The sequence below is a fragment of the Scyliorhinus torazame genome, chromosome 1 (genome assembly GCF_047496885.1).
Source record: "Scyliorhinus torazame isolate Kashiwa2021f chromosome 1, sScyTor2.1, whole genome shotgun sequence".
In the NCBI taxonomy this organism is placed as follows: Eukaryota; Metazoa; Chordata; class Chondrichthyes; order Carcharhiniformes; family Scyliorhinidae; genus Scyliorhinus; species Scyliorhinus torazame.
In genome coordinates this window covers 46,884,735-47,028,913 of record NC_092707.1, presented here as the reverse complement: position 1 = coordinate 47,028,913, position 144,179 = coordinate 46,884,735, and the positions used below count along the sequence as shown (strand labels likewise).

The window sequence follows — 144,179 nt, the reverse complement described above, 5'->3', positions numbered from 1 at the left end:
TATAACTGCTATCTATGACGCTTTCCATCACTTGTATGCTCCTAAGTGCATCCAATTGCTGCTTCAACCGAACCATGCGGTCTGTGAGGAGCTCTACGTGGGTGCACTTTCTGCAGATGAAGCCATCCGGGACGCTGGAAGCCTCCCGGACCTGCCGCATCTCACAGTCAGAGCACTGCACCCCTCTAATTGACATTGCATCAATTAATTAGTAAATTAAAGTTAAAAGTTTTAAAAAAGTTTTATAATTTACTGTTAACTATCTATTTCCTAGCACTAGATTTCTACTATAAATGTGAAAGTTAAATATAGTACTCTCCGATCTCTGGCTTATATACCCCTCTAAATTCTAATTCAGTAATTATGTTTAATTAGTTACCAATGCTTAATTTTTTTAATTTAGTGATGATTCCCAACCAGCCACTCAGGTCACGGCTTTTCTGTGATGTCACTTCAGTCCCCCCCCCCCCAACACACACACACACACACACAATTTTAAAAGGTAATAAAAGTAAAAATGAGTAAAAATCACTTCCTTACCGTCTGAGGGTCTCAGATGTTCTCAGGTTCTCTACCTGCTGATTAAAAGTTACAGGCCAGAAGAAAGAAAGAGAAGAAAACAGTAGGGTAAAAGCACCTTCTCCCACTCTTCACCGAATTACCTCACTGCAGCAAATTACCAAGTTTCAAATTCTCACTCTGTCTGTGTCTCACTCACTCAGGCTGTGTCTCTTTGACCAGCGCAACGCTTACTAAGTACACTTTCTGTCTGTCTTTTATACAGACTTTAGGATGACTCACACTACTTCAACTTCAGAGAGAAGAATACAATGTGTACCTTTGTGCCCCTAAACAGGCCTCAGGTGACTGCCAGATAACTGCCTCTCAGCAATTAGGGTGGGGGCAGCTTCAGCCAATCAGACACTAATCTACACTGCACTTTTAACTGGAAAAACAACAGAATTAGATTTATCACTTACCTTTCCTGGTTACCTCACGGCACCAAATTACCAAGTTTCAAATTCTCACTCTGTCTGTGTCTCACTCACTCAGACTGTGTCTCCTTGACCAGCGCAACATAGATTGAGAAGCGCCAGAGCTCAGCTCACAGTGGATTATCATCACTGCCTTGTATATTGACCAGTTGACAGTGCCATCTCACCCTGGAGTGATGTAACACAGACCCTGGGGGGGAGGGGGTGAACAGGGCGTGGGGAGGGGGGACGAGATGGATATGGGGGGGGGGAGGGAGTGAGATGACAGATGAAGATGCCCCTTCCTCCTCTGTCGAGGCCAGGTGTTCCTCCTCCTCCCCCTTCTGCACGACGCCCCGTTGCTTTGCCAGGTTGTTCAATTCACAGCAGACCACCATAAAGCGGGTGACCCTCCGGACGGTGTACTGCAGTGCATCATTAGAGTGGTCGAGCCATCCGAACTGCATTTGCAGCAGCCCGATGCACCACTGAATGAGATCCCATATAGGCCTTGTTATAGCGTGTCTCCCCGCATCGGTCTCCTGCCTTGTGATGAACGGTTACTGCCTTGTCATCATGTAAGGTGATGTCCCCTTTAAGACCGGGCTTGGAACCCTGGGGACTCCACCTCTGGCTCCGCCCAAATGTGAGCCATATATAAGGGGCTGCCTTGTGGGCTGTGCAGCAGTTAGCACATGTCTCAGCTCTAGCATAGTTCTTAGTCTATTAAAGCCTTCTTTACTGTTTACACTCCAAGCGTCATTATTGAGGGGACCTCAATTTAATATACTAAACTAGATCAGGATGGACGCAGGCCTAAAACCAGAGAAGCTCAATCTGGAAACACGGACACCGGAGGCAAAGGAAATTTTTTAATACTGGCTGCGGTGCTTCGAGGCCTACCTGGACTCCGCAGAGATTCCCATCCTGGGGCCACGCAAGCTGAGCCTACTCCACGCCCGGGTGAGTCACAGAATCTCCGCCACGCTCGAAAAGGCGATGACTTATGAAGAGGCGGTCGAGTTACTCCGCAAGTGGTTTGTCAAACCCATCAACGAGGTACACGCCAGGCATCTGCTCTCTACCTGCCGGCAGCGCTCGGGGCAATCGCAAGACGAATTTGTCGAGAAACTCACCGCACTTGCCAGGGACTGTGACCATCAGGATGTGACAGGGGAAGTCCATATGAACCTGCACATCAGAGACACTTTCGTGTCCGGCAACCGCTCGACCGACATCCGGCAGCGGCTGCTCGAAAACGGGGCAAAAGACCTCCAGGACACGTTAACGCTCGCCACCTCGCTGGAGGTGGCCCGACATAACTTGGGTACATACCCCGGAGACTCTGCGAGCCCCCCCCCGGCCTTCCTCAGACTCAGCCGTATTACAGGCCTGCGCCACGCGGTGACCCGCTCACCATGGGGGCACACCGTGCGACTTCTGCGGACAGGGCCAGCATCCACGCCCACGCTGCCCAGCCCTCTCCGCAATCTGCAGCGACTGCGGGAAGAAGGGGCATTTTGCGAGGGTCTGCCTGGCCAGACCCAGGGGCCAGAAAAACAAAGAACAGCCGGCCCAAAAATCAGGCTCTCAGGCCCGCAGGCCTCGCAATGCGGCTGCGCACCAACCCAACACGCCCCCTTCTGACACGTCATCAGCCTCGTGCGAATCAGGGAGCGGCCATCTTCTCAACCCGACACGTGCGACCGACGCCGCCGGCCATTTTATGAGTCCGACTCGGGTGAGGACTCCGACTACCCGCGAGTGGGAGCGATCACCCTCGACCAAACTCAGCCAAAACACCTGCAGAACTCTATGATGCAGGTCCAGGTCAACGGGCGCGACACTGCATGCCTCTTCGACTCCGGGAGCACGGAGAGGTTTATCCATCCTGAAACGGTAAGGCGCTGCTCCCTACGCACCCATCTCGCATCCCAAACCATAGCCCTCGCATCTGGGTCGCACTCGGTACAAATCAAGGGGTACTGTATCACGGATCTCTCGATCCAGGACGCCAAATACACCCGTTTCAAATTTTATATCCTCCCTCACCTCTGTGCCCCCCTGCTGCTCGGACTGGATTTCCAGTGCAGCCACTGAAGCCTGACACTGAAGTTCGGCGAACCCTTGCCCCCCCTCACGGTATGCTGCCTTGCGACACTGAAAATCACACCCCCCTCGCTATTCGCGAACCTCACTCCCGACTGTAAGCCAGTCGCCACCAGGAGCCGGCGCTACAGTGCCCAAGATATGACTTTTATCAAGTCAGAGGTCCAGCGTTTACTGGGCGAGGGGGTCATCGAGGCTAGCAACAGCCCTTGGAGAGCACAAGTGGTGGTAGTCCGGTCTGGGAAGAAGAAACGGATGGTCGTGGATTATAGCCAGACCATAAACCGATTCACGCAGCTTGATGCGTACCCCCTTCCTCGCATCGCGGAAATGGTAAATCGGATTGCCCAATACCGAGCCTTTTCCACGGTCGACCTCAAATTCGCCTACCACCAGCTCCCCATCCGACCAAAAGACCGCCCTATACTACCTTCGAAGCAGCCGGCCAGCTCTTCCACTTCCTCAGGGTCCCCTTCGGTGTCACAAATGGGATCTCCGTCTTTCAAAGGGCGATGAACCAAATGGTGGACCAGTACGGTTTGCGGGCTACATACCCGTACTTGGACAATGTCACCATCTGTGGCCATGACCAGCAGGACAATGACGCTAACCTCGAAAAGTTCCTCCAGACCGCCCGAGCCCTTAACCTGACCTATAACGAGGAAAAATGTGTTTTCCACACCACCCGGCTAGCCATCCTTGGCTATGTCGTGGAAGACGGGGTCCTAGGTCCCGACCCCGACCGCCTGCGCCCCCTTAAGGAACTCCCTCTCCCCCGCAGCCTCAAGGCCCTCAAATGGTGCTTGGGGCTTTTCTTTTATTACGCCCAGAGCGTCCCCAAGTATGCGGACAAAGGCCGCCCACTCATAAAGACCCCCATTGTTCCCCTCTCGGCTGAGGCTCGATTGGCCTTCAACCGCATCAAGGCCGACATCATCAAGGCCGCTATGCACGCGGTGGATGAAACCATTCTTTTCCAGGTAGAGAGCGATGCATCAGACATCACCCTGGCTGCTACCCTCAATCAGGCAGGCATACCAGTAGCGTTCTTCTCCCGAACCCTCACCGCCTCCGAGGTTCGACACTCTGCAGTTGAAAAGGAGGCACAAGCCATTGTGGAGGCTGTGCGGTGCTGGAGACACTACCTCGCCGGTAGGAGGTTTACCCTCGTCACCGACCAACGGTCAGTCGCCTATATGTTTGATAAGACGCAACGGGGCAAAATAAAAAATGATAACATTTTGAGGTGGAGGATCGAACTCTCCACCTCCACGTACAAGATCAAGTATCGTCCAGGGGAGTTCAACGGGCCCCCAGATGCCCTGTCCAGATGCACATGTGCCAACGGCAGGGCGACCGCCTGCATGCCATCCAGAATGACCTCTGCCACCCGGGGGTTACCCGGCTCGTCCATTTTATCAAGTCCCGCAAACTACCTTACTCAACCAAGGAGGCCATGGTCAGGGCCTGCCAGATCTGTGCGGAGTGCAAACCGCACTTCTACCGGCCAGACAAGGTTCGGCTCGTGAAGGCCTCGGGTCCCTTTGAGCGACTGAGCGTGGACTTCAAGGGCCCCTTCCGTCCACCAATCGTTATGCCTATTTCCTCACCGTTATCGATGAGTTCTCCCGTTTCCCATTCGCCATTCCCTGCCCCGACATGACCTCAGCCACCGTGATTAAGGCACTGCACAGCATCTTCACTCTGTTCGGTTTCCCCGCTTATATCCACAGCGACTGGGGTACATCGTTCATGAGCGACGAACTGCGTCAGTATCTGCTCAGTAAAGGCATCGCCTCGAGCAGAACGACCAATTATAACCCTCGGGGAAACGGGCAAGTGGAGAGGGAGAACGCGACAGTGTGGAAGGCTGTCCCTCTGGCCCTGCGGTCGAGAAGTCTCCCAACTACCCGCTGGCAGGAGGTCCTACCCGATGCCCTACACTCCATTAGGTCACCCCTCTGCACGACCACAAATGAGACCCCTCACAACCGATTGTTTGTCTTCCCCAGGAAGTCTACCTCCGGGGTCTCGCTTCCACCTTGGCTGATGGCTCCGGGACCTGTTCTTCTCCGGAGGCACACGAGGAGCCATAAAACGGACCCCCTGGTTGAAAAGGTCCGACTGCTCCACGCCAACCCCAGTTATGCCTACGTTGAGTACCTCGACGGCAGGCAAGATACGGTTTCCCTCCGGGATCTGGCACCCGCTGGATCCGCCACTACAGACGCCCTTTCCCGCGCCGCTCCCCTGCAGGACCCGGCGCCCCCTACAACACCCCCCCTTCCGGCCCTACCCCCCATTGGTGAGCACCTACCACACCCCCCCCTTACACTTGCACTTGGTTGAGTGCTCCCCTTTACACACCCCGCCGGCGCCGGCACTGCTACGCCCGGCCCTGCCTAGTCCCCTTGCCCCGACCCAGACCGAAGCTCCAACCGCTGTGCTCCCTGATGTACCCTCAACCGGGACATCCGTGCCCGCCGCACCACTGCCCGAACTGAGGAGGTTGATGAGGACGATCCGGCCATCGAGAAAGATGGACCTATGATGGCACTTCACCCCGCCGGACTCTTTTTTAAACAGGGGGTGAATGTGATGAACAGTTACTGCCTTGTCATCATGTAAGGTGACGTCCCCTTTAAGACCGGGCTTGGAACCCTGGGGACTCCGCCTCTGGCTCCGCCCACCTGTGAGCCATATATAAAGGGCTGCCTTGTGGGCTGTGCAGCAGTTAGCACATGCCTCAGCTCTAGCATAGTTCTTAGTCTATTAAAGCCTTCTTTACCATTTACATTCTAAGTTTCATTATTGAGGGTACCTCATGCCTCTACACTGGCATCATTAGCCAGGACCATAGAATGTGCTCTCTATTCCCCAAGAGCCAACCCATCATCCTGGGGTGCCCCTCAAAGACGCGGGCGATATCTGACTACTCTAAGTTGTAGTTGTCGCGCACCGTCCTGGGGAAGCCTGCACACTCGGGCATAATCTTGAGGTGGTAATCACACACAAGCTGAACATTCAGGGTGTGGAACCTCTTCCTGTTAATGAAGAGTGCTCCCAGATCATCTGCTGCAAGGAAGTGGATATGCGTGGCATCTATTACCCCCTAGACCAGGGGCATCCCGGCGATGGCGGAGAATCCTGTTGCCCGGTCATCTTGATGAGCCTGGTCCAGGTCAAAGTTCATACCGTCAGCTGCCTGGGAAACAGGGCATCCGTGACTTCACAGATGCCCTTGTGGGCTATAAGTTGGGATATGCCACACAAATCCCTGCTCGAGTCCTGGAATGAACACGAGGCGTAAAAGTTCAGGACTGCGGTGACATAAGAATAATAATCTTTATTGTCATAAGTAGGCTTACATTAACACTGCAATGAAGTTACTGTGAAAAGCCCCTAGTCACCTAGAAAACCCATCTTTTTTGTCTTCAAGTGTGCTGCAGACCTTGCTTCAGCCTGGCATGAAAGTAGCATTTAATTTTGGGCCCCCAGTAAAATCTGCACCAAGTGTTCCAGATGTATTGGACTCCTGCCTCTGCAATAATAATAATAATCTTTATTGTCACAAGTCGGCTTACATTAACACTGCAATGAAGTTACTGTGAAAAGCCCGTAGTCACCACACTCCGACACCTGTTCGGGTACATGAGGGGAGAATTCGGAATGTCCAAATTACCTAACAGCATGTCTTTCGGGACATTAATGGCCACCGGGAGCAGGTATCCTCTTCCTCTACTTGGTGCCAAGTCTGCAAGGACATGGCACAGGTGTTGCACTGTCCCCTTGTTGAGGCGGAGCACCCTGCAGCACATGCTGTCTGACATCTCTATAAACGATCAGTGACACCTGTACACCTTGGGCCATTGCCGGCCTCCCCCTCTGGGTCCCTCCCTGGTCTGATGGGCGGCCTGGTCCTCAGGGTGTGGGGCAGGCTCCTGCACATGGGCTGCCACCTCGAACCTCTGTCTACACTGCTGCCGTCTCCTTCTCTGGCGTCTGTCCGTCTGGGTTGCCACCACCACCGTGAGGGCAGCTACTGCGGAGTCCACAATATCATCCATACTGTGCTATCTGTAAGGAATTAGAGAGGATCAGAGACTGACAAGCGGCTGTGTCTTCCACCCCGGGACCCTCAATTCCCCAAAGTCTCCCTCACACTGACGCTTCCCTCCAACTCTCAAGGTTCCATCCAACGAGTCAGTTGTGCTGGGGGAGGGGGGAACACCGGACCCAAGACCCTGGATCCAGAACCCCGTCTAGAACATTACTTGGACCGGGCGCACGTTCCCTCCTCGATCCACACACCTACCCTCTGCTGGAGGATGTCCCCAGTGCTGAGGCCCAGCTCTTGGGTGTTTGATTGCTGGCTGCTGCTTCTGTGGTGTTGGCGCCTCCAGAGTTTAGGCAAAGTGTCAGGTCTGACAATCTGATTGGGATGCTAGGTAACAACACTCAACTGAGACATGGCACGTCTATCCATGGGAACCCACTTGGGACCTGTGGAATGCTCACATTAGTAACATTGCCAATTCCCTATTTGCGATAGTCTTCAGCTGTGCAGCCAGAGCGCAGCCAGAGCACAGCCACGGTCGGTGGGAGTTAAAGTGACGTTCACCATATTACCACGGAGAGGGCTCCATCCTGGAGGTGTTCGGTGGGATGGACAGCCAGCAGTTGAGGTTGCCCCTGGTATGGGTACACACTATCTGGAGGGTGACATGTTGAATCCGGGGTTGCTGAGATTCCGCCACCGATGGCGGTTGAGCTCCCTGGCCAGGCCCGTCACCCCCTGGGGGCTCCCCCAGCCACCCCGAGCACTGAGGCAGCAGCCCTGGTTCCCCCGGACTGGCTGCCCGATTTCTAAGATGGCTACTGACCTCCTCCGATCCCCACAGCAGCCATTGTGCTAGCTTCATATTTTTAAGTAGGTGTGCTAAAGGGCATCCGCACGACCGCTCGCTGGGGAGCCGGTTCATAGAATCATAGAATTTACAGTGCAGGAGGCCATTCGGCCCATCCGGTTTGCACCAGCTCTTGGAAAAAGCACCCTACCCAAACCCACACCTCCACCCTACCCCCATAACGCAGTAACCCCACCCAACACTAAGGGCAATTTTTGATACTAAGAGCAATTTAGCATGACCAATCCTCCTAACCTGCACATCTTTGGACTGTGGGAGGAAAGCCACGCACACACGGGGAGAACGTGCAGACTCCGCACAGCCAGTGACCCAAGCCAAGAATCAAGCCTGGGATCCTAGAGCTGTGAAGCAACTGTGCTAACCACTATGCTACCGCGCCTGTTAGATCACAGGAGGCCATTATATAGGAGGTCCTTCTTGTTAATAGGAGGATATTGGCCATACTTGATGATTATTGATTTCTCGCCATGTCCCCGCGGGATCCGGATCATGTCAACGGGAGTGGGCGGGTTAAATCGGAAACCGTTCGCCAACCGGCACATTTCACGATTTCGGCTTCTCCATGATCTAAAAGGCTTGCAATGATGCTTGCCTGTCGCGATGCGGCTGTTAGATCGCATCGATTGTCTAATCTTTTGAAAATATGCTGCTCAAGTCTATGCTCTTTTTAGCCATAACCATTTATTTACAGCAATATTTAGACAACTGAACCTCCACACGAGGTGAGTGCTTCTGTTCTCTTCATAGAACATAGAACATAGAACATTACAGCGTAGTATAGGCCCTTCGGCCCTCGATGTTGCGCCGACCTGTGAAACCACTCTAAAGCCCATCTACACTATTCCCTTATTGTCCATATGTCTATCCAATGACCATTTGAATACCCTTAGTGTTGGCGAGTCCACTACTGTTGCAGGCAGGGCATTCGACACCCTTACTACTCTCTGAGTAAAGAACCTACCTCTGACATCTGTCTTGTATCTATCACCCCTCAATTTAAAGCTATGTCCCCTCGTGCTAGACATCACCATCCGAGGAAAAAGGTTCTCACTGTCCACCCTATCCAATCCTCTGATCATCTTGTATGCCTCAATTAAGTCACCTCTTAACCTTCTTCTCTCTAACAAAAACAGCCTCAAGTCCCTCAGCCTTTCCTCATAAGATCATCCCTCCATACCAGGCAACATTCTGGTAAATCTCCTCTGCACCCTTTCCAATGCTTCCACATCCTTCCTATAATGCGGCGACCAGAATTGCACGCAATACTCCAAATGCGGCCGCACCAGAGTTTTGTACAGCTGCAACATGACCTCATGGCTCCGAAGCTCAATCCCTCTACCAATAAAAGCTAACACACCATACGCCTTCTTAACAACCCTCTCAACCTGAGTGGCAACTTTCAGGGATCTATGTACATGGACACCGAGATCTCTCTGCTCATCCACACTGCCAAGAATCTTACCATTAGCCCAGTACTCTGTCTTCCTGTTATTCCTTCCAAAATTAAACTCCATTTGCCACCTCTCAGCCCAGCACTGCAGCTTATCTATGTCCCTCTGTAACTTGTAACATCCTTCCGCACTGTCCACAACTCCACCGACTTTAGTGTCATCTGCAAATTTACTCACCCATCCTTCTACACCCTCCTCCAAGTCATTTATAAAAATGACAAACAGCAGTGGCCCCAAAACAGATCATTGTGGTACACCACTAGTAACTGGACTCCAGTCTGAACACGTCCCATCAACCACCACCCTTTGTCTTCTTCCAGCTAGCCAATTTCTGATCCAAACTGCTAAATCTCCCTGAATCCCATGCTTCCATATTTTCTGCAGTAGCCTACCGTGGGGAACCTTATCAAACGCTTTATTGAAGACCTTACTATTCAGTCATGTGATCTGACATCATATTGCGTTATGTTGTTAATCCTTTACTCTACCCCCAGGTCTTTATCCCTGTCATATTTACATCCTCCTGTATCTCTCCCCCAAAGCCTCAGACTGCGGATGGTTAATCTCTGAGGTGCCTTTTCCAATCCCCCTGATCTTGTTCCGCTTTTGAGGTTGAAGGTTTTCAGTCCTCTCCCTTCTGTTGGCATGTGCTATCTTCTACTGGATAGCTGTCGAGCTTGGAGTCGGTAACTCCTCTCCTTCAGAATCTGAGCAATAAGCCGACATGTTTCAATTGGCTTTTAAGGAAATTAAGGTACTGAGTTTCCTCCTTCTGATATCCTGGCATGTTTCAAACATGTACAACCTTGGTTGTGGACATTTTTCAATGATTGTACATTTCCTCTGTTGATCTCGGACTGATACTCTCTCCCCAGACTTCAGCACTGGAAAGTCACGTGCTCTATGTCTGTGATTAAAGTTTTGAGCCTGTTCGTTCCTGTGTTCCTCCTCATGTTGTTTTACTTTCTTGTGGTCATTCGAGGTGATGTTGGGTTTCAGTTTTTGTATCAGTGCAAGAAGCTCTGTTCTCAATCCCTTACCCCTCAGTAACTCTTATGGTGAGAAACCATTCTTTACTGATGAGGATCAGTAACTCAGAAGAGCTGGATTATGGTCTTCATTTTTTTTGAATAATTCCTTAATACGGACAGCATGGTGGCGCAATGGGTTAGCCCTGCAGCCTCACGGCGCCGAGGTCCCAGGTTCGATCCTTGCTCTGGGGCACTGTCCGTGTGGAGTTTGTACATTCTCCCTGTGTTTGCGTGGGTTTCACCCGCACAACCCAAAGATGTGCAGGGTAGGTGGATTGGCCATGCTAAATCGCCCCTTAATTGGAAAAAATTAATTGGGTACTCTAAATTTTAAAAAAAATAATAAATCCTTAATAGTTTGTACCCATCTCTCAGTGTTTCTATTTGCTTGAGGATAGTGAGGTGAACTGGTTACATGAACAATGATATATTTGTACAATTTGGAATGACTCATTTGCATGCTCCGACACCTTGTCAGGTACTACAATGTTGGGAACACCAACGCATTAAATCCATTCTCGAGGTCTTGACTGATTTCCTTTTTGCCACGATACTATGCCAAAAGTTTACTTATCTCCATGAGTAATAATCAATAATGATAGGATTTTTTTCTGCTTAAAGGCCAATAAATCCATTGCCAGATTGTCCTTTAAGGCCTGCATGGAAAAGAAGGTAATAATGATTTTTGTTTTGTTTTGGGCTGTTTATGGCACATGTAATACAATTAGAAATAATTTCGAACAAGTAATGACTGACCACCAGATTGATTGTTGCGCCTTAGCACAATGCTTATAATTCTTGAATCCTCTTTGTACCTTTGAAGGATATCAAACTGAAGGTCTCTGATCTCCCATTGAAGACTTGTAAATTATCAATGACAGAGAGTTGCTTACGCTGTTCAAAATATGGTACAGTTTCAGTTACTGGGGATATAGTCAGGCTATTCTTCCAGACAACATTGTCACATTTTAAGACATTCTTCATCCCTTTCTGGACTTGCTTTATTTCTTGTAACCTACTTGCAGTAGCTGGTAAGTGCTGAGTGATTAAGGGCATATATTTTTAACCTCCTCAATCAAGTCTAAATCCCCTTGTTCAGTTCCCCCTGATAGTATTCGTGGCAGTGTATCTTCTGGTGTTTAACATTTTTCTTCAACATACTCTGTGTCTGAGTCATATCTCATCAATTGTCCTTTGATCCAAAGCTTCTTATTCTGTTGTGGTGTATCATTGTTCTTCTTCAGTCCATGACCTGGAGGTGTAGCAGACTGGTCTATGCTTGATGTCTTTTCACACTGGGAATTGTATTATCTCCAGACCTGTAGATGATGCAATTGTCAGTAATATGGCCGATAAATTTGGTTCAGAATCTGCCAAGGGTTCAGAAGGGATAAAAGTTGTTTAATTCTTTCAAAAGCATTTTGCTAGCCCATGTTGCAGCACCATGTTAACCCTGACTTAAAAACTGTCTTAATTCATCTGTGCTAAATCCAATAGGAACTTAATCCACTTGGTTCATCCTCCCAAGGAATCCTTGAAGCTCGGTTATAACATTGGCAAAAACTAATCAGCTGTGATTCCAGTGGCTTACTCCCTGTCACATAGAAACGTAATCATGGGTCCAGGCATTAGAGGGTGGGGTCCGGACATCGGAGGAGTGTCGATGGGTCCGGGAGGGTCAGGTCTGGGGTGGTGTCAGTTGGAGATCAGGGTATCAGGTCATAAGAATGAAGAAAAGAATAAAACGGAGAAATAAGAATACTGGTCCGAACTGGGTTTTCTCATTCTGGGCTCCCAAATGTGACACTGGGGAGCCAGGGAGTTGTGGCCTGAAGTGCTCTTGAGTACCGCTGCTCTGCCCTCATCCGCTGGGGCCGTCTGGTGGATCTCACATACCAGAAAAACATGGCCACCTCACCTTCTTTTGTATACATTATTGCCTTACATTTTCCCACTGTTAGGACTCTGATTCAAGTCACCCGTGCAATGAAGTAGCCCTGTTTCCTGCTCTAGTGGGCTTCTGTGCAATGTCAGACATACAGTCCACCCCTCTAGCTGTTAACAGGCAAACAAAATAAGAGAAATATGTCATACAAGATGTTTTCTGTTTTTCATTTCTTAACACTGTTCTACACTAGGAACAGCACCTGATCCTGACATGCAGCATTGCTATAACATGGGCTGAAGGATTAAATTTTTATGTCCCCAAGGGACAGAACTCAATACACTGCATTTGATTGAATTCGTTCGCCACTCACAATTCTTAAACGTATAGAAAAGAAATGAGAGACTCCACATCAGCTGCAGCAGAGGCAGTCAGGGCAGTAGCTTCGCATCAGGGGTCTGAAGCTTGCTAGAGTAAATTTCCTCCTCCCCTCCCATGACCCAAGCCCACCATCCTCTTTCATGTTAGGGGAGACTGGGAACCCACCTGAAACATTTGAATAACTGTCCTCAGAGGCGAACCATTAGGACAAGTAGGAGTTCCACCTCACCCAACTTTCAAGGGGCTACCCCCATTTATCTAAGATGGTTAGGAAGTCCTGGTGATGGAGGTTTGGCAAAGTAATATGTCCCACTCAATAATAATAATCTTTCTTGTCACAAGCAGGCTTACATTAACACTGCAATGAAGTTATCGTGAAACACCCCTTGTCGCCACATTCCGGCGCCTGTTCGGGTACACAGAGGGGAAATTCAGAATGTCCAAATTACCTAACAGCACGTCTTTCAGGACTTGTGGGAGGAAACCGGAGCGCCCGGAGAAAACGCACGCAGACACAGGAAGAACATGCAGATTCCGCACAGACAGTGAACCAAGCCGGGAATCGAACCTGGGACCCTGGCACTGTGAAGCAACAGTGCTAACCATTGTGCTACCTGGCCGCCGGAAGGCCACGCTCTTGTGAAAGGTACGATGTAAGAAGCTTTGCAGAATCATGAGGCAACTTTCCAAAAGCAAGGGCAGTGGCCGCACCTTGCAGCACGTAGTTTTACTGCCTGACAATATTTTGCAAGCCACACACAAGCATTGTGAGATGCAAATTTAGGAGAGAAAGAATGGAATATATGGAAGGAACTTTCTATTTCCGTTTTCTGTGCACTCATTCTTTTTACACAGATGTTGCAGGACATATAAATAATCAATATCTGAATGCAGAAAAGTGTGCGGAGAACCAACACAGTGATGCACGATCAATCACTACTGAAGCGAGATTGTAGTCCAATTGAAGGCTTTAATGAACAAGTAGTTACCCCAGCAGCTCCGGTACAGAATGACTGCTGTGGGTGAAACACAGACTCTTATGCTCCGCCTGCTGGGCGGAACCAGCAGGCAGGTTCCAGCACTCATACGACAGTATAAGGTACATCCCACCTAGGTACCGCGATACCCCTAATATAGCCTACCAAATTCACCCCCTGTTTAAAAAAGAGTCCGGCGGGGGTGGTGGCCTTGCTTTTACAGTGGTAGAGGTTATAGCAGTACCCTTCGGTGCCTTTACCTGTAATACACATATTTACGGACAATTATTTACAAGTTCATTTTACAATGAAACTATCAGCCTGGTCGTCCTCACCGGCGGTGATGCTGGCGTCGGCTCGGGCATCCGTGGCTCTGGGAGCGTGTCATCTTCAGCTTCATCGCATCCAGATGGGGCCAGTGGGAGGACGGATCCTCCTGGGAAGGGGGCTGCGGTGGTGTGCGCTGGTGAGAAAATGGTTCGGGTTGGTGGTGGGGGGGGGGTCAGATCCCGGAGGGAGACTGCGCCTTGTCGGCCGTCGGGGTGCGCCACATAGGCGTACTGGAGGTTAGCATGGAGGAGATGTGCCCTCTCGACCAGTGGGTCTGACTTGTGGGCCCGTACGTGTTTGTGGACTAGGACGGGTCCGGGGGCTGCCAGCCATGTTGGGAGCGAGGTCCCGGAGGAGGACTTCCTTGGAAAGGCAAGGAGACGTTCATAAGGTGTTTCATTGGTAGTAGTGCACAGTAGTGATCGGATGGAGTGAAGTGCATCGGGGAGGACCTCCTGCCATCGGGACACTGGGAGATTCTTGGACCGTAGGGCCAGTAGGACGGCCTTCCAGACCGGCCCGTTCTCCCTTTCTACCTGCCCGTTTCCCCGGGGGTTGTAACCCTTGCTGAGCAGGAATTGACGCAGCTCGTCACTCATGAAGGAGGACCCCCTATCGCTATGGATGTGTGCGGGGAAACCGAACAGGGTAAAGATGCTGTGGAGGGCTTTAATGACAGTGGCAGCTGTCATGTCAGGACAAGGGATGGCGAAAGGGAACCGGGAGTACTCATCAATCACGTTTAAGAAATACGTGTTGCGGTCGGTGGAGGGAAGGGGCCCTTTGAAATCCACGCTGAGGCGTTCAAAGGGGCGGGAAGCCTTCACCAGGTGCGCTTTCTCTGGCCTGTAGAAGTGCGGCTTGCACTCCGCGAAGATTTGGCAGTTTCTGGTTACAGCCCTGACCTCCTTGATGGAGTAGGGCAGATTGCAGGTTTTAACAAATTGAAAGAACCGAGTGACCCCCGGGTGGCAGAGGTTGCTGTGGAGGGTCCGGAGTCGGTCTACTTGTTCACTGGCACAAGTGCCACGGGACAGGGTATCAGGAGGCTCGTTGAGCTTCCCAGGACGATACAAGATCTTGTAATTATAGGTGGAGAGCTCGATCTTCCACCGTAAGATCTTATCATTCTTAATTTTGCCCCGCTGTGCATTGTCAAACATGAAGGCTACCGACAGTTGGTCAGTGAAGAGAGTGAATCTCCTGCCGGCCAGATAATGCCTCCAATGCCGCACAGCTTCGACGATGGCTTGGGCCTCCTTCTCGATGGAGGAATGGCGGATTTCTGAGGCGTTGAGGGTGTGTGAAAAGAAGGCCACGGGTCTGCCCGCCTGATTGAGGGTGGCAGCCAGAGCTACGTCTGATGTATCGCTCTCGACCTGGAAGGGGAGGGACTCATCGATTGCGTGCATCATTGCCCTGGCGATGTCTGCTTTGATGTGACAGAAAGCCTGGTGGGCCTCTGCCGATAGGGGAAAAACCGTGGACTGGATTAGTGGGTGGGCCTTGTCCGCATAATTGGGGACCCACTGGGCGTAATAAGAAAAGAAGCCCAGGCAGCATTTCAGGGCATTGGGGCAGTGGTGGAGGGGAAACTCCATGAGGGGGTGCATGCATTCGTGATCTGGGCCTATGACTCCATCATGCACTACGTAGCCGAGGATGGCTAGGCGATCGGTGCTACACACGCATTTGTCCTTCTTATAGGTTAAGTTAAGGATTTTTGCAGTATGGAGGAATTTGCGGAGGTTGGTGTCGTGGTCCTGCTGGTCGTGGAAGCAGATGGTGACATTGCTGAGGTATGGAACGTGGCTCGCAGACCATACCAGTCAACCATTCGGTCCATCTCCCGTTGGAAGACCGAGACACCATTTGTGACACCAAAGATCTGCAATCTGCAAGGGCTGCGGGAAGAAGAGGCACCTCGTGGCAGTATGCCAGGCCTGGTCGGCCGCCGCTGTCTCCACAGGCGAACCGGGCCTGCTGCCATTCCTCTCCTCACAGGCCACGCGCGATTCATGGGGGCAGCCATCTTGGATGATGTCTCAGGACCCCGATTCGGCTGGTCATGTATCGCCTGATGAGATCTCCCAGCCGGCCATGTGCGATTCATGGGGGCAGCCATCATGGATGACGTCTCAGGACCCCGAGTCGGGTGGCCGAGTATCGCCCTGTGGTAGTCTGTGTTAGGAGTATTACGGTACCTAGTAATGCCGGAATATCATTGGTGGAGAATGTACTTGTTCCCATTGGATAAGCTTGTATGTTAGCTCCGCCCTGCAAGACGGGGTATAAGAGCCCATGCCGCGCCAGCAGCTTTCTTCTGTACCTGCGCTGCTGGGGGAAACATCTAGCGTATTAAAGCCTTCAATTGTCTCCAATCTCGTTTCTGAGGTTATTGATCGTGCATCAATTTAATACGCTAGATTTAAAAGAATGGAGCTCCGAATCAAGCCGGAGTGGCTGCAACTCAGCCCCCAATCGGCAAACTCAGCGGCAACCTTCAACCACTGGCTGGCGTGTTTCAACGGATATCTCGGAACGGCCGAAAACACACCCACGGGAGAACAGAAACTTCAGGTCCTGCACTCGAAGGTGAGCCCAGAAATTTACACCCTCATCGAGGACACGGACATTCGATGCAGCAATGGAGCTGCTGAAAGGACATTATACTCGCCCTCTAAACCAGGTCCACGCCCTACATCTGCTAGCGACAAATCCCTGGGGAATCGCTGGAAGACCTCTCCCGTGCGCTCCTGGTGTTGGGGAGAAACTGTAGCGGCCCGCAATTTTCGGCGAGCGACCACACAGAACTTTTGATCCGGGAATGCTTTCGTTGCAGGTATGCTGTCCTCCCAAATTCATCAGCGATTGCTGGAGAAAGAGACAGGCATGGGCCCTTGCTGGCTCCCTGGATGTGGCCTCCCGAAATGCCCGCGCTTACAAAGAACAAAGAACAAAGAAATGTACAGCACAGGAACAGGCCCTTCGGCCCTCCAAGCCCGTGCCGACCATGCTGCCCGACTAAACTACAATCTTCTACACTTCCTGGGTCCGTATCCCTCTATTCCCATCCTATTCATGTATTTGTCAAGATGCCCCTTAAATGTCACTATCGTCCCTGCTTCCACCACCTCCTCCGGTAGCGAGTTCCAGGCACGCACTACTCTCTGCGTAAAAAACTTGCCTCGTACATCTACTTTAAACCTTGCCCCTCTCACCTTAAACCTATGCCCCCTCGTAATTGACCCCTCTACCCCAGGGAAAGGCCTCTGACTATCCACTCTGTCTATGCCCCTCATACTTTTGTAGACCTCTATCAGGTCGCCCCTCAACCTCCTTCGTTCCAGTGAGAACAAACCGAGTTTATTCAACCGCTCCTCGTAGCTAATGCCCTCCATACCAGGCAACATTCTGGTAAATCTCTTCTGCACCCTCTCTAAAGCCTCCACATCCTTCTGGTAGTGTGGCGACCAGAATTGAACACTATACTCCAAGTGTGGCCTAACTAAGGTTCTATACAGCTGCAACATGACTTGCCAATTCTTATACTCAATGCCCCGGCCAATGAAGGCAAGCATGCCGTATGCCTTCTTGACTACCTTCTCCACCTGTGTTGCCCCTTTCAGTGACCTGTGGACCTGTACTCCTAGATCTCTTTGACTTTCAATACTCTTGAGGGTTCTACCATTCACTGTATATTCCCTACCTGCGTTAGACCTTCCAAAATGCATTACCTCACATTTGTCTGGATTAAACTCCATCTGCCATCTCTCCGCACAAGTCTCCAAACAATCTAAATCCTGCTGTATCCTCTGACAGTCCTCATCGCTATCCACAATTCCACCAACCTTTGTGTCGTCTGCAAACTTACTAATCAGACCAGTTACATTTTCCTCCAAATCATTTATATGTACTACAAAGAGCAAAGGCCCCAGCACTGATCCCTGCGGAATACCACTGGTCACAGCCCTCCAATTAGAAAAGCATCCTTCCATTGCTACTCTCTGCCTTCCATGACCTAGCCAGTTCTGTATCCACCTTGCCAGCTCACCCCTGATCCCATGTGACTTCACCTTTTGTACTAGTCTACCATGAGGGACCGTGTCAAAGGCCTTAATGAAGTCCATATAGACAACATCCACTGCCCTACCTGCATCAATCATCTTAGTGACCTCCTCGAAAAACTCTATCAAGTTAGTGAGACACGACCTCCCCTTCACAAAACCATGCTGCCTCTCACTAATACGTCCACTTGCTTCCAAATGGGAGTAGATCTTGTCTCGAAGAATTCTCTCCAGTAATTTCCCTACCACTGAAGTAAGGCTCACCGGCCTGTAGTTCCCTGGATTATCCTTGCTACCCTTCTTAAACAGAGGAACAACATTGGCTATTCTCCAGTCCTCTGGGACATCCCCTGAAGACAGTGAGGATCCAAAGAGTTCTGTCAAGGCCTCAGCAATTTCCTCTCCAGCCTCCTTCAGTATTCTGGGGTAGATCCCATCAGGCCCTGGGGACTTATCTACCTTAATATTTTTTAAGACACCCAACACCTCGTCTTTTTGGATCTCAATGTGACCCAGGCTATCTACACACCCTTCTCCCGACTCAACATCTACCAATTTCTTCTCTTTGGTGAATACTGATGCAAAGTATTCATTTAGTACCTCGCCCATTTCCTCTGGCTCCACACATAGATTCCCTTGCCTATCCTTAAGAGCACCCTACGTGCTCTCATCCCACGTACTCCCCGCATTGGAGACCTCTACTGCCTCCCGAAAATACATAAGGCCAACACACCAGGCCGCCCTATCGTTTCAGGCAATGGGACCCTGTGTGAGAACCTCTCTGGCTACATCGAGGGCATCTTGAAACCCATCGTACAAGGTACACCCAGCTTCTGTCGCGACACGACGGACTTCCTACAGAAACTCAGCACCCATGGACCAGTTGAACCAGGAACATTCCTCGTCACAATGGACGTCTCGGCACTCTACACCAGCATCCCCCATGACGACGGCATTGCTGCAACAGCCTCAGTACTCAACACCGACAACTGCCAATCTCCAGACGCAATTCTGCAACTCATCCACTTCATTCTGGATCACAACGTCTTCACCTTCGACAACAAGTTCTTCATCCAGACGCACGGCGCAGCCATGGGGACCACATTCGCACCCCAATACGCCAACATCTTCATGCACAAGTTTGAACAGGACCTACTCACCACACAGGACCTTCAACCGATGTTATACACCAGATACATCGATGACATTTTTTTCCTTTGGACCCACGGCGAAGAATCACTGAAACGACTACACGGTGACATTAATAAGTTCCATCCAACCATCAGACTCACCATGGACTACTCTCCAAAATCAGTTGCATTCTTGAACACACTCGTCTCCATCAAGGACGGTCACCTCAGCACTTTGCTTTACCGCAAACCTACGGATAACCTCATGATGCTCCACTTCTCCAGTTTCCACCCTAAACACATTAAAGAAGCCATCCCCTATGGACAAGCGCTCCGTATACACAGGATCTGCTCAGACGAGGAGGAGCGTAACAGACATCTACAGACGTTGAAAGATGCCCTCGTATGAACGGGATATGGCACTCGACTCATCGATCGACAGTTCCAACGCGCCACAGCGAAAAACCGGACCGACCTCCTCAGAAGACAAACATGGGACACAACCGACAGAATACCCTTCGTCGTCCAGTACTTCCCCGGAGCGGAGAAACTACGTCATCTTCTTCACAGCCTTCAACACGTCATTGATGACGATGAACATCTTGCCAAGGTCATCCCCACACCCCCACTACTTGCCTTCAAACAACCGCGCAACCTCAAACGAACCATTGTTTGCAGCAAACTACCCAGTCTTCAGAACAGTGACCACGACACCACACAACCCTGTCATGGCAATCTCTGCAAGACGTGCCAGATCATCGACATGGATACCACTATTACACGTCAGAACACCACCCACCAGGTACGCGGTACATACTCGTGCGACTCGGCCAGCGTTGTCTACCTCATACGCTGCAGGAAAGGATGTCCCGAAGCGTGGTACATTGGCGAGACCATGCAGACTCTGCGACAACGAATGAACGGACATCGCGCAACAATCACCAGGCAGGAATGTTCCCTTCCAGTCGGGGAACACTTCAGCAGTCAAGGGCATTCAGCCTCTGATCTCCGGGTAAGCGTTCTCCAAGGCGGCCTTCAGGACCCGCGACAACGCAGAATCGCCGAGCAGAAAATTATAGCCAAGTTCCGCACACATGAGTGCGGCCTCAACCGGGACCTGGGATTCATGTCGCATTACATTCATCCCCCACCATCTGGCCTGCGAAATCCTACCAACTGTCCTGGCTTGGTACAATTCACACCTCTTTAACCTGGAGTTACCCCATCTCTGGATCTGTAAAGATTTAATCACCTGCTAATGCTCGCATTCCAAGCATTGTTTGGCATCTTTGAATTTGTCTATATATGTGTTTCTGGAACAGACCTCTTCATTCACCTGAGGAAGGAGCAGCGCTCCGAAAGCTAGTGACATCGAAACAAACCTGTTGGACTTTAACCTGGTGTTGTAAGACTTCGTACTATCCTTAAGTGGGCCAACCCTTTCCCTGGCTACCCTCTTGCTTTTTATGTACGTGTAAAAAGCCTTGGGATTTTCCTTAACCCTATTTGCCAATGACTTTTCGTGACCCCTTCTAGCCCTCCTGACTCCTTGCTTAAGTTCCATCTCCCGTTGGAAGACTGAGACCCCATTTGTGACACCAAAGGGAACCCTTAGAAAGTGGTAGAGCTGCCCATCTGCTTCGAATGCAGTGTACTTGCAGTCGTCCAGTGAATGGGGAGCTGGTGATAGGCTGATTTAAGGTCTACTGTGGAGAAAACCTTGTATTGCGCTATCTGGCTGACCATTTCAGATATGCGGGGGAGAGGGTACGTGTCGAGCTGCGTATACCTGTTGATGGTCTGACTGTAGTCTATGACCATCCTATGTTTCTCCCCGGTCTTTACAACCACCACTTGAGCTCTCCAGGGTCTGTTGCTGGCCTCGATAATGCCTTCCTTTAGTAACTGTTGGACGTCCGACCTAATGAAGGTCCGGTCCTGGGCACTGCACTGCCTGCTCCTGTTGGCGACGGGTTTGCAATCGGGGGTAAGGTTTGCAAACAGGGAAGGCGGGTCGATCTTGAGCCTCGCGAGGCCGCAGACAGTGCGGGGGGGGTATGGGGCCGCCCAATTTGAACGTTAAACTTTGCAGGTTACACTGGAAGTCCAGTCCCAGGAGTGTGGCAGCGCAGAGATGGGGGAGGACGTAGAGTTGGAAGTTATTGAACTCCACGCCCTGGACCTTGAGGTTGGCTATGCAGTACCCCCTGATCTCCACAGAGTGGGACCCAGAGGCCAGGGAGATCTTTTGTTTAATTGGATGTACAGCGAGGGAGCAGTGTCTTACCGTATTGGGATGGTTGAAGCTCTCCGTGCTCCCAGAGTCGATCAAGCAGGATGTTTTGTGCCCATTGATGAGTACCAACGTCGTAGTGGTTGAAAGCGTTCGGGGCTGAGACTGGTTCAGTGCCACTGAGGCAAGTTGTGGCAGAAGCTGAGAGATCTCGCCGGGCGTGATGCATGATCAATAACCTCAGAAACGAGATTGGAGACAATTGAAAGGCTTTAACACGCTAGATGGTTCCCCCAGCAGCGCAGGTACAGAAGAAAGCTGCTGGGGCGGCACGGGCTCTTATACCCCGCCTTGCAGGGTGGAGCTAACATACAAGCTTATCCAATGGGAACAAGTGCATTCTCCACCAATGGTATTCTGGCATTACTAGGTACCGTAATCCTCCTAACACAGACCTCCACATTAACCCCCTGTTAAAAAAGAGTCCAGCGGGGGTGGTGGCTTCGTATTACAACCTGATAAAAGTGGTAGAAGTTACAGTTATGAAGGTACCGTAATGCCTCCAGACAGCGTTTTGCCTCATTACAACTCTTAACTAATTAGAACAGTAATGTACATTTCAAAAGGCAGCAATTAGTCGATCTTCCAGACAGTTCCATTCTCCCTCTCTACCTGGTCGTCCTCTGCGATCGTCGTAGCTTTGGTGGTGATGTCATTGGAGGTTCGGGCTTCTGTGACTCTGAGAGCTTGGTTTTGGCTTCTATGGCAGCTTCATCACCCCTAGACGTGGCTTGTGGAAGGGTCGACTGATCTGCGAAGGGGGCGGCTGTGGGGTGCGCCGGTGGGCAGGGCCTAGACGGGGCCGGTGGAAGAACCGATCCATCTGGGAAGGGGGCGGCTGTGGGGTGCGCCGGTGGGAGGGAGGGTGGGACTGTGTGTGTGTGGGGATCCAGCGGGCGGCAGGTCCCATAGGGAGACCGTATCCTGTCGGCCGTCGGGGTACGCCACATAGGCGTACTGAGGGTTAGCGTGGAGGAGATGGACCCTCTCGACCAATGGGTCCAATTTGTGTGCCCGCACGTGTTTTCGGAGCAGGACGGGTCCGGGAGCTGCCTGCCAGGTCAGGAGCGAGGTCCCAGAGGAGGACTTCCTGGGAAAGACAAGGAGACGTTCGTGAGGTGGTTGGTTGGTCGTGGTACACAGCAGTGACCGGATGGAGTGGAGGGCATCCAGGAGGAATTCCTGCCAGCGGGAGACTGGGAGATTCCTGGACCGCAGGGCCAGTAGGACGGTCTTCCAGACCGTTCCGTTCTCCCTCTCTCCCTGTCCGTTTCCCCGGGGGTTGTAACTGGTCATCTTGCTCGAGGCAATGCCCTTGCTGAGCAGGAATTAACGCAGTTCGTCGCTCATAAAGGAGGACCACCTATCACTGTGTATGTAGGCGGGGAAACCGAACAGCGTAAAGATACTATGGAGGGCTTTTATGACGGTGGTTGCAGTCATGTCGGGGCAGGGGATGACGAATGGGAACCGGGAATACTCATCAATCACGTTCGCGAAGTACGTGTTGCGGTCGGTGGAGGGGAGTCGGCCTTTGAAATCCATACTGAGGCGTTCAAAGGGACGGGAAGCCTTTATCAGGTGTGCTTTCTCTGGCCTGTAGAAGTGTGACTTGCACTCCGTGCAGATTTGGCAATTCCTGGTGACTGTCCTGACCTCCTCGATGGAGTAGGGCAGGTTGCGGATCTTGATGAAGTGGAAAAACTGAGTGACCCCCGGGTGGCAGAGGTCCTCATGGAGGGCTTGGAGACGGTCCACTTGTGCGTTGGCACATGTGCCGCGGGATTGGCCATCAGGAGGCTCATTTAGCTTCCCGGGACGATACAAGATCTCATAGTTGTAGGTGGAGAGTTTGATCCTCCACCGTAAGATCTTGTCGTTTTTTTATCTTGCCCTGCTGTGCATTATCGAACATGAAAGCAACCGACCGTTGGTCAGTGAGGAGAGTGAATCTCCTGCCGGCCAGGTAATGCCTCCAATGTCGCACAGCTTCTACTATGGCCTGGGCCTCCATTTCGACTGAGGAATGGTGGATTTCAGCGGCGTGGAGGGTGCATGAGAAGAAGGCCACGGGTCTGCCCGCTTGGTTGAGGGCGGCCGCCAGAGCTACGTCGGACGCGTCGCTCTCGACCTGGAAGGGGAGGAACTCATCGATGGCGCGCATCGTAGCCTTTGCAATGTCTGCTTTGATGCGGCTGAATGCCTGGCGGGCCTCTATCGACAGGGGAAAAACTGTGGATTGGATCAGTGGACGGGCCTTGTCCGCATAGTTGGGGACCCACTGGGCATAGCAGGAAAAAAAACCTAGGCAGCGCTTCAGGGCCTTGGAACAGTGCGGGAGGGGGAACTCCATAAGGGGGCGCATGCGTTCAGGGTCAGGGCCTATCACTCCATTACGCACTACGTAGCCGAGGATGGCTAGGCGGTCGGTGCTGAACACGCATTTATCCTTGTTATACGTTAGGTTAAGGATTTTTACATTTTGGAGGAATTTTAGGAGGTTGGTGTCGTGGCCCTGCTGGTCATGGCCGCAGATGGTGACATTATCGAGGTACGGGAATGTGGCCCGTAAACCGTACCGGTCAACCATTCGGTCCATCTCTCGTTGGAAGACCAAGACCCCATTAGTGACACCGAAGGGAACCCTTAAGAAGTGGTAGAGCCGCCCATCTGCTTCGAAGGCAGTGTATTTGCGGTCACTAGTGCAGATGGAGAGCTGGTGGTAGGCGGACTTAAGATCCACCGTGGAGAAGACCTTGTAATGCGCGATCCTGTTGACCAGGTCGGATATGCGGGGGAGAGGGTACGCGTCGAGCTGCGTAAACCTGTTGATGGTCTGACTGTAGTCGATGACCATCCTATGCTTCTCCCCCGGTCTTTATAACCACTACTTGAGCTCTCCAGGGGCTTTTGCTAGCCTCAATGGCACCTTCCTTCAGAAACCGTTGGACCTCTGACCTAATAAAGATCCGGTCCTGGGCACTGTACCGTCTGCTCCTTGTGGTGACAGGTTTGCAATCCGGGCCGCCGAATATGAAAGTTAGACTTTGGAGTTTGCACTGAAAATCCTACCCGAGGAGTGTGGCTGCGCAGAGGTGGGGAAGGACGTAGAGTCTGTAGTTTTTGGTCTCCCCTCCTTGGACTGTGAGGTTAGCTACACAAAACTCCTTGATCTCTACTGAGTGAGATCCGGAGGCCAGAGACAATTTTTGATTAACGAGGTGGATGGGGAGAGAACAGCGTCTTACTGTGTCGGGTGTATGAAGCTCTCCATGCTCCCAGAGTCGATTAGGCAGGACGTTTCATGCCCATTGATAAGCACCGTCGTCGTAGCAGTCGATAGTGTTCGGGGCTGAGACTGGTCCAGGGTCACCGAGGCTACTCGTGGCAGCAGTTGAATGTTTTCTTCGGGGGGTGTGTGGTCAGCCGAGCTGGGAGTCCATCCAAGATGGCGGCGCCCATTGGTCGCACATGGCTGGGTGTGCACAAAGTGGCGGCGCCCATCCACCGCATGTGGCGTCCGCGGGACAAGATGGTGGTACCCGGGGGACGCACGTGGCCTTGAGGAGGAAGATGGTGGCACCCGCTGGCCGCACGGGGACCGTGGAGAGGATTGTGGTGGCGGTCCGTATTCGCCGCCAGAGACCGCAGCGAACGCCCGGGCCTGGCATACCGCCACGAAGTGGCCCTTTTTACCGCATCCCTTGCAGATGGATGAACGGGCCGGACAGCGCTGTCGGGGGTGCTTGGCTTGCCCGCAGAAATAGCAGCGGGGCCCCCCGGGGTTGCCAGGCCATCTTGCAGCACAAGCTTGTGGGGGAATGGGAGATGCCTCGGTGTCGGCCACGGGGGGTTTCCACGCTGCCCAGGGGCCTGCTGCGCAGCCGGGGACGTAAGCGCGGGCATTTCATGAGGCCACATCCAGGGATCCGGCAAGGGTCCGTGCCTCCTTGAGGCCTAGTGTCTCTTCCTCCAGCAATCGCTGGCGGACTTGGGAGGACAGCATACCTGCAACAAAAGCGTCCCGGTTCAAATGTTCTGTGTGGTCTCTCGCCGAAACTTGCGGACAGCTGCAGTTTCTCCCCAACACCAGGAGTGCACGGTAGAATTCTTCCAGCGATTCCCCAGGGATTTGCCGCCTCGTCGCTAGCAGATGTCGGGCGTAGACCTGGTTTACAGGGCGAATATAATGTCCTTTCAGCAGCTCCATTGCTGCATCGAATGTCCGTGTCCTCGATGAGGGTGTAGATTTCTGGGCTCACCCTCGAGTGCAGGACCTGAAGTTTCTGTTCTCCCTTGGGTGTGTTTTAGGCCGTTCCGAGATATCCGTTGAAACACGCCAGCCAGTGCTTGAAGGTTGCCACTGAGTTTGCCGCGTGGGGGCTGAGTTGCAGACACTCCTGCTTGATTCGGAGCTCCATCCTTTTAAATCTAGTGTATTAAATTGATGCACGATCAATATCCTCAGAAACGAGATTGGAGACAATTGAAGCTTTAATACGCTAGATGTTTCCCCTAGCAGCGCAGGTACAGAAGAAAGCTGCTGGGGCGGCACGGGCTCTTATACCCCTTGCAGGGCGGATCTAACATACAAGCTTATCCAATGGGAACAAGTGCATCCTCCACCAATGGTATTCCGGCATTACTAGGTACTGTAATCCTCCTAACACAGACTACCACAGGGCGATACTCGGCCACCCGAGTCGGGGTCCTGAGACGTCATCCATGATGGCTGCCCCCATGAATCGCACATGGTCGGCTGGGAGATCTCATCAGGCGATACATGACCAGCCGAATCGGGGTCCTGAGACATCATCCATGATGGCTGCCCCCATGAATCGCGCGTGGCCTGTGAGGAGAGGAATGGCAGCGGGCCCGGTTTGCCTGTGGAGACAACGGCGGCCGACCAGGCCTGGCATACTGCCACGAGGTGCCTCTTCTTCCCGCAGCCCTTGCAGATTGCAGATCGGGCCGGGCACGTTGCTTGTTTTGCCCGCAAATATAGCATGGGGCCTCCCCCCCCCCCCCCCCCCCGGGTTTTCCTGGCCGCTGCACTGCATAAGCTTGTGGGGAATTTAGGGGTGCTTTGGAATCAGCCGCGGGTGGGGTCCACCCTGTCCTTGCGGGTACCGCGCAGTCGGGAACATAGGCCTGAGCATTGTGGGAGGCTACACCTAGGGAGTGCGCAAGTTTCCGTGCCTCTTTAAGCCCTAGCGTGGCGTTTTCCAGCAGTCGCTGGCAGATTTTAGAGAACAGCATGCCCGCAACAAAAGCATCCTGTATTAAGAGTTCGGTGTGGTCATTGGTGGAGACTTGTGGACAGTTACAGTTTCTACCTAACACTAACAATGCGCGGTAAAAATCGTCCAGTGATTCCCCTGGGATCTGCCGTCTGGTGGCTAAAAGATGCCGAGCGTATACCTGATTCACAGTGCGGACATAATGCTCTTTTAACAAAGTCATTGCGTCCTCGAAACCGTCCGCGTCTTCGATAAGCATGTAGATTTCTGGGCTCACCCTTGAGTGGAGGACTTGCATTTTCTGTTCCTCCGTGGGGGGAGTCGGCGCCGTCCTGATGTACCCGTTGAAACATACCAGCCAATGTTTAAACGTTGCTGCTGCATGTGCCGTGTGGGGGTTGATTTGTAGACGCTCTGCTTGACGCGGAGAGCAGCCATTCTTCAATCTTGTTCATTAAATTGATGCACGATCAATCACTACTGAAGCGAGATTGTAGTCCAATTGAAGGCTTTAATGAACAAATAGTTACCCCAGCAGCTCCGGTACAGAATGACTGCTGTGGGTGAAACACAGACTCTTATGCTCCGCCTGCTGGGCGGAACCAGCAGGCAGGTTCCAGCACTCATACTACAGTATAAGGTACATCCCACCTAGGTACCACAATACCCCTAATATAGCCTACCACACACGGACACCAGAATCAATCTGAAGATACTCTCACAAATCAAGAAGGGTGATTTTTCGAATGTCTTTTCTGAGCTTCAAGGAGACGCCGACAACCACTATGCACTGGATTGCAAAGAGCTGTCAATCTGAAGACAAGGTCCTCGGCCTTTTCAATCCTGAGCCTGTTGAGGGAGTTGAAGAGGAGGAGTCAGGAGGTGCTACTGTCCAACAAGTATTCTCCGAATATTAGTGTCAGTGTCATCATTCCCTCATGCAGCAATATAGAATGAATGGAGTGCAGCTCAAAATATCTATGTTCTTGAGCCTTCCATTCAATATACTGCGCAGTAGGTCACTACAGGTTGAGTAATATTCTCTGAATGACTGCATGGGTTTCACCCCCACAACCCAAAGATGTGCAAGTTAGGTGGACTGGCCACGCTAAATTGCCCCTTAGTTGGAAAATAAATAATTAGGTACTCTAAATTTATCCAAAAAAAACTACTGGTTGAGTATCCTCCATCCTTAAATCCGAAAACCCACAAAATTCCAAAAAACACATCTTTTTTAACCTCAGCGATATTTAGCAGTGAAAGTCTCATTATTTGTCTGCTCTGTTTGCCTTGAGATTTTTGTGAAAAGAAATTTATTACAGATGTCCTGGGCTGGATTCTTCGATTTGGAGACTATGTACCCCGTTTTGCTGGGGGCTGGCAGGATAGCAGTGTATCTAGCTGCCGATGCAGCCTGGAGAACTGCCAGTTCTGTGGCTGTGCATGCGCATGGTGGCGGCCTGCAGAGGCTGCTCCATGCTTCATGGCGGATGCCGCTCGTGGACCCGGCCCGCGAAAGAATCACCCCTTCAGCCGGCTTGCGCGCCACGGACCGCACCACCACAGTGCCACCAGCCCTGAATATGTCCACCCCTGCCTGCGGACCGGCCCTTCCTCGACTGTGGTGGCGCTGGACTAAGTCCACAGCCGCCATGCTGAGTGTCCCCGCCGGGCGAGACCACACGTGGCCCACGCCGCCGGGAACCCGGCAGGTCGGGGCCGGAGCATCACAGGGCGAGCCTCAGCCAACGTACGGAGGCCGTGGATACAGCGTGCACCATACTCTGCAAATACCCCTCTTTTCAGGGGGCAGAGCATCGCGAAAGCGGCGATGCCCCGATTTTGGCATCATCTGGGATTCTCCGCCCCGGAGAATCCATAACCCTGAATTTATCATTCTTCTTACTTTTCCAGCCATTTTATTTACTTTAGATTATAGCCAGCCTAGGCTTCGGCTATTGTAATATAAGTTTATAAGTAGTGTTTAAAAACCGAAACTATCTGAAATCCACGGTAGCACAGTGGTTAGCACTGTTGCTTCACAGCTCCAAGGTCCCAGGTTCGATTCCCAGCTTGGGTCACTGCCTGTGCGGAGTCTGCACGTTCTCTCCCTGTCTGCGTGGGTTTCCTCTGGGTGCTCTGGTTTCCTTCTAAAGACCAGGTTAGGTGGATTGGCCATGCTAAATTGCCCTTAGTGGCCAAAAAGGTTAGGTGGGGTTACTGGCTTATGGGGATAGTGTGGAAGATGTGGGCTTAAATAGGGTTTGCTTTACAAGGGCTGGTGCAGACTCGATGGGCTGAATAGCCTCCTTCTGCACTGTAGACCATAAGACCATAAGACATAGGAGCGGAATTAGGCCACCTGGCCCATCGAGTCAGCTCCACCATTCAATCATGGCTGATATTTTCTCATCCCCAATCTCCTGCCTTCTCCCCATAACCCCTGATGGCCTTATTAATCAAAAATCTATTTTACAGTACATGTATGGTATATCTGCAGATTATACGTATTCTCAACAGATGAGTATTCAAACATACCACCAATAGAGCAATTTGGGAATTATTTCAATACTAACAGTACAGCAAAGCACAAACAGAATGAACCTTTTACAAGAAAGCATAGTGTTGAACAGTTTCTTCCAAATTCCTGCTGCTTTTAACTTCCATATCAGATAATGATGTCTGTATAATAGGTTACACTAATTATTACACATATGAACATCATTGTCCCCAACTCTAATTCCGGAGCATTAGATGAAATCTTTATTTGTATTTCAGGTTCATACAAGCTGGAAACCTTTTTGAGGATAAAATGAGCCCTTTACTTTTTTCCTGCCTATATCTAGTATTCAACTCTACTCTGGTAGTCACTTTTAGCAGTTTGTGCAAACAGCCAAAACACACACATTTGTTCTTATTAAGGTTCAGATTGACATGTATTGGAATGCCAACTACATTCCCCTTCGAACGTGTCCAATTCTCTTACATTATGCATCAATATATTGACACCTTCAATGTGTACATAGATCATCTGGGTAGTTTTGTGATCAAGTTCCCAAGCTGATGTGACAGCAAATGAAAGTCATGAAAATATGGATCCTTTTCAGAAAGTACATTGAATATACTTAACTTGGAATTTGTTTCATTCAGTTCCAGTTTCATGAAGATGTACCTGTTGAAGACAATATAACAACCCAAAGCCTCTGATCTTTGGGAAGGGGCGGACAAGGGTTGTACTCTGAAGCTAGCCCAGAAAATGCCCAAGGGGAATCCCCAGAAGTCCTCGGGTAACTGAGAAACATAGACAATAGGAGCAGGAAGAAGCCAGAATAACAGAATTTAATGCTGAGACAGTTGAAGGTAATAATAGGCCACACGATTGGCTCAATTCGCCCTCAGTAGGGAGCCACACTGCTTAAAGTTCCCGCTCCCTTTGTGATGGGAAAACACCTGCTAGCAACTCTCCTCCAGGTCACACACGCAATTCTAATTTGGAAATGTCTTTATCATCACAGGGTCTGAAGTTAAAAACTCACCACTATTCTTAGAATACCCCCTAAACCAAAAAGTGCCGACATTCTAAATGGTGAACAGGGATTCTCACTCCCTGACTCCTATGCAGGCTTAGGTGGGTGCTATTCAGGTCAAACTATATTTTCAAGTTATCCCCCGGTATAACCCATACCTTCACAGAAGAATTTTGCCTACTTACCACTTAGTAGCATCGATATCCTGGGCCCTGCGTTGCTAAGTAAGTAAAGTAGGCTTTGTGATAACCACTGTTTCAGGTTAAAACTTTCAAGTTATTTTATTATTATATTTTTTCATTTAAAAGATCTTGCTTCTGGATTCTCCTGGTTGGTTGAAGAGACCTTCAGGTCCACCTTGACAATCACTTTTCTTTAGCTTTTGGTCTTCCTCAGATAGATTCACTGTTCTGCTCGGTTGCTATGCTCTATCCATCCCATGTACTGAGCTATGAGAGCTGACTCCCTCTCTTTAGCTTTTGGCCTGTCTCAGATGGATTCACTGTTCTGCTCGGTTGCTATGCTCTATCTTTCCCATGACCGAGCTAACTCTGCTGGCTGTCCCCTTTCTTAGAGTTTATATATCTTTCTAACAGTTATTAAGTTTTTATGACTTTATTGTAAAGTAACTTTATTTCACTTGGATTGTAAAATGTGCCTTTAATCTGAATTTTTCTAACACGACTAAGTATTCATTTTGAGCATGACCTCATCTCATAGATCTCTGATTACATTGTATCCTTTGCGATGTTCAAAATGCTTTGATTTCAAAGTGGTGTGACTTTTGATTCCTGTCATTTCTGTAGTTTTATTATTATCAAATTGTGTCCCCAGCTCGTAATTTTGACTTTGATTTGGGTCTAATTTGTGTTCTCATAGACAGGTTGTCTCCAGCTTTCTTTAATTTACCTGATGTCAGCAGAACTTCACACCTATACATTTGTCACCCAATTCAACTGAAAACCTTATCCATTCTTTTCCATCAGCTTACCTAACTTCAAAAGGAGGTGCGAAACATTGCTTTTAGCTGTATACTAAAATTCACTGATTGTGTCTTGAAAGATCTGCTTGTTTTGTTTGCTGAGCCGGCTTGACTAAGGCTTCTGCATTTTACAATCCTCTCCTGCAGCTGCTGTTAACCCTTTGTGGGATTTTTCCCTACATTCTCCCATGTTTCTTAGATCAGGTATTGCCAGACTTCCATGTTTCAAATTACATATCCTTCCATATTTTCAATTACAGGTCAGAATCCTGTAATCCCTCTGTACATTATGGATGTACCCGACACCACACCAACTGCAACGGTTAAAGTAGGCAGTTCATCAACATGTTCTTCTCAAACGCAGTTAGGGATGGGCAATTATGTTGTACTTGGCAGCTACACCCACAGCAAATATTTAAAATGATGTCCTGATGAGCTGAAAATTTCTGTCATTTTTTTGCTTTTTTGTTTTGATTTTCTAGCATCTCCAGTATTTTGCTTCTGCATTACAGAGATGATGGTTTCATTCACTAGGGAATGGTAGCAATTAATCTCAACTCTTTTACCTGTTCCTGACTTGTAGCTATTACAACCAGGTAAGATTCCTCAGAACCATCAACCTCACCATCATGTACTTTAAGTATGTCGATTGTATAGTTTGCAACACCTTGCGCAGTGACTGTGTTTTTCTCAGTTTGTACTCATGGGATGTGATTTAACTAAAAAACGGAGTCCGGCCTGGGTGGGAATCGAGGCGTCGTTCCCAGCGCTCCAATGGCACTCTGGGGTTTTCTAGGCCCTCAGCATGGAATGCCCCGCCAAGCCAGCACTTTGCCGCATATCCTGCACTGTGGAGCTCCGACAAGCGGAAGAGATTGAAAGCTGTTATATTACTTTGCGTAATATATATTACTCTTTTGAACCAGCCGAGTTGTTGAAATGAGCAGTAGTCTTCTTGTAAATATAAATTAATTTATTGAGTAATATAAATAAATATTGTGACTTCTTTTACTTAATACTCAACTAGTAAAATAAAGAAACAATTGTAGAGATAACTAAATAAATTATACAAAACAATGCTTTGATAACTAATGACTTCTTCACTCCTAATACCCACTCTTCCAGAAAGAGCGGGAAAGCTATTAAGCTGTTATATTACTTTGTGTAATATATATATTACTCTTTTGAACCAGCCAAGTTGTTGAAATGAGCAGTAGTCTTCTTGTAAATATAAACTAATTTATTGAGTAATATAAATAAATATTGTGAGTTCTATTACTTAATACTCAACTAGTAAAATAAAGAAATAATTGTAGAGATAACTAATTAAATTATACAATACAATGCTTTGCTAACAAATAACTTCTTCACTCCTAATACCCACTCTTCCAGATTTTCTTCCAGATTGCGCTCTTTTTGCAACTGCGCATGCGCAGCTTCTCGCGCATGTGCAGAACGGAATTTTGCCAGTTTGCATATTTTCTGGATGTGCAGATGTGCGTACATGTTTGAGTGCTCTCGCTCAAGGTGAATGCCATTCCAAATGTGCTTCTTCATCGAGTGCAATACTGCCTCTACCTCATGGTAAGTTCTTGTGCCATTTTCTCAAATTTTATATCGTAAGTATTCATTATACTGATTCTTTGATTGCTCGTGATAGAAACAGTTTTCCATTGTTATTTTTAGTTTTAAAACATTTTGCCTTAAAAGTTAGAGCCTTAAACTTTCATCTCTTATTCCAAAAACTATCTGATCATGAATCTTAGAATCACACAGCATTAAAAAACTGTACGAGTTTGAGAGCAGTATCAGATCTGTAATAAAGTTATTCACCAGTTCACCAACATTTTGAATACGCTTACGAAGTCTGAATCTTTCTAAAATTTCATTAGTTTGCATATTGCAATGGTCATCGAATTTCACACCAATTTGTTCAAACTTTGACTTATCTTCAGTAGCAGCAAAATTAAGCAAATTGTATATTTCAATTGCTTGCTGTCCTGCTAGGATCAGATGCAAAGCGATTTGTCTTGCATTAGATGCAGCGTTTAAATCACTAGCTTCCAGATAGAGTCAAAATTGTTGTTTAAACAACTTCTAGATTAAATTCAGATTGCCAGTGGTCTTTAGATGCCTTGGAGCTTGCACTTGTGAGTTCTCTGTTTTTGTCGAGAATTCTGAAGTTGCGATGACTTCTTCAATCGAATAGTTGATTCAGATTTTTCTTCATTTTTGTTCAAATTTCTTTACTAGTCTTTCTTAAAAGCCTAATTTATCCTGGTGCTATGTTATATTAGCTTACGTAATATATATATTACTGTTTTGAACCAGCTGAGTTGTTGAAATGAGCAGTAGTCTTCTTGTAAATATAAACTAATTTATTGAGTAATATAAATAAATATTGTGAGTTCTTTTATTTACTACTCAACTAGTAAAATAAAGAAACAAATGTAGAGATAACTAATTAAATTATACAATACAATGCTTTAATAACAAATAACTTATTTTCTCTCCAGCTTTACTATGTCTGTTCTCTCTTCACTCCTGATAAACACTCTTCCAGAAAGAGTGGGACAGCTATTAATATAGGTCCTGATAGTGTGACATCTACTGTTCAATTGTATGTACTAGCATTACATATATTGATCATGTATATTGAGATCTCTCGACCCCCCGGACGCCAACCCCGGATGCCCCCAATGCCCCAATTCATCTGTTAGGGGGTCCTCAAGGCACCACCCCCACACCACATACTGGCAGGGCACCCCCGGTCCTGATCCCAGTGTGAGCAAAATGCCAGCATGGCACCTTGGCACAGACAGGCTGGCACCCTGTTAGTGCCCCTGCCAGCTTGGAAGTTCCACCTGGGCAGCCTGGCAGTGCCAGAATGGCACCTGTGTGGCGCTGCCAGGGTACCCAGCTGGCACAGCCCAGGTGCCAAGTTGGTAGTGCCAAGGTGCCGGGGTGGCACTAGCAGTTCTAGGGTGCCAGCATGGCCAGAGGCCAATCACCCGAGGGCTTCCGATCACCTGGAAGACCCCCCCCCCCCCCCCCAAGTGCTGTTCTGCCTGGCTTCCGTTTGTGTGGACCAGTGCAAAACGGCTCCCAGCTGGGATCTCCTTGGCGAGGCCCATGGATGCCGGGTGACCGTTGAATCTGGTGGCAGCACAGCTAAGTCAGCTTTTAAGCTTTTTAGCTATGTGAGTCTGGGTCCCGACGTCTCACTGGATCACGTTAGGTGTAACGACCGTCTACAATCCAGCCTCGTCCCATCTCAATTCCGATGGATTGCAGCTGGTAAATCATGCTCTCCCAAGGGTAACTTTTGACTGAATATGGCATGCCACACAATTCTCATTTTTCTTTCTGTCCAAGTACTAGATCATATTTTTCATTCTCCCTGTGTCTTCATGGGTATCCTCCGGGTGCTCCGGTTTCCTCCCACAAGTCCCAAAAGACATGGGGCTGGATTCTCCATTTTTGGGACTATGTCCCAATGCCGCTGTGAAAATTGTGGTCTGTTATGCCAGGAAAAGTGGCATCAAAAGGCCATAGGTTCACCGTCTTGCAGGGGGCTAGGAGGCAGCTGTCATAGAGCTCGCAGCTCCAGCTGTCTATACGGCCCCCCGCACTTCCGGGTCAGAGACCGCGTATGCGCACGGTGTTGGCTCCAGTGGCCGTGCTGTGCTCCATGGCGGATTCAACCTGTGGACCTGGATCACCAAAATAGTGCCCCGCATCAGCCGCTCGCCCGACCCGGATCGCACGCACATATAGCCCCCAGTCCCGAATGAAGCCCCCCCCGGCCTTCCGATCGGCCCTCCCAGACTGTGGCGGCCCAGGACTGAGTCGGCAGACGCCACGCGAGATTCCCGAACGACAGGACCATATTAGAACCACGCCGTCAGGAATTCAGCCATTCGGGGACGGAGAATAACGGGGCGGGCCTCAGGCAATGGCCTGAGGTGGTGGGTACTCGGCGAGGCATACTCCCCGATTACGCCTCTTTTCGGGGGGTGGAGACTAGTGGAACCGGCGCCAGTCCCGATTTCGCGCGGGAAAAAGGATTCTCCCCGCCGTCGCCGAATGCGATTTTGGCATTGGAGTGCGGAGCATCCAGCCCATGATGTTGAGTAAATTGATCATTCTGAATTCTCCCTCTGTGTACCTGAACAGGCGCCGGAATGTGGCGACTCGGGGCTTTTCACAGTAACTTCATTGCAGTGTTAATGTAAGCCTACTTGCGACAATAAAGATTATTATTATTATTGCAGAGGCAGGAGTCCAATACATCTGGAACATTTGGTGCAGATTTTACTGGGGGCCCAAAATTAAATGCTACTTTCATGCCAGGCTGAAGTAAAGTCTGCAGCACACTTGAAGACAAAAAAGATGGGTTTTCTAAGTTTAAAATATTCCTCTGTGGACCTTGGAGAATAAGGAAAATCAGATCTCACCGGTCCCACACTCCCTGTAACCCCAGAGGAACCATCCCTAAAACCTTCTACCCACCATATCCCAAAGGTGACACACAGCCAGGACCTGATCCAGAGCCTCTGACAGCTACACTTTGCTCTCTTCCCATCAGCTATTTTGACCTTTGCTAACTCAAAATGGAAGTAACATTTTAAAATACGCTACATAACATAAGCAGCAACAGTTCATCTGTTGCAGACAGAACTCCACCTACAGCAATATGGCTAGAGTGGTCTGACTCAAAGTGATGCTCTTACAGGCGCATTATTAGGTTTCAATGACACTTGATCCATATTGCACTCTCCTGTGGCCACCCCTGGTAACTATTAAACTGCTCTTTGAAAAACATTGGCTATCACATCTTCCCAATTATGGTTTCCGTTCAGAGGATTTTTGTGCTTTTTGCTACATTCCACATAATGCATGAAATGTAAAAGGAATGGGATGTGGGAATTGAACCAATGAACAAGGAAAAGCTTTCTATTTATCGCCAGCCTTCTTACTACAGAACTGTCAAAAATAAGAATTAAACACCATGACAGAATATCGCTCTCATACCATGTTGGTTGAAAATAGTATTCTATTGTGCTTTTAATTGGGTATCAGTACTAACTTTGACACAACATGCGTAGTGATGGAAAGGAGAATTGGGAAGGGTTTTTGATGGGTTGCAGATCTGTCAATGCCCATTTTATATACCTCGCTGAAGTTAAGAGTTCTGCCAAATAACTCCAGTGTCCTCTCATGTACAATCTATACAAACTTAAAGGGAGTTTATTCAATTTTAAGTATTTTGGAGATAAATTCCAGTATTCAATTAGATTGACTCTGACGAGGCCTGTCAGTTAACAGCCAAACATTTCACTCAAGCCCTTTTCCTTTTCAATCCTTGCTCGCGGATAGTCCATCATCACAAATATATTTAATTATTGGGTAGAGTTTCAAACTTGTTGTCCAGGCATTAAGCTAGTACAGCAGTTCAGACACCCATTACAGAAACCACCTGACTTTTATTTAAATTGCAATCAATTGAATCAATCTACCTCAATATTATCATATTCTATTTATCTACGTTAAACCTATCTGACATTTTTTTGGTAGATAGATAGATTTGGATTTATTGTCATGTGTACCGAGGTACAGTGAAAAGTATTGTTTTGCCTACAGTCCAGGCAGATCATTCCGTACATGAAAAACATAGGACATATGATAAATACACAATTAAATATGTAGACATTGACATCGGGTGAAGCATACAGAGTGCAGTGCTACCCAGTAAAGAAGATACGTCAGAGACCAAAAAAAGGTTAGAAGGGGTTACTGGGTTACGTGGATAGGGAGGAAGTGAGGGCTTAAGTGGGTCGATGCAGACGCGATGAGCCGAATGGCCTCCTTCTGCACTGTATGTTCTATGTTCTATGTTCTATGATCAGTTCAGTCCGTAAGAGGGTCGTTCAGGAGTCTGGTAACAGCGGGAAAGAAGGTATTTTTGAATCTGAATCTGTTAACATGTGTTCTCAGACTTTTGCATCTTTTACCCAATGGAAGAGATTGGAAGAGAGAATAACCCAGGTGGTAGGAGTCTTTGATTATGCTGCCCACTTTCCCAAGGCTGCGGGAGGTGTAGACAGAGCCAATGGATAAAAGGCAGGTTTGCTTGATGGACTGGGCGGTGTTCACGAGTCTTTGTAGTTTCTTACAATCTTGGGCCGAGCAGTTGCCATACCAGGCTGTGATGCAGCTGGATAGGATGCTTTCTATGGTGCATCTTGAGGCACGATCAATTTGGCTGGTGATGAAGTTGAATTCAAACTGAGGCTTTATTAGTATCTGAAGTGTGGCCTCCTACAGCAGCTGACGAAATGGCTGCGAGCTGAACGCCACGCATATTTATAACCCGGCTCCTGGACGGAGCTAGCATGCAGGGGCCCAGGTGAACCTGTAGTGCAGGTTCTACCGTACAACCCTTAATTTAGGAACACAGTGGTTTACCACACATCTGTAAAAACCAGTAAGAGTCAATGTGGACATGCCGAATTTCCTTAGTTTCCTGAGAAAGTATAGGCGTTGTTGTGCTTTCTTGGTCGTAGCGTCGACGTGGGTGGAACAGGACAGATTGGTGAAATGAAATGAAATGAAAATCGCTTATTGTCACAAGTAGGCTTCAAATGAAGTTACTGTGAAAAGCCCCTAGTCGCCACATTCCGGCGCCTGTTCGGGGAGGCAGTTACGGGAATCGAACCGTGCTGCTGGCCTGCCTTGGTCTGCTTTCAAAGCCAGCGATTTAGCCCTGTGCTAAACAGCCCCTAGCACAGCCTGGTGATGTGCACACCTAGGAATTTGAAGCTGTCATCCATCTCCCTCCCCAGCACCATTGATGCAGATAGGAGTGTGTACGACCCTTCGCTTCCTGAAGTCAATGATCAGCTCCTTAGTTTTGCTGACATTGAGGGAGACTGTTGTCGTTACACCATGCAACTAAGTTCTTTACCTCCCTCCTGTACTCTGAAGCGTCATATCTATCGATTATCAGCACTATCAGCTTTTTAATTAATATTTCAGGGAGCATGATAGTTACTGTGGGAAAAAATGGTCACACTATCCGAGTGTCTTGGGCTGCCTGTAGGATCAGTGCACGGAGAGCTGAAACCCTCTCTGCTGAGTATGGATGCATTCTGTAATTGGGCCTAAGGCAAGGGCAAAGGAGTGATGGAAAGTGTTAAGTTCAATTGTCTATATTTGTGATGTTCTGGAATATATTAATCTAATCACTGGTCTTTATAGTAATGAAATGATGGGAAGAGATTGCAAGGGCAACATAACCACAGTAATAAGATGATTAGAAGAGACTGAAGAGAAATAAGTGCAGATTTGTTCATTCCATGCTGTTATTCCAATGTCACTTGGATGTACCTTTAATGGATCTTGATTTAGTGGCAAAATGGATAAAATGTAGAATCAGAAATGGAACTGGTATAAGAAATGAGCGAGGCTTCAATTTCTGTAGTCATGCTGGAATCATGATTTGTGATATACTGTGTATATAATGGACTGTGTCGTGCAATCATAGAATCATAGAACCCGACAGTGGAGAAGGAGGCCATTCAGCCCATTTAGTCTGCACTGACCCTTTGAAAGAGCACCCCACCCAAGCCCGGTAGCACAATGGTTAGCACTGTTGTTTCACAGCGCCAGGGTCCCAGGTTCGATTTCCAGCTTGGGTCACTGTCTGTGCGGAGTTTGCACATTCTCCCCGTATCTGCATGGGCTTCCTCCGGGTGCTCCGATTTACTCCCACAAGTCCCAAAAGACATGCTGTTAGGTCATTTGGACATTCTGGGCTGGATTCTCCGATTTTCATGCTACGCCGTGACGCCGGCGTGGGAACGGTGGCGTTTTATGACCGGAAAATCGGCACAAGACAGCCACCGATCTTTCGTTTGGTGGGGGCAAGCAGGCAGGCAGCATAGAGCACTCGGCTCTAACTGCCGATATGGCCGGAGAATTGGCAGGTCCTTGACCGCGCATGCGCACTGCGCCGGCCTGCAGCGGCCTCGCCGTGTAACATGGCGCCGGCCGCACGCGGACCCGGCCAGCCAAATAGTGGCCTCCCTTTGGCCAAGCTTGCGACCCCCAACAGTGCCCCCACCCCCTGCCAAAGTCCCTGTGGATCAGCTCTTCCCTAACTGCGGCAGTGCTGGACTATGTCTGCAGCCGCCCCAGTCGGGTTCCAACAAAAAAATAGCATGAGAGACCCACGCCATCGGGAACTCGGCCGGTCGGGGACAGAGCATCGGGGGGGAGTGCCTCAGGTAATGTCCTGAGGCCGTCGATATGGCATGTGGCGTACTCCTAGAGTAAGCGCTAGCGGCGCCGCCCCAAATTTTGTTGCAAATGGGGATTCTCCAGCTGATTGCCGAACGCAATTCCATGGTCGGAGACCACAGAACCCCGCTCTTTGAATTCTCCCTCCGTGTACCCGAACAGGCGCCGGAATGTGGCGACTAGGGGCTTTTCAAAGTCACTTCATTGCAGTGTTAATGTAAGCCTACTTGTGAAAATAAAGATTATTATTATTATCCCAATAACCCCTTAACCCAACCGACACATTCCTGGACATTAAGGGGTAATTTAGCATGACCAATCTACTGAACTTGAACAGCTTTGGACTGTGGGAGGAAAATGGTGCACACGGAGGAAACCACGCAGACACAGGGAGAATGTGCAAACTCCACACTGTCACCTAAGGCCGTTGCTATAAATATATCCTGTCTTGCTTGTTCCTACATTTGCCATAACTCTTGTTCTGAACTGTACCTGTTTTGCACTGAAATTTGCTTTTTTGTTACTTTGTTGCATTAATTGTAAAAAACTGAAATAAACTAATTGAAATATATTTTTTAAATATATAGTTAAATTTGTATGACATACCTATGGTGAATTTTCCAGCCGTTCCTGCTGGCAGGATCATCCCATCCTGTGGTGTTTTTTCCAGTGGTGTGGCCAGTGAACAACGCAAAAGGCTGTAGACATCAGTGGGACCAGAAGATCCCACCACCAGCCAATGGCAAGCCATCTCTGCTGCCAGAAAACATGCCATGGGTGGATGCAGAAAATCCCATTGCCAGAACTTGTATTTCATCTTAACATGGTTCCTGAGATCTGCCCATGGTGGATACTGGGTGAGTTTATCTGGGCAATGTAAGGGTAAAGGGTTGTAGTTGAGGGTGCATGGGGTTTGGCACTAAGTTAGCACAAGGGCTATAAAGGGCCCTAAGGATTAATTGGCCACTGAATCATAGATTATCATAGAATTTACAGTGCAGAAGGAGGCCATTCTGCCCAACAAGTCTGCACCGGCTCTTGGAAAGAGCACCCTACCAAGGTCAACACCTCCACCCTATCCCCATAACCCAGTAACCCCACCCAACACCAAGGGCAATTTTGAACACTAAGGGCAATTTATCATGGCCAATCCACCTAACCTGCACATCTTTGGACACATCATAGGTTGGAATGAATGGTATAAGGGCAATAGGGATGGGTGGGGGGAATGAGTTAGTGTGTAAGACCATGGGGAATGTAGAACCATAGAATAATGTCTGAATAAAGACCTGCAGTGGAATTCCCTGTTGGCAGGATCCTCCTGTCCGCCAGCAGTGCACCCACGCTCATGGGTTTCTTGATGGCGTGGGGTCACCACAATGGGAAACCTCATTGGCCAGCTGTGGGAAGGGAGAATCCCGCTGGGGACAGGGGTGCACCATGCCGGAAAACATGGCTGGAGAATCCCGCCCTGATATTGCATCCTTACAACTGCATGTGCATGTACTCTGATGTTTAAAGTAACATATGTTGCTCTTATTAACCTTAGTTTTATTAGCTCTAATTATGTCACCTTTGCTCACGAGTTGCCAGGTATCTTTCTGATACCGCCACATGGTTCATTAATCATGGTTATGATTAATAAGACAGCACACCGCTTAGTAAGATTGAAATCAATGGTCATTTATTATGTACAGCAATAAATACTTACACAATAATCCTACTTTCTATATCACTACCTACCACTACTGGCCAATACTTAACTTTTGGGAATGGCCCACCAGGTCAGGGAAACAAATGACTTATCGAATTGAGTCTGGCCTGCGGGATTCAAAAGGCTGATACGGGTCGATGGCGAGGAGTCTCTATCGGGTAGCGATCGCTGGAGTCAAACTTACGGTTTCTGGTCGATGTTCTTGCGAAGGTTGCGAGCAGGAGAAGAAGGGAGAGAAGGGGGCGATCTGAACTTGGCCCCTCAATTTATAGGGCCCATGGGCTTCCCGCCTCTCGGGGCGGCCCTTGACCCTGAGTCCCAAGTGATTGGACTTGTTCCCAATCACTGGGTTCGATATGCTCCAATAATGGGGCGATTCCTCGATCGGGGGGTGGTCGTTCACCTGTCTTTGTTTCGGCCACTGCAGGCGCCGAGAGGTCTGGCCCGGCATTCAATTGCTAATATGTTGCAATTGTTCCCGGGGATAGCCGATTAAACTGCAGATGTCTGGGTTGATGTGCTGCTAATGGTCGCAGGTATCGATCTGGGCTGACTTCCCCAGAGCCGAATACGCTATTCTGTCTGCAGCTGTCCGTTTGTGCCCTGTTGGCTGTTTTTCCCATCAGCCTTTTCGGTTAGCCATTTTATATCGGGTTTTGGCCAAATTAATCGGGAATCAGCCATTTTAGGTGGCTACACATAAATGAACTAAGGCAATCAGGAAGCAGTTCACACCTTCTCACACAGTGTTAATGAATAATGTGGGGACCTGTAACAGATCCTGTAAAGCTTTATTTGTCACTGGCCCCAGATAGAATTTTTAAAATTATTATCACCTTGAACTTCACATTACCAATCAGTTTTCAATCCAACTGATTCATCCAATTCTCTAATCCCTTCCCCATTGACTCAGTTGACTCATTATAGACCAAGAATATCCCAAGTTCAATCCTTCTTCTGCACTGACCTGGTACCAGAGTTATAGCGTGACTTGGCACCAGAGTTGTAGCGGCCATGCTAACTTTTCCCTCAGTGCCCCTTGGATAGGGGGAGGGCATCATTCACACTCCCACTTCTTAATTGCTTCTCAGCACTGCATTTGCAAATGTAAGATGGGGACAGAAATGAATGTGGAATAATGGCACTGCAATGGAAGCACCTGTTTGAACTCATAACCAAAACTTACATATGAATAATTGTTACTTGGCCAAGGTGCTGTGATACCATAGCCACCACGGAAGAGCAGCCGGAAGAAAGCATTCTAGAAAAACAAAATAGATGGCTAATTCAATGACTTCGTTAAAAGCTTCATGTTTGGAACATTATCCAATGTCTTGTGAAAATAAAAAGTGATTAACTCTACTAGATTGCCCTCATTTGCCAGACAAAAAGGCTGTAATGTCCTTTGGCTCCTTGAGGGGTTAACATAGCTTGTTGGCTAGTCTCTACTGTCGATTGGAAGTCTGGCAGATGATTAGAAGGTCTCTGAGAGAAAGGTCTAGTACAGATAAAGATTTTGATTGCAATGCTCCACCATCAGGTCCTGGCAGCTTAATACGGAGTCAGAAAGCAGGACAGCTGGTAGGGTGCTGTCTGATCTGCAGTACTGTGAATCACGGTGTATCAGCTGCCTGTGTCAGCTCATTAGTGTCTCGATAAAGCCATGGACCAGCTCCCTGGGGAGTTCTACCCTGTGAATTGGAGAACAAATCTTCCTGCTTGTTTAATTTATTCCGAACAGCTGCAAGCATAAAGATCTCGTCTTTATGACCTGATTACAAGATTGTGGCTTTCCTGTAAACTGGCTCACTCTGTCTTCCAAAACACACACGTACACAGTCAAATACCCAGAGATGCATACATGCATGGAGACACGGATAGACACACACTCTCACACGCAAACACAGATAGGGGCTCATCTGCACTGAAATCTCCTGGCTGCCCTGAGGGGCAGAGGGAATATTAAATCATGTATTATTCCTTCATGCAGTGATGAAATTTATTTCTGGCATGCAGAATTTCCTAGCGTCTGTTTTTGCAGAAAATTTGGGAAGAATCATTCTATGATCTCTTGAACAGAGTGGTATTCACAATATTTGATTCCCCAGGATTCCAATATATGAGCCCAGTAATGATACACGCCATACATACATATCTTTTGTTACATTTGTTTAGGTTATTTTCCAATCGATTAAGATCAGACATTTTGTTCCGAACAATTGTTATCCGATACCATAAACTCTCTTGCATCACCACCCACTAAGAATGCTGTGCCACCCCCCCACCCCACCCCCACGTGCCCCCCCCCCCCTCCCCCCGCCCTACCCCGACAAGACCCACCATCCACACCACATTCTTCTTCCTTTGGGATGGGCTGCATGGTGACAACGGTGGGAGCTTCCTGGAGTGCGATTGATGCTCAAGGACAATTGTTGACATGGTTGCCTTTGCCATTCCTTGCACACTGAATGCAGCATTTCTATTATAAATTCAAATCATTGATTCTTCAGTAAGATTTTGTGAAAGGAATTAGAATGTGGCCCCTCCCACACTGATGTGAGGCAAAATGAACCTGTGCTCCACCACAATCTTGAGAGGCTTTTGCAGTCGTGCTACTGAGAGTCAGATAGTTTTGTGTCTCTAATCCAGACTTGATTAGCTGAAATGCAGGACCCCATTTGTTTCATCCATTTTTGTTGGTCTCACTGCTCCAAGGAAAGTTGCAGGCTTTGTTGTAATTTGCCTTTAAAGAATATCATCATGACATCACTGGAAGGAAATGTGTCATGTCTTACTTTCACTTTTGCTTTGAGCAGAAAACACTCACACAGCTCTGATGCCATTAAGCTTTATAACTCTATATAACTGTTCCCATATGCCTAATCTTAATAAATGAACCTGTGGTAGTATGCATTAGGGGTCATGTGGGACTGTGAAGCCATGATGTCATTGGCTGACAGATCCCGGGTCCTGGTTGGACGTTGACCTCTAGCTCCACCCTGAAGGCGGAGTATAAGTACCTGGAGTCCTCCCCCGCAGGCAGTCTACTACCGAACTGCGGGGGAAACAGTCACGCTTAATAAAGCCTCATCGACTTCACTCGATTCGTCTCCCGGAGTCTTTGTGCGCTACAATTTATTAAGCGTGACTAAAAAGGACTATGGAGCTCAGGATCATCCCGGAATGCCTAAGGATCAGCCCCCACGCAGTGAACGCAGCAGCAGATTTCAAGCACTGGCAGACTTGTTTTGAGGCCTACCTCAGAACGGCCACCGGCCGGGTCACAGAAGACCAAAAACTACAGGTCCTGCACTCGAGGTTAAGCACGGAGATTTTCTCTTTCATCGAAGACGCAGAGGATTTCCAGACGGCATTCGCAGCACGAAAAAGTCTCTATGTCCGCCCAGTAAACCAGATCTACACTCGCTATCAACTCGCAACGAGACGGCAAAGTCCCGGAGAATCGATAGATCAATTCTACGCCGCACTACTCATTTTGGGACGAGCCTGCAGCTGCCCGTCGGTGAACGCAAATGAACACACGGACATGTTAATGCGCGATGCTTTTGTGGCAGGTATGAACTCCTCCCAAATCCGCCAAAGACTTCTAGAAAAATAGTCGCTAGGACTCTCAGAGGCACGGGCCCTAGCAGCCTCCCTAGACGTGGCCGCGCGAAATACCCGCGCCTACGGCCCCGACCGCGTGGCAGCCCATTGGGCTCCATACGTACCCATCACGACAAACCCACCCCCCCCGGACACCCCACAGGCTTGCGTGGTCCAAACACCAAGTCGCACCGGGGGCGCCCGCTGCTATTTCTGCGGCCAGGCGAAACACCCCCGGCAGCGCTGCCCGGCCCACGCAGCGATCTGCAAGAGCTGCGGGAAAAAGGGCCATTTCGCGGTTGTGTGCCGGTCCCGCGAGGTCGCCGCTGTCCCGGGAGGACAGGGAGCCCTGCACGCCGCTTACGCTCCCCAACCACCCCTGCGCCCCATGTACGACCCGCAGGCGCAGCCACTCTGGGTCCCGACCACCGCGGTCCCGGGAGAACAGGGAGCCCTGCACGCGCTTACGCTCCCCAACCCCCCCCCCGCGCCCCATGTATGACCCGCCGGTGCTACCACTTTGGGTCCCGACCACCGCTCTCCCCGGAGAAGAGGGAGTTCTGCGCGGCTCTAACGCCCCCCAAATCACCCCCCCCCCCCCCGCGCCCCACGTATGACCCGCCGGCGCTACCAATTTGGGTCCCGACCACCGCTGTCCCCAGAGATGAGGGAGCCCCGCGCATTCCTAACACTCCCCAACCCCCCCAGCACCCCATGTGCGACCCGCAGGCGCAGCGATTTTGGGTCCCGGCCACCACGAGGGGAGGAAGGGCGCCGCCATCTTGGACCACCCCAGACCTGTACGACGCATGGGGGCGGCCATTCTGTCCACCCCCGCCGCCATCTTGTGACCCCCCAGCCATGTGCGATGCATGGGGGCAGCCATTTTGTTCACCCCGACGCCATCTTGGACGGCAACAACGGACCCCAGTGTCGACGGCTCCACGGGGTTCGAAGAAGACGCTCAACTACTACAACCACGTCTCGCTTCAATAACGCTGGACCAAGCTCGGCCCCGAACACTCCAGACGACGACGACAACGGTGCTGATAAACGGGCACGAGACACCATGCCTAGTCGACTCCGGGAGCACGGAGAGCTTTATCCACCCCGACACGGTAAGACGCTGTTCTTTGACCACCCACCCCAGCGCACAAAAGATTTCCCTAGCTGCAGGATCCCACTCCGTACAGATCAAAGGCTTCTGCATAGTTACCCGAACGGTGCAGGGGAGGGAGTTCAAAAACTACAGGCTCTACGTCCTTCCCCAACTCTGCGCCCCCACATTACTGGGATTAGACTTCCAGTGCAATCTACAGAGCCTAACCTTCAAATTCGGCGGCCCAATACCCCCACTCACTATCTGCGGCCTCGCAACCCTCAAGGTGCAACCCCCGTCCTTGTTTGCAAACCTCACCCCGGATTGCAAACCCGTCGCCACTAGGAGCAGACGGTACAGCGCCCAGGACCGGACCTTCATTCGGTCCGAAGTCCAGCGGCTACTAAAGGAAGGCATAATCCAGGCCAGCAATAGTCCCTGGAGAGCACAGGTGGTAATAGTAAAGACAGGGGAGAAGCAAAGGATGGTCATAGACTATAGCCAGACCATCAACAGGTACACGCAACTAGACGCGTACCCTCTCCCCCGCATATCCGACATGGTCAATCGGATTGCCCAATATAAAGTCTTCTCCACCGTGGACCTCAAGTCCGCCTACCATCAGCTCCCCATCCGCCCAAGTGACCGCAAATACACAGCCTTCGAGGCAGACGGGCGATTATACCATTTCCTAAGGGTCCCATTTGGCGTCACAAACGTGGTCTCGGTCTTCCAACGAGAGATGGACCGAATGGTTGATCAACATGGGTTGCGGGCCACGTTCCCGTATCTCGACAATGTAACCATCTGCGGCCATGATCAGCAGGACCACGACGCCAACCTCCAAAAATTCCTCCAGACCGCTAAAGCCTTGAACCTCACATACAACGAGGACAAGTGCGTTTTTAGCACCAACCGGCTAGCCATCCTGGGCTACGTAGTGCGCAATGGGATAATAGGCCCTGACCCCGAACGTATGCGCGCCCTCATGGAATTTCCCCTCTCGCACTGCTCAAAAGCCCTGAAACGCTGCCTGGGGGTTTTTTCATACTACGCCCAGTGGGTCCCCCAGTACGCAGACAAGGCCCGCCCCCTAATACAGACCACTACCTTCCCTCTGTCGACAGAGGCTTGCCAGGCCTTCAGCCGCATCAAAGCGGATATCGCAAAGGCCACGATGCATGCCATCGATTAGTCCCTCCCCTTCCAGGTCGAGAGCGACGCCTCCGACGTAGCTCTAGCGGCCGCCCTTAACCAAGCGGGCAGACCCGTGGCCTTTTTCTCCCGAACCCTCCACGCTTCAGAAATCCACCACTCCTCAGTGGAAAAGGAAGCCCAAGCCATAGTGGAAGCTGTGCGACATTGGAGGCATTACCTGGCCGGCAGGAGATTCACTCTCCTCACGGACCAACGGTCGGTAGCCTTCATGTTCGATAATGCACAGCGGGGCAAAATCAAAAACGACAAGATCTTAAGGTGGAGGATCGAGCTCTCCACCTTCAACTACGAGATCTTGTATCGTCCCGGAAAGCTGAACGAGCCGTCCGATGCCCTATCCCGCGGCACATGTGCCAACGCACAAATTAACCGCCTCCAAACCCTCCACGAGGACCTCTGCCACCCGGGGGTCACTCGGTTTTACCACTTTATCAAGTCCCGCAACCTCCCATACTCCTTAGAGGAGGTCCGTACAGTCACAAGGAACTGCCACATCTGCGCAGAGTGCAAACCGCATTTTTTCAGGCCGGATGGTGCGCACCTGATTAAGGCTTCCCGCCCCTTTGAACGCCTTAGTCTGGATTTCAAAGGACCCCTCCCCTCCACCGACCGCAACATATACTTCCTTAATGTGGTGGACGAGTACTCCCGCTTCCCATTCGCCATCCCCTGTTCTGATATGACCGCGGCCACAGTCATTAAAGCCCTGAACACCATATTCACACTGTTCGGTTGCCCCGCATACGTCCACAGCGACAGGGGGTCCTCCTTCATGAGTGACGAGCTGCGCCAGTTCCTGCTCAGCAACGGGATAGCCTCGAGCAGGACGACCAGCTACAACCCCCGGGGGAACGGGCAAGTAGAGAGGGAGAACGGCACAGTCTGGAAGACCGTCCTACTGGCCCTACGGTCCAGGGACCTCCCAGTTTCACGGTGGCAGGAGGTCCTTCCGGAAGCCCTCCACTCCATCCGGTCACTACTAGCACTAACCAAACGCCTCATGAGCGCCTCCTTGTCTTCCCCAGGAAGTCCTCCTCTGGAACGTCGCTGCCGACCTGGCTCGCGGCCCCAGGACCCATCTTGCTCCGAAAGCACGTGCGGGCGCACAAGTCGGACCCGTTGGTCGAAAGGGTTCACCTCCTTCACGCGAACCTGCAGTACGCTTACGTGGAGTGCCCCGACGGCCGACAGGACACTGTCTCTCTGCGAGATCTGGCGCCCGCTGGCAACACACACACCCCCCCCGACACCAATCACCCAACCCCCCCCTTCCTGCCACCGCCGCACCCCTCGACCGCCCCCTTCCCAGGAGGATCAGTCCTCCTCCCAGGCCCGACCAGGAATGAAGCCCAAGCTGAAACCGTAAGGCTCCCGGAGAAGACAACACCGAAACAAGCACCACCACCACCACCGGGGCCGAGGCGATCGACACGGACGACCAGACCGCCCGACCGACTCGTGGCGTCGATCTAACAGTACAATGTGGACTTTTAACGAGAACATTTCGTCTTTTCCTGACGATTACTGTAAATAGTTTGAAACAAAAAAAAAAAACCTTGTACATACTGTGAGAGCATGTGAAAGTTTTCCTCCCAGGACCAGCCTTGTAAACCCTTACCACCATGCGAAGCATCACCCCGCCGGGTTCATTTTAACAAGGGGTGAATGTGGTAGTATGCATTAGGGGTCATGTGGGACTGTGAAGCCATGATGTCATTGGCTGACAGATCCCGGGTCCTGGTTGGACGTTGACCTCTAGCTCCGCCCTGAAGGCGGAGTATAAGTACCTGGAGTCCTCCCCCGCAGGCAGTCTACTACCGAACTGCGGGGGAAACAGTCACGCTTAATAAAGCCTCATCAACTTCACTCTATTCGTCTCTCGGAGTCTTTGTGCGCTACAGAACCCACAATCCCTGAAGAGCGATTGATGCCTTGTGTTTTGTACAGTAAATAAATCTAAGGTATTATATCATTGTGGTAACATGACATATTCTATTGCTTCATGTACAGTTGCAGACTCCATTTTTCTATGCATTGTCATAATCTTGCTGCATTCTTTGCTCTTAACAAAGTGACTCTACTCATTCTTATTACCTCTATTACCCCATTCATCGCTTCTATACCTTTTTTTCATTAGAATCATAGAATCACTACAGTGCAGAAGGAGGCCATTCTGAAAGGGTACCCTACCTAGGGTCAGGCTCTCACCCTTTCCGCTTAACCCAGTAACCTCACTTAACCTAACCTAACCTTTTGGCACTAAGGAGCAATTGATCATGGCCAATCCACCTAACCTGCACATCTTTGGCATCAAATCCATTGTTGCTGGCGTACTGCTCCATTTATTTTTCTTCCCCTCTTTGTCTCTGCTGTTTCCATTCATTGTGGTCAGCACTATTGTTCTATCCATTTTTACAAGGCTCCAGTGCTTGATCATTATTGGGGGAATCTCTCACTGCTCCATTCTCTGTCGCTGGCCCTACTACTTCATTCACTGTTGAAGTAAAACCCAGGATGCTGGAGGTTGGAGTGACAAATGATGACAGTCTGTAGATTTAAAAAAAGAGATACAATGCATTGTTGTGAAAACATTGAATAATGCTGCTCACAAGGATAACCTACCCTTTCTTCTTTGCATTTAGAATTCCTATGTCAAGGCACAGATCACAGATGGCTGTCCAATGTGGAGAAGCAGAATGAATAATATAGCATGCATTGTGTAATGTGAATGAAGGAAATATTAATCGCACCCTCCCACGTGTATCACAAGGGTCAAATTAATTGACGAGGAGTACTCTTTGGGAAATTATGGCCATATTCCATATATTCCTTAATATAATACATAGCTCATTTTTAAACAAAGGCAAAAGACTGTTGATTCTGGACATCTGTACGCAAACAGAAAAGAGCTAACAGGCCAGATAGCATCTGCGGAGAAGTTAACATCTGGGGCAATGACAGAACTGAAAAACATCAGTGATGTAGGGCGGGATTTTCCACCACGTCCCCCTGTGTGGCGTAATTTGCGAAAGCGGCGATGCCCCCCACCCCCCCATTGGCCATTGTTTGTGTGTGAGCGTGTGCATCTATCTGTTTTTCAATTGGGGACACCCTCTGCTGCTGGAGAACCTGTGGCCAGGGGCCGGGCACTGCCGGTGAGACCGTATGATCTCGGCCGTCATAGATTTGAAGCCGGTTCAGAGGCAGAACGTTGTCATTTTAATTCTCGGCCCTTTGCACTGTTCTGCTGACGCTCAGTGTAACCTCAGAGACCAGGACCTCAGCTTTCGATTCGGCACTTTCCAACTTCCCAGACTCAACCCTGAATTTTAGCTCTGAACCATTTCCCTGCCACCTCACCTCTTCCATTATTTAATTTTTTTTGGAAAATCTTTTTATTGGCTTTTCTCATATTTATAAACAGTTGTTGCTTATATACATTACATTTTTCTTTCCTGTGTTAATTTGCTTTATTTTACAGAGAGGTTTATTTTGTCCTTCATTTGACGAACTGTACATACATTTTGCTGCCCTCTGGATCGGTCTATGATTTCCCTCCTTCCTCCCTCCCCACCCGCCATTGGATTCAGTATCCTTCCTCTTCTCTTGCGGTTTCCCCATTTTCATTCTTCATCTTTTTTTTCCCCTGGCTTACTCCTCGTTGCTGGCCTTGAACAGGTTTTGGAACAGGCCGACGAACTGCCCACAAGTATCCAGGAAGCCTTCCTCTGATCCTCGGGTGGCGTACATAACCTTCTCCAGGTGGAGAAATTCCGAGAGGTCAGCGAGCCAGTCTGCAGCTTTGGGTGGTGCTGCCGATCGCCAGCCGAGCAGGATTCTCTGGCACGCGATTATTTAACACTCTTCCATTATTTAACACTCACCTGATAAAGGAGCTGCACTCCAAAAGCTAGTGATTCCAAATAAACCTGTTGGACTTTAACCTGGTGTTGTAAGACTTCTTACTGTGCTCACCCCAGTCCAACGCCGGAATCTTCACATCACTATTTAATTTCTCCTCCCTTGCACAATTAACCTTTCCCTTTTGTCTTTCCTTTTCTCTCCCCCTTTCCTCACCTTGGAATTTGCTTCAAACTTGTTACATCTCTAACTTTTTTCCAGTTCTAATGTTTTATTGACCTGCACTATTAATTCTGCCTGTCTCTCCTTAGATACTGCTAAGTACTTCCAACATTTTCTGCCTTTGTTCTTGATTTTAAAAACTGGTCTCTGACATGATACCTTATCAAACATTAATCTATACAAGCTGTCATCTTCTCAAAATGAATTCAATCAAGTATGATCTGTCTTTTCTATTCATGCTTTCATCTCTTCTTGTGGAATCTGAAAAGGATAACTTCACAATGTTGCATAACATCACAGTATCACGTTAGCCCCGAGGTCAGTGATACAACTAAAACACGACAGCCCAACATGACGACCCACGTGCACTGTGCACAAGGTTCTATATTGGCAGCAGGGCCTCAAACCCATACTGCATTGAAACACACTTGCAACAAAGGTTAAATCGATGACTGGCCTATTAGTTCCTGCTATATCCCATTCCTGAGGTGTGGCAGGTGCCATCTTTCAACTTGTTTAACATGATCCTCATTTCCAAAGATCTTGAAAGTTTTGAGTTGTGCCTTTGTTATCGCCATCCCGACTTCCTCCTGTCTTCTGGGGTGCAAACCATCCGAACTTGGTTATTATTTGACTTTTAGTTGTTTTTCAAATGTCAAACTGCAAAAGTGGCTGTTTCCAAGCGAGGACACCCCATAATGGGGTCGCTGGTGCCCCCCAATTCAGGCCTTCCCGTGCCCCTTTTGGCCCCCTCCATTCAGGACCCCGGCCCTTCACCTCCCCCAACCTTCCGGAGGCGCCTTCATACCTGCCCTTTGCCCCACCCACCTCTCATTCCCCCTTTAATGGGTATGCCCCCCCTCAACCCCTGGCCCATGGCAATGCCACCCTGGCACTCAGACATGATGATGCTGCCACCCTGGAACCCTGGTAGTGCCCCTGCCAGACTGACAGTGCTACCTGGGCATCTTGGCAGTGCCAGGGTGGTTGTGTCAAGGTGCCATCCTGGTAATGCTAAGGTGCCCAGGTGGCAGAGGGAGAGCCAGGGTGCCACCTTGCCCTGCTCCTTATCACCCAGGGGTCTCCAATGGCCTGGGAGTTAAGCCTAGTCCACCTTTGTATGGACTACTATTAATCAGCGCCCATGTGACCTCTCACTGAGTAGCTGGTTAGAGGATGGAAGGCCGACAGATAGGAGGTCCATCCCATTAACGATATGGAGATTGGCCTTAATTGGTGATTATTGATTTCTCGCCACGTTTAGGCGGGATCCGGAATCTGCCAATCTGCGAGCCAGTTAGATTGGAAACTGATTGGCACCCGGTGCGGATCCCAATTTTGGCCTCCTCCATAATCTAACAGGCTCGCACAGATCCGGGTCGGGCACAAAGCTGCCTTTGGATCGTGCCCAGAATACGTATTTATCCAGGAGTGATTCCTCTCACTCTTTAAATGTCCTCTCTTTTTGTGCATTAGTAAATCTCTTTGTTATTTATTTTACAGCCAATTTTCAGCCATGCTCCTTCTTAGTCTTTCTTTTGCTCCCTTTTTGCTCATTTAGACACTATTTTATACCAGACTTCTCTTCTATCTTTTGTTTTGCTTACAGTTGATGTTACTACTGGACAGGAAAGTTACAGAATTGAACCCTGGTTCAAAAGACCGTAACGTCTCCTTTATTTTTAGAAAACATGGACTGCCAATTAGCTTTAAACATCACACAGAAAAAAACATTTATTCAACATTCCCACTTTCCTTCACAAATCTAGGCCAATTTCAAGGATAACACAGATTACAGAACATATCTTGTACTATAATATTCTCAGTAAATACACAGTCTCTGTAATTCAATAGGCCAACTGTGTGCCTAGACACATACTACCCTGAAAACAAGTGTCAGATACGATGCAATTGAACTTCCATGAATTTCCCTCAAATCTCCCACGATGATTATTACACTGTGAGCCAGCTGGTCTCGCTGGACTCTGGCTTCCACATGAGTGTTTTCAAACTCCACTCTTGAAAAGTCACATCTTAGAATCTTCTTCCAAACAATGCTTTCCGTCGGCTGTTTTCAGCAAGCACCCACTTCCAGGATTTCCAACTCTCCTTTGTGTTCCTCGGTCTTGAATTTTCACATGCATTCAAGCTTCCACACAACCTCTCAGGAACTCAGCCATGCCAACAGAACACTACTGCTTCACAGGCCAGCAACCTTAGCATTGCTTCAGCTATCTGGCTTCTCAGTTTCTAACTGCACCAGACCTGCACTTTTCAACTCTGTCTTTAACTTCAATGACATGTACCTTGTCCAAATTCCAATTCATTATGTCCTTTTGTCTTTAATTTTCCTGGAACCTCTCTTTTCATTCCTCAGTTTCTAGAAGTTCTTTAATTTTTGGGTCATGTTTTTTTCCTAATACTCCACTGTACTCTTTCTGCTTCTAGCAGATCTGTGAGAGCTGTTTCCTTTCTCGCTGCGAAACTCTGACTGCCTTGGGTCCAGTTGCAACAAAACTCAAAATTCTAACTTAAAGATGGCCCCTGGTTGCTAAGCAACAACTCAGTCCTTCTGGGAGCTCTGTTTGGTTTTCACTTCATAAACCTCGAAGCATAATACAGACATGGTTTGAAACAAAACCAAACTCCCATACATGCAAACATCTTTGTTGAACATGAACCTAACTAGAATTTTATCCTCTCTTACACAAAACACTAAATTAAACTCACTTAAATCGAATCATTGTGCTTAATATCCAACAATACAAACATAGGTTACTTAAAATTACCTCCTTGCTTCCCGATATCTTTCATCCTGTATTTATTATAATGCCTCTTTTAAAAACATCACATTTGCTGTGACCACTTTATTAATTCATGGAGCCTTTAGCTCCGAAACACACCCTATTCATAGAGGGAATGCAACTGGCTGTATTTTTGAGAAATGCAGCAATAGTTCTCCACTGACAATCATTTTTAATTATGTGCGATTCTAAATCATTAGTGAGGTGAAATGTATCTTAGTGCATAGTGCATTAAGTGGAAGTTGAACTTTTAATGCATTTTTTCAATATACTGCCAGGAACACACTTCTGTTCAATACACTTTCTGGAAGCTCAGTTGTGGTGAATTACATTAAAGTAGGGTATAACTGGACGGCCTGTGTAAAAGCAGCTGCAAGAATATTGCTCAACAAAGACAACAGCCAGTTAACTGGCATAATAGGCAACCCATCATAGAGACTACAATTTCTGGGAGAATTGAAGGTGCACACAGGTAACGTGTACGTACACCAATGCTGCAAAGACAGCAAAAAACCCATTTTACAAACATAGAGATGGATGCCTCTGTTCAGACAAAAACATCCATACGCTTACTTAAATCAGTTTGCAGGTCATAGAGATATGTTCAATCGTATTACATTCCCAGCAAGGACTTTATGCAATTGTACGGTTTGCTTTTGTAATATTTCCAGGGTGTCTGTTTGTTGCCCATGTTTGGAAACATTTCATTGAACATCCAGGCAATCCCTCCCCTCACAACTTACAAAATACCCAAGGGTATAGATGTGCTGAATGTAGTAATGATGCTCTTTGCGAATCACCATCATTCTACTCCTTAACACTTTTCACTGATTAATTCTGTGCCATTTGCTAATGTTACCCATTGAAGGATTTTACACGCACAAGGGAAGGAGCTATCCATACTTATCTGGTGTAAAACAGGTGGGCGAGAAATTACAATTGGCTGAACACTTATCAGTTGACTGCTCAATCCCATTGTCTGAATTTGCTTTCATATGCTTGGAAGGGACAGAAGCGGTGACTAAAGATGGGCTGGTTGCTATTGAGCAGATGCGCCTTATGTCAACTTAGCCCTCTCTGAATTTTCTGATCGCAGCCTTACAGGATCAGCTACGAAATGGAGGATATAAATGTGCACACAAGAGGAGGTGATGGTGGATTAGTGGTACTTCGGACTAGTAATCCAGGGGCACAGGCTAAATGCTTCTTAAAAAATTAATTTTACAAGACATGGGCATTGCTGGCGAGGCCAGCATTTGTTATCCATCCCTAGTTGCCCTTCAGAAGTTGGTGGTGAGCTGCCTTCTTGAACCTCTGCAGTCCTTGGGGCGTAGGTACATTCACTCTGCTTTTAGGGAGGGAGTTCCAGGATTTTGACCCAGCGACATGAAAAGAAATCTTGTAACTTTCCCATAATCCTTACTCTGCTGATTGCTACTCATTCACCAAGCAGCAGAAACAAGCTTTCACTATTAAAAGCCTCTAAAAAATCTTTCATAATTTTGAATATTTCTAAGAATTCCTCTTTAACTTGCTCTACTCCAGTGGAAAAGCACAAGGTGCGATTCAGCAGATTCGGGTTAAAGTCTGCTGTAAGGAGTGTTTAGTGGGGTGTCTCTCAATGGCTGTAATGCTCAGAAACATCCCGCTGTCCAACGGCACTTTGCTGTTTTTTTGGCCTCAGAGAGATTCTCTCACCGAGGCCGCACTGAGTAGCAATTTGTTGCTGCTGATCTGATCTCATCTGCAGGAAATGCTGCCGGCAGATCGGGCGCCCCCAATCTTCAATCACCCGCTTTCAAGCCCCACCCCTGCTCTTTTGACCCATCCTCATCCCCAAACTTTGGGGAAGCCCCTGGGAACCTCCCTCACCCCCGTCTACTTGGCCAACAACCCCTCCCCAGGCCCAACACCTGGCAGTGCCAACCTGTCACCTACAAACCCTGTCACTGCCAGCTGGCACCCTGGCCATGTCCCAGTACCCTGGCAATGCTATCCACGCACCCTAGCAGTGCCAAGGTGGCAATGTCAGTGGGTCAGGCTGGCAGTGCCAAAGTGCCCAGGGGCCAGGAGAATTGGCAGGGTGCCGAATGCACTGTCCCGACCACCTGGGGTTCTCCAATGATCTGAGCAGCCCCACCAGATGACATTACGACTGATCCACGTCTCTGGAAACCAGTGTTAAATGGCGCTCTGGCGAGGTCTTCCAGGCGTGGCCGGTGAGTCCCGGGTGCCGGGTGAATCTGGAGTGCGAATATCTAATCTACCATAATTTTCATGGAGCCGGCCAGGTTTTTAAAGAATCATGGTTCCTCAGAAATGTCATGAACCATAGTCTGCATGAGGGGACCTTTTAAAAGGGGAATTCAAAAGGTCCTCCCCATGTTATCTCAAGCCTCCTATGCTAAGCTATGCTCCTCACTCACCCCCCACATGGCCCCACATGCCCTCTATGCCAAGCTTATCCCTTCCACCCACACACCTTTATCCCCCATGCCAAGTTATGGCACCTCCATGCCTATTGACCCACTATACACTGTCTAGAACCAATTATTTCTATAGTATGATGACTCTCAAGTTCTGAGCATCATAGGCACTCTCTGGAAAACCTGCTTTCATGTGAGTAATTCGATGCTCATGGTCTCAAACCTTTTCAATATTCATTGAGTGGTGTCTTAGCCTGTTGAATTCCATGGGGTATTCCACAGATGGTTGGTCAGCAATGTGGGATCTCCTCTGATCATGGAACAGCACAGCTTTTACAAAACCGTATCAGTCTCTCACATCGACAGTACTGATATAGGCAGCACAATGCTGATGCTGCCCTTTGGTTCCAGCTCTTATTCTAATGGATTCAAAAATCAAGTTGGCTTCCTTTCTAAGATGTAAGCTTCTGTTGCCAATTCGCACCGGAGACGCCAATAATGTTGCTCTTTTTAACTAGATACTGACATGACAGTTATTAATGATGATATTGCTTTTCAGAGTCGCCAGGTATCAAATGATACCACCACAAGGTTTTACCAGATATCGATCAAAGACCAAACAACCAGTTAGTTGGTTCAAGTTCAATGATAGTTTATTTACACACAAGAATTACTTCGACATGCATCATAAAACACTACAAGCTAAATTACACCTAACACTACAACAACCTGTCCTTAACTTCAGGCACCTGGTTTTATGCAGAAGAACAAGGCCTTGGTTCAGATCTTACGTGGCTGGGTCTGGAGAAGTGACTTTGTTTCTGCTGGGCTCATCTGTCTAGTAGTGATCGTTGGTCTTGAACTTGTCATCTAGTCGTGATGCTACACTTGGTTTTAGGCGTAGGTCGGGGCCAAGAGAGACCGAGCGCCGGGGCCAAGAGAGACCGAACACATGGCAGTGTCTCTCTTTATCCTTCTGGGGTTTCGCGCTCTTTTGGGCGGTCCTTAGCTATGGACCCAATAATTCGGCAGGCTTCGATTACTGTCTCCGATTTTGGCCAATAAAGGGGCGGGTGCCTTGATGGCGGGGCGTGTCCTGAGCGTTCATTGACCTTGGCTTTTTGGGCTACCTGAGCAAAGGGAGTGGCGCCGATGAGTCTGTTTCTGTATCTGTTACCTGAGTACAGGTCTTTTGTTTTGGGGAAATGGGCCATTAGAATGCAAAGTAGCTGGGGGTTTCGATAGTGTCCAGTTATCTGAGTTGCCAATATACATAAGCTCTGAGCGTCTGAGTCCTGGGTTGACCATATTTCCCATGGTCCTTTGCAGGTGGCCATATTTCCTGGGATCCGTTGTAAGTGGCCATCCCAGATGGCTACATCCCGTCCTTTTGATCCTGAACGCGAAGTGTGGTGGATCACACTGTTGATCCTCATCCGTCCTTGGTGTGCCGGTTACCCTTGGTCAAGGACAGGTTCTTCACTACTCTGTCCTATGTTTTTGGAGATTTACCTAATTTTATCAACACATCATGAATTCATAAACTCTAAGGGGCCACGATAAAACATTTAATCATTACACATTTAACTTATTTACACAAGGGAACCTCCAACTATCATTACCTAAGCTACTCTCATGCTGCTGGAAAATATCAAAAAGGAACTTATGTACAATACAAAAATTTTTAAGAAATAAACAGCAGCATCACATCTCTATTTAATCTATTACACTTATAGAAGTACAATCTTTTTATTTTGTCAGTGAAAAAGGTTTAAAAGGTTTGTGGGGTTTGTTGGATTCCGAGGAAAGGGGCTCGGAGTGTGTATATCGGGGAGCAGGAGGCTCTCCTTCGCCATTTGCGGAGTCTAGGTGTCTGAACGACACTGCAGAGTATTGCTATTACCAAAAGGGCTTCTACTGTATAGGAAAGGGAATACCATTTTACAATGTTTTCGCACCATGTGGGGGTATCACTGTTTATTTTCATGTGAGGTGTGGTGTCCGGGCTTGGGGTCTCATATTGTATGGTCATGTCCGGGGCCGGTGTGGTGTGGGGTACAAAGGCTGTCAATGCGCGCAGTTGTCGGAGTCCAGCGATGATCACAATGGAGGTCATCAGTCCTGTCTTCATCTTGTCTTTTTGTTCTTCGTTCTTCGTATATTCCTGACGGTGCAAGCATAATATCTGTTATTATCGTTGGTTAACATCTTGTTTTATTTGTCTTTCTCTCTTCAACTTCAATTACCCATTAGAATCGTCGCCATGTGTGACTCCCTCATTTTTTTTCGAAATAACCATTTTAGAGAAAAGTGATCCGAAAAAAATTCTGTTTCAGTGCAAGGAATCCCGCAGCGTGTGGTCAATGCAGTGAGTGGGCGGACACTTTCTCCGTCCAGTCTTCCTTAAATCACAACCATGGGAGGTTGAGGCTTATCTTAACCAGCCGAATTTAAGGGCGTCCAGTTTTATATATATGTTAGCCGCAATCACATTTGGCCTGGGGTGTAACTAGCATATGGAGTCAGTGTGGTGTGATCGAAGAAGAGAGGAAGGAGGAGAGAAACAAAAATGAAGTGGCATTGCTGAGGTTTCCCTGCCATGAGAAGTGGCGGGTGTGGTAATACCAGGTATTGCGGTACCTGAGAGGTGGATGACCATTGGCTAGACCCAGGAGTCTACCATTGGCTGATGTACATAGCTCCGCCCTGAGAGGTGGAGTATAAGAACCAATGCCGTCCCAGCAGCCTTCACTTTCTGTATCGAAGCTGCTGGGGAATAGGTCTAGCTGATTAAAGCCTATTAGTTATGACTCACCTTGTCTCGAGAGTAATTGATTGCTCATCAATTTAATCTGCTACAACTTCAGTGGAAGGATGGATCTCCATATCAAGCCGGAGTGCCTTCAGCTCAGCCCCCACACGGACAACTCTGCTGCTATCTTTAAACATTGGCTGGCGTCCTTTAAGGGCTACCTCCACATGGCCGCCGACACCCCCACGGAAAGACAAAAAATGCACCTTCTACGCACGCGGGTCAGCCCTGGTATCCACCCTCTGATCGAGGAGGCGGAGAATTATGCTGCGGCGATCGAACTGCTAGAAGGATACTATATCCGCCCTGTGAACCAGGTCTACGCCTGTCACCTGCTGGCGACTAGGAGGCAAAGCCCCGAGGAAACGTTGGAAGACTTCTACCGGGCGCTGCTGGTGCTGGGCCGAAACTGTGGCTGCCCGCCAGTTTCAGGGAACGAGCACACGGAACTTTTGATCAGGGATGTTTTCGTGGCAGGTATGACTTCACCCGACATCCGCCGCAGACTCCTAGAAATGGACATTCTTGGACTGACTGAGGCGCGGGCCCTGGCGGGGTCTATGGACGTTGCGTATAAAACGTGCTGGCTTTTGCTCCCGGACGCGCGGCGGCCCCTGGGCTGCGTGGCACCCCTCTGCGGCAGCCCCTCAGACTGTTCCCCTGACCGCGCAAGCCTGCGCAGCGAGACGGCCCGCTACCGCCACCAGACAACGCTGTTTCTTCTGCGGGCAGGCGAATCATCCCCGCCCACGCTGTCCGGCCCGCACACGCCACCTGCAAAGGGTGCGGCAAGAAGGGCCACTATGTCGGGGTCTGTCAGGCCCGCGCCGTGGCCGCGGTCTCCAGCGACTATCGGCAGCCCCCTTTTCAGGCCCCGGCCGTCCTAAGCCCACTGCCACCCCCCTATCCTCAGGCCACGTGCGATCTGCGGCCGTGGCCATTTTGCCCCCCGGCCACCACGCTGGCTGGGTGGGCGCCGCCATTTTGTCCCTCGCCGCCGCCATCTTCTTTGTCCCCGGACTCCATGTGCGACCCTTGGCTGACGCCATCTTGGATGGGGCCTCAGGCCCCCAGCACAGCCGACTACATGCTGCCCGACCAGAACTCGAACTCTCAATTACTTCAACTGGCCTCGGTGACTCTGGACTAGAGTCGGCCCCGGACGCTTGCGAAAGCTACAACGACGATCTCCATCAACGGCCACGTGATGTCATGCTTGATCGACTCCGGGAGCACGGAGAGCTTTGTTCACCCCGACACGGTAAGGCGCTGTACTCTGGTCACCCATCCCGTTAACCAAAGGATCTCCCTGGCCTCCGGGTCACACACGGTGGAGATAAAGGGGTTCTGCCTCGCGAACCTCACGGTCCAAGGCCGGGAATTCCACAATTTCCGCCTGTACGTCCTGCCGCACCTCTGCGCAGCCACCCTCCTTGGGCTGGATATCCAGTGCCATCTGCAAAGCCTGACCTTTAAATTTGGTGGCCCTTTACCCCCCATTACTGTCTGCGGCCTCGCGACCCTTAAGGTCGACACGCCTTCCCTGTTTGCGAACCTCACCCTGGATTGCAAACCCGTCGCCATCAGGAGAAGACGGTACAGTGCCCAGGACCGGACCTTCATCAGGTCAGAGGTCCAAAAGCTGCTGAGGGGAGGGGTCATCGAAGCAACCAACAGCCCCTGGAGGGCTCAGGTAGTGGTGGTAAAGACCGGGGAGAAACACAGGATGGTCATTGACTACAGCCAGACCATCAACAGGTTTACGCAGCTGGATGCGTAACCTCTCCCCCGTATTGCCGACCTGGTGAACAGGATCGCGCAATACAAGGTTTTCTCCACGGTGGATCTCAAGTTTGCCTACCACCAGCTACCCCTCTGTCATGGGGACCGCCAGTACACTGCCTTCGAAGCTCTATCACTTTTTAAAGGTTCCCTTCGGTGTCACGAACAGGGTCTCGGTCTTCCAACGAGAGACGGACCGAATGGTCGACCGGTACGGCTTACGCGCAACGTTCCCGTATCTTGATAACGTCACCATCTGTGGCCATGTCCAGCAGGACCACGCCACCAACCTCCGAAAATGTCTCCAGACCGCGAATATCCTTAATCTGACTTACAATAAGGATAAATGCGTGTTTAGCACCGACCGGCTAGCCATTCTGGGCTACGTAGTGCGAAGTGGAGTCACAGGCCCCGACCCTGAGCGCATGCGCCCCCTCATGGAGTTCCCCCTCCCTCACTGTCCCAAGGCCCTAATGCGCTGCCTCGGCTTCTTCAGCTATTATGCACAGTGGGTCCCCAATTACGCCGACAAGGCTCGACCCCTGATCCAGTCCACAACCTTCCCCCTGTCGACGGAGGCCCGCCAGGCCTTCTGCCGCATCAAGGCAGACATTGCTAAAGCCACGATGCGCACCATCGACGAGTCCCTCCCCTTCCAGGTCGAGAGAGATGCGTCCGACGTAGCTCTGGGGGCCACCCTCAACCAAGCGGGCAGGCCCATGGCTTTCTTCTCTCGCACTCTCCATGCTTCCGAAATTCGCCACTCCTCGGTCAAAAAGGAGGCCCAGGCCATAGTAGAAGCTGTGCGATACTGGAGGCATTACCTGGCCGGACAGAGATTCACTCTCCTCACGGACCAACGGTCGGTTGCCTTCATGTTCGATAATGCACAGCGGGGCAAGATTAAGAACGACAAGATCTTGTGGTGGATGATCGAACTCTCTACCTACAATTACGAGATCTTGTACCGTCCCGGGAAGCTGAATGAGCCTCCTGATGCCCTGTCCCGCGGCGCTTGTGCCACCGCGCAAGTGGACCGCCTCCGATCCCTACACGAGGACCTCTGCCACCCGGGGGTCACTCGTCTCTGTCATTTTATCAAGACCTGCAACCTGCCCTACTCCATCAAGGAGGTAAGGTCCGTCACCAGGGACTGCCAAATCTGCGCGGAGTGCAAACCGCACTTCTACCGGCCAGAGAGAGCGCATCTGATAAAGGCTTCCCGTCCCTTTGAACGCCTCAGCATAGATTTCAAAGGCCCCCTCCCCTCCACCGACCGCAACACGTACTTCCTGAACGTGATTGACGAATACTCCCGGTTCCCATTCGCCATCCCCTGCCCCGACATGACCGCAACCACCGTCATCAAGGCCCTCCAGGGTATCTTTACACTGTTCGGTTTCCCCGCATACATTCACAGTGATGGGGGGTCCTCCTTTATGAGTGACGAACTGCGTCAATTTCTGCTCAGCAAGGGCATCGCCTCGAGCAGGACGACAAGTTACAACCCCCGGGGAAACGGGCAGGTTGAGAGGGAGAATGGCACGGTCTGGAAGATCGTCCTGTTGGCCCTACGGTCCAGGAATCTCAGTCTCCCGCTCGCAGGAAGTCCTCCCTGTCGCCCTGCATTCCATCCGGTCGCTGCTCTGTACTACCACAATTCAGACACCTCATGAACGACTCCTTGTTTTCCCCAGGAAGTCCTCCTCCGGGACCTCGCTCCCAACCTGGCTAGCGACACCCGGACCCATCCTGCTTCGGAAACATGTGAGGGCGCACAAGTCGGACCCGTTGGTCAAGAGGGTCCACCTGCTGCACGCCAACCCCCAGTACGCCTATGTTGCGTTCCCGGACGGCCACCAAGACACGGTCTCCCTTCGAGACCTGGCGCCCGCAGGAGCCCCACGCGCCCCCGCACCAGTGCCCCCACCCCCACCCTCCCTGCAAAACCTGACCGGAGGGTCAGTACTCCCGCCGCCCCTGCCTCGGCCCGAAACAGCACCGACGCCCCCTACAGGTGCCCCCCCGTCCTGCCCACTTTTCGCCCCAACAGCGCTGCCTAGGGGTGACGAAGCTGCCTGGGAGGACGACACCACGTTCCCGGAATCGCAACCACCAGGACCCTCATCAGGATCACCACCGAAGCCCAGACGCTCCAGAAGGACGACCAGGCCACCCGATCGACTGATTGCTGCACCATGAACACTTTGCTATTGCCCTCGACAGCACGGCACCTCAATACCTGGTCCTACCATGCGAAAGGCGACATTAAAGCTGGCCATCACCCGCCAGATTTTTTTTTAACAGGCGGTGAATGTGGTAATACCAGGTATTGCGGTACCTGAGAGGTGGATGACCATTGGCTAGACCCAGGAGTCTACCATTGGCTGATGTACATAGCTCCGCCCTGAGAGGCGGAGTATACGAAACAATGCCGTCCCAGCAGCCTTCACTTTCTGTATCGAAGCTGCTGGGGAACAGTTCTAGCAGATTAAAGCCTATTAGTTATGCCTCACCTTGTCTTGAGAGTAGTTGATTGCGCATCAGCGGGTCAGCGCTCACAGTTTGCATGGGGCAGCTGGAACCTTGTAGCTGCTGTGGGTGGTGTTCTCTTTCATATCTGGGGGCTGGTCTAGCTGGTGTGGGGGTCTCCTGTAATCTCAGGTGAAGTGTCCTGACTGCCCAAAGTTGTGACATGACCCCCGGGGCACGTAGGGTGGAGCAGGCTTTCTGGTGTATTGCTCCCTTGGGTATGGTTCCCTGGGATATTGGACTTCTCCTCTCCCCTCGTTTATCCATGCGGGTCCCTGGTTAGTTCTAACTGGGTGCATATTTGCTTCTATCTGTTCCTGATCTGCCTTCCTGTGTAGGGGTTGTTCCCAAGCCCTGGAGAGTCTCTTTAAAACCTAAACTTTGTTATGTGTGGCATCTGCGACGTCGTAATTTACACAGGCATTTTGACCTGCTTCTGTGGCGTGGGAGACTAAAGTACAAGCCCATTTAGTTGTGTTGTCGTTATCTACGTTTGTGCAGTTCAATTCCCCAAATACCGCTGTGAAATGGATCCAAAGGCGACCTGCGTATGCAGTCGGATGTTCTCCCTTCTTTTGTCTACATCGGTTCACATCTTCTACGGGATCTCGTCTGTTGTATCCAATCGCGTCTAAAATAGCTGCCTTCATCTCCTGGAGGCTTCCTCCTCCTACATTCTGGGGTTCTGGTAAAGCTGAGCTAACGGACGGGTCAAGGCTCATGACTATAAGCTTAACTTCCTCCGGTTCGTCCAGACCATACATAACTGTTTGCTGTCGTACTTTCTCAAAGAAATTATGCGAGTCTGCTGTGGGTTCAAATGGTTCAATTTTGGCACAGTCATCTCTCAATTGGGTGATGGATAGTGGGGTGGTGTGAACGAAATCGGGCTCCTCGCATTCCTATGACATGCGCTGTGTGGTGACTGGATTCATGGGGGTGTGTGCTGCCTGTGCAGTCGGTGGTGTGGGTGCTTTCCTTTTCGGGGCCTTGGGGGGCTCTATTCTGATTTTCTGTAACGTCCACATATCTACGGGCAGTTTCATTTAGTTCTTGCCAACTGGGGCCATTGTCCTGATCTAAATTCGGTCCAAAGGTATCTCTGAAGCCGTTTTGCACTGAAAGCAGTGACTGTAACTTTGCTATTTGTTGCCTACATTTGGCGTGATCTACTGTACTCTGTCTTTGTTCCGTTGTGGAACGATGGAGCGCTCGTAAAGCTGCCTTCACAAGGACTTTAAACTAGCAAGTTGGGGGGAAGGGAAGTGTAAAGCTATGGACAGTATAATGGTTAATGGAGATCAAGGCAGCAGGTTACGTGACAGGTTATTATGTAGAGATATGGGTTCAAAGACAAGGAAAATTAGGAGAAAGGGTAAGAGGAAAAATAAATTGCGAAAAGTTACTGATCAAGGTGTTAGGATTCATAACAAAGACATGAAAAACAGCATAAGTGTACTTTACCTGAATGCTCGTAGTATACGAAATAAGGTAAATGAGTTGATGGCGCAAATCATCGTGAATGACTATGATTTAGTGGCCATTACTGAAACATGGTTAAAAGATGGTCACGACTGAGAGTTAAATATCCAAGGGTATCAGACTATACGAAAGGATAGAATGGACGGTAAAGACGGTGGTGTAGCTTTGTTGTATAAGGATGGCATCTGGGCAATAGTAAGGGATGATATTGGTGCTATGGAGGACAAGGCTGAATCAATTTGGGTGGAAATCAGGAATAGTAAGGCGAAAAGGTCACTGATAGGAGTAGTCTATAGGTCACCAAATAGTAACAGGATGGTAGGGCAGGCATTAAGCAAAGAAATAACGGATGCATGTAGAAATGGTACAGCGGTTATCATGGGAGATTTTAATCTGCATATCGATTGGTTTAACCAGGTTGGTAAAGGCAGCCTTGAGGAGGAGTTTATAGAATGTGCCCGGGATAATTTCCTGGAACAGTATATAATGGAACCTACAAGGGAACAAGCGGTCCTAGATCTGGTCCTGTGTAATGAGGCAGGATTGATTAATGATCTCATAGTTCGGGATCCTCTTGGAAGGAGCGACCACAATATGGTGGAATTTAAAATACAGTTGGAGAGTGAGAAGCTAAAATCAAACACTAGTGTTTTGTGCTTAAACAAAGGCGATCACAAGAGGATGAGAGAAGAACTAGCTAAGGTAGACTGGGAGCAAAGACTTCATGGTGAAGCAGTTGAGGAACAGTGGAGAACCTTCCGAGCGATCTTTCACAGTGTTCAGAAAAGGTTCATACCGACAAAAAAAAAGACGGTAGAAAGGGGAAAAATCGACCGTGGATATCTAAGGAGGTGAGGGAGAGTATCAAATTGAAGGAAAAAACATACAAAGTGGCAAAAATTAGTGGGAGACTAGAGGACTGGGAAGTCTTTAGGCGACAACAGAAAGCTACTAAAAAAGCCATAAAGAAGAGTAAGGTAGACTATGAAAGTAAACTGGCTCAAAACACAAAAGCAGATAGTAAAAGCTTCTACAAATATATAAGACAAAAAGGAGTGGCTGAGGTAAATATTGGTCCTTTGGAAGATGAGAAGGGAGATTTAATAATAGGAGACGGGGAAATGGCTGAGGAGCTGAACAGGTTTTTTGGGTCAGTCTTCACAGTGGAGGACACAAATAACATGCCAGTGACTGATGGAAATAAAGCTATGATAGGTGAGGACCTTGAGATGATTGTAATCACTAAGGAGGCAGTATTGGGCAAGCTATGGGGCTAAAGGTAGACAAGTCTCCTGGCCCTGATGGGATGCATCCCAGAGTGTTAAAAGAGATGGCTAGGGAAATTGTAAACGCACGAGTGATAATTTATCAAAATTCACTAGACTCTGTGGTGATCCCAGAGGGTTGGAAAGTAGCAAACATGACACCACCGTTTAAAAAAGGTCGGCAGAAAGCGGGTAATTATAGGCCGGTAAGCTTAACTTCGGTTGTAGGGAAACTGCTGGAATCTATCATTAAGGAGGAAATAGCGGGGCACCTGGAGGGAAATTGTCCCATTGGGCAGACGCAGCATGGGTTCACAAAGGGTAGGTCATGTCTGACTAATTTGGTAGAATTTTTTGAAGACGTTACCAGTGCAGTAGATAACGGGGAGCCAATCGATGTGGTATATCTGGATTTCCAGAAAGCTTTTGACAAGGTGCCACACAAAAGGTTTCTGCATTAACTAAAGATGTATGGCATTGAGGGTAAAGTGGTAGCATGGGTAGAGGATTGGTTAACTAACAGAAAGCAGAGAGTGGGGATAAATGGGTGTTTCTCTGGTTGGCAACCTGTAACTAGTGGGGTCCCTCAAGGATCAGTGTTGGGCCCGCAGTTGTTCACAATTTACATAGACGATTTGGAGTTGGGGACCAAGTGCAATGTGTCAAAGTTTGCAGACGACACTAAGATGAGTGGTAAAGCAAAAAGTGCAGAGGATACCGGAAGTCTGCAGAAGGATTTGGATAGGTTAGGTGAATGGGCTAGGGTCTGGCAGATGGAATTCAATGTTGCCAAGTGTGAGGCTATCCATTTTGGGAGGAATAATGTAGAGGGTGCCATCTCCGCTACTCCACTACTGGGCCGATATCTGGGGTTTGAATATCTGTGTGTGTCTCTCTCCAGCTGGCACTGAAACTTCAGAGGCCAGGGGATGTCGCACTGGGACACTTCCACTGAAGAGAGCACTGATTCAAGCCTGCCGTTTATTCCTAACCGACAGCCTGAGACTTATATCACACAGATCTCCAGACCCCTACCAATACCCAGGTGATTCTCTCTCTTGCCGGTGGTACAACACCCACCCGGTTCCTACTCCACTAGAGTAGCTTTCCCAAGAGAGAGAATAGGACACTGCTGTTTATTTCCTAACCAGCAGTCTGTCCTGAGTGAATCGCTCAAGATGACCCTCGATTCTTGAACCCGGAATTAAGGTGAGGAGTATTTTAACAATGACTTGGTCAGAGATCGCTGGTGAAAGATTGAAGAATTTAAACGACTCCAATTATCATCAAATCAAGGTTTATTGCAAAACCCAGGTCAAAATCATCAACAGAAGAAACACAATAAAATCTTATGCTCTAATACACACTAAGTCTATTCAAAAGTAATATAGCGGACACAACGAAAATTCTTATGATTACACAGTTTTTAGCAATATCACAAGGCACAAAACAAGTTCCCTTCCCCAAAGCCTCAACCACTATTAAAGTCAAGGGAGTTTCGTAAGCTGCTGCAGGTTACTTACGGTCACAGGCTGCAGAGGTCAAGTCAGGGGTGCAGAGGTCGAGCCAAGAATGAAGAGACCCCCAATCGAAAACACAGCCCCTTTTATATTGTTTTACCTGGCTTTGTCCTGTGATCGGCCAGCCCCTTTTGCATTGAAAAAGGTAAGGTTTAAAGTTCCCGCTGGTCCCGCCCCCTTTGGGCCGGTCAGACCTGTCGAGATGGGAGTACCTCCCCTAGGTCCGCCTCCAGTCTGTTTTTTTGAGATAACGAGGTTGAGCTCCCTTGAAGATTTTCAAAGACTTCCATCTGCTCCGGAGATAGCTGCTATGTTGATGGGGTGTTGATTGGATTCTGCTCTGGTGGAGGCCAGGTCATTTACATTTGCATGGGGCTATGACCATCCCATTGTCCTGCTTGCATGCAAGCCTCCTGTGTATTCCCGTGCCCCTTTGTCTGTGTTTTGATGTTATCTTGTTGTCTGGCTCCTTCTTCCTTGTAGCTCCTAGGGGGGTGTTTGTAAATATTTATGTGCTTATGTCCCTACTCAGCTCAGCGGACCAAGCCTGCTGGGAAAACTGGTTCTGTTCTCTTGGCTGAAAAGTCAGTTTACAGTCTCTGAGTTTCTCCAAAAGGGCCGAATTGCCCGAAAACCTTACAATAACCTCAGAATGGATTATTATTTAAACGGTAAGATGTTAAAACATGCTGCTGTGCAGAGGGTCCTGGGTGTGCTGGTGCACGAGTCTCAAAAAGTTGGTGTGCAGGTGCAACAGGTGATTAAGAAGGCTAATCGAGTTTTGTCTTTCATTGCTAGAGGGATGGAGTTCAAGACTAGGGAGGTTATGCTGCAATTGTATAGGGTGTTGGTGAGGCCGCATCTGGAGTATTGTGTTCAGTTTTGGTCTCCTTACCTGAGAAAGGACATATTGGCACTGGAGGGAGTGCAGAAGAGATTCACTAGGTTGATCCCAGAGTTGATAGAATTAGATTATGACGAGAGGTTGAATAGACTGGGACTGTACTCATTGGAGTTTAGAAGGATGCGGGGGGATCTTATTGAGACATATAAAATTATGAAGGGAATAGATAGGATAGATGCGGGCAGGTTGTTTCCACTGGTCAGGGAAAGCAGAACTAGGGGGCATAGCCTCAAAATAAGGGGAGGTAGATTTAGGATGGAGTGTAGGAGGGACTTCTTCACCCAAAGGGTTGTGAATCTCTGGAATTCCTTGCCCAGTGAAGCAGTTGAGGCTCCTTCTTTAAGCGTTTTTAAGAAAAAGATAGATGCCTTTCTAAAGAATAAAGGGATTCGGGGATATGGTGTACGGGCCGGAGAGTGGAGCTGAGTCCACAAAGATCAGCCATGATCTCATTGAATGGCGGAGCAGGCTCGAGGGGTCAGATGGCCTACTCCTGTTCCTAGTTCTTATGTTCTTATGTTCAAATTTGCACATTGTTTCTTTAGCTGTTCTACCTGCTATTCCATCTCTTCTCGTACCAAAATACGTGCTGTGTATCGTACTGGGTCTGAAAGCTGCTAAGGTGAACTAAACAAGATTGGTGTGCCCGTTTGATATCAGCCATCTCTTTATCTTTAGCTGCCAACTGTTCCCGGAGTTGCTCATTAATTTTCTCACATTCATTAAAGTTTCCCTCATTCTTCTCCTCTTTCTTAACTAGCTGTCTGCGGAACATCCTCATGACCTCCACTGTGCCTCGGAATAGTGCCAAACAGGACACGATTGCCATCGGCTTACGAACTTTCACTGCATTCTTTTTATGTACCTCGGTTCGGTTGTCCCACCAGGTTTGTCCTATTCTACCTGGACCTGACTCTTCATTTGAACAAAATTGGGACCAAAGGGGCCATCCTATCCCCTTCAAATACTTTCTCAATTCCACCATCCCATATGGGGCACTGCTCTGCTCTACTGGTCGCAGCGTCCTCGGGTTCCTGCGGGGTCATCAGACGTTCCATTTACTTTGCTGCCATTGCTTCTATTATCTCTTTTCCTAGCGTTAATTTGGACAGAGGGGATAAGGCGGCGAATTGAACAGCGGGTATGGCCCAGGCTATTTTCCGGTTCACAATACTCCCAATAGTTTTACGCAACAAAATCCAACGAGTTTACTTTATATCCCTGTTAGTACACATGCAAGTTAATACACACTTCCGAATCTTGGAGATTTGATCGATACGGGCTTTACACTTGTGGTTTCTTTCACTTTTCCTCAATTGGATTTCTAATGCAAAGTTTTGTGGGTTCTCTCGGAGTGACAAAAGCACTTCTAGGTCGAGTCCCGTCAGATGTCGCCTATAATGTTGCCAATTCGCACCGGAGACGCCAATAATGTTGCTCTTTTTAACTGGATACTGATATGACAGTTATTGATGATAATATTGCTTTTCAGAGTCGCCAGGTATCAAATGATACCACCACAAGGTTTTACTGGATATCGATCAAAAACCAAACAACCAGTTAGTTAGTTCAAGTTCAACGATAGTTTATTTGCACACAAGAATTACTTCGACATGCATCATTAAACACTACAAGCTAAATTACACCGAACACTACAACAACCTGTAGTTAACTTTAGGCACCCATCTTTATGCAGAGGAACAAGGCCTTGGTTCAGATCTTGCGTGGCTGTGTCTGGAGAAGTGACTTTGTTTCTGCTGGGCTCATCCATCTGGTAGCGATCGTTGGTCTTGAACTTGTCTTCTGGTCGTGATGCTACACTTGGTTTTAGGCATAGGCCGGGGCCAAGAGAGACTGAGCGCCGGGGCCAAGAGAGACCGAACACATGGCAGTGTCTCTCTTTATCCTTCTGGGGTTTCGCGCTCTTTTAGGCGGTCCTTAGCTATGGACCCAATAATTCGGCAGGCTTCGATTACTGTCTTCGATTTTGGCCAATAAAGGGGCGGGTGCCTTGATGGCGGGGCGTGTAATGAGTGGTCATTGACCTTGGCCTTTTGGGCTACCTGAGCAAAGGGAGTGGCGCCGATGAGTCTGTTTCTGTATCTGTTACCTGAGTGCAGGTCTTTTGTTTTGGGGAAATGGGCCATTAGAATGCAAAGTAGCTGGGGGTTTCGATAGTGTCCAGTTATCTGAGTTGCCAATATACATAAGCTCTGAGCATCTGAGTCCTGGGTTGACCATATTTCCCATGGTCCTTTGCAGGTGGCCATATTTCCCGGATCCTTTGTAAGTGGCCATCCCAGATGGCTACATCCCGTCCTTTTGATCCTGAACGCGAAGCCTGGTGGATCACACTGTTGATCCTCATCCGTCCTTGGTGTGCCGGTTACCCTTGGTCAAGGACAGGTTCTACACTACTCTGTCCTATGTTTTTGGAGATTTACCTAATTTTATCAACACATCATAAATTCATAAACTCGAAGTGGCCACGGTAAAACATTTAATCATTACACATTTAACTTATTTACACAAGGGAACCTCCAAAACTATCATTACCTAAGCTACTCTCATGCTGCTGGCAAATATCAAAAAGGAACTTATGTACAATGCAAAAATTTTTAAGAAATAAACAGCAGCATCACATCTCTATTTAATCTATTACACTCATAGAAGTACAATCTTTTTATTTTGTCAGTGAAAAAGGTTTAAAAGGTTTGTGGAGTTTGTTGGATTCCGAGGAAAGGGGCTCGGAGTGTGTATATCGGGGAGCGGGAGGCTCTCCTTCGCCATTTGCGGAGTCTGGGTGTCTGAACGACACTGCAGAGTATTGCTTTTACCAAAAGGGCTTCCACTGTATAGGAAAGGGAATACCATTTTACAATGTTTTCGCACCATGTGGGGGTATCACTGTTTATTTTCATGTGAGGTGTGGTGTCCGGGCTTGGGGTCTCATATTGTATGGTCATGTCCGGGGCCGGTGTGGTGTGGGGTACAAAGGCTGTCAACGCGCGCAGTTGTCGGAGTCCAGCGATGATCACAATGGAGGTCATCAGTCCTGTCTTCATCTTGTCATTTTGTTCTTCGTTCTTCGTATATTCCTGACGGTGCAAGCATAATATCTGTTACTATCGTTGGTTAACATCTCGTTTTATTTGTCTTTCTCTCTTCAACTTCAATTACCCATTAGAATCGTCGCCACGTGTGACTCCCTCATTTTTTAAAAAAATAACCATTTTAGAGACAAGTGATCCGAAAAAAATTCTGTTTCAGTGCAAGGAATCCCGCAGCTTGTGGTCGATGCAGTGAGTGGGCGGACACTTTCTCCATCCAGCCTTTCTTAAATCACAACCATGGGAGGTTGAGGCTTATCTTAACCAGCCGAATTTAAGGGCGTCCAGTTTTATATATATGTTAGCCGCAATCACATTTGGCCTGGGGTGTAACTGGCATATGGAGTCAGTGTGGTGTGATCGAAGAAGAGAGGAAGGAGGAGAGAAACAAAAATGAAGTGGCATTGCTGAGGTGTCCCTGCCATGAGAAGTGGCGGGTAAGCGCTCACAGTTTGCATGGGGCAGCTGGGACCTTGTAGCTGCTGTGGGTGGTCTTCTCTTTCCTATCTGGAGGCTAATCTAGCTGGTGGTGGGGTCTCCTGCAATCTCGGGCTAATTGTCCTGACTTCCCACAGTTGTAACATGACCCCCGGGGCACGCAAGGTGGAGCAGGCTCTCTGGTGTATTGCTCCCTTGGGTATGGTTCCCTGGGATATTTGACTTCTCCTCTCCCCTCGTTTATCCATGCGGGTCCCTGGTTAGTTCTAACTGGGTGCATATTTGCTTCTATCTGTTCCTGATCTGCCTTCATATGTATGGGTCGTTCCCAAGCTCTGGAGAGTCTCTTTAAAACCCAAACTTTGTTATGTGTGGCGTCTGCGGGGTCGTAATTTACAGAGGCTTTTTGACCTGCTTCTGTGGCGTGGGAGACTAAAGTATGAAAAAAAAATGAAAATCGCTTATTGTCACAAGTAGGCTTCAAATGAAGTTACTGTGAAAAGCCCATAGTCGCCACATTCCGGTGCCTGTTCGGGGAGGCTGATACGGGCCCATTTAGTTGTGTTGTCGTTATCTACGTTTGTGCAGTTCAATTCCCCAAATACCGCTGTGAAATGGATCCAAAGGCGACCTGCGTATGCAGTCGGATGTTCTCCCTTCTTTTGTCTACATCGGTTCAAACCTTCTACGAGATCTCCTCTGTTGTATCCAATCGCGTCTAAAATAGCTGCCTTCATCTCCTGGAGGCTTCTCCCTCCTACATTCTGGGGTTCTGGTAAAGCTGAGCTAACGGACGGGTCAAGGCTCATGACTATAAGCTTAACTTCCTCCGGTTCGTCCAGACCATACATAACTGTTTGCTGTCGTACTTTCTCAAAGAAATTATGCGAGTCTGCTGTGGGTTCAAATGGTTCAATTTTGGCACAGGCATCTCTCAATTGGGTGATGGATAGTGGGGTGGTGTAAACGAAATTGGGCTCCTCGCATTCCTATGACATGCGCTGTGTGGTGACTGGATTCATGGGGGTGTGTGCTGCCTGTGCAGTCGGTGGTGTGGGTGCTTTCCTTTTCGGGGCCTTGGGGGGCTCTATTCTGATTTTCTGTAACGTCCACATATCTACGGGCAGTTTCATTTAGTTCTTGCCAACTGGGGCCATTCTCCTGATCTAAATTCGGTCCAAAGGTATCTCTGAAGCCGTTTTGCACTGAAAGCAGTGACTGTAACTTTGCTATTTGTTGCCTACATTTGGCGTGATCTACTGTACTCTGTCTTTGTTCCGTTGTGGAACGATGGAGCGCTCGTAAAGCTGCCTTCAAATCTGCGCATTGTTTCTTTAGCTGTTCTACCTGCTGTTTCTTTTCTTTCGCTCCAGATTCCTCCCCCATCAACTGCCCACCCCCCCAACCCAACACACACAACACAGCCCCTCCCTGGGTTTTCCTTTCTTGTTTTTCATTTTCGTCCTCTGATATTCTTGATTCGGTGACATCCACATGCACCCATGCTGCTGTGGGACTAAAACAGTTTATTCATTCCTTTAAATGTTTCCTGTTTTACTTTGCTTGGACCTCAGCTGAGACTCTGCAATGCTCTAACGGCAGCTTTATGGTTCCCATAATTAATGTATGTGCACTGTAAGGCAAGCATGAGTAAATTGCACATCTCACCATTAATTGGTGCTTAATAAGCCCTTAATGACACAAACAAAAATACTTCTGAGTCTGTGTATTATTCCAAATCACACTCAGGGGAAATGTTAGGAGCCTGGGCAAAAACATGCGAATATTGCATTAATGCCAGTACTCAACATTACTACCTAACCACATAAAATAGGATGAATTTTATCTCCACACAGAGAGTGCCCGTAAATCAGCTGATTGTGCCAGCGGGAGGCCCACTGCATTTTGAAAGCCAGATGGGGTCACGGGTTTATGGATGGAAAATAGCTGCTTCAGTTCATCCCAATATTGGTTGGTCCAATTGTTTTGCAGGTCGAGAAATATATAGGGCAGGATTCTGCATTTGGGAGACCCACTAAAGCTGAATCGCACTTGATTTGCACTCACAATGGGAGCACAAATCAGGAAGTGAGTCCCAATCCTTTGCCATGAAAATTTATGTATGGTGAAGATTGCGAGGGATTCCCGAGGGAATTCTGCTATCGGGCAGCCATTTTGAGTGGGCGACCTGATAGCAAGATCCAGAGGCTGGCTGACACCCCCGCCCCCCCCCCCCCCCCCCTCCCTGCAAAGCAATTCAGTAGTGTCCCTCAGCAACACAATCCTGCCCTCCCCCCACAGTATGAGGGTGACCCAACCCTCACCCACTCCACCGAACCCCCACCAGAGACCCCCTAATTGGAGAGATCCACACCAGAAACCCTGCAATTGTAGAGACTCCCACCAGAGACCCTCTGATTAAGGAGACAGCTGCCACAGGTCCCCAAGTTAGAGAGACCCCCACCAGAGACCCCCAGTTAGGGAGACTCCCACCAGAGACATCCTAATTAGAGAAACCCCCATCAGAGACATCCCATCTAGTGGATCCCTGCCTGGAAACACTCACAAGAGAGACCCCTGCCTGGAAGCCCTCCATAAGAAAAATATCTGCCTGGAAAACCCCCAATAAGAGAGACCTCAGCCTGGAAGCCCTTCATAAGAGAGACTCCTGCCTGGAAAGCCCTCTTAAGAGAGACCCCAGCCTGGAAGCCCTCCATAAGTGAGACCCCTGCCTGGAAGCCCTCCATAAGTGAGACCCCTGCCTGGAAGCCCTCCATAAGAAATATCACTGCCTGGAAACCCCTGTTAAGAGAGACCCCAGCCTGGAAGCCCTCCATAAGAGAGACCTCCGCCTGGAAGTTGTCCATAAGAGAGACCCTAGCCTGGAAGCTAGAGAGCAGACCAGCCGGAGGCAGAGAATAAAAATCACTGTTTTAAAACTCACATGTGTAATACACATGGTGGTGCAGGCACAGGAGCAAGCACCTGTCAATTCCTGGAAAGAAAAAAACAGTCAGGTGGGTTTAAACCACCTCAGATCTTTCATCTGCAAGCCTTTCATTCATTTCTCTGTGAAACTGCTTTCACTAGGCTGTGATTGAAAGCTTCCACCAACACCCAGCTGTCTGCATTGTTTCATTCATCTCCCTTCTCGCTTGAGTGGTTTGAAGTACCCAGCTGTGAAACTAACAGAAAGCACTTAACTGTCTTTAATGTGGTCCAGGAGCTATCAATCATAGCTAAATGTTTATAAATGTTGTGGTTAGGTTCACCACTGGGTGTCTTTCTAATAAGGGGGTCTCTCTAATTAAGGGGTCTCTGTTGGGGGTGTAGCCACGTAAAATGGCTGCGTTCCGATTAATCTGGCCAAAACCTAGTTTAAAATGGCTAACCCGAAAGACTGCTGTGAAAAGCAGCTAAGAAGACACAAGCAGGCATCTGCAGACAGTATTGCATATTCGGCTCTGGGAACTTAGCCCAGATCGATACTCAGGGCTATCAACAGCCCATCAACCCAGGTATTTGCAGTTGCATTCAGGACTGTTTGCAGCCCATCTATTCAGACATCCACAGTTAAATCGGCTATCCCCGGGAACAATTGCAACATATTAGCAATTGAATACCGGGCCAGACCTGTCGGCGCCTGCAGTGGCCGAAACAAAGACAGGTAAGCGACCACCCCCCGATCGAGGAATCGCCTCACCATTGGACACATCGACCCCAGAGATTGGGGACAGATCCAATCACTTGGGACTCAGGGTCAAGGGCCGCCCCGGGAGGCGGGAAGCCCCTGGGCCCTATAAAAGTGAGGGTCCAAGTTCAGATCGCTGTCTCTCTACTTTTCGCCTGCTCGAGACCTTCGCAAGAACAGCAACCGGCAACAGTAAGTTTGAATCCAGCGATCGCTATCCGGTAGAGACACCTAGCCACCGACCTGTAGCAGCCTTTTGAATCCCGCGGGCCAGATCTGATTGGACGAACCATTCGTTTCCCTGACCTGGTGGGCTCTTCCTAAGTTAAGTATTGGCCAGCAGTGATAGGTTTATTATATAGAAAGTAGTATTAGGGTATTAATATTGCTTGTTGTATATAATAAATGACCGTTGTTTTAATCCTTACTAAGCGGTGTGCTGTATTATTAATCATAACCTGAACTTGAACCACGTGGCGGTATCATATAGATACCTGGCGACTCGTGAGCAAAGGTGACGTAATCAGAGCCAATAGACTAAGGTTAAAAAGAGCAACAGGGGGACGGTTTGGTGTGGCAGGCTGGACAGATCTTGCATTGTGAGGAGGGGGGATGGTGGTCCTCCAATGGAATTTGAGGGAACTCCCTTAAAGAGTCACCCCCTTTGCCCACCATGAGATCCACCGCATCAAGGTTACATTTGTCAAACCTGCACCAATTCTCGCCCATGTGATTCCCGTCCCAGAGTGCCGGAGAATCACACGGGTCCGGAGATTATGGTGCCCAGCCCACTGGCACAGGGTGCGAACTTCGATCCCAATGCCAGCAGTGGAACAGAGCATCGGAAAGGCACTGATCCCATTTCCTGCCTGCATCGGGAACTCCACTACCAATGGCGGGCGGTGGAGAATCCAGCCCATAGTCCTGTGGTAGTGGGGGCTGTGGGGGAGGATAACAGAGTGGTTTATGCACAGGATGCAGAATGATGCTCGAGCAGCCTTGGTTATTATTGTGGAAATGGTTCGGCTGAATCCGACTGCAGCAAGAAAGTTGCCAGTCAGACCAATTGAATACAAAAGTGGGTTTTGGATCCTAATGACGTCATAGGGCCCCAGTTTAAACATCTAAATTAGCTTTGCATTCGCTTGAAGCAGTCACCTATTGCAAAGACTCCAGCAAGATGGCAATGGCATAAATAAGCAGGAAGGAGCTGGTGCTCCTCCATCAAACATTGAGGGAGTGGGGGGGGGGGGGGCTGCCCTGTTTAAGTCAGGCAGTGGGCATCAAAATCTCTTTGCCTTCCACAATCTGCAAAATGTGGGGAACTGTGTTGGCGTTCTGCACTGCTCAGGCTCCCATCTCTTTCCCGTGTGGTAGGATGAGTGTTGATTTGGGTCAATTTTGAGCACCTTGGGTTAGTTTATTTTTTCTTCAAGCCAATGGGACAGAGTTAAGTAACTGCAAATAGGACCCAAACAAAACTCCCAATAGCCTTTACTGTGTCAGCCACAAAAGCAAATGAATAATAATCGCTTATTGTCATAAGTAGGCTTCAATGAAGTTACTGTGAAAAGCCCCTAGTCGCCACATTCCGGTGCCTGTTCAGGGAGGCCGATAAGGGAATTGAACCCACGCTGCTGGCATTGTTCTGCATTGCAAGTCAGCTATTCAGCCCACTGTGCTAAACCAGCCCCTACGGTTTAGATTCAATAATCGCTTATTGTCACAAGTAGGCTTCAATGAAGTTACTGTGAAAAGCCTCTAGTCGCCACATTCCGGCGCCTGTTCGGGGAGGCCGGTATGGGAATTGAACCCGCGCTGCTGGCATTGTTCTGCATTATAAGTCAGCTGTTTAGCCCACTGTGCTAAACCAGCCTCTATAATAATCGCTTATTGTCACAAGTAGGCTTCAATGAAGTTACTGTGAAATGCCCCAGTCGCCACATTCCGGCGCCTGTTCGGGGAGGCCGGTACGGGAATTGAACCCGCGCTGCTGACCTTGTTCTGCATTACAAGCCAGCTGGAACTAAACCAGCCCCTAGACAACTAAGTCAGACTCCTATTTATTGACCACAGCTCAGCCTTCAACACTATTATTCCTACGAAACTCATCTCTAAACTCCGTAGCCTGGACCTCGGCTTCTCCCTCTGCGACTGGATCTTGAACTTCCGAACCCACAGACCCCAATCCGTAAGGATAGGCAACAACATCTCCTTCACGATCATCCTCAACACTGGTGCCGCACAAGGCTCGGTCCTCAGCCCCCTACTATACTCCTTATACACCTATGATTGTGTGGCTAAATTCCTCTCCAATTCGATTTTCAAATTTGCTGATGACACCACCATCGTGTGTCGGATTTGAAACAAAGACGAGACAGAGTACAGGAATGAGATAAAGAGTCTGGTGAACTGGTGCGACGATTTCATTTGATTTGATCTGATTTATTGTCACATGTACCGAAGTACAGTGAAAAGTATTTTTCTGCGGTCAAGGAACATACACGGTACGTACATCGTAGACAAAAGAATAATCAACAGAGAACATTGACAAATGGTACATCGACAAACAGTGATTAGTTACAGTGTGAAACAATAATTTCTCCCTCACTGTCAACAAAACGAAGGAGATTGTCATCGACTTCAGGAAGCGTAGAGGAGAACATGCCCCTATCTACATAAATGGGAACGAAGTAGAAAGGGTCGAGAGCTTCACGTTTTTAGGTGTCCAGATTACCAACAACTTGTCCTGGTCCCCCCATGCCGACACTATAGTTAAGAAAGCCCACCAACGACTCTACTTTCTCAGAAGACTAAGGAAATTTGGCATGTCAGCTAAGACACTCGTCAACTTTTACAGATGCGCCATTGAAAGCATTCTTTCTGGTTGTATCACAGCTTGGTATGGTTCCTGCTCTGCCCAAGACCACAGGAAACTACAAAAGGTCGTGAATGTAGCCCAGTCTATCACGCAAACCAGCCTCCCATCCATTGACTCTGTCTATAATTCCCACTGCCTCGGAAAGGCAACCAGCATAATTAAGGACCCCACGCACCCCAGACATACTCTCTTCCACCTTCTTCCGTCAGGAAAAAGATACAAAAGTTTGAGGTCACGTACCAACCGACTCAAGAACAGCTTCTTCCCTGCTGCCATCAGACTTTTGAATGGACCTACCTCGTATTAAGTTGATCTTTTCTCTACACCCTCGTTATGACTAACATTACATTCTGTAGTCTCTCCTTCCTTCCCTATGTATGGTATGCGTTGTCTGTATAGCATGCAAGAAACAATACTTTTCACTGTATACTAATACATGTGACAATAATAAATAAAATAAAATAAAACGTGGGCTTAGGCTGCATATTGATAGAAACTTAAAAAAGGATACACATCAGGAGCAAGAACATTCATCCTGTTGTAATATACCTAAGACAATAATGTACAAGAAACGTCAACAATGGTTATTATGTGTGGGCCATCCATACCCTGTAATCCGCCAATATGTAGTAATGTAGATCATTTATCATCACGTAGTCCACTGGCAAGTCAACTTCAAGGCATCACAGTTTTCCATATCCCGAAAACACTAGAACTCCAAATACTAAAAATTGAATTTGGCTCATTCAATTGTTATGAATCAGTTAGAAACAAATTGGAAAATAATCGGCAAAGCATTGATAAAAATCCTGGAATCCCACAGAATAAAACTGAAATTTAACCTATTCCGTCACCACATATCAATTGCCCTATTTATCACTGTCATCTGTTCCAACATTTGGCAACACTGTTCCCTCCGAGTCACAGCATTGTGGGTCTGAAATACTTCCCAGGAATTGAACATGTGGGGCGAAATTCTCCGTTATCGGCGGAAACTCCGCCGATCGGCGCAAAAAACGGCTCAAATCCCACTTGCGTCACGTCATAAAAATGGGCCGATAGTCTGCGGCCCGAAATGGGCTAGCAGCGACGTAACGGGATCCGCGCTTGCGCAGTGGTTCACGCCGTGCAGCGTCATACGCGCTGCACGGCGTGACGGCTCATAAGGCCGCGCAGCTCCCCCCCACCCGACCGGAACAGCCGACCGCAACACCCGACTTGATGGCCGGCCGTCGCTCAGCCCCGAGGTTCGAGTCACGCGATGTGGAGGCGCTCCTGGATGCGGTGGAGCAGAGGAGGGACGCCCTGTATCCCGGGCACGGCCGCAGAGTTGCCCCACGCCACAGCCGGCGTCTGTGGAGGGAGGTGGCAGAGGCCGTCACCGCTGTGGCCCTAACACCACGGACAGGCACCCAGTGCCACAAGAAGGTGAACGACCTCGTCAGAGCAGGCAGGGTGAGCCTCCCCATATCCCCCATATCCCTTCTCCCCCAAATCCCCCCTCCCCCATATCCCCCCCTCCCCCATATCCCCCCCTCCCCCATATCCCCCATATCCCCCCTCCCCATATCCCCCCTCCCCCATATCCCCCATATCCCCCCTCCCCCATATCCCCATATTCCCCCCTCCCCCATATCCCCCCTCCCCCATATCCCCCATATCCCCCCTCCCCCATATCCCCCATATTCCCCCCTCCCCCATATCCCCCCTCCCCCATATCCCCCATATCCCCCCTCCCCATATCCCCCATATTCCCCCCTCCCCCATATCCTCCCTCCCCCATATCCCCCATATTCCCCCCTCCCCCATATCCCCCCTCCCCCATATCCCCCATATCCCCCCTCCCCCATATCCCCCATATCCCCCCCATATCCCCCCTCCCCCATACCCCCCCTCCCCCATATTCCCCATATCCCCCCTCCCCCATATCCCCCCTCCCACATATCCCCCCTCCCCCATATCCCCCATATCCCCCCTCCCCCATATCCCCCCTCCCCATATCCCCCATATCCCCCCTCCCCATATCCCCCATATCCCCACTCCACCATATCCCCCATATTCCCCCCTCCCCCATATCCCCCATATCCCCCCTCCCCCATATCCCCCATATCCCCCCTCCCCCATATCCCCCCCTCCCCCATATCCCCCATATCCCCAAGTGAATCCAGCCCTAACCTTAACCTCTGCAATGCACGCGCAACCGATGGCGTGCATTCATATACCTGCCTAACACTGTTGCCTTTTACCCCTGCCACCACCCCCCCCCCCCCCCCCCAGGAGAAGCGCGCACACAACAATAGGGAGCATGTGAGGACTGGAGGAGGGCCCGCTGATGAGAGGCCACTGACCGTACACGAGGAAAGGGCCCTGGAACTGGCTGGCGGACCTGAGGACCGGGAGGTTGCTGATGCAGAGGTCGGGGTGCCACGAGCAAGTGAGCCACCAACAGCCCGTCCCCATATCCCCCCTCCCCTATATCCCCCTCTCCCGTATCACCTGATCACTGCCTGATGTCTAACCATGCATGCTTCATTGTGTATCGCAGGACCAAACGTCCAGGCACCCATCCCCGCAGATGCAGACCGCCCGCAGGATGCCCCTCGGAGACCACAGGAGACGGAGAGACCCGCACCCTCCAGCATGCGACGCCCGCAGGATGCCCCTCGGAGACCACGGGAGACGGAGAGACCCGCACCCTCCAGCATGCGACGCCCGCAGGATGCCCCTCGCACACCACGGGAGACGGAGAGACCTGGAGCAACAGGGAGACGACACCCCCGTCACGTGCGGGAGCGACCACCCAGCGATGAGGGGGGCAGCCACAGGCCCCCGTCACATCCTAGCCAGGACACCACTACCCAGGACACCACTATCCAGGACACCCCTACCCGGGACACCACTACCCAGGACACCCCTACCCGGGACAGCGCTACCCGGGACAGCACTACCCGGGACAGCACTACCCAGGACACCCCGACCCGGGAAGACGAAATACCGGACAGTGACTCAGAGTGGATGGGTGGAGACTTGCGTCACGTCATAAAAATGGGCCGATAGTCTGCGGCCCGAAATGGGCTAGCAGCGACGTAACGGGATCCGCGCTTGCGCAGTGGTTCACGCCGTGCAGCGTCATACGCGCTGCACGGCGTGACGGCTCATAAGGCCGCGCAGCTCCCCCCCACCCGACCGGAACAGCCGACCGCAACACCCGACTTGATGGCTGGCCGTCGCTCAGCCCCGAGGTTCGAGTCACGCGATGTGGAGGCGCTCCTGGATGCGGTGGAGCAGAGGAGGGACGCCCTGTATCCCGGGCACGGCCGCAGAGTTGCCCCACGCCACAGCCGGCGTCTGTGGAGGGAGGTGGCAGAGGCCGTCACCGCTGTGGCCCTAACACCACGGACAGGCACCCAGTGCCACAAGAAGGTGAACGACCACGTCAGAGCAGGCAGGGTGAGCCTCCCCATATCCCCCATATCCCTTCTCCCCCAAATCCCCCCTCCCCATATCCCCCCCCTCCCCCATATCCCCCCTCCCCCATATCCCCCATATCCCCCCTCCCCATATCCCCCCTCCCCCATATCCCCCATATCCCCCTCCCCCATATCCCCCATATTCCCCCCTCCCCCATATCCCCCCTCCCCCATATCCCCCATATCCCCCCTCCCCCATATCCCCCATATTCCCCCCTCCCCCATATCCCCCCTCCCCCATATCCCCCCTCCCCATATCCCCCATATTCCCCCCTCCCCCATATCCTCCCTCCCCCATATCCCCCATATTCCCCCCTCCCCCATATCCCCCCTCCCCCATATCCCCCATATCCCCCCTCCCCATATCCCCCATATCCCCCCCCCATATCCCCCCTCCCCCATATCCCCCCTCCCCCATATTCCCCATATCCCCCCTCCCCCATATCCCCCCTCCCACATATCCCCCCTCCCCCATATCCCCCATATCCCCCCTCCCCCATATCCCCCCTCCCCATATCCCCCATATCCCCCCTCCCCATATCCCCCATATCCCCACTCCACCATATCCCCCATATTCCCCCCTCCCCCATATCCCCCATATCCCCCCTCCCTCATATCCCCCCCTCCCCCATATCCCCCCTCCCCCATATCCCCCATATCCCCAAGTGAATCCAGCCCTAACCTTAACCTCTGCAATGCACGCGCAACCGATGGCGTGCATTCATATACCTGCCTAACACTGTTGCCTTTTACCCCTGCCACCACCCCCCCCCCCAGGAGAAGCGCGCACACAACAATAGGGAGCATGTGAGGACTGGAGGAGGGCCCGCTGATGAGAGGCCACTGACCGTACACGAGGAAAGGGCCCTGGAACTGGCTGGCGGACCTGAGGACCGGGAGGTTGCTGATGCAGAGGTCGGGGCCCCACGAGCAAGTGAGCCACCAACAGCCCGTCCCCATATCCCCCCTCCCCTATATCCCCCTCTCCCGTATCACCTGATCACTGCCTGATGTCTAACCATGCATGCTTCATTGTGTATCGCAGGACCAAACGTCCAGGCACCCATCCCCGCAGATGCAGACCGCCCGCAGGATGCCCCTCGGAGACCACAGGAGACGGAGAGACCCGCACCCTCCAGCATGCGACGCCCGCAGGATGCCCCTCGGAGACCACGGGAGACGGAGAGACCCGCACCCTCCAGCATGCGACGCCCGCAGGATGCCCCTCGCACACCACGGGAGACGGAGAGACCTGGAGCAACAGGGAGACGACACCCCCGTCACGTGCGGGAGCGACCACCCAGCGATGAGGGGGGCAGCCACAGGCCCCCGTCACATCCTAGCCAGGACACCACTACCCAGGACACCACTATCCAGGACACCCCTACCCGGGACACCACTACCCAGGACACCCCTACCCGGGACAGCGCTACCCGGGACAGCACTACCCGGGACAGCACTACCCAGGACACCCCGACCCGGGAAGACGAAATACCGGACAGTGACTCAGAGTGGATGGGTGGAGACGAACCCCCACCCCAAAGTGCCATGGACTCATAGTGGGACGAAGAGCACGACACAACGCCACTGCTGTCACCAACACCCTCCACCATCGCAGAAACACTCACCACGGTTGGGCACTTTAGTGATGAGGCGTCTGGTACACTCACTGGTGCGCACAACACAGCCGTCCCGGTACAGCAGGTGGAGGTAGGAGCAGCAGAGGGACCGGGCGGTCGGAGGGCAGCCCCGGCCAAGCGAACATCTGCCGCCCAGATGGATCCCGGGTTCCTGCAGTTACCACACCCACACATAGATCCGATGCAACCACTGACACGGAGACGAGCGAATAGGGTGACGGGTGGCTTGCGACGGCTGCGGTCGCAGGTGGAGGAGTCCACCCGCATCCAGGAGCTGGGAGTGGTCCCGGTCATGCGTGCCACCCAGGCTGACACCGCACGGGTGGCGTCCGCGGTGGAGGCAATGGGTGCGACGGTGTCAGACATGGGGAACGGTTTGCGAGGCCTGGGGCCTTCCGTGCAGGCGGCGTCTGTGGCCCAGGAAATGGCTGCCCTCTCACAGGAGGCCATGAGCCAGCGCCAGATGGCAGAGGCGCTCAACGCCATAGCCCAGTCTCAGCACGCCATAGCCCAGTCTCAGCAGGCCATGGCCCAGTCTCAGCAGGCCATGGCCCAGTCTCAGCAGGCCATGGCCCAGTCTCAGCAGGCCATAGCCCAGTCTCTGCAGGCCATGGCCCAGTCTCTGCAGGCCATGGCCCAGTCTCAGCAGGCCATAGCTGAGGGCATCGGCGCCAGTGGCCATGTGCGAGCTGGCGTCGCACTGTCGCAGACAGGGTTCGACAACCCCCTGGGCTCCATGGCTGCAAACCTGCAGACCCCTGTCGATACCAGCAGGGGCCTCCAGGACTGGCAGCGCCAGATGTCGGGGGCGCGTCGGATGGCCAGTCCGTTCGCATCCCCCACCCATGTAGAGGCCTGGGGGCCATCGGGCACCCCGAGGGAGGAGGAGGTGGTGTGGTCCGTCCCGGCTCCCTCTGTAGGGGAGGTCCCGGTACACCGCGACACCTCGGACTCCCCCCCTTCCGTCCCAGGTGCATCGGGTGGGCAACGGGCAGGACAGGCTGGCAGCTCGCCATCCCAGTCGCCCGGGCCGCAGCCTGGCCCATCTAGGCCAGGACGCCCCAGGAAATGGCCGCCAAAGGGATCCAGTGTCAGAGGGCAGGAATCACAGGAGTCCACCTCCAGTTCTGCTGTACCGTCTGGGGAACCACGTAGACGTAGTCAAAGGGCCCGTAAGGCCAAACAATTAGACACTGAGTAAGTTGGCACGGGTGCAGGGCACAGATGAGTTTTAGGCGCTAGGGCACGTGCATGAACTCCTTTGGTTATTAAAGTCAATGTTACACCTACCGAAGCTGCCTTTGTGCTCTGTCCAAAGTGTGCGGGGGTGTCATGTACGTTGAGCACAAGTGTGTGTGTGAGGGGTGGTCTTACCTCAGCCCCAGGTGAGTCTGCCCCCTTCCCCCTGGGCCGCCATCAACATCCCCCGGGCAGAGGACGGGACCGTGCGCTGCAGTGTCACAGCCGCATGCAGGGATGGTCCGGGTGGATGGTGGTACTGTGGCCATGGGTCAGACATAGTCCAACGATGTAGAGCCAGGAGCTCATCGGAGGCGGGTTGTCATTATTCTCCATGGCCTGCGATAGACACGCGTCCACCCGCAACTGGGTGAGCCCGGCCCGTTGTGCCGCCGGTGGATCGGCAATTGGGGGGGGGGGGGGGGTGGTGTGCATGCGGGTGGGGTGTGTGGGGTTGGGGAGGGGGGTGAGGGTGCTGGGTGGGTGGATGGGTGGGGGGTGTGGGTGGTCGGCTGTTGTCATGGTGTGCGGTCTGTGGCCATACTACCCAATTCCCACGCCCATCTAGTCAGTGAAGCGGGCGTCTATCAGTCTGTCCCGTGTCCGCTGGGCCAGCCGGTAACGGTGGACAGCCACCCGTCTGTGTCTACCCCGTCTGCCCTGACCATTGCCGCCATCCCCCTCATCTGGGGAGGACTGGGCCTCTTCCTGCTGCTCCTCCACTCCGCCCTCCTCTGCCTGCGGCACATCGCCCCTCTGCTGGGCTATGTTGTGCAGGACGCAGCACACCACAATGATGCGGCCGACCCTATCTGACCGATACTGGAGGGCGCCCCCAGAGAGGTCCAGGCACCTGAAACGCATCTTCAGCACGCCAAAGCACCTCTCGATCACTCCCCTTGTCGCTACATGGGCATCATTGTAGCGGTTCTCCGCCTCATTGCGTGGCCTCCGTATAGGCGTCATCAGCCACGATCGCAATGGGTAGCCCCTGTCGCCCAGCAACCAGCCCCTCAGCCGGGGATGGCGTCCCTCGTACATGCCGGGGATGGATGACCGCGACAACATGAATGAGTCGTGTACACTGCCTGGGTGACGGGCGCAGACGTGCAGGATCATCATGCGGTGGTCGCAGACCACCTGTACGTTCATTGAATAGGTCCCCTTCCTATTAGTGAACACGGCCCTGTTCTCTGCAGGTGGCCGCACGGCGACGTGCATCCCATCGATCGCGCCCTGGACCATGGGGAACACGGCAACGGCAGAGAAGCCCACGGCCCGGGCATCTTGGCTGGCCCGGTCCACGGGGAAGCGGATGTAGCGGTGCGCCATGGCATAAAGGGCATCTGTCACTGCCCGGATGCACCGATGCACCGATGTCTGCGATATGCCGGACAGGTCCCCACTCGGTGCCTGGAATGACCCCGTTGCATAAAAGTTCAGGGCCACCGTAACCTTGACGGACACGGGGAGAGGGTGTCCCCCGCCAGTGCCACGCGGTGACAGGTGTGCCAGCAGGTGGCAGATGTGTGCCACGGTTTCCCGGCTCATCCGGAGTCTCCTCCTGCATTCCCGGTCCGTGAGGTCCTGGTATGACTGCCGGGGCCGGTACACACGGGGCGCCCTCGGGTGCCTCCGTTGCCGTGAGGCCGCGACGTCCTCCTCCCCCTCCTCGTCCTGTCGGTCAGGTGTCCCTCCAGCCTGGGCGGCTGCCGCCTGCCCCTCTGCGGCAGCCTGCGCCGCCTCTCTGGCACGCTCCTCCTCCTCCTCCTCCTCCTCATCCAGGGCAACATAGACATGAGCGGCTGCCACCACGGCGGCCAACATCGCTGGATGGTCTGAAAACATGACGGCCTGGTGGGGGGGAGGGGAACGACGACATGTCATCATTGCCCATATCCCCTCCTCCCCCCAGCCAGGTGGCATGGACCGCATGGGTCCAACTGTTGGAGGCTGGCACCTGGCCAGGTGGACCAACTGATTTGCCCTCCCATCACCCACCCCGGCACGGACCCCCCCCCCCCCCCAACCTCCACCCCGGCACGGACCCCCCCCCCAACCCCCAACCTCCACTCTGGCACGGACCCCCCCCCCAACCTCCACCCCGGCACGGACCCCCCCAACCCCCAACCTCCACCCCGGCACGGACCACCCCAACCTCCACCCCGGCACGGACCCCCTCCCCAACCCCCAACCTCCACCCCAGCACGGACCCCCCCCAACCTCCACCCCGGCACGGACCCCCTCCCCAACACCCAACCTCCACCCCAGCACGGACCCCCCCCCAACCTCCACCCCGGCACGGACCCCCTCCCCAACCTCCACCCCGGCACGGACACCCTCCCCAACCTCCACCCCGGCACGGACCCCCTCCCCAACCTCCACCCTCCACCCCAGCACGGACCCCCCCAACCTCCACCCCAGCACGGCCCCCTCCCCAACCCCCAACCTCCACCCCAGCACAGACCCCCCCAACCTCCACCCCGGCACGGACCCCCTCCCCAACCTCCACCCAGGCACGGACCCCCTCCCCAACCCCCAACCTCCACCCCAGCACGGACCCCCCCAACCTCCACCCCGGCACGGCCCCCTCCCCAACCCCCAACCTCCACCCCAGCACAGACCCCCCCAACCTCCACCCCGGCACGGACCCCCTCCCCAACCCCCAACCTCCACCCCGGCACGGCCCCCTCCCCAACCTCCACCCCAGCACGGACCCCCCCCCCAACCTCCACCCCGGCACGGCCCCCTCCCCAACCCCCAACCTCCACCCCAGCACGGACCCCCCCCCCAACCTCCACCCCGGCACAGACCCCCTCCCCAACCCCCAACCTCCACCCCAGCACGGACCCCCCCCCCCAACCTCCACCCCGGCACGGACCCCCTCCCCAACCTCCACCCCGGCACGGACCCCCTCCCCAACCTCCACCCCGGCACGGACCCCCTCCCCAACCTCCTCCCCGGCACGGACCCCCTCCCCAACCCCCAACCTCCACCCCAGCATGGAACCCCCAACCTCCACCCCGGCACGGCCCCCTCCCCAACCCCCAACCTCCACCCCAGCACGGACCCCCCCCCAACCTCCACCCCGGCACGGACCCCCTCCCCAACACCCAACCTCCACCCCGGCACGGACCCCCTCCCCAACCTCCACCCCGGCACGGACCCCCTCCCCAACCTCCACCCCGGCACGGCCCCCTCCCCAACCTCCACCCCAGCACGGACCCCCCCCCAACCTCCACCCCGACACGGACCCCCTCCCCAACCTCCACACCGGCACGGACCCCCTCCCCAACCCCCAACCTCCACCCCAGCACGGACCCCCTCCACAACCCCCAACCTCCACCCCGGCACGGACCCCCTCCCGGCACTCCCACGGAGCCCAGCCTACTCTAACCACCCCCCCCCACCCCCCACCCCCCCCCCCCCCCCCCCCCGCTGCACACACACACAAGCCGAGACACACCTCTCCTCACGCAATCAGTCTGCGGCCCACGCCATTTCCTGCCCAGAGCCAACCCCCCAGGCCGTCACTCACCTCCTCGCTGGTCGGCGTGAGCCTGGAGCACCGGGTCACGCCGATGAAAAGGAGGTTTGATTCACGTCGACGTGAACGGTCATCACGTCGACGGGACTTCGGCCCTTCCGGAAGGGAGAATATCGGCAGGCCGAAAATCGGCTGCCTTGCGCAGACCCGTGACATTCTCCGCGGCAGCGGCGCCATTAACGCCCCGCCGACTTTTCTCCCTTCGGAGACTTCGGCGGGGGCGGGGGCGGGATTCACGGCGGCCAACGGCCATTCTCCGACCCTCTGGGGGGTCGGAGAATGACGCCCGTTACCTAGGTTGACATGCCAGAACAGTACTGAGAGAGTGCTCATCCTTTAGATGGAATGGTAAATTAAATTTGTCTACCTGGAAGTACAGGGGTCTGGTAAATTTCTTCTGGCACACTCTGAAAAGGAGAGCAGGCAGCAAAGAGTTCCCCGTTGTCCTGCTCAATTTTTCACCCTCAGTTAGCACCGTCAGAAACATATTAACTGGTCATTCATTTCGTTATTTTTTTGTCGGGTGTTGCTTGGACAGAGCACCTTTCGTGGTTACCCTAGTGGTCACTGCGCTGGAGGTGAAATTAATTCTGTGGAAGAGCTTTGTTACATTTCAATGTAGCAACTACAAACAGTCCAAGGTTATCTAACCTTAGTGGTTCTATCTCCGTATCATTCCTAAGAGGCAATTACGACGAGCGCTATGGTGATACTTCAAAATCTTACCTCCTGTTTAGAGCTGACCTGAGGATATAACCTCGTTGATTATCTCTTCCATCCTCACATAATCCTGAACAAATTCATCATTGTTGGCCTTTAACAAATGTTTTTAAATAAAAGTATTTTTTCTCCGCAGTGCTAATTTTCGGAAATCATTTCTGCACAGGCGCAACCTCACTCGAGTGATCAATGGACAAATGATCATTAATCCATTCAGTTACAGTTACTTTTTTGCTAACATTCGAGACAGGGGAAAGTCTAAGGCACTGAATTTTGAGTCATAAGAATGGTAGATAAGTGCCGTTACATTATAACTTCAAAAGTACTTAATTGGCATTTTGATGAACCTGTTCTACATACCCAATACTGAGCTTTTATACTGATAGAGGCTTGCTTTTTCTGCACTCATTTTGGGTTCCACTTCAATTAATTAATGGAATTATCCATCAACTGTTGCCCACACTGCTAAACATTTTTAAGATCCACATCAGATCCTTTCGTTGGTGGGAACAAGTTCAATGATATAAATATATCTTCACCATATTACATTCCTTATGTTGAAGTTGTTTCAAGGTTCTTTGAACCCAAGATTGAATCACAGGAATAATGTTATTAATGTATGAAACCAACATTAAATACTGCGTCACATGCTTCTATCTTCAAAGCTCTGACTGGATTAAACGGCCTAAAAAATAGTTGTGTACTTGATTAAGGTAATAGCTCTAATTTCACAAGACCTCTCTTTCACCTGGTAGCAGGATCCCCTTGGGCGCAATATTGCAGATGGTGTCATATCACTGAAAATGGAACTTGTTTAGTGTAGGATTTCTGTATGGAATATTGGTTTCATACCTTAATAAAGTTAAACCAAATAGTCATTTGGCAGTACAGAACTTGAATATTGCTGAAAAAATACTTTTGTTAGCTTTACGCCACTCTTCAGGAATATCAATGTCAGGAGAAACAACAACATTATACTTTATGAGAAAGAGAGTGCTGATTGGTTGGCAAGTAGTTCCGATTGGTAACAGTGTTGCCATTGAGAATGCTCCAGTTAATCGTGACTGACTGATTGGTTGGCAAGTAGTTCCGATTGGTAACAGTGTTGCCATTGAGCATGCTCCAGTTAATCGTGACTGGCTGATTAGTTGGCAAGTAGGTCCGATTGGTAACAGTGTTGCCATTGAGAATGCCCCAGTTAATCGTGACTGCCATTTAATTGCCAAGCATTGTTTCAAACTTTAAGCCAGGCAGCTTGACTCTGATTGGTCAAAACATTGTCCTGAGGAATGAACCAGTGAATGGATATCACTTATTTTGTTTAGCTGAAACAGGCACAATGTGTATACATGGTCTTTCTGTCTGCAAAGAACAGGCTCTGTGTATTAACATATGTAGCTTCCAGTACACACAATTGTGCCACACTGCGAGCCCGGCTGACAATCATAAATTGATTAGCAGCGCAATTCTTAGCACACGGAAGATCATTTAGCAAATGTCGTCCAATCGCGGAATCATAGCTAATGTTGCACACTGAGTTTTGAAAGCAGGGGCCGATTGGGTATGTCTGTACCTTGCACATTGCGAACAGCAGAAGGCACATACTGTTTGATACAATCTGCCAGTCTTTGGGATGTATGGCCGACATACCCAACATCACATTGACACTGAAATTCATTTACCACATTATTCATTTTTGTGATCGGTGGAACATCTTTTTGACTTGATGGCAGCATCCTGTTAGTGCTGAATAACATTCGCATAGTAGCAGCTCGCTTTACCTGTTAATCAAAGTTTTCAGAAAATACTCCTCCAGGGTAATCTGAGGTAGACTGGGCACATTCCAGGGTCGAATATGATGGCCTTAGGCCCGTTCATGAATTTATGTGATATGCAGCATGAAAAGACCTGGGCCGGGATTCTCCCCTACCCGGCGGGGCGGGGGGTCCCGGCGGGATGGAGTGGCGGGAACCACTCCGGCGTCGGGCCGCCCCAAAGGTGTGGATTTCACCACACCTTTAGGGGCCAAGCCCTCACCTTGAGGGGCTAGGCCTGCACCGGAGTGGTTGGCGCGCCGCCGGTAGGCGGGAAAGGCCTTTGGCGCCACGCCAGCCAGGGCCGAAGGGACTTCGCCGGCCGGCGGAAGTCCGCGAATGCACGGGAGGGTAAGAGTCTGCTGACGTCAGCCCCGCACATGCGTGGGGGGGGATCACTTCCACGTCGGCCAACGCAGAGGCTATGGCCGAGGCGGAAGGAAAAGAGTGCCCCCACAGCACAGGCCCGCCCGCAGATCGGTGGGCGCCGATCGCGGGACAGGCCACTGTGGGGGCACTCCACCAGGCCAGATCGCCCTGCCAGGACCCCGGACCCCCCCCCCCCCCCCCAGGACCCCGGAGCCCGCCCGCGCCGCCAGTCCTGCCGGTAAGGTAGGTGGTTTGATTCACGCCGGCGGGACCGGCATTAAAGCAGCGGGATTTCGGCCCATCGCGGGCCGGGGTTGGCCCGTCGACCGGCACAGCGCAATTCCCGCCCCTGCCAAATTTTCGGTGCCGGAGAATTCGGCGGCCGGTGGGGGCGGGATTCACACCGACCCCCGGCGATTCTCCGACCCGGCGGGGGGTCGGAGAATCCCAACCCTGATCAGGGTAGCCATTATCCCACAGGATGTCTTTGATACATCCTATTTCAGCATCAAGCTTGCATGGTGAGCAAGTGACCCAGCCCCTATTTATAAGGTTGCCAATAAGGCCAATTTTATTGTATTTATCTGTCATTCACCATTAACTGGAGTATTCACCATGGCAATGCATTTACCAAGTGGAGTCCACTTGCTAACCCATCAGCACTCTTTCTTTATTCAGTATAAAGTTGTTGTTTACCTTGACATCGGTATTGTTGTGATCGTCCTGATGAGTGCAAGGCGAAAGCTTCCCCCTCCCCCCCCCTCCGCCCATCCACCTTTCCCCACAAGGAAGAAAATAGGAAGACATCTCAAAAATATTTATTAGAATCAGCTTTTATCTGTCTGGATTGTTTTGATCCATTAGTTTAAGGGGTGTATTTGTTGGTGGGTTGATTTATATGGCAGAGTCTGGTGCATAAAAAGGCACATACGGTGTGTGGAGAATGGGCAATAGGAGCACATGAAGCATGCACATCTGCTAACAGCTGTTGGTGGCAGTCGTTGCAGTTGGGTGAGGGGGACAGGATGGGTGATCAACCAAAGGAGTGGAAACTTAACCTGGTTGGAGACATTGTTTCATGAAGGATGGGATGGGTTTGATGAGGAGAGCAAGTGTGAAATGGGATAGCACAGGAGGGATGGAAGGAATGAGATTGGGATGGCATGAGGGGAATGGCATTGATGGCGGTGGCATCGAGGGGAGGATGGGATAGCAGCCATTGGATGGGAATTATTGTACATTTTATACCCCTCAGAGCTATGCTGTGATGTCACAAATTTCTTTGTATGTAATAGGAAATCATTGACAGTTTTAAAATATCTGCCACATGCTCACAGCACTTTGCTTCCATCTCCTTCTATAGTTTATCTTTCTCTGAGTCTATACCCAGCCTTATGTGATCAAACACAGTGAAGGTCAGTAATAAACGGACTCACATAATAAAACACAGAACAATTGAACAACTCTCCGCCCAGGCAAATTCAGAGGCAGGGAGGTATTTAATCTGGTGGAAGTGTGGTGGATGGAGAACTGCCCACCTTCTCATCTCTGCCCCAATTAAGTCGGTGGTGGAAAAATGAGTTGATGGCATTCCTGGCTCAACACCAATTGAAGCTCTTAAGTGGGCAATTAGTGCCCATTTACGGTCTTATCGCACTGCCGCTGGCATTCACTATGAATTTGCTTGTGGACTTCTGGAGGGGGGAACAGGGGTAGTAGGTTGTTCATTGTTTGGCACTCAGTGCCCTGATTGTGGGGGAGAGGGGGGGACCCAGCATTGTGACAACGAAAAAACTGAGAGCTGATGCCCTGCCTTTCTTCCAACTCTCGGTCTAGACCTCCTCTGTGACCCCCCACCCTACTCTCACTCACCTGTCGTCTGGAATTCCTCCCTGATCCAGACTCCCTGGTGGGTGTGTTTCTGGCAGCTATCACCACACCCACTGGTATGGCATTGAATGTGCAGCCACTGGCCTCTGGTCGACAGTCTGTCTCGAGAGGAGCCGCTGCGAGGCTTTCGCTGGCTCACTAGCCAATGGACAAGACTCCTGTTTCCTGCCTTTACACCCTCGGATGTAAGGAACAAGAATGTATAATTTTGCTACCAATCTTGAATGCTAAACAAGAACTTTGCCATGGAACAAGATTGGTAGGTAGAAAGCGGTCTTCTTCAATGATGATAGATACTGGAAAAAAAACAAATTTCACAGAAATAAAGTCCAAACGATATTCAGCCCGTTATATGTAAACATGCATTTTCAACTCAGGAGAAAGCAGTTCACAATTAAGCTTTCCTATTAAGTGACTGTCAATAAGCCACAAGGCCAGACTCTTGTCAAAATTTGTACTGACATTCTTCGGCCTGCTCTTATACATGAACAGATTTATGTAGCTTTTTTCCAGAATGAGAGGTTTAATTATGTGAAATCTTTGGTGAAAGAAAGCTAGAAATATCGCATTTACAGGAGTACTGTTGGAATCAAGATACGGAGCGGGGTTCTCCGTCGGCCCACTGACTGCCCAATGCGAACCTAGGGCCATGACTCATAGAACATAGAACATAGAACATACAGTGCAGAAGGAGGCCATTCGGCCCATCGAGTCTGCACCGACCCACTTAAGCCCTCACTTCCACCTTATCCCCATAACCCAATAATCCCTCCTAACCTTTTTGGACATTAAGGGCAATTTAACATGGCCAATCCACCTAACCTGCACGTCTTTGGACTGTGGGAGGAAACCGGAGCACCCGGAGGAAACCCACGCAGACACGGGGAGAACGTGCAGACTCCACACAGACAGTGACCCAGCGAGGAATTGAACCTGGGACCCTGGCGCTGTGAAGCCACAATGCTATCCACTGTGCTACCGTGCTGCCCTCTGTATGGGTACTCGTATGGGTACCCCCCCAGGCCAACTAACTAAGTGCCCTCTGGCCCCAGTCGACCCATCAGCTTTATGGGGCGTGCTCAGCGCAACCAGTGTCATCTTGTTGGCGGGCATGGTGTGTGTGGGGAGTGGTGTGTATATGAGGCTGCAGCTTGTCGGCCTCCTGAGTCTCAATTGCGAGTCCGCGGAATTCGGCACCGTTTCTCATTGGAATCGATTGTGTTCCAGGTGCCGGTGCTAGCCCCTTAACAGTCTCTGAGTCGGTACAGTTGCGACACCAGTTTTACTGTCGTGGAAGTCCACGAATCTTACCGCAGCATCAACACTTAGTCTCAGGAACAGAGAATCCAGCTGACTATTTTAACTGCAAGTGTTTTGCAGGTCTAGGCTACTGATAATGATTAGTTAATATTGGTTTCAAATAGCGAATTCTTGCTTCACTAACATCACTGAATTCTTTGAGAAGGTGTCAGAGAGTACACAAAGGTAGTATATTTAGATTTCCAAAGACATTTGTTAAGAGAGACCAATGAATAAGATCAGAGTGTGCAATCAGGGAACAAGGAGTTGAATGGTTAGAAAGCTGGCTGTAAGACAGAAACAGAAAGTAGGGATAAAAGATAGTTATTCAGAGTTGGCAGAAGGTAGGAAGTGGGGTTCCACAAGAATCAGTGCTGGAATTACTGTTGTTCACAATTTATATTGATCATTTAGACGTTTAGGAATTCACACAATTTCCAAATTTGTAGATGACACTAAATTGTGAAGAGAAAAAGCAACTAAGAACTAGGAGCAGGAGTAGGCCATCTGGCCCCTCGAGCCTGCTCCGCCATTCAATGAGATCATGGCTGATCTTTTGTGGACTCAGCTCCACTTTCCGGCCCGAACACCATAACCCTTAATCCCTTTATTCTTCAAAAAACTATCTATATTTATTTTAAAAACATTTAATGAAGGAGCCTCAACTGCTTCACTGGGCAAGGAATTCCATAGATTCACAACCCTTTGGGTGAAGAAGTTCCTCCTAAACTCAGACCAAAACCTACTTCCCCTTATTTTGAGGCTATGCCCCCTAGTTCTGCTTTCACCCGCCAGTGGAAACAACCTGCCCGCATCTATCCTATCTATTCCCTTCATAATTTTATATGTTTCGATAAGGTCCCCCCTCATCCTTCTAAATTCCAACGAGTACAGTCCCAGTCTACTCAACCTCTCCTCGTAATCCAACCCCTTCAGCTCTGGGATTAACCTAGTGAATCTCCTCTGCACACCCTCCAGCACCAGTACGTCCTTTCTTAGGTAAGGAGACCAAAACTGATCACAGTACTCCAGGTGTGGCCTCACTAACACCTTATACAATTGCAGCATATCCGCCCTAGTCTTAAACTCCATCCCTCTAGCAATAAAGGACAAAATTCCATTTGCCTTCTTAATCACCTGTTGCAGCTATAAACCAACTTTTTGTGACTCCAGCACTAGCACACCCAGGTCTCTATTCACAGCATGTTTTAATATTTTATCATTTAGATAATAATCCCTTTTACTGTTATTCCTACCAAAATGAATAACCTCACATTTGTCAACATTATATTCCATCTGCCAGACCCTAGCCCATTCACTGAACCTATCCAAATCCCTCTGCAGACTTCCGGTATCCTCTGCACGTTTTGCTTTACCACTCATCTTAGTGTTGTCTGCAAACTTGGACACATTGCCCTTGGTCCCCAACTCCAAATCATCTGTGTAAATTGTGAACTATGTAAATTTTAACAATTGAAAAGTGGACATTAATAAACTTGCAGACCTTGGGGGAGACGGTGGCATTGTGGGATTAGTAATCTAGAGCCCCAGGCTACTGGTCTAGGAGCACGGGTTCAAATCCCACCACAGCAACTGGTGGAATTTAAATTCAATTAATAAAATTCGCAATTGAACACTAATCTCAGTAATAATGACAATTAAAGTGTCATTGATTGTTGTAAAATCCCATCTGGTTCACTGGGGTCGTTTCGAGAAGGAAATCTTCCGTCCTTTCTTGGTCTGGCCTACCTGTGACACTAGACCCCCTACCCAATGTTGTTGACTCTTAACTGCTTTCTGAAAAGACCTGGCAACCCACTCAATGAAAGGGCAATTAGAGATGGGCAAAAAAATGCTGGCCTTGGCAGTGACACGCACATCCCATGTCAGAATTTCAAAAGTGTTGAGAACATAATTTGCAAATAAAATTAAACCCAGGCAAGTATATAGGGGGCGATTCTCCGAGCCCCGCGCCGGGCCAGAGAATCGCCACAACCGCACTATGACGCTCCGACGCCGGCGCGCGATTCTCCAAGGTGAGGAGAATCGGCGCCATTTGAGCCGGCGCGGTTGGCGCGGCGCCGGCCATGGGCCGACGGAATCGGATGGGGGCGATTCACCGGCCCAGATGGGCCGAGCGGCCGCGTGGATACGACAGAGTCCCGCCGGCGCCGTTCACCCCTGGTCGCTGCCGGTGGGAACTCGGCGCAAACGGTCGGGGGATGGCCTGTGGGGGGGGGCGGATTGGGGGGGGTGTGCGGGGTTGGCGTGGCGCCCATTTGGCGCCGGGAAGGGAGGCTGGAGCGGCGTGAACCGCTCCAGCGCCGTGCTGGCCCCTGTGGGGGACAGAATCGGTCGGCACGTACCCGGGCCCGGTTCGCGCCATTGTGAAACGCGACGGCGTTCACGACGGCACAAACACTTGGGCTCCATTTTGGAGAATCGCCCCCAATGTATTACATTATACGAGGGAAAACATAGAGGTCACCAGCAATTACTTGGAAAATAAAAATGGGAAGTGTGGTAGAAGAGCAAAATGTGGTGGAAAATACACAAATGTTGCAATACAGGTCTGTTCAGACATAACGAAAAACAAAGCACTGTGCAGGTTTATGTCTCGAAAGATATAATTGAAAAGTAGCGAAGTTTTGCAGAACCTGAATCTTGGGTCGGTCGCATTTGAAACGCTCAGTATAGTTCTGCTCACTATATTCTAAAAAGAACATGGGGACATAGAGTAGGGTACAAAAAAGATTTACAAGGTCAATACAAGAAATATGAGGGGCGGAATTCTCCGACCCCCCGCCGGGTCGGAGAATCGCCGGGGGCTGGCGTGAATCCCGCCCCCGCCGGTTGCCGAATTCTCCGGCACCGGATATTCGGCGGGGGCGGGAATCGCGCCGCGCCGGTTGGCGGGCCGACCCCCCCCCCGCGATTCTCCGGCCTGGATGGGCCGAAGTCCCGCCGCTAAAATGCCTGTCCCGCCGCTGTAGATTAAACCACCTCTCTTACCGGCGGGACAAGGCGGCGCGGGCGGGCTCCGGGGTCCTGGGGGGGGGCGCGGGGCGATCTGGCCCCGGGGGGTGCCCCCACGGTGGCCTGGCCCGTGATCGGGGCCCACCGATCCGCTGGCGGGCCCGTGCCATGGGGGCACTCTCTCCCTTCCGCCTTCGCCATGGTCTCCACCATGGCGGAGGCGGAAGAGACTCCCTCCACTACGCATGCGCGGGAATGCCGTCAGCGGCCGCTAACGCTCCTGCGCATGCGCAGCCCGGAGATGTCATTTCTGCGCCAGCTGGCGGGGCACCAAAGGCTTTTTCCGCCAGCTGCCGGGGCGGAAATTCGCCCGGCGCCGGCCTAGCCCCTTAAGGTTGGGGCTCCACCCCCAAAGATGCACCTTTCCGCACCTTTGGGGCGGCGCGATGCCCGACTGATTTGCGCCATTTTGGGCGCCAGTCGGCGGACATCGCGCCGATACTGGAGAATTTCGCCCGAGGCTATATATGTCAGGGCTGAACAAGCTGGGTCTCTTTTCTTTTGGAAAACTAAAATTAAAGGCTGACCCAATAGACATCTTTTAAAATTATGTGAGGTTTTGACAGTGTAGACAAAGAGAGAGAGAGAGTGATGGCAATTATTGAGAAAGAGGAGAGATAGAGATTACCAATATTACCCAGAGACTGGTGAGAAAGGAGGTAATTGCTCTGGACAGAGAGAAGAGATTTGCAAGAATGTTGCCAGGGCTAGAAAAGTGTAGCATGAGGAGAGATTGGATAGGTTGGGGTTATTTACCTTGGAACAAAGAAGGCTGAGGGGTGACTTAATTGAGGTGTACAGAATTATGAGGGGAAGAGATAGAGTGGACAGGATAAAATTGTTTTCCTTGGTGGAGAATTCTGGAGCCAGGGGACATTGATTCAAGATAAGTGACAGAAGATGTAGACGGGACATGAGGAAGATGCTTTTTACGCAGAGGGTAGTGGGAGTCTGGAATTCGCTGCCCGAGTTGGTGGTGGAGGCAGAGACCCTAAACTCTTTTAAAGGGTACCTGGATCTGCAACTTAACTGTTGGAAGCTATAGGGCCATAGGCCGGGTGCAGGAAGGTGGGATTGGAAAGGGCATCTGGGTGTTCTCGGGCTGGCATGGATATAATGGGATGAATGGTCTCCTTCTGTGCTGTGATTTTTTGATGGTTCTAAATGTGGAACTCGCCATGACGAAAAGCAGCTGATGCGTTTAAGGGCAGCTAGAGGAGCAGATGAAGGAGGAGGGAATAGAAGTTATGCTGATACAAGTTAGATAGTGAAAGATAAGAGGACGCTCAGGTGGAGCATAAATTAAAAGATTGGGTCGAATAGCTTGTTTCATGCTGTACATCCTATGTATTTCTATGTAGGATTCTTTAATATATCTTCAATTACAAAGAATACTGAAAAAAATGTAAAACAAGAAACTCAGTGTTATATAGAGTTCACAAACCTCAATGTATTTTTAGTAAGGAAGAATGTGATTGTCTAGATAAGTGGTATGTGTTTATATTTATCTCATGTTAAAGCAACAAGAAACATCACCATTTACTTTAATGGTCACTATTCAGGAGGCAGCTATGACACATTGTATTTTTCTCAGAAAGTGGCTAACATTGCCTGGGCTGATATTATCCATTGTTAATGGTTCTGGGAAAGTAGAGGTAAGCCTTTCAAGTAACTATTTTTACAACTGAGCAGTTGTAGCAGAGAACATTAAGAGTCACCCAGCTAGCATGGTACTGACGCCAGGTTTAGGCCAGCCCAAATAAGGACGGCAGGTTCCCTTTCCTGAAAGCAGAGCTGAACCAGTTGGGTTTTAATGACAATCTGGTAACTCCCATGGTTATTTCTCGAAGCCTAAATTTCTCTTACAAAGGTATTAGTTGAATTAAATTTCCAGCGTATTTTTTCATACAATTCACTGCTGTTAGAGTTGTCAGTCTTGTCTCAGTGTTTGCCTGCACGTTAGTGGACTCTGGGTTCAAGACCCACTCCAAAAGCTTAAGCACATGATCTAGGCGAGGAATTCAGTGCAGTTCTGAGGGAATGTTACATTCTTCTCGATCCTGCAAGCCCCATTTTCCTGCATGGAGTGCCCTCGCTGGCAGTGGGGTTCTCCATTCCCGCGGCCGGTCAGTGGGGTTTCCCATTGTGGGCCACCCCACGCCGTGGGGAAACGCTGCTGGTGGGGCAGAGGATCCTGACGACAGAAAATCCCACAGTGTGTCTTTTGAATCAGATATGAAATCAAGGCCTCATATGTCCTGTGGTGGATATAAAGACCCCATGCCATTACTCAAGGAAGAGCAGGGAATTTATAGTCTTGCTCAGGTTAACATTTATCCCTCAACCAACATCACTAAATGAGTGATTGGGTAATCTGTCCCATTGCAATTGAGCCGCAGCTACCATTGGAATGTAGGAAAACATGACCATCTATTTACAGCAACATGGTTCCTTAACCTGATGATGCAAATAGATGGCCACGTTTACCTACATTACAATGGTGGCTACACTTGAAAAGTAATTAATTGGCTGCGCTTTGCATCACACTGAACTTGTGAAAGACATTACATAAATGCAAGTTCTCTTTTTTCTTTTACTCTTGTAGGTTTGGAAAGCTTCCTTGTTTTACTCTTGGCTGTCCTTCCATTATTGTTTCTCTGTGGTCCCAAAGGTCTCAGTCTTTTCCATCTCAGCCTTGATTCAATTCATCTTCTGGTCATATAGTCCTCATAAACATACAGTTCAAGTAATCTTGAATATCCCCATCAGCCTTCTTAGTCTTCTCTGCAGCTCTTGACAGTGCTTCAAAAATGTTCCTGGTGTATATGGTACCTCTGAGTTATTGTCCTGCTGCCTGATCAGTATTCATTACACCCACAAAGGACAATCATTCAAATATTTATCAAATAGAGTAACCGACAGTTTGCGATCAATTTTGGCATCAACATTATGGCTTTACAAAACTTATTGAACCTTTCATAAGCAAACGTTGTGCTATGAGTTCATAATTCAGTTAAATATTGATCAATGGCTTTGCCTGCATTCTGTATCTATAAACGAAAGGTCTCTGCCTTTGATACATCACATTTCATTGAAGATGGGAGTACCCCTCAAGCCACATCATAAATTAGTTTCTTGCCTCTTCTGAAAAATTGAAGTTGTTATCTAATGCCAAATAACGCCTAGGATAACCTAGGTTTTCATCTTTTGACTTTTGCAATTTGCTCCAAATACAAATAATTCACATTATGTTTCAATCATTTTTATCCTTCAACATTGTTTCCTTTTTTTAAAAAATGTTTCCAATTAAGGTGCAATTTAGTGTGGCCAATCCACCTACGCTGCACATCTTTGGGTTGTGGGGGTGAGACCCACACAGACATGGGGAGAATGTACAAACTCCACACGGACAGTGGCCCAGGGCTGGGATCAAACCCGGGTCCTCGGTGCCGTGAGGCAACAGTGCTAACCACTGCGCCCGTGCCATCCCTACGACAAGATTTCCTGACAATAGAATTGCAAGGTAGGAGGGATAGAGACTTAGGCTTGGCATATATACTGGTCCTAGAGAATTTTTACATTGTTTGGATTTAGATATTATTCAAAACTTGTTTCTCCAATGACTGGTTTATGTTAATGCAGGAGAAGTTCTGTGCTGCTTTCCTCGTCACACATTACAATGAACAATACAGTGTTTCTGTATTTATATTCGGGCATCTATACCACACAAAACTGTTTCCGCTTATGGGAGGCAATTTAATGGCCACATTGTGCTGAAATGAGAGCTCAACGAGGCTACTAAAATGGGGGGAGAGGCCAAAATCGAAAACCTTACCAGGCACCCACCTGTCTGCGATCTAACTGGCCCATTCCTGTTGGCGAGATCAGAATCCCGCCATAGCGAGTTCAGAAACCAATAATCACTACTTAAGCCCAATCTCCATACAATTCACAGGAGCGACACCCTATATAACGGTCCCTGTGATCTAACAATCTCGCCAACAACTGGTCACATGGGTGCCTCCTTTTTAAAAACATGAAGCTGGTGGAAGGGCTGAGTCTCGCTGCCTGCGGGTTTGTCATACCAACCCCTGGACAGTGCGGTCTCATTCCGGAGGCAAACCCAGCCGCAGCCTGCCTGCGTCATCGACCATTCATAACTCACACTGGCTGCGGAAGCCTCTGCCCGCGCGGCTAAAGGCTATTGTAAATTGGGAATTGGCAACCGTAGTTAAGTAACCACTTCACACATCCCAAGTGGATCCCCATGGGTAGCCATGTAGCATGTGGGAGTTATTGTCTAGTATCCCAATTAAATCGTGAAGCCTGGACACTGTGCCTGAACACAGCGGGAGGCATCACCACGGATGCAGTGACCAACATCCAAACACCCAGGGGCTGGGCCCCAGCACCGGGGACATTTCGGGGACCAGAGGGTGGGTGCGTGTGGGGAGGAGGGGAAGGAGCAATGGTGGACTGGAGGGTCCCGGGGTGGACGACATCGCTGGTTGTCAATCTCACACCCTCTCCCAATTCCTTTCAGATATTAAACAGTATGGTCGCTATTTTGAACCCCGCGGAAGCTGCCCTAGTGGTGCTGGTGGCAGGTCAGTCGGCGAGACGGCAGAGAAGGCGGTGGCAGCAGCGCCAACAGAAGCTCAAGATGGCAGCCCATATGCAGGGCCCCACCGCACAACCTGCAGACCCGACCGCCCAACAGGCCAGGGAGGGACCCCTAAGGAGAGGCCCACGATGACACAATGTCTACGTGCATCGCAGGACTGTACTGATAGCATGTGCCGCTAGAGGCTCGGCAATAAGGGGATGATGCGACAACTGTGCCATGCCCTTGTGCACTTGGCACCATGTGGAGGAGGACAATATCTGCTCCTGGTGGACATCAAGGTCACCGCAACCCTGAACTTCTACACCTCAGGATCATTCCAGGGCTCGGGCGGAGACTGGTGCTGGAGCATCCAGGAGAGGTGGCAGAAGAGGATTCGGGGAGAAATCAACTCAGTCACTTCGACTGTACTGTGTGTAGTCGAAGAACTGGTGTCAAGGAGCGGTTAAGCCCGAAACCTACATTAGTGTTTCCCTCCCTCCTCCTATAACCAAAAAATAAAGGCACTGTGAGGAGGAAAAGCAAGGTAAGATTCTTATTCTTATATCTTTATATAGAATATATATTGGGTGGTACGGTAGCACAGTGGTTAGTACTGTTGCTTCACAGCTCCAGGTCCCGGGTTCGATTCCCGGCTTGGGTAACTGTCTGTGTGGAGTCTGCACGTTCTCCATGTGTCTGCATGCATTTCCTCCGGGTGCTCCAGTTTCCTCCCACAAGTCCCGAAAGATGTACTGTTAGGTGATTTGGGCATATTGGAGGCGATTCTCCCAAATGGAGCACACAGGTGGCCAGCACGGCACATGCGTGGGGGACTTCTTACATGCGCCGGCCCGACTCAACATGGCGTTGGTGTTCATGGGGCCGGCCACGCAGGAAAGTAGGCCCAGGGGGGAGAGAAGCTAGCCCGCCAATTGGTGGGCCCCGATGGCGGGCCAGACCCCATCGGAGGCCGCCCCCAGGGACAGAGCCCCCCTCCCCCCCCCCCACAGGCCGTCCCCCGGCCGTTCGTACAGAGTTCCTGCCGGCAGCGACCAGGGGTGAAAAGCGCCGGCGGGACTCTGTCGTATCCATGCGGGCCGATTCCAGCGGCCCGCGGCCAGCGCCGCGCCAACCGCGCCGTGCAAATGGTGCCGATTCTCTGCACCTCGGAGAATTGCGCGCCGGCGTCAGGGCGTCGTGGCATGGTTGCGGCGATTCTCCGGCCTGGCGCGGGGCTCGGAGAATCGCCCCCTCTGAATTCTCCCTCCGTGTACCCAAACAGGCACCAGAATGTGGCGACTAGGGGATTTTCACAGTAACCTCATTGCAGTGTTAATGTAAGCCTACTTGTAACAATAAAGATTATTATAATAAAGATTATTTTTGTATATTTTATAAGTGTACACTGACAGAGATGGCAGTGATATGCTCCTCCTGCCAGATGTGGGAGATCAGAGAGCTTTCTAGCGTCCTTAACGACTATGGCTGCAGGAAATGTGACCACCTGCATATCCTCACAGATGGCATAGTTCAGTTGGAACAGTAGCTGGGTACATTGCAGAGCATGGAAGGGGCAGAGAGTGTGATGAACACTAGCTTCAGGGAGGTGGTCAGACCACAGATTCAGACAGGTAGATGGGTGACTGCCAGGAGAGACAGGCAGGTAAGGCAGGAGCCTCCTCTGGCTATTCCCCTCTCAAACAGGTATACCGTTTTGGATACTGTTGGGGGGGAAAGCCTCTCAGGGGAAGATACCAGCAGCAGCCAAGCCTGTGGCACCACAACAGGTTCTGCTGTAGAGCTGGGTCGGGCTGAGTCCAAGCGAGTGATAGTAATAGGAAACTTGATAGTCAGGGACACTGACAGGTGTTTTTGTGGCTGCAAACGGGACTCTAGGATAGTGTGTTGCCTCCCTGGTGCCAGGTTCCTGGATGTCTCTAAACAGCGACAGGGCATCCTTAAACAGGAGGGTAAACAGACAGATGCCAGGGAAGAGATCATGCAAAGACAATTCAGAGAGTTTGGTTGGGAGCTAAAAAGCAGAACCTCTGGGGTAGTAATCTCAGGATTACTCCCCGTGCCATGTGCTAGTGAGGCTTGGAAGAGGGAGATAGTACGGTTCAACACATGCCGAAAGAGCTGGAGGGAGGGTTTTCGATATATGGATCACTGGGATGTCTTCTTGGGAAGTGGGACCTGTACAAGAAGGACCGGTTGCACCTGAACTGGAGAGACACCATATAATAATAATAATAACCTTTTATTGTCACAAGTATGAAGTTACTGGGAAAAGCCCCTCCTGGGCAGGAGGTTTGCAAGTGCTGTTCGCGAGGGTTTAATCTAATGTGGCAGGGGGGTGGGAACTGGAACAGCAGGCCAGTAAGTGTAGAGACTGGGGATAAAAGTGAGACTGAGATAAACATAGCATAGAACAAGAGCAGACAGAGGGAAGCCAAAGGGTTCAGCGGGGGTGTAGGCCTGGTGTGCAGTTGCTTTAATGCAAGAAGTATAACAGGTCAGAAAGATGAACTGAGAGTCTGGATTACTGCTTGGAACTATGATGCAATTGCGGAGACATGTTTAAAGAAAGGACAGGACTGGCAGCTTAACATTCCGGGATATTGTTGTTTTACACAGAAGGGGAAACAAAACAGCCTCCCCGAACAAGCGCCGGAATGTGGCGACTAGGGGCTTTTCACAGTAACTTCATTTGAAGCCTACTTGTGACAAGCGATTTTCATTTCATTTCATTTTTTTTTGAAAAGAGATGAGGGAGTTGCATTGCTGATTAGGGAGCAGATCACAGCTGTGTTGAGGGAGGACACATTGGAGGGATCTTGTAGTGAGGCATTATGGGTGGAGCTCAGGAATAAAAAGAGTGAAATCACAGTGTTGGGAGTTTACTATATGTCATAATATTCACTCATGTATATAATGAGATGCAGGCAGGCAGTGATTGACACATAGGCTGACCAGTAAGCATACAACACAGCACAGCCAATCACCAGACAGGACACTACCACTATAAAGCCAGAGGGCACTAGATTTCCCTCTCTCTTGGGACCCAGCTACTGAGACAGTCAGAGTCCACGAGCTAGCAAGCACAAACGGTAGCTAGTAAGTCTGGTCAGGCTACTACAAGGTTACTAGTCAGATCAGTATAGTGTCGACCCACAGCTGAATATGTACAGTACTTCATCTAGTTGAATAAAACAGTGTTGGATCTTCTCCTGTGTTAGACGTCTGTTTCTAACTTCCCTGCATCGAGTGCAGTCCACATCGAACCAACCTGCCCAACACATCACTATAGACCTCCCAGCAGCCTGCAGGAGACAGAGGAGCAGTTGTGTAGTCAGATACTGAAAAGGTGTGAAAAAAGCAGGGTAGTTGTGATAGGTGACTTTAGCTTCCCCCATATTGACTGGGAATCCCTTACAGCTCGGGGCTCGGATGGAGAGCAATTTGGTAGATGGGTCCAGGAGAGCTTTTTGATACAGTATGTTGACAATCCAACCAGGGACGGGCCCATACTGGACTTATTATTGGGGAATTAGCCAGGCCAGGTGATTGATGTTTCAGAGGAGGAGCATTTTGGGCTTAGCGACCATAATTCCATTAGAATTCGGGTAGTCATGGATAAGGGCTAGAGTGGGCCGCGGGTTAGGATGTTTAATTGGGTGAGGGTCAATTACATCCAAATTAGACAGGAACTGGGGAATGTGGATTGGGAGCGGCTATTTGAGGGCAAATCCACATCTGACATGTAGGAGGCTTTTGAAGGCCAGTTGATTGAAGTGCAGGACAGGCCCCGCAAAAATGAAGTATAGAAATGGCAGGATTCAGGAACCATGGATGACAAGGGAAATTGTAAGCTTTGTCAAGAGGAAAAAGGAAGCATACAATAGGTCTAAGCATCACAAAACTGATGAAGCCCTGGCAGCTTCTATGTTTCTATGTTTCCAGTAGTACAGTGAAAGTAGGAAGGAACTGAAACGTGGAATTAAGAGGGCTAAAAGGGCCCAGAAAATGTCTTCAGCAAATATTGTCAAGGAGGAGAATCCCAAGACTTTTTATGCATATGTTAGGAGCACGAGGGTAGCAAGAGAAAGAGTAGGTTCACTCAAGGACAATGCAGGGAAGTTATACGTGGAACCACATGAAGTGGGTGAAATCCTTGATGAGTACTTTGTGTCGGTATTCACCAGGGAGAAGGACATGACGGATGTTGAGGTCAGGGATAGGTGTGTAAATGCTCTTGAGAATGTCAATATATCAAAGGAGGAAGTGTTGAGTATTCTAAATTGCATTAAGGTAGACAAATCCCCAGGACCGGATGTGATCTATCCCATGTTACTGCAGGAGGCAAAGGGAGAAATAGCTGGGGCCTTAACCGATATTTTCACATCCTCTTTGACCACAGGCGAGGTTCCAGAGGACTGGAGAATGTATTCCCTTGTTTAAGGAAGGAAGCAGGGATAATCCAGAAAATTATAGGCCAGTGAGCCTGACATCAGTGGTGGGAAACTCTTGGAAAAGATACCGAGGAACAGGATATATGCATATCTGGAGGAAGGGCGGAAAACCAGGCAGCATGGTTTTGTACGGGGAAGGTCATGTTTCACCAACTTGATTGAGTTTTTTGAAGAGGTGACAAAGAAACTTGACGAGGGGAGGGCTGTGGATGTAGTTAATGCGGATTTTAGTAAGGCGTTTGACAAGGTCCCACATGGCAGACTGATACAAAAACTATAATCACATGGGATTCGGGGTGGGCTGGCTGGATGATATAGAACTGGCTTGGTAATAGAAGACAGAGAGTAGTGATGCAAGGGTGTTTTTCAGAATGGAGATCTGTAGCTGTGGTGTTCGCAGGGATCAGTGTTGGGATCTCTGTTCTTTGTAGTAAATATAAATGATCTGGAGGAAAATGTGGGTGGTCTGATTAGTAAATTTGCGGATGACACGAAGATTGGCAGAGTTGCTGATAGTGCCCAGGATTGTCAGAGGATACAATAGATAGATTGGAGACATGGGCACAAAAATGGCAGATGGAGTTTAACCCGGACAAATACGAGGTGATGCATTTTGGAGGATCAAATCCAGGTATGAATTATTCTGTAAATGGCAGAACCCTTAGGAAAATTAACATACAGAGGCATCTGTGTGTGCAAGTCCACAATTCCCTAAAAATGGCAACACAGGTGGCCAAGATGATTATGAAGACATATGGCATGCTTGCCTTCATCAGCTGGGGCATTGAGTACGGGAGTTGGGAAATCATGTTGCAGCTGTATGAAACCTTGGTTAGACTGCATTTGGAGTATTGCATACAGTTCTAGCCAAAACATTATCAGAAGGACATGGAAGCTTTGGTGATAGTGCAAAAGAGGTTCACCAGGATGTTGCCTGGTCTCGAGAGTGTTCGTTTTCAGGAGAGGTTGAATAAACTAGGATTGTTTTTACTGAAAAATGGAGGCTGAGGGGAGGCCTGATCGAGGTCTACAAAATTGTAAGAGGCAGAGACAGGATGGATAGTCAGAGGCTTTTTCCAAGGGTGGAAGTGTCAATTACAAGGGGAACAGCTTAAGTGAGAGGGGGAAAGTTTAAGGGAGATGTGCGGGTAAGTTTTTCTCAGAGTGTGGTGGGTGTTTGGAACGCGCTGCCAGAGGATATGGTGGAAGCAGGCACATTAGCAACATTTAAGAGGCATCTGGATGGGTACATGAATAGGGAGGAAATAGAGGGATACGGACCGAATAAGGACAGAAGATTTTTTCTTTAGTAAGGGCATCATGATTGGCACAGGCTTGGAGGGCTGAAGGGCCTATTCCTGTGCTGTACTTTTCTTTATTCTTGATTCTTATCTCACAAGCTACAGCCCACAAGTGCATCCGTGAAGTCACGGATGCCCTGTTTACCTGGGCAGCGGACTATACAAAATTTGACATGGACCAAGCCCAACAAGATGCCCAGGCAGCAGGATTCTCTGCCATCGACGGGATGCCCCAGGCCCAGAGACTACTAAATTGCATGCATGCCGCCTTGCGCTCACCGGGCCATTGGGTAATGCCCTACATCAACAGGAAGGGGTTCCATTCCCTGAACATCTAGCTCATGTGCGACCACCACATGAAGATCATGCAAGTGGGCGGCACAGTAACACACTGGTTAGCACTGTTGCTTCACAGCACCAGGATCCCAGGTTCGATTCCCGCTTGGGTCACTGTCTGTGCGAAGTTTGCACATTCTTCTCCTGGCTGCGTGGCTTTCCTCCGGGCGCTCCGGTTTCCTCCCACAAGTCCCGAAAGACGTGCTGTTAGGTGAATTGGACATTCTGAGTTCTCCTTCAGTGTACCTGAACAGGCGCCGGAGTGTGGCAACTAGGGGATTTCCACAGTAACTTCATTGCCGTGTTAATGTAAGCCTACTTGTGACACTAATAAAGATTATAAATATGTGAAGTCTTCCCATGGAGTATGCATGACAGCTGCATCCCAGGGCAGTCAGACATCCCCAGCCTCTTCAAGGACCACCCAAGGATGGCCGGTTGGCTCTTGGGGGACCGGGGGACCCGGTGAGGACCTGGCTAATAAGGCCAGTACGAAGGCTGGTGATCGATGCAGAGACCCGATACAACGAGACCCATGCAGCCACCTGGGCTGTCATTGAGTGGTGCATTGGACTCCTCAAGCTGCGGTTCTGATGCCTTGACCACTCTGGTGGTGCACTGCAGTACAGCCCCCCCCCCCCCAGAGGGTCGCCCGCTTTGTGCTAGTCTGCCGTGTCCTCCACAACCTGGCTCAGCAGCGAGGCGACATGCTGGAGGTGGAGAGGGAGTTACATGTGTTCACCGAGGAGGAGGAGGACAAGGAGGCACTGGACCAGGAGGGGCTGGAGGACGAGCTCGAGGAGGACTCCCAGGACCAGCTGGGGGATTGAGGGAAGACAACAGCTGTGAGCGTTCAGCAAGCCCGGAGGGCGAGGGAGGCTTTCATCCTTGCCCGTTTCACATAGGATGTGGCCTCGTCCGTCATTTGCCCTCTCCCCAACCCTCCTTCTCCTGCCCCATCCTTCAGCCTTCCCCTCCTCCATTCCCCACACCACTTCACCCTCCCCCCCGCCCCACCATTTACCACCCTCCCAGGGTTTGTGTCGGCACTGTCAGCGGGTCACTGTCGAGGCCAGGGGAGTGATGACAACCCGCGAGAGCACCAGTGCTCCTCATTCATTGCCATAGTGTGCCCCCCTACCTATCTGCTGAATGCTCACTCGCATCCATCACCTGCACGTGGTGTGCCGGGGTGCTGAGGGTGGAGGGGAGAATGGAAAGAGGCATCCAGGGCCTCCATGTCCGGGGTGATGGGGCATGGAGTTGGTGCTCGGCCGCATTGCGGAGGAAAGTGCCAGAGGCCTCATATTGGTTGTGGTCAATGATTTTTAATAATTTGCACGTGTTCCAATTGCCTCAATCTCCCGATGTTTCCGCCCCACAGTCCCCACCGCTTCCAGACCCACCCCCCACACCTGCCCCCTTCACAACATACCCAGACCTACCTCACCCCCTCCCCCCTTTGCCCTCTCAGTGCTCCTCAGTGCCTGGCATTCCGTGCTCCACCTCTGTATCTAGGTGTGTCCTCAGGGTGCACGTCAGAAGTGAAGGCAGTCTGCTGCCTACCGGGTCTCCTGCCTGGTGGGCATCTTCTGGGGGCTTTGGGGCCAGAGGGCCCCAGCGCACTTGCTGGTGGTACATGCCCCACCATGCCACCCTATTCCAGGTTCTGACTCCAAGACGCGTCATTGTCAGTGGGGTGGGTCTCGGGGGAGCAGGTGGCCACCGCCGCCACTCCATAGGGTGCCTCCGGGTTGGCACCCAGCTCCTCCTCCTCCCATTCGGTGCCAATAGGGCCCTGCAGTTCACCTTGGGACAGAGGGGCAACTGGATCGAGCCCCAGCATCGTCTGGCTCTGCCAGCCCTGGCGGCTCCCCAATGTCTGCTGCATGGTATCAACGTCCTCGGTGATGCTCCTCAGTGACTAGGACATGCTCTGGAGCACCTCGGCTAAGCCCACCTGCAATTGGGACACATTCCACAGTGACCGGGATATACTCCACAGTGCCTCGGCTATACCCACCCGAGACTGGGACATGTCCTGCAGCGTCTGAGATTGGGACATATCCTCAGGTGACTGGGACATGTCCTGGAGGGCCTCGGCAATGCCCACGTCGGACTGGGACGAGCCCAGCAGCGCCTCACCAAGGTCACATACCTCAGTGACTGGGACATGCTGTTGAGGTGCTCAGTCATGGCTGCACTGACTGAGCCACACCTTGGACACCTCCAGTCATGCTATTGATGTCAAGCACCAGGCTCTCCACTGCGGTCGCCACGATAGCAGTGTTGGCCTCCGTGCCACACATTGTGAGCACCATCTCCTGTGCCCTTAGCCTCTGGGACTCCTCCAATCGGCTATGGACCTACTGGTGTGTCGCTGACATCCCCCTTTGAACCTCAAGGTCACACCATAGCATCTGCATCAGCTCCGGGTAAACCTGGTCCAGAGGCTCAGCATCTGACTGGGAGCCGGCTGGGACCTGGGGTGCAGAACACCTGGATGTTCCTGCCTCTCCCTGATGTGCATCAACAACTGCGTGGTGCTCACCAGAACATGCCCCAGAAGCTTGTCCAATACCGTTGTCCACCGAGGTATGTGTCTCTACGCTGGTGGAGGGTGGGGATGACAGCTGTGATGCATCAACGGTGGCATCCTCAGAGCTCTGCTCCGAGGTGTTCGCATGGGAGGCGATGTGGGAAGTGGGAGGTGGGGTGACGCCACCCCGGATGGGCTGGCACTGTCGGATGAGGATCCTGCGGGAGAATAACATATGGTCAGTGGGAGGGATGGGTCAACCTGTATGGCATTAACATCTCACATGTGACAGGTTAGCTGGGTGGATCGTCATCTCTGCACCGTACGCCGACCTCTACGTTGGTGACAGATCTGTCCTCAGCTACCCCCGTGATCTCCAGGACCCGTTGCTCGTAGGGTTGAGGATACTGATGTCCGGCACCCCGCTGCCCACCTGGGCCCTCTCCTGTCTATTGTGGACCAACTTCTCCTGCGGGACACAGAGGGGGCATCGTTGGCCGTATGCATCATTCATCGCCGGGGTTGGGGGCGGCCTGGAGGATTTCAGTGGATGGCGAGGGGGGGTTTGTAAACAGGCTATAAGTGGAGGGGGGCGGAATGGGGAGTATTAGAGGGGTTGGAACGGCATGAGAGGCACTGCTGGACATGGGTGGGCTTGGGCATGGAATGGTGCTGGGCGATAACGGTGCCAGGCGCATTCTCGGTGAGGGGAGGGGGTTGGGGGTCTGTTGCCAACTCTCCCATGCGGCCTGGTGGAGGTTGTTGATCTTATGGCACTGAGTGCCAGTCCTCCTGGTCATGCTCCCCGAGCTGACGACTGCTGCCACTTCCTCCCAAGTGGCACTGGCTGCCCTATGACTGATGCTCCGAGATCCTAGGGGGAACAGGGAAACCCCTCTGGCCTTGACTACATCCAATAATGTTCCCTGGGGCATCCTCGAATTGTGGAGCTGGTCTACTCGGCGGAATGGCTGTGAGCTGTGTGGGGTTGGCTGTGCAGGGTCGATTTAAGTGCTGCTCTCCCTTGTTTCTTGATCATTAAGGGGATCAGGGGTTATGGGGAGAAGGCAGGAGAATGAGGATGAGAAAATATCAGCCATGATTGAATGGCGGAGCAGACTTGATGGGCCAAGTGGCCTAATTCTGCTCCTGTGTGTTATGGTCCTATGGTTAGCGGGGGGCTGGTGAGCACGATCCTGGCAAATCAGCTGGCGGAACCATTATTTGTGGCATGAAGCCCGTAGGGTCTCATTAAGTGGACCAATTAACGTTCCCACTTGCTACCACACTTAGAAACTTCTGTTGAATCACGCCCATGGAGTGTGCATGTGTGTCCAGCCATTGCACTCAGTGTCATCTTTGTGTTTTGCTATTTATGTTAAATGTATAAAAGATTCCTGTAGGATTGAATGGGAAAGGGAGGGATTAATTTTCTCATCATGTTTTATTGACATCTGTAAATTTAATGGAGTTTCCTCTGGAAGTTGTTTCCAGTGGAATATCAAACCCGACCTTTTACATCAATTTCATGACGTGGTCAGAAATCGTTAACGCTGGTGATGTCTTGTCAGGTTCAGGGTGCAGCATCATCCAGGCCATTTTCCACCCTAGCCAGGTATTAAGATAAATGGATATTGGTGACGAGGTGGTCTGGGAATTACAGCCACATTCCCCAGGGTATACTTGATATTGTTCATGCACAGGGCGGCACGGTGGCACAGTGGTTAGCACTGCTGACTCACAGTGTCGGGGTCCTGGATTTGATTCCGGCCTTGGGTGACTCTGTGTGGAGTTTGCACTTCTCCCCATGTCTGCTTGGGTTTTCTCCGGGTGCTCCGGCTTCCTCCCACAGTCCAAAGATGTGCGGGTTAGGTGGATTGACCACGCTAAGTTGCCCCTTAGTGTCCAAAGATGTGCAAGTTGGTTGGGGTCACGGGGATAGGGCGGGGGGAGTGAGCCTAGCTAGGGTGCTCTTCCAGAGGATCGGTGCAGACTCAATGGGCCGAATGGCCTCCTTCTGCACTTTGGGGATTCCGTGGATTCTGTGGATAGCAAAAGGGAGCAGGTCTCTCTCTCTCTTCAAGGCAGTCACTGAGATCAAAAAATAGATTCAGAAATCATAGTTCAGGCAAGCACTGAACCTTGTGTTTAAGTGTCCACATTAAGTTATTCCGTGTGTCTCAGCTCCTGCGATAGACTGAGGTTTGTATAAGTGTGTGAGAACTGAGAGAAGGATCTGCTCCCCTCAATGCTGCGGAACACCACTCTCTCATCAGTCAGTCACCCTACGCAGAGGCAGCCATTGAACATCACCGAGTGGATTCAGTCCGTCCAGTTTAGCCAGTGACAATTAAAGCTGTCATTTGTTGCATCCCCAAATTTAGATCCTAGTTTTATCTACAGAGCTATGACCAATGCTGTCTGCAATGAATCAGTGCGGATGACTGAGCCTCATACATAAATTATGAGTGTGATCTCATGCTGATCCTGTTTGTGTTTTCATATTAATAACAGCACGAGGCTGAAAGTTTGGGAGCGTTGCTGTCTGAGCACGGAGCTGGCCATTCACATCCTAATTGGACTTGTAGCAGAGAGAAAAAAAAATGGACAATTCTTTCCTATAATGAATGAATTAATTATTCACTCTGCTCATTAAACATTGATATAAACTCAGGAGGAGCCACAAAAAAAAAATACAGATAACTATTTTTGATAGGAATTTAAAAAAACAAACTGATGGAAATCTGAAACAAAAGGGAAAACAAATTGCAAACAAGTCAGTCAGTACCTGTGGAGGCAAATGGCAAGTTATGGTTTGGAGTTGAAGAAGATCATGCTATTAAAAACTATCAAAACGGACAATTGCTGGACTCAGCAGATCCACTGCTGCGAAGAGACAGGCAGAGTTCATATCTAAGGTTGATGATTTGAAAAGTTATCTTTCCTGTTTTCTCTTACGGATGCAGACTGACCTTCCGAGTATTTCCAACTTCTTCTACTTTTTGTCTCAGATTTCACTTTCCCAGATATTTGCTGCATCTGCAACAGATACAGGTTAACACTCTGGTTTGTTATATATCCTAACGCCTGCTACGAAGACGAAAGCACTGAAAGATTGTATTCAAGCACAAGGTGTCTTTGATATCGCAGTAAAAAAATATACATCCCTGGGTCAGGGACGCTGTGGGGGGAAAAAAAAAGAGTCCTTCAGCTCCTGAATAAATGCTCATTTTGGAGTACTGATTAAAAGTTGCAGGCATCATGTGCGTCTGGATGTGTGCGGGTATTATTATGTTCTGTGCTATGGCCGGAGTAAAGATCAACACAGAACATCTAATTCTTTAACCAGTAAGATGATTTATTAACAAGATGAAAACGTGGAAAGATAACTGACGAACTATGAGACAAACAGTAATGAAATAATTGAATTCAGTGAATTCTCCTGGAGCTACTTTTAGTGTGATTATCCTCTTGTCTGACTTACTACCAACTGCCCTATATCTTGAGTCACATGGTAGATCTCTATCGCCACCAGCTGGTTGGAGGTTGCATCAATAACTATATACATTGATAGACAATTACATACAAAACTGTGCACAGGCATATCACCACACGTATGTAGATCTTTTTGTGTAAAAGTGCATAGGTGTATAAGTGTCCATGTAATGTGAGCATACACATACATTTATGTGACTGCATGTGTGTGATATTCAAGCATGTATAAATACATATATTTTGAGTGTATGTACATTCAGGTACAAGTGAGTGTATTTATGGGGGAAACATTCACACATGCACATGTTCATGCAGATGTAATTTCTCACACCTCACATATAAACACTTGTCAACGCATGCAACATACCCTCCCAATTTTCCATAGGTTAATTCACAACTTTACTCAGGATCCGTGCAGGTTTTCTGAGATGGCAGAGACTGTTTCATGAGATAAAATGGATGGAACGCTTGGGAGATTGGGAGCATGATGGGTATTTACAATGATGTGTAATCTTTAAATGTTATAGGTATTCATCATTAACTTTTCCAGGGCAAAGAGCAACAAAGCTATTTAGACAGGCTATCATTCATAACCATTACAATGTAACACAGTGGTTCGCACTGTTGCTTCACAGCGTCAGGGACCAGATTCGATTCCCAGCTTGGGTCACTGTCTGTGCGGAGTCTGCATGTTCTCCCCGTGTCTGCGTGGGTTTCCTCCGGGTGCTCCGGTTTCCTCCCACAAGTTCTGAAAGACGTGCTTGTTAGGTGAATTGGACATTCTGAATTCTCCCTCTGTGTACCCGAACAGCCGCCAGAGTGTGGCGACTAGAGGATTTTCACAGTAACTTCATTGCAGTGTTAATGTAAGCCTACTTGTGACGCTAATATTATGATTATTAAGAAAGTGTTCCATGCCTTATCTACTTCTTGACCTACAGGGTGTGTAATTAATCCCATATTTAATAGGCAAGGTATGTTCTCAGTTCCTTTCAATCTTGAGCTCACATTCATGTGCTGCACCTCATTTGTACTGTGATTGACGTAAAGTGAGGCAAGGGAACACGCGTATACTCCAGTGGATGAATTCCTCTTTATGCAGCAACATTGTGAATTTATTTCTGAAGATCTCCTGTTTGATATTTCAAGTAAAGTTATAGCAATATATTTTGACGTGGTGATTACCCCTTTCCCTCAAACACTGATTGGACAGGTTGGAGTTATCCTGAAAGCATGTGACGGTAGCGGGCAGGTTGTGGGGGTGTTGTCTCCCCTCCTCCGCTGCTGGATGTAGTCTGAAGTGGGATGAAGGGATCTCCATGAGTTATTAAAAAGCAGCCATCTGACAGGCAGCAGCCTCATCACAGCTTTCTTCCACAAGCTCAAACAAAGCCTCAAATTGTACTGGTTCAAAGGGGATTTACTCTCTGCCAAGCAGTTTCACTTCAGCAGCTTCAGCTCAGACATTTCATTTCTCCAAATCTCAGAAATAGATTCATGTCAAGGAATTAAAGCCTCGAAATCACTGCATGACCTTATCTCAAAGCACTTGTACGATATTAATTTGGTTGCTTTTAAACAGCATCATTATGCCTTTTGAGGCTAATATTGGGCACAATAATTTCTTGACTTAAGCTTATTTACCCTTGTGTGGGGACACTTTACAGTTTTGTTTTCATTGAATTATTATAATTCTGGCCATTGCAGTTGTCCTTCTTTGTGTCCAGTAGAATAGGCCATTCCCATAAACAAGCCCTTGTTTAATATGAATCAAAGTGCTACCTTATTTTCAATTTGTCTGATTGTTCAGAGAACGATAATGCTCAAATCATAAAAATTCATCACTCTCTTCTAGTCTCGTCAACTGAAGAACTAATAATACTCTGACAGACTTTTTGATCTCAGGCTCTGAGTTACAATGTGGTTCTCCAAGAAACAAAATTAAACAGAATCAAGAGAAAATACAGCAGATTTTACTGGATTCATGTAAAAGAATACTTGATTATTTTTTAACCAGTACTTTTGTCCCATCTCAAGACTAACAAATATATTTAAACTTTCACGGTTCTCAATATTTGGAACACATCTAGGACACCAACAAAAATACTTGGCCATTCGGAAACACAAAAGAAAACAACTGCTACTTGTGCAGCATCTTATCATATCCTCACAACATCCCAAGGAGCAAACATGAGATGAGAAGAATACCAAATAAGTGAGCAAGAAAAAAAAGTTAATTCTGGGAACCTCTGGCATCCAGAAAGCGGTCACAAGTCCCAGAAAACCATAATAACCAAGAGCCACATCAGCCAACACTTCTCCATTACCTTTTCCATGTGGTGATTTTGGTCCCAGTCAGAAATTAGGCCAGGACAATTTGCAGCAATCCACAAGCTGACCATTCGTTACAAAGGGTGATGCCCCTTTGTGACAAGAAAAACCACCACATGTCTAACTAAATGTTGTACTTCAGTGGCTTCCATACATATTCTCTGTTTCTATCGAATCGAAATAGTCTTTCCTCAAGGACATGGTCCAGTCATTATAAATACTTGGGGCAGGATTTACTGAACATACAGCCATGTGTTTTCCGGCAGCGGAGGCGGCCCGCCAGAGAGATCTACCGGCCCCACCATTGTCAACGGGATTTCCTATTGACTGCGCCCCTCGCCGCTGGGAAACCCGTGCGCCGGCGAGGGACCAGAATTTCCCGTCGGCATGAACAGCCGGTGAATACCGCCCTTCTATTAACTCTGCCCCAAAGACTATCTGCGGGGTTCTCCATCGGCGGAATCCTCCGCTTCACCGGCAGGGCGCCCATGCCAACAGGTTTCCCCATGGCGTGGGATGGCCACAATGGGAAACCCCATGGGCCGGCTGCTGGAATGGAGGATCTGGCTACCAGCAGGGACGCGCATGCCTGAAAACGGGGCTGGTGGGATGGAGAACGCCAGCATCTGCTTTTCTAGATAATAAAGACCTGAGTTTCTCAGTTTCTTGTGGTAACTGAGAACATCTAAACTAGATATCAATCCATCATCCCTCCTTTGAACATGACTGGAGTGTGACCTCAAATGGAGTGTGGTAGTTTGGTGGGCTGGGGAAACTTTACCTGTCGTTCTAAAAATCGAATACTTTGTGTCATAATCCCCACGAGGACCACAGGGAAACAATCACTGATCTCACCATGGGACCCTTGGAGTATGAACTTCCAAGGTAGGGGGTGGTGGCCAACCACCTGGGGTTCATTCCGAGCACGATATAAAAGCAGGCCCAACTCAGGGCCTGGTGTAACCAATCTTCCCAGCTAGGATTGCACTGGGAGTGAGATGCTGCATTACGCAGACCATTGTAAATAAATTAGTCTTCATTAACGACAGCCTCCTTATGAGTTCTTGTAGTCTGCATTTGTATTTAGCTTTCAGTACTGTTTAACTTCAAAGTCTCATCTGGGCGCATAAGCGGTGTTGTGGGTCCTGACCAGAACCCAATTTGTTACGGGATTCCTGACGCAAATCCAACTTTATACTTTGGAAAATTGTAAGGAAACGCTATTGCGCCACAGGAGCGATAACACCGAGCAGCGGACGGTTTTTATATTAAAACAAACTTTAATTTAAACACAGAATTAAACACATTATCAACAAGGAAATATCTTACATTTAACAGTTAAATCTCGTTTTATTATATATATATAAATAATAAAGCAAATTAAGCACAAATTAAACCCTGAGCGGATTCTCTCAGCCCATGCCGGGCCAGAAATTCTCCGGGCAGGGCGCGAATCGCACAACGCTGCCCCAACGCCATTGGCTCCGGCGCGGCGCTGGCCGCGGGCCGCTCTACGTGGCCCGCCCCGGTGATTCTCCGTACGCGATGGGTTGAGTGGTCGCAAACAAATCCGAGTCCCGCCGGCGTCGTCCACATGTGGTCTTACCCGGTGGGACCTCGGTGTGCATCCTTCCGGGAGTGGCCTGGTGGGGGGGTGGGAGGAGGGGTCCGACCCCGGGGGGGGGGGGGCCTCCGCTGTGGCCTGGCCCGCGATCGGGGCCTACCGATCGGTGGGCCGGCCTCTCGGGCTGGGGGCCTCTTTTGTACGCGTTGGCCTCTGTAACCCTACGCAATGTTGCGCCGGGGCCGGCGCGGAGACGGATGCTACCGCGCATGCGCGCATTCGCGCCGGTTGCAGCGCGCATGCGCAGACCTGCAACGCCCATTTGACGGCGGTATCGGCAGCTGGAGCGGCGTGGGTCGCTCCAGTGCCATGCTGGCCTACTGAGGGGCTCGGAATCGCTGCTCCTGAGGGCCTGTTGATGCCGTTGTGAAACGTGACGGCGTTTACGATGGCGTCAACACTTAGCCTCAGGATCAGAGAATCCCGCCCCCTGTTTTTCCAGCTTGGTTTTCCAGAAGCAATTGACAATCCTGGCCCCTCACATTAACTATACCACCTGTAATCCAAAAGCATAACACATTCTTATATCTTGTAACAAAAGGTTACATTGCCCCTACAAATTCTCTCCTTTTATAATCACAACAAAAATACTGGTTGAATTCTCCTCTGCCTACCGCTGGTAGCATAGTTCCCATGCAGCGGAGAATCCAGCGTCGAACAAAAAACAGGATCGTCGCTTGAGGCACGATCAATTTGACTGGAGACGAAGTTGAAACCAAACTGAGGCTTTATTAGTATCAGATGTGTGGCCTCCCACAGCAGCTGACGAAATGACTGCGAGCTGGAGGCCACGCATATTTATAACCCAGCTCCTGGGCGGAGCTAGCATGCAGGGGCCACAGGTGAACCTGTAGTGCAGGTTCGACCATACAACCTCCAATATCAGAACACAGTGGTTTACCACATTCACCCCCTGTTAAAATTGAGTCCGGCGGGGGTGGTGGATAACTATATACAATTAGCAATTTTTAATATTTACAGAGCAGTAAAAGAAATGTCTCTGGTCATCCGGCGGGCCGGTCAGAGGTTCAGCCGGTCCGGCGCCTTGATGGTCCTTTGAGATCGACGAAGTGGTGACGGCGATGTCGGTGCTGTCATGGTCGAAGTTGACTCCGGGAGCATGCCGAAATCCTCTTCATCAACGGGGGTGGGCAGGAGGAGGACGGATGGTCCTGGGGGGGTGATGGGGGTGGCGGGGGAGGGGAGGGTGGTGCCGGGGGCGATGGGGGTGGTGTGGGGATGGAACCTGCTGGTGCCAGGTCCCTGAGGGAGACGGTATCCTGGCGGCAGTCGGGGAACGTCACGTAGGCGTACTGTGGGTTTGCGTGGAGCTGGTGCACCCCTTCCACCAATGGATCCGCCTTGTGGAGCCGCACATGTTTACAGAGAAGCACGGTTCCCGGAGCTGTGAGCCAAGTCGGGAGCGATACCCCGGATGTGGACTTCCTGGAGAAGGCAAAAAGGCGTTCATGCGGTGTAGCAGTACAGAGTAGTGAGCAAAAAATAGTCCAGTAGGAATGTAGTGCATCAGGGAGGACCTCTTGCTAGCGGAAGGCCGGGAGATTTCTGGACTGCAGGGCCAGCTGGACGGCCCTCCATACCGTCCCATTCTCCCTTTCTACCTGTCCGTTTCCCCGGGGGTTGTAGCTCGTCGTTCTGCTGGAGGCGATACCCCTGCTGAGCAGGAACTGACGTAGCTCATCACTCATGAATGAGGATCCCCTGTCACTGTGGATGTAGGCGGGGAAGCCGAACAGAGTGAAGATAGAATTATGGGCTTTAATGACGGTGGCAGACGTCATGTCAGGGCAAGGGATGGCGAAGGGAAACCGGGAGTATTCATCGATCACACTGAGAAAATATGTGTGTCGATCGGAGGAGGGGAGGGGGCCTTTGAAATCCACACTGAGGCATTCAAAGGGGCGGGAGGCCTTCACCAGGTGCGCGCGGTCTGGCCGGTAGAAGTGCGGCTTGCACTCCGCACAGACCTGGCAGTCCTTGGTGATCATCCTCGACGGAGTAGGCCAAATTTCGTGCCTTAATGAAATGGTACAACCGAGTGACCCCTGGGTGACAAAGGCAGTCATGCAGGGCCCGGATTCGGTCTACTTGTGATCTGGCACATGTACCTCGGGATAGGGCGTTTGGGACTCGTTAAGTTTGCCAGGGCAATGCTTAATCTCGTCATTATAGGTGGAGAGCTCGATTCTCCACCGCAAGATTTTATCATTTTTGATCTTGCCCCGCTGTGTGTTGTTGAACATGAAGGCTACCGACCATTGGTCAGTGAGGAGAGTGAATCTCCTGCCGGCCAGGTAATGCCTCCAATGTCGCACAGCCTCAATGATGGCCTGGGCCTCTTTTTCGACGGATGAGTGCTGAATTTCGGAGGCATGGAGGGTGCGGGGAAAGAATGCCACGGGCCTGCCTGCCTGGTTGAGGGTGGCGGCAAGGGCGACGTCCGATGCGTCGCTTTCTACTTGGAAAGGAAGTGTTTAGTCTACAGCGTGCATTCTAGCTTTGGCAATATCAGCTCTGATCCGGGCGAAAGCCTGTTGGGCCTCTGCCATCAGGGGGAAATGAGTGGACTGTATGAGTGGGCGGGGCCTTGTCCACATAGTTTCGGACCCAGAACTCTGTTCTGGACCACGTAGCCGAGGATGGCTGAGCGGTTTGTGCGGAACACACACTTCTCCTTGTTATACGTGAGGTTGAGGAGAGTGGCGGTGCGGAGAAATTTAGCGAGGTTGGCGTCGTGGCCCTGCTGATCATGGCCGCAGATGGCCACATTGTCTAGGAACGGAAACGTGGCCTGCAAGCCGTACCGGTCGACCATTCGGTCCATCTCCCTTTGGAAGACCGAAACCCCATTGGTGACGCCGAAGGGGACCCTAAGGAAGTGATATAGTCGGCCGGCTGCCTCGAAGGAGGTGTATGGCCGGTCCGATTTACGGATGGGGAGCTGGTGGTAAGCGGATTTCAGGTCCACCGTTGAGAAGACCCGGTACTGTGCAATCTGGTTAACCATGTCAGATATGCGTGGGAGGGGGTGCGCGTCGAGCTGCGTGCACCTGTTGATGGTCTGGCTGTCGTCCACGACCATTCGGTTTTTCTCCCCAGACTTAACCACTACCACTTGAGCTCTCCAGGGGCTGTTGCTGGCCTCGATGACTCCCTCCCGAAGCAAAGGCTGGACATCGGACCTGATGAAGGCCTTATCCTGGGTGCTGTACCGTCTGCTCCTGGTGGCGATGAATTTGCAATCTGGAGTTAGATTGGCAAAGAGGGAAGTTGGATCGACCTTTAGGGTTGCAAGGCCACACACATTAAGGGTCCGCTGAATTTAAGGGTCAGGCTCTGAAGGTTGCACCGGAAGTCCAGGCCGAGGGTAAGTGCAGCGCAGAGGTTAGGGAGGACGTAGAGGCGAAAGCCATGGAACTCTACGCCTTGGACTGTGAGCGTGACCATGCAGTACCCCCGGATCGCTATGCGATGGGATCCGGAGGCCAGGGAGATACTTTGATTGGTAGGGTGTACCTTAAGGGAGCAACGCCTTACCGTATTCGGGAGTACAAAGCTATCGGTGCTCCCGGAGTCCAGTAGGCAGAAGGTCACATGGCCGTTGACTTTCACGCTGGTGGATGCGTTGGTCAGATTATGTGGCCGGGACTGGTCGATTGCCATGGAGGCGAGCCGTGGTTGATCGTCGGGTAGTGAGGCGGCCGTTGAATTGATGTTCAGGTACGCCGTTGGTATCCATGTGCTGCGGGGTGGACAAGATGGCGGCGCCCGGAGATCCTGGGGATTACAAAATGGCGGCGCCCATGGAACGCACATTGCGGGGGTGGAGCAAGATGGCGGTGTCCATGAAATGCATGTGTTGTGCGGGGGGAAGATGGCGGCGCCCATTGGTCGCACATGGCCTGGGGAGGAGAGGAGGATGGCGGCGCCCATTGTCCGTGACCGGGGTGGGGGCGACCGCGGCCACTGAGCGGGCCTGGCACACCGCAGCGAAGTGGCCCTTCTTCCCGCAGGCTTTACAAAGGCCAGCGTGGGCCGGGCAGCGTTGGCGGGGGTATTTTTGCTGGCCGCAAAAATAGCATCGGGGCCCCCCGGAGATCACTGGCTGGCGCGTAGCGCAGGCGTATTGGGTGGGTAGCGCTCCCACTGGGGCAGCTGCATGTGGGGCCCATGAAGCGTAGGAGGAGTGGGCCGCGCGGTTTTGGGCGTAGAACTGGCCATTGCGCAGGACGACCATCATGGAGAGCGCTAGCCTTTTCGTCTCTGCGAGGTCGCGCATGGCCCCTTCCAGGAGTCGCTGCCTGATAACATCAGAACCAATCCCCCAGTTACAAAAGCGTCCCGCATAAGGAGATTTGAGTGCTCCTTAGCTGTAATGCCCTGGCAGTCACAGTCCCGAACTATTGGGATCAGGGCCCTCCAGAAGTCCTCGATTGACTCACCAGGTAGTTGAGTACGCGTTGCGAGCGCGTGTCTGGCAAAGAGCGTGTTCGTCTTCTGTCATTATTTTCTTTGAGTCGAGTCATGGCATCAGCGTAATTGGGCGCATCCTGGATCAGCGGGAAGACTTTGGAATATTTGAATCTTCTGAGCCTCTGGAACAGGGGTCGGCGCCGCGTTGATATACGCTTCAAAACAAGCTAGCCAGTGCTGGAAGTCCTTTCTGGCGTCGCTTGCCTGTGGATCCAGCTGCAGGCGATCTGGTTTAATATGGAGGTCCATCTTCTGATTCTGATACTAATAAATTGAGGCACGATCAATTTGACTGGAGACGAAGTTGAATCCAAACTGAGGCTTTATTAGTATCAGATGTGTGGCCTCCCACAGCAGCTAGCGAAATGGCTGCGAGCTGGAGGCCACGCATATTGATAACTCGGCTCCTGGGCGGAGCTAGCATGCAGGGCCCACAGGTGAACCTGTAGTGCAGGTTCTACCATACAACCTCTTATATCAGAACACAGTGGTTTACCACATCGCCCATTCCGATGCTCCAGTCCCCCGCAGGTGTCCGGATCGAGTTTTGCACCCCACGCTAGTGGGAGGATGCACATGGATCATTGTGGTAGTATGTATTGGGGATCATGTGGGACTGGAAGCCCTAATGTCATTGGCTGACAGATCCCGGGTCCTGGTTGGCCGTTGACCTCATACTCCGCCCTGAAGGCGAAGTATAAGAAGCCGGTGCCTTCCCCCGCAGGCCAGTTTACTATCGGGCTGCTGGGGAACAGACACGCTTAATGAAGCCTCATCGACTTCACTCTATTTGTCTCACGGAGTCTTTGTGCGCCACAATTTATTAAGCGTGCCTAAAAAGGACTATGGAGCTCAGGATCATTCCAGAATGCCTGAGGATCAGCTAGCCATTCTGGGCTACATAGTGCGCAATGGGATAATAGGCCCCGACCCCGAACGTATGCGCGCACTCATGGAATTTCCCCTCCCGCACTGCCCAAAAGCCCTGAAACGCTGCCTGGGGTTCTTTTCATACTACGCCCAGTGGGTCCCCCAGTACGCAGACAAGGCCCGCCCCCTAATACAGACCACGACTTTCCCGCTGTCGACAGAGGCTTGCCAGGCTTTCAGCCGCATCAAAGCGGACATCGCAAAGGCCACGATGCGTGCCATCGACGAGTCCCTCCCCTTCCAGGTCGAGAGCGACGCCTCTGACGTAGCTCTCGCGGCTACCCTTAACCAAGCGGGCAGACCCGTGGCCTTCTTCTCCCGAACCCTCCACGCCTCAGAAATCCGCCACTCCTCAGTGGAAAAGGAAGCCCAAGCCATAGTGGAAGCTGTGCGACATTGGAGGCATTACCTGGCCGGCAGGAGATTCACTCTCCTCACTGACCAACGGTCGGTAGCCTTCATGATCGATAATGCACAGCGGGGCAAGATCAAGAACGACAAGATCTTGCGGTGGAGGATCGAACTCTCCACCTTCAACTATGAGATCTTGTACCGGCCCGGAAAGCTGAACAAGCCGTCTGATGCCCTATCCCGCGGGACATGTGCCAACGCACAAATTGACCGCCTCCAAGCCCTCCACGAGGACCTCTGCCACCCGGGGGTCACTCGGTTTTACCACTTCATCAAGTCCCGCAATCTCCCATACTCCTTAGAGGAGGTCCGTACAGTCACAAGAGACTGCCACATCTGCGCAGAATGCAAACCGCATTTTTTCAGGCCAGATGGAACGCACCTGATTAAGGCTTCCCGTCCCTTTGAACGCTTCAAGCAGGACGACCAGCTACAACCCCCGGGGGAACGGGCAAGTAGAAAGGGAGAACGGCACGGTCTGGAAGGCCGTCCTACTGGCCCTACGGTCCAGGGATCTCCCAGTTTCACGGTGGCAGGAGGTCCTCCCGGACGCTCTCCATTCCATCCGGTCTTTATTATGTACGAGCACTAATCAAACGCCTCACGAGCGTCTCCTTGTCTTCCCTAGGAGGTCCTCCTCTGGAACGTCGCTGCCGACCTGGCTGGCGGCCCCAGGACCCATCCTGCTCCGAAAGCACGTGCGGGCACATAAGGCGGACCCGTTGGTCGAAAGGGTTCACCTCCTCCACGCAAACCCCCAGTACGCCTACGTGGAGTACCCCGACGGCCGACAGGACACGGTCTCCCTGCGGGATCTGGCGCCCGCCGGCACCACGCACACCCCCCCGGCACCATCAACCCAACCGCCCCCTTCCTGCCACCGCCGCACCCCGCAACCGCCCCCTTCCCAGGAGGATCAGTCCCCCTCCCCTTTGCACCGACAGCTGAAACCGTGCGGCTCCCGGAGGCGACAACGCTGGTACAAGCACCACCACCACCGCCGGGGCCGAGGCGATCGACACGGACGACCAGACCGCCCGACCGACTCGTGGCGTCGATGTAAAACAAAGATGGACTGTCCAATGAACATTTTGTTTTTCCTATATCCTCTGTAAATAGTTGTAACAGGACGATACTGTCCAATACGGTACTACCATGTAACTGTTCTATCCTCCCAGGACCAGTACTGTAAACCCTTACCACCATACGAAGCATCACCCCGCCGGGTTCATTTTTGACAAGGGGTGAATGTGGTAGTATGTATTGGGGGTCATGTGGGACTGGAAGCCCTAATGTCATTGGCTGACAGATCCCGGGTCCTGGTTGGCCGTTGACCTCATACTCCGCCGTGAAGACGAAGTATAAGAAGCCGGTGCCTTCCCCCGCAGGCCAGTTTACTATCGGGCTGCTGGGGAACAGACACGCTTAATAAAGCCTCATCGACTTCACTCTATTTGTCTCACGGAGTCTTTGTGCGCCACAATCATTAAGACCCATTTGCATCCCATTAACGGGCCAGGTACCATATGCTCCGAACCAACATGATTCTCCGGTCCTCTGAGCCGGGGATCACCTGGGCAAGAATTAGTGCATGTCTTGACAAACGTGGCCCTGACGCGGTGGGTGTCCCTTTAAGTGAGTTATCCCCAAAATCCATCGGAGGGCCACCCTCGCTCCCAGCAATGCAAGGCATGCCTGCCCCATTCTCACCAGACCCTCTCCCACTGCTCCTCCACCAGAGACCCCCAATTAGAGAGACCCCAGCCATGATATTATTGAATGGCTTGAGGGACCGAATGGCCTACTTTTGCTCCTATTATGTATGGTCATAATTATTATATTTTCCAGTAGATTTCCCTGCCCATCCCACTATTGTAGCATCCTCCAGTTATTCGACCCTTCTGGATGTTATGACGCCCAGGAACCCACACAGATCTCTCGACAAAATAGCTTTTTCCTGTTCTTCACAATGTGTTTCTTCACTTTTTAAAAATTAATTTACGGGATGTGGGCGTCGCTGGTTAGGCCAGCATTTATTGCACATCTCTAGTTGCCCCTCAGAAGGTGGTAGTGAGTTTGCTTCGTGAACAGCTGCTGTCCTTCAGGTGTAGGTCCAGCCACTGTGCTTTTAGAGAGGGAGTTCCAGGATTTTGTCCCAACGACAGTGAAGGAACAGCGATATATTTCCAAGTCAGGGTGATGAGTGACTTGGAGGGGATCCTCCAGGTGATGGGGTGCCAAGGTATCTGTTGTTCTTGTCCTTCTAGATGGTAGTGTTTGTGGATTTTTGAAGATGCTGTTGAGGGAACGTTGGTGAGTTACTGCAGTGCATCTTGTAGATGGTACACATGGCTGCCACTGTTCATCAGTGGTGGAGGGTTTGAATGTTTGTGGAAGGAGGGGCAATCATGTGCGCTGCTTTGTCCTGTATGATGTCAAGCTTCTTGAGTGTTGTTGGAGCTGCACTCATCCAGGCAAGAGGAGAGTATTCTATTCCACTCCTGACTTGTGCCTTGTAGATGGTGGACAGGATTTGGGGGTCAGGAGGTGCGTTACTTGCCATAGGCTTCCTAGCCTTTGAGCTGCCCTGATAGCCACGGTATTAATATGGCTAGTTCAGTTAATATGGCTAGATTCAGTTTCTGATCAATGGTAACCCCCAGATGTTGATTGTGGGGGATTCAGCTATGGTAATGCCATTGAATGTCAAGGGGCAATGGTTAGATCCTCTCGTGTGGGTGATGACCATTGTCTGGCACTTGTGTGGCATGAATGTAACTTGCCACTTGTCAGCCCAAGCCTGGATATTGTCCAGGTCTTGCTGCATTTGGACATGGACTGCTTCATTATCTGAGGAGTTGCAAATGGTGCTAAACATTATGCAGTCATCCGCAGACATCCCCACTTCTGACATTATGATGGAAGGCTGGTAATTGATGAAGCAGGTGAAGATAGTTGGGCCTATTACACTACCCTGAGGAACTCCTGCAGTGATGTTCTGGAGCTCAGATGATTGACCTCCAACCACCACAACAATCTTCCTTTGTGCCAACCAGCGGAGTGTTTCCCTCCTGATTCCCATTGACTCCAGCCTACTGGTATATAATCCCTGATTGGTCAAACCCTGTCCCTCTAGCTCGATCCCCCCACCCTGCAAAATATAATATACGATGCCCAAGGTGCTTCATCATTCTCTATCATATTGTCAGTATCTAGAAATTTATAATTCATCCCAATGACCCGTGAGAATGAACGTTTATTATTTGATTTCCATGTTTTCCCCTGACATGCTACAACTTTCTCTGGACCTTCCACTGCCCAGGCTCCTTTCTCTTGTAATAAACCAGATCGCCAAAAATAACATCTACCTCAGACGGTGTTACCAGAAGTCACAGCGCTTTCCAAATTCTTTCCGAAATGGCAGCCTTGATAACAGCTTTCTTGCCTGCACATAATGCAGTCAAGTGGGCAGAGAAAATAGAACTAATGGTAGTTTCTTCCAGGGTAAGAAGATCGTCAGACAGCACCAAAGACAATTTGATTTGATTTGATTTATTATTGTCACATGCATTAGTATACAGTGAAAAGTATTGTTTCTTGCATGCTGTACAAACGATGCATACCGTACATAGGGAAGGAAGGAGAGACTGCAGAATATAATGTTACAGTTATAGCAAGGTGTAGAGAAAGGATCAACTTAATACGAGATAGGTCCATTCAAAAGTCTGATGGCAGTAGGGAAGAAGCTGTTCTTGAGTCGGTTGGTACATGACCTCAAACTTTGGTATCTTTTTCCTGAAGGAAGAAGGTGGAAGAGAGTATGTCCGGGGTGCGTGGTGTCCTTAATTATGCTGGCTGCCTTTCTGAAGCAGCGGGAATTATAGATAGAGTCAATGGATGGGAGGCTGGTTTGCGTGATGGACTGGGCTACACTGATGACCTTTTGTAGTTTCCTGCGGTCTTGGGCAGAGCAGGATCCATACCAAGCTGTGATACATCCAGAAAGAATGCTTTCTATGGTGCATCTGTAGAAGTTGGTGAGGGTTGTAGTTGACATGCAAAATTTCCTCAGTCTTCTGAGAAAGTAGAGTCGTTGGTGGGCTTTCTTAACTATAGTGTCGGCATGGGGGGGACCAAGACAGGCTGTTGGTGATCTGTACACCTAAAAACTTGAAGCTCTCGACCCTTTCTACTTCGTCCCCATTGATGTAGACAGGGGCATGTTCTCCACTACGCTTCCTAAAGTCGATGATAATCTCCTTTGTTTTGTTGACATTGAGGGAGAGATTATTGTCGTCGCACCAGTTCACCAGATTCTCTATCTCATTCCTGTACTCTGTCTCGTCATTGTTTGAAATTGTTTGACAACTTCAGATTCCAACGAAAAAAAATGATTGATACGGGCTCTACCCGCCCCATCCATTTGCAAATAGTTTTTAGCACTTACCACCCATGCCAGCACTGTTTGCAACTTGCAAACACGTTGGTCAGTCAGCATCATAAGCAACATCACATCAACTACTGTGCGATTCCTCTGACATAAACCATTGCTGAGCAGGCTGTCAACCCTGAATTTCTATTATATTCAAATTCTCGCACGTATCTGGAAATTCATCATTTGAGAACTTTCCTTCATTATCCATCAAATATTTAATTGCCGTTCCTAGTCCAGTACCACCCCGTTTTTCCATGACCTTTGTCTGTGATGACCTGTTTCTCCTTGCCATTTATCACTGTGGATGGGCTGAATCTGTTTGCCATATCCACAAAGTGTAACAAAGCAAAACCTTGATCTTTGCCCCATACCTTTAGCTCCATAGCCACTATGTTGTTAAATTCTCTGGCCAGAAGAAGACTTACAACAGGACATGTTGATGTCCTCAGGTATTTTCCACAAATGTCACGTTGAGACATAAGCTTGCTCAGTAACAGTTTCATATTCCCTATTGACTCCTACAGCATCCCGCAGAATGAAGCTTTTCATTTCTGTGACGAAAGATGCGGGAATTGTCTATGTAATTACCAAATTATTATTTTTCTGTCAGCCAAACTCTTATCCTCTGAATACTGCCTGAACCTCTTGATGAGAAACATCTAATGCTGTGCAATAATGCTCTGATCGATTGAAATGTAAATCCGTGACTTTCCTGAATACAAATGTCTTGTCATTTTCCATAGATAGTTTCATCTGCACTTTTTTCATTGAGGACTCGCTCAACAATAAAAAGGATCTCACTGGAGACCACATTGGATTGGACTTGGATTGTGTTTATTGTCACGTGTACTGAGGTACAATGAAAAGTATTTTTCTGCGAGCAGCTCAACAGATCATTAAGTACATGAAAATAAAATAAAATAAAATGAAAATACATAATAGGGCAACACAAGGTACACAATGCAACTAAATAAACACTGGCATCGTGTGAAGCATAAAGGGATGTAGTGTTAATCAGGTCGGTCCATAGGAGGGTCGTTTAGGAGTCTGGTAACAGCGGGGAAGAAGCTGTTTTTGAGTCTGTCCGTGCGTATTCTCAGACTTTTGTATCTCCTGCCCGATGGAAGAAGTTGGAAGAGTGAGTAAGCCGGGTGGGAGGGGTCTTTGATTATGCTGCCCACTTTCCCCAGGCAGCGGGAGGTGTAGATGGAGTCAATGGATGGGAGGCAGGTTCGTGTGATGGATTGGGCTGTGTTCCCGACTCTGAAGTTTCTTGCGGTCTTGGGCCGAGCAGTTACCATACCAGCCTATAATGCAGCCAGATAGGATGCTTTCTATGGTGTATCTGTAAAAGTTGGTAAGAGTTAATTTGGACATCTGAACTAATGAAGAGACTTATCCCAGCTATCTTTCATGGGATAACCACTCTTTTGAAAGAATTTAGCATACTGTCATCCCCAAACCTAAAGCAGATGGGCGTTTCATACTCATTAACCTTATGCCAATATTCCTCATCATGAGATTCCAAGTAACGATTGAGCCAATTCGCCCTACACACTGTGGAGTTGGAACAAGTCGCAACTTGACTCAAGCTTCCAGTAACCAACACAATTCCTTCAGGCCGGTCATCATTTTCAGGGTTACAATTGTCTGTTTCATGCATGACCTCAAAAGCTTGCTTTTTGCTCTTCAGGCAATTCATTGCATATTGATATCTGGACTCACAACAAAAACACCTGCTAATCACTCCCCATGTGTTCCTAGGGTTCAAACACCTACAGTCACCCACCTAGACCCGCTTTTTGTCTCAAATTGGCTAAACGTGCAACTCTCCACAGACTGCCCATCTGCAAACTCTGTCTCTGCACTGACACCTGCATCTAGTATTCAGGTGATCTCAAAATTCAGCAGCCATGGAGTCCTCCATCCTTTGCATCAGTGCAGAGTTGTTGCGTGTATTTGATCTGAAAGTAGCTGGACAAGCGAGCTTTGCCAAAAACATTTTTTAGGGACTTTTGGTCTAAAGAAATCTTTTCCATGAAATTTGTGATGTCCTGTATATTATGTTGTGGCAGTGTCCCTTTCAGGGGTGAGTTACCTGTGTACCTGTGACATCATCAGTCAGGTGCATAGGCTTTAGGCCCAGTCTTTGTATTTAAGCCTGTGAGAGTGCAAAACATGAGATAAATAAAATTCTTAACTGTTGAGTTACAGCAATCCACAAGTTGGAAATTCTTTGGCTCTGACTAGTTAAATGGCCCAGTACAGAATAATATTGAACCCCCATATTACGAGAAGTCTAAATATATGTAAAATCTGTGCACAATCCAGTAACTTGAATGCAAGCACAGACTCAGGGAACCTCTCAGTTAAACTTTGTCAATCTCTTATATAGTCTATCAGAGTCCATTAAATACTCCTCCATGGACTCATTATCTGCTTCCTAAATTTATCAAAAGTTGACCGTGCTTTGCAGGCTTCCAATAAATCAGCTTTCTTGTAAATCCTACCCTTAATCATAATCCCTCCCACATCCAGCTCCAAAATGTGTTTACTTCTAGTCTTATTTTATCCAGGTAGTGCCAAAACGAAAGCCATACCTCTTGCATCCTCTTGGATAACAAGGTCCCCCGAGTCCACATTTCCCCCTCATTTTTCCACTGCTCATACAGTTCGGACTCAGAAAAAAATATGGTGATAATCAAGGCTTGAGAATTTCCATCAGGCCTCAGCCATTTTGCACCAGAGGTTGCCCGGAGCAGTACTTTTGTCAGAAAATGGAGGCAGAAATTCCTTATTCAGCTTCCAACGACCACAGCTCCAAGCTCATTCCCTGTCATAATTCACTGCTTATTCACTGACTGTAGAAGGATTCTGGAGCCAGCCTTTCCTTTATTCACAAAAATCCAAATAACACAGGCACAGACTACCTTTTCCTCTCCATCAGAATTGGAAACTGGTTCTTATATATACTTAAGAATACTGCCTAAACGTTTCCCCAATTAGTAACAGCTGCTCCCACTTACAACTACAGAATGCACTTCATCGTGACAATACTGCAACATTAAAACTAGACAGGTCATGTGGAGGAAATCTGGTGGATGTGTGGGGTGAGGGGGAGTCATTGGTGCAGGTGCGATTCTCCGAGCCCCGCCCTGGGCCAGAGAATCGCCGCAACCGCGCCACGATGCCCCGACGCGCGATTCTCTGAGGCGCGGGGAATCGGCACCATTTGCGCCGCGCGTTTGGCGTGGCCCCAGGCTGCTGGAATCAGCGGGGCCGCCGATTCTCTGGCCCGAATGGGCCAAGCGGCCACTCCGACACAACAGAGTCCTGCTGGCGCCGTTCACCCCTGGTCGCTGCCGGCGGGAACTCTGCGGGAACACTCGGGGGGCGGCCTGTGTGGTGGGGGGGGGTTCCTTCACCGGCGAGTGGGCCTCCGATGGGGTTTGGCCCGCGATCGGGGCCCACCAATCGGCGGGCCGGCCTCTCCCCCCCCCACAGGCATACTTCACGGCGCGGCCAGCCCCTGAACACCGAACCCATATTGGGTCGGGGCCGGCGCGCGTAAGAAGTTCCCCGCGCATGTGGAGGATGGAGCGGCCCAACTGCGCATGCGTGGGTTGGCGCGGCGCCCATTTGATGCCGTGGAAGGAGGCTGGAGTGGCGTGAACCGCTCCAGCGCCGTGCTGGCCCCCTGTGGGGGCCAGAATAGGTCGTGCCTGGGCCCTGTTCGCACCGTCGTGAAACGCGATGGCGTTCACGACGGCATGAACACTTGGCCTCCATATCGGAGAATCGCGCCCTTGAGGTGGCTGTGGAGTCGGGGAATTGGGGAGTTCAGGGGAGTTGGCAAGAAATCGGGTGATCGAAGGGCAAGTCAGGGCTGGCAATTGTACGTGAAATTTTTCTGGGGAGTACCCAGCTAAGCACATTGGAATTGCCCCAAAACTTTGACTCTAAAGCAGAGTTGGAGACTTTTGCTGAGGTACCCGGGGAGCAGGAAATTGGCCATCGGAAGTTTAAATTTCCTGGATCAATTCCCACAGAGTCATTGCATTGAGACTCCCTCAGGACCCCAAAGTGCATCTTGAAGGGTATGCTCAGTCTCTGATGATCCGGAGACCAGAAGATGTGGATCAATGTTTAGCTTTTTCTGCCTGTTTCTTTTATCTTTCTCTCTTAAAGCATCTGCATTTCCCAAACATTATTTTTGCTTCCTGTACATGAGTTGAATGTAATTTGTATTATATATGTTTTTACTTCCAGGCTTAGATTCTTCATGACTCAATGAGAATTTTTCAGTTTTAATAGCCTTACTGTTTCTGCAACGTTCACATACCACGGATCCCTGTCAAAATCACTGCCATGAAACTAGCAATGAATGACTAGAACTTTCCATTGACAAGCCCATAAACAGTCAGTGCACAACTGAACAACATTTGATAAAATTGTTCCTTCGTAAAGAGGATAATCAAGGTCATGTCTTGTCATAATACACACCAGTATATTATGGTGCAGACACACACACACACACACACTGATGGACATGCAGTGGGACCAATCACCATACACAACACTGCAGCCAATCACCAGTGAGAGCACACGCACTATAAAGACAGGGGACAGGAGAGTTCCTGCTCATTCTAGTAGCAGCCAGCTCAGAGCACAGAGCTCACAGCCTGCAACACAAACATTCACCATGTGCTGAGTGCATCACCTGGTTAGGACTAGGCAAGGGTCAACAGTTAAAGCTGGTATTGCATTTACCCACAGTTCAAGTATGTTAATATCGTTAACCTTATAATAAAATAGAGTTGCACCATTTCCAGTGTTGGTGACCTGTTTGAGATCCAGAACACCCAACACATCATGTCTCTTTACCACTCAACAGATTTAAGCTTGGAATGTCTGCATGGTATACCCATGCTTCCTGGTGGGCCCATCCATATAATATTTATCTACATTAAGTATACCTATCAGAGACAGGGCTGTCACATCTAAATCTCATCCACATCTATAACATCAGTGCCATGCATTCATTCCTTTTTACTCTTTTGTGCGATGTGGACGTTACTGGCAACGACAGCATATGTTGCCCATCTCTAATTGCCCTTAAACTAAATGGCTCATGAGGCAATTTCACAGGGCAGCTAAGAGCCAACCACATTCTGTGGGTCTGTAGTCACATGTAGGTCAGACCAGATAAGGATGGCAGATTTACATTCCTAAAGGATCTTTGTGAACAAGATTAATTTTTACAATAATCAATGATAGTTTCATATTCCAGATGATAATTTAATATTCCAGATTTATTAATTGGATTGACAATCCAATGACTGCCGGGGTAGGATTTGAACCCATGTTCCCAGTGCATCAGCCTAGGCCTCTGGGTTACTAGTCCAGTGACATTACCATGATGCCACCTTTATGTCATTCATAAGCCTGCAGATAATTCCCGTACGTCCTTGTTAACATTGACAGAAATGTACATCAGGCCTAACGTTGATTCCTGCAGGACTCCACTAATAATCACCCTTCCCACGAAGCCGCTGTTATTAACAACAAACTTCTACCTATAAGAAAGCAGCTCATTCCTTATCCATCCCAGGGCTCTGTTCCAATCTCATATGATTCTTTAATCTCATTAATTAGTTTATATTGTGGCAACTAGTCAAAAGCCTTTTGAAAATCCATGGGATAGGGTTATTTTCATTCACCAACCCCTCAAACATGTAACCAGGTTAAAACTGCTTTTCTAGAAGCCAAGTTGAGAGCTTCTAAAAACCCTTTTCCTATCTAAGTGATTATACAGGGTATCTCTATTGATCCCTTCCAATGACTTGCCTGTAACTGAAACCAAGCTAATGGGCCTTTAGTTTAATGGATCTTACATGGCTCATTTTTAATATTGAAGGATATAGATATTAGAAATATATATGTACAATAGTAGCCTCCCTCCAGTCCAAGCGAATGATCCCTGATTCTAATGATCTGTTATATATATACAGGCCAGGCTTAGTACAAGTCCCATTTCTGTGAGCACAATAAAGTGAATACCAAATAAAATTTGAGATGCTTATTCTTTCCAAAATTATATCACCATTCTTTCTACTTTTGCAACTTTTGAGTCAACTGTTGATTGCATTAGTGGTAATATGTTTAGTTTACTGGATTACAAATGTTGCAGCATCAAGGGACTCATGAAAGTTAAAGTCAATGGGAATCAGGGAGAAACTTTCCACTAATTGGAGTTGTACCTAGCACAATAAAAGATTGTTGTGGCAGTTGGAGATCACTCAGTCACTGACATCACAGCAGGAGTTCCTTAGGGTAATTTTCTAGGCTCATCTTCAACTGCTTCATCAATGTCCTTCCCTCCATTATAAAGGCAGAAGTGGGGATATTTGCTGATGATTGCGCAGTATTCAGTGTCATTTCTGACTCCTCATGTATGAAAGCAGTTTTCAGACTTGGGCTGAAAAGTGGCAAGTAGCATTTGATCCCACAAGTGTCAGGTAATGATTATCTCCAACGAGCAAGAATCTAACCATCTACCCTTGAAATTCAACAATGTGATACACATGATGGGGTTAACTACTGAACAGCCATTCCCCCTTCCACAGCCTTTCCAACGCATTACTTTTTATAACCTTTATTGTCACAAGTAGGCTTACATTAGCACTGCAATGAAGTTACTGTGAAAAGCTCCTAGTTGCCACATTCCGGCTCCTGTTGGGTACAGAGGGAGAATTCAGATTTCTCAGCTGCTACGGGATTTGAACCGCGCTGCTGGCGGAGCAGACTCGATGGGCCGAGTGGCCTAATTCTGCTCCTATGTCTTATGGCCTTGTTTTGCATCACAAGCCAGCTGGCTAGCCCACTGAGCTAAACCAGCCCTACATTAACAGTCTGCAGCAAGGACAACGATAAGAGTTCTGGAAGAGTCAGTTTGAAAGGTACTGAATGGCTTTGGGTTCACAAGGGAAAATTCAGAAACACCATTCCTGCACTCCTTTATGAAAACCATTGCTGATGATGTCCTAGTACAGCAAGGAAGCCTCAATATCATACAAGGAGGTTATGGGGGCTTTTGATAAATGCTTCAGCCCTAAGAAGAATTTGGTTGTAGAAAGAGAAAAATTCAACCAGAGGAGCCAGAGGCCGGGAGAATCCATTGATTGCTTCATTAATGATTTGTATTGGTTGGCTTGAACCTGTGGTTATGGAGCTTCAAAACACAAATGGCTTTGATACCTCACGGTAGTTTATGTGCTCGACAATGCGCTGTCCAATTCGTTACAATACAAAGAGGGCTGAACAGATTTTGAGATTTGCCAAGCTGCAATGCCAGAATTGGGGTGTAATCCAGGTTGACGTTGAGGCTCAGGAAGGGTCAATCCAGCCCAAGGTCAGGAGTGCCATCCACTGAAAAGACCACAAAGGATCCCGCTAAATCCACCGATGGGGTGGGGAGAACTCTTCCACCTCTGCTCAAATGCTCCAAATGTGACACCAATAGACAAAACTGCCCTGTTGATTGGCCAGCAGGGAGAGCTGAATGTTTTTCCTGTGTCAGGACCAGTCATTTTAAACAGTTTTATAAGTTTGAAACATCATTCAAGAGGAAAAGGCTAAAACATGTCCCATTACCATTTTCAGGTCTAAGAAATAGGAGATACAGCCTTCCAACTTAACGATTTCCTAAGAGAGATCAAAGATGCCAATAAACAGTTCTGGTTTGATCCATTGAGTTGGAGGTCCAAGGCTACAGAATGGAATTTAAACTCGTCATTTGAGCAAGAGTCTCTGTCTTATCGGAGAGGGGCTGGCGTCAAATTTGGCTTAAAGAAGTCAAAACCCAACCAGCTGCTTTAAACTTATGAGGACCTGGAGGCACAGATCACCAAGTGAAGAGTCAATTCATCACAACCTTTAGGCACTTTTGTAAGGGCCCCGAAGAATCCAGCACGAGTTTTAAGGATACAAAATAATAAAGTTTATTTACTATAACAACATATACATAGCAGTAGCAGTAACTTCCCTTGCTACCTTCTCCTTCCTCCTGGTTCCTGGACTGGCCAGCTTATTTATAGTAGGAGTTTCTCCGCCCCCCTCATTGGGGAAGTTCATACTCCCATAGGATTGTGGGATAATCATTAGTCCCCAGCCAATCGTCAGTAGGCAGGTTATAACATCCCTCCCCCCCAAAGTCCAAGGAATCCACCGTAGGCCCTGGCGAAGGGAGGCGTCGAACTCGTTTGGCCGCAGGCCGGACGCCATTTGCACGCGGCGCTGGATCAGGCGGCGTATAACGAGACGGAGACCGGCGCTTCCGTGATGAATGGCGCGGTTGTACATCCACGGCCTGTGGACCCGAGGATTCCCCCTCTGATTCATCCTGTGTCTCCATCTCGGAGTCAGAGTCTGCTGCCTCCGTCATGTCAGCGTCTCTGTCCCCATTCGGTCCCGTCATGACCTGCGCAGGTTTTGAGTGAGGCACCAGTGGAAGATTTGGAGGACTACCTTCCCTTGTTTCTGGTCTTTGCCGCTGTTGAACTGAGCTCCGGGGGCGGGGAATATTTTGCGGGGATGATCTTCTGGACCGGACGTGGTCTACATGTTTTCGCTGGAGACGACCCTGGGCTTGCACTTGGTACGATATAGGGCCCGTTTGGCGAAAGATTACCCCAGGAACCCATTGGGCACCACCAGCAAAATTCCGCACGAATACTGGGTCACCGGGCGCAAACTGCCGAATCGGACGATGCCGAGACAATCCAGGTCCCTGCCGTTCTTGTGTGCGGCGTACTTTTGCGCCAATGTCCGGGAAGACCATACTAAGGCGGGTGCGAAGTCTCCGGCCCATTAGGAGTTCTGCGGGAGCTACCCCAGTCACTGTATGGGGGGTGGTCCTGTACGTAAACAAAAACCGAGCCAGTCTCGTGTCCATTGATCCGGAAGACTGCTTCTTTAGGCCTCTTTTGAATGTTTGCACTGCACGCTCTGCCAACCCATTTGAAGCCGGGTGGTAAGGGGCAGTGCGGATATGGCGGATGCCGTTCATCTTTGTAAACCTAGCAAACTCCTCACTCGTGAATGGAGTGCCATTATCCGTGACCAGCACCTCGGGGAGGCCATGCGTGCTAAATGATAAACGCATTTTTTCAATTGTTGCGCAGGACGTTGTCCCCTGCATCTTATGCACCTCCAGCCATTTGGACTGGGCGTCAATTAGTAGAAGGAACATGGATCCCTGAAAAGGGCCTGCGAAATCTGCATGTAAGCGTGCCCAAGGCCGCCCTGGCCATTCCCAGTGATGTAGGGGCGCGGCCGGCGGAAGCTTCTGATGCTCCTGGCAAATGGAGCAGTTTTGGGCCACCTTCTCAATGTCGGTGTCGAGGCCTGGCCACCAGACATAACTCCGGGCCAACATTTTCATCTTGGTCACGCCCGGATGCCCATTGTGCAAGTCTGATAATATCAGCTCCTGGCCTTTTTCCGGGACAACCACACGCGTCCCCCACAAGAGGATGCCGTCTTCCACGCTGAACTCTGACAGCTTGGAGGAAAATGCCCGTAACTCGCCTGGGAGCTGTCTATGCTGCCCACCATACAGGACTATGTGCCGAACCTTTGACAGGACTGGCTCCGTCTGGGTCCACTCACGGATCTGTGATGCCGTGACAGGCAAGGTGTCCATAAAATTTAGGGTTGCGACCACCTCACCGGTCGTGGGGGTCGACATGGGGCCAGTCGATAAAGGCAATCGGCTCAGTGCGTCGGCATTTGCTATCTGCGTACCTGGTTTGTGCTCCAGAGAATACTCATATGCAGCAAGCAACAAAGCCCAGCGCTGGATCCGTGCAGAAGCAATGGGCGGTATCGGCTTATCCTCTCTGAAGAGTCCCAGCAGGGGCTTATGATCAGTCACGATAGTGAAATGGCGACCGTACACATACTGGTGGAAGCGTTTCACCGCGAAAACCACTGCCAGGCCCTCCTTCTCGATCTGCGCGTACTTCTTCTCCGCTGCAGTCAATGTGCGGGAGGCGAAAGCTATCGGTCGTTCGGCCCCGTTCTCCATCTTGTGGGACAGGACAGCCCCAATACCATACGGGGATGCATCACATGTGACGAGCAAAGGCTTTCCCGGATCATAGTGGGTTAGTAACCCAGACGACGACAATTGTTGCTTTACCCGCCGGAAAGCGGTTTCTTGCGGCTGACCCCAAACCCAGGTGTGATTTTTCTTTAGCAGCAGGTGTAAGGGGGCCAGCGTAGTTGCCAGATTGGGGAGGAACTTCCCGTAATAGTTTACGAGACCGAGAAAAGAACGAAGATGCGAAGTGTCAGTTGGGGTGGGGCATGTTGAATTGCACGCACCTTCTCTGCGACGGGGTGCAGACCCTCGCGGTCCACCCGATAACCTAGGTAGACTACTTCTTTTGCCTGAAATACGCACTTTGTGTGACGTAAACGGACTCCAGCCTCCGAAAGGCGTTTAAGGACAGCCTCCAGATTTTCCAAATGCTCTTGCTCCGACGTCCCTGTAATCAACACGTCATCTAGGTAGACAGCCACACGTGGTAAACCTCTCAAAATGCCCTCCATAACACGTTGAAAAATTGCGCAGGCAGAGGATACTCCAAAGGGCAACCGTGTATATTCATACAGGCCCCGGTGTGTGTTAATTGTTACATATGGTCGGGAGGCAGGGTCCAGCTCCAACTGCAGGTAGGCGTGACTCATATCTAATTTTGTGAATGAGAGTCCGCCTGCAAGTTTCGCGTAGAGATCCTCTATGCGAGGCATTGGGTATCGGTCGAGTCGGGAAACTGTATTCACTGTAAGTTTATAGTCGCCACACAAGCGAACTGTGGCATCTGGCTTCATTACTGGCACAATTGGTGCTGCCCAGTCAGCAAAACGGACAGGCCTGATAATACCCAAACTCTCCAAACGAGTGAGCTCCCCTTCTACCTTCTCGAGCAAAGCGTAAGGCACTGGGCGCGCCCGGAAATAGCGCGGTGTGGCTCCTGGTTCAACTTGGATACGGGCTACGGCCCCTTTTATTTTCCCCAGACCAGGCTGGAATACCTCTGGGTATCGTCCTACCACCTCAGTCAACCCTCCAGAAACTGTTTGGAGGATGTGCTGCCATTGCAACCGCAAATGGCGCAACCAGTCCCGACCCAACAGGCTGGGCCCATGGCCACGCACTACGATAAGTGGGAAACGCCCCTCCTGGCGTCCATAGACAACAGGGGTCATTGTAGTTCCTGCAATGTCCAGTGGTTCCCCCGTGTAGGTGGCCAACCTGGCCTGTGAGTCAGTTAGTGTAAGGGTCTGTATACCCTGCTTGATGCGGTCAAATGTCCTCTGGGCGATCACGGAGACCGCTGCGCCAGTATCCAACTCCATCTCCAGCGGGTGGCCATTGACCCGTACTGTCACCTTAATGGGGGCCACACGGGGAGCTGCCACACAATGCAGCTGCAGGCAGTCGTCCTCCGTCTCCACGTCCTCAGGAGTGGTCGCCGCAGGTTCATCCACATGGAAGGTACGGCCTCTGGGCTGGTCCCAGTTACGGCCCCTGGGCTGGTCCCAGTTTCGGTCGGAACGACAGCGCCTCTGGCGTCCCCAGGACCGCCGTCCGCGACGGGGTCGGCGCCTACAAGTCTGACACGGACATGGCTCCTCATCTATTGGCTCTGGAGAAGGCTCCCTTCGGGGAGGAATGTCCGATGGCCACTGGCGTCGGTCTGGTCGTTGCCTCGCCCAAGGTACCGCAGGAGTGCGGGGGGACGTTTTTGGGCGGAAAGGGTTTCGCCCCAAGGCATGCACTTCCATTCCCTGTAGCTCCTGTACTCCTCGCTCTGCGCTCTCTCGGGACAAGACTATTTGTATTGCCTGTTGAAAAGTCAATGTTGGCTCCGCTAACAACTTTCTCTGGGTGGCCGCATTGTTAATACCGCAAACCAAACGGTCGCGTAACATTTCTGACAAGGTCTCACCATAGTCACAGTATTCCGCAATCCCGCGTAGCCTGGATAGAAAATCGGCAAGGGATTCTCCAGGGGTCCTCTCAGCGGTATTAAACCGGTAACGCTGGACTATCGTGGACGGGGTTGGGTTAAAGTGTTGCCCCACTATATTCACAAGTTCGTCAAACGTTTTGGTGTCCGGCGCAGCTGGGTACGTAAGGCTCCTAATCACCCCAAACGTATGCGGTCCGCAGGCAGTGAGCAATATGACCACCTGGCGCTCGTTTTTAGTGATATTGTTTGCCCGGAAATAGTAACGCATCCGTTGCGTGTACTGGTTCCAGCTTTCCAGCGCAGCATCAAAAACATCCAAACGTCCGTACAGAGGCATGGTATAATAGAAAACAACTTCCAACCTGTATCCAACAAAAATCCAGGGAGGTGGCTTCAGCAGTGTAGACAGCTATTCACTTTTACCTTCGTCGCCAGTTTTGTAAGGGCCCCGAAGAATCCAGCACGAGTTTTAAGGATACAAAATAATAAAGTTTATTTACTATAACAACATATACATAACAGTAACTTCCCTTGCTACCTTCTCCTTCCTCCTGGTTCCTGGACTGGCCAGCTTATTTATAGTAGGAGTTTCTCCGCCCCCCTTATTGGGGAAGTTCATACTCCCATCGGATTGTGGGATAATCATTAGTCCCCAGCCAATCGTCAGTAGGCAGGTTATAACAGGCACGAAGGAAACAAAATTGACAAGACCCTTTATATCAAAGAACCAGCAAATTTCACTGCTCGGCAGCTCAATATATTTAAGACGTTGTCTTTTACACAAGATTGACAAGGTATCAGTAGGGGACAGTGAAATAATACTCAAGTATGAATTTAAAAGATTTGTTTGAGGACTGTAGACTTTGATGCAGCAGCTGCCCTTGAAGTTCATTCATTTTGCAATGCGCCACTCTTTCTTGTAGAAGAACCATCCACTGGGCCACACTGGGGATTGTAGATCTCTCACTTCCTATCGCAGATGGACCAGAAAGCCCAGAAAAGGATGGTGACCATCTGCTAGGACAGCTTCCAGACCTCAGTTGGTTCTTTCCTGACTGACCTCATGAGAATTAAGCTGTTGCAGAAGCAGGTGATCGATTAAGAGACCCTGGATTTTGTTACATTCTCCGCTGCCAATATAGATGAAATCTCTGCTGTCATTTTTTGAGGAGTCAGCACTATTCATTGAAGAAGCTACTGAAAAGTTGAATTTGTGTACGTGGTCCACTGAACCCACCAGTGAGATGCATCAACAATTTCTGGCTGACCACAATGAAAACATGGTGACCACAGTTATTCAGGGAGAAAGAGTTTTTTAGACTCCAAGATGGGTCATACCAGAAAGCGATAGGTTTAGCTCAGTGGGCTGGATAGCTGGATTGTGATGCAGAGCAAGGCAGGACGGTAGCCTTGTGGATAGCACAATTGCTTCACAGCTCCAGGGTCCCAGGTTCGATTCCGGCTTGGGTCACTGTCTGTTCGGAGTCTGTACATCCTCCCCGTGTGTGTGTGGGTTTCCTCCGGGTGCTCCGGTTTCCTCCCACAGTCCAAAGATGTGCAGGTTAGGTGGATTGGCCATGCTAAATTGCCCTTAGTGTCCAAAATTGCCCTTAGTGTTGGGTGGGGTTACTGGGTTATGGGGATAGGGTGGCGGTGTTGACCTTGGGTAGGGTGCTCTTTCCAAGAGCCGGTGCAGACTCGATGGGCCGAATGGCCTCCTTCTGCACTGTAAATTCTATGATAATCTATGAAGGCCAGCGGCGCACGTTCAATTCCCGTACCGGCTGAGGTTTCTTCATGAAGGCCCGCTTTCTCAACCTTGCCTCTCATCGGAGGACTGGTGATCTTCAGGTCAAACCACCACCAGTCGGCTCTCCCCCTCAAAGGGCGAAGCAGCCAATGATCATCTGAGATTATGGTGACTTTACCTTTTACTTTAGCTTGCCAGAGTTTATTAGTTTGAATGAAAAGTTGCAGCCCACATTTGAACCTGATGCTTACGCTCAAATTATCCTTCAGTGCAGAAGCAGATGTTTAAACTATAGTGTTTGTACAGCTGAGGCATCCTACATACAAATTTCATTGAGATTCAGGTCTGAACATTTAACCTATCATTGAAGATGGTGTAGCCCTACCTTCTTATTCTGATGCCGTTTTCCTATTGCTTATTGTGGAGCAGCCTCATGCTAAAACAAACATGAAAATGTTACCACTATCTACATAAAGTGCAAGTAATACCCGAAGTGTAGTAGGGAAGACATATTTTCTTATCTTACAATATCTTCAGGATGTTCTTCATTCTTCTTCTCATCTACCAGATTTGTTCAAATTTCAGGCTTGAATATTTTTCAATATCCATGCAGCAGTGAAAGATATAGCTGTGTAATTCTCATTTGAAGTTGAAAAAGCTTCATATTCTCAGGCCTTTCCCCAGTGTGCAAAGTGGAAGCAGAAGATTACAGGGAGAGCACCAATTTGTTCTCTTCCTATTTAAGAAGGTGCGACCACCCATGTCCTGAAGATTTCTCTTGAGTCAGTCCTTCATTGAATGGGTTTTGCAACCTTTACAGTCAAGTCCTTGTATGGCTCAAATCCCAGGTATCAGCAGTTCTCTGAAGCTGTTGGAGATTGAAACCCTGTGTCACAAGTGACCTGGGGTGAGGGGGCAGGGGCAGGAGTTGGGGAGGGGGTGTTGGGTGAAAAGGGTAGAAGTTAGATCAAAGCTGTAGACAGTACACGGCTTATAGATGTTGGAAAATGTAAATGGTTTAACAAAATAGTTTGCCAGTATGGGTTAATGCTAATGAGACCATGATGTAACTGTGACATCAGCAGCCAGATGACCAAGAATTCCAAGAGAGTTAAGCACAGGCTCTGAATTGGGAAATATCTGCGTAATGGAGGATTTTAATTCTCCAGCCATTCAGTAGTCCAATGGGTGAACTATCTCCATTGAGAGCTGGTAATCCGAAAGGTTTGTAAGCATGTCTCTGTCCTGAATACCATGTGCTTATTATCCTGAGATGAATGGAACATAGAACATATAATGCATAAGGAGGCCATTCGGCCCATCGAATCAGCACCGACCCACTTAAGCCCTCACTTCCACCCTATCCCCGGAACCCAATAACCCCTCCCAAGCGTTTTGGTCACTAAGGGCAATTTAT

The 144,179-nt window shown here is 50.1% G+C and overlaps 1 protein-coding gene across 1 annotated transcript; it reads right to left on the bottom strand.

Annotated features, from left to right (window-relative positions):
• Positions 1–33,015: 33,015 nt before the first annotated feature.
• LOC140414163 (uncharacterized) lies at positions 33,016–143,311 on the bottom strand. The gene is made up of 4 exons (XM_072500964.1): positions 143,289–143,311; positions 138,606–139,362; positions 91,163–91,370; positions 33,016–33,365 (listed from the first exon to the last, which is right to left on the bottom strand). The coding sequence occupies exons 1-4, from the start codon at positions 143,309–143,311 to the stop codon at positions 33,016–33,018; spliced, it is 1,338 nt and encodes a 445-aa protein (XP_072357065.1).
• Between the last annotated feature and the right edge of the window lie 868 nt (positions 143,312–144,179).

What these genes read in the sequence shown, in the direction of transcription:
- LOC140414163 (XM_072500964.1), bottom strand. Translation starts at nt 143,311, where the DNA reads ATGAAGAACATCCTGAAGATATT. An exon ending in AAGAACATCCTGAAGATATT is followed by an intron (nt 139,363 to 143,288) that starts GTAAGATAAGAA and finishes ACCCCGTCGCAG; the next exon opens with AGAAGGTGCGTGCAATTCAA. An exon ending in CGGAGCCAGTCCTGTCAAAG is followed by an intron (nt 91,371 to 138,605) that starts GTTCGGCACATA and finishes TTTGATTAACAG; the next exon opens with GTAAAGCGAGCTGCTACTAT.